The sequence below is a fragment of the Manacus vitellinus genome, unplaced genomic scaffold (assembly GCF_001715985.3).
Source record: "Manacus vitellinus isolate BGI_N305 unplaced genomic scaffold, ASM171598v3 scaffold_3_pilon, whole genome shotgun sequence".
NCBI lineage: Eukaryota > Metazoa > Chordata > Aves > Passeriformes > Pipridae > Manacus > Manacus vitellinus.
In genome coordinates, this window is record NW_021940535.1 from 8,323,760 (window position 1) to 8,467,938 (window position 144,179).

Consider the following 144,179-nt stretch of genomic DNA (forward strand, 5'->3'; position numbering starts at 1 on the left):
TCTTACTGCACTGATATTTGCTATGCTTTTGTATTTTATAGTCCATCAACATTATGGAACGAACATTGCAGAAATATGGAAGCTATGAAAAATTTGAACAGGCCACTGGAGGCAGCTTGCTGACCAAAAGTCGCATCTGGAATCGTGTCAGGAAATACATGGTGAAAGAAGGCTGTCTTGGTGAGGTAAGTCATACACTGGGTCAGGAAAGAAACATTTATGTAGACCTTAGATGTTACACATGGATAGACCCCAGAGACCATCTGGGAGGCCTTTCCTCCATAATTACAAGAATATTCCTTACATCATATTTTTCCCATGGCTATACCCACTCTAACGTTTGAACAATTGAAACGATGCAAATTCCTTGTGAATGCTTCAGCCATCTCTCTGGGCCTGTTTCCTGATTCATATATGCTTGTTCTTAAATTCACCTCTTTTGGGAGTACCCAAGAACGACACCCTTCCTTCCCTCCTTTTTTCAGCTACTTGGAGACTAGCACATTTCCATTTATTCATCAGTTCTGCCATCCGTTCTCTTGTATCAATTTATTTACACCAAAGGAAAGAGTTAAGAAAAGGCCAAGAAAAATAAGCACCAGCCCAAGAGACTGATTTATAAGAAGTACCACAAATGAAAGTGACATAAGTGAATAAAAATGTCTGAAAGAGGTTGGCTTGTTGAGTTGGTTTGAGTGCTGTTTTTTCCTGGATTTAAACATCTAATTTTTTAGAGCCCTTTGCAAAAAACTTATTTCCTATATTCAGGATTTAAAAAGACCGGTTTGATGGAGTTACATTGAATTGCTTGGAAAAGTCAAATGAAATTGAATGTTTAAAAAGAGAACTATTCCAAATGAAATCACCAGCTGACACAGTCCAAGACTTGGGTGAGGTCACTGGCAATGAGCAAGAGGAGTCTGGAATGGGAGATCAAGAGACAAAAATTAGTTTCCCAGAAACTAGGTTTAATTGGTAAATATAATATTATTAGGAGAAACTGTTAAACTCATCACACAGTTTTGTGAGACTATGATCTGACACTCATAACCAGACCTTACCTGTGTTTCTAAGAGTTAATGACAGTTTAGAGCAAGCATAAAAAAAATTATATGTTTGGCCTTTGCTATGCTTTTGTCTCCCTTTGCATTCAGTTTTGGCTTGGTTTGACTTCATGGAAGCAGGATCCTGCATGCTCATCCAGCAACCCATGTCCTTCTTAATGAAATGCTTTACTTTTTCTGCAAAAATAAAGTTCATACAGCATGTTTAGTATGGTCTAAAATATTATGAAAATACTCTTGCCAGCTGAAGAGATGTTAATAAAGCTAAGTGGTACCTGTGCTTTAAATCTAAATGCTTTGGTATTTACCTATTTTTTCTGCCTTTTAAATATAAGTTTTATACGACTGACTGTTTGCTGTTGAACTTGAAGCTGAATGATGAGTTTTGAATACAGGGAAGTGTCATGTTAATGCCTTTGATCCCTGGGTCCTTTTTTTTTGATACTAAAAAAGTCATCTTTCTTTTAAGTACTCTCCCTTGTACTCTTCTGAACAGTACTGTTTCTTTACGCTTTACATGAAGAGGGAAAGGTGCTTAGTCTTCAACAAAGAGAGTTTCCCTTCTCCCTCTCAGTCACTTGTTTAAAAGGGCTTTTTGAAGTCAAATAACAAAATATATAAATATGCATTAATTTCCTTCTCTGGCAGTTTTTGTCTTGATGACCAGTTTTCCAAGAGAAAACAGGAAAGCAAGAACTATATTCCTGTATAAACCAAAATGAAACAATACCAGCATTTTCATAATATTTCAAGTCCTCATCATGTAACAGGAAACAAAGTACACAGTGCTTCCTCCTCCCATTCATATGGCTTTAGAACTGCAACTGAAAAGGTTTCATACAGTTAGATATACAGATACCAAAACAATTTATGTGTATTTACCTAGTATTTTTCAGTTCTCAGTAACTCTAAGATAATTAGACACAGTTAAAAAAATGGAATTTTGTCTAATTTACTCTGCATTTAGTTGCTCCCTGACCCTTGAATCTAGTCACTGTTACTGTATTAAATTTTGCAGTCTCCTGTCTGTCTATCTTAACCCTCTTGCTGAATCCCACTGAAGCCTGAGGTTTTGTCAGCAGCACAGGTGAGTAGGATAAACTCAGTGGAGTCAGAAAGGTCTCTCACAGGTGATTGCTGGCAGCAAGGAAGAGTTGTGAAGGGCAAGGGACCAAAGAGAAATGAAATAACGGAAGGACCAAAGGAAAAAGCAAGAACAAGAGTGAGAAGAGAGCTCTTTGCTACCTGAACTCTCTCCTCTTCAGATTGTGGTCCATCTCACGGAGGACCTGCTATCTCGAGCCTCAATGACAGTGGTGAATGGCCGCCCCACTCTCACTATCAATATCTCCACTGCACGAGAGCACTGGCTGGAAGGGATGCTGAGACACGAAATTGGTATGAATGTGACATCAGTTCTTCAGGCAAAGGGGAGTACTTGCATGCACTCTTAATTATTTCACAATGATGAGCCAGGCACTATATATAAAGAACCTGTGCTTTAGGTGTGCTATAGGGAAGGAGAAACCTTTTTATCAATGCAGCATGCAGTAAAGGAATTCCTAGGGTTTGTGTACGTTAGCATTTTAGGTCAGATCCAGAGTGAGCTCTTGAAGGAAGTCTACCAGCTAGTCCCACTTACTGCACTGAGGTTCACGTGCCAAAGGAATCTTGGAGCAGGCAAAGTGTAATCCTTTCAGATAATGCTAGTCCAGAGGCTATGCTCCAGGGCATACCTTGTGTGCTGTCACTGCTCAGGGACATTTTACTCATGAGAGCAATTTAGAGATACTTTGGAGTTAAAAAAAAAAAAGGGGAAATGAAAATAGTTTGACCTTTCAACCTCAGCTCCAGCCATTTCACTTTAAAAATCTGTTTGTTACACTGTATTGCTTGCAAATGTAGGCAATGCTTTAGGCAGAAAGAATTTACCCAGCGACCCCTAAACTGCTGTAAGATTGCCTTGGTTTTGCATTACACAAGGCGGGCCCAGCCCTGTGGAAAATTCCTGCAAAATTTTCAGTGCATCTGTTTTAATTAAGGACATCTAAAATGCATTAACTTGGCTAGTGCCTGAATATCAACTGAAGAATAAGCCTTGCAATTGCCTTGAACCACAGTTACTCACATTGTAAGGGGACAGAGCATCTTCCAAGGCTGCCATAGGGCTGTTTAATCACCTTCAGGAGGCAGCATTTCTGCCCCCTTACTTTGATTTTCCTTCCTTCTTGTCATTACAATGCCTAGCCTATGCCAGAGATATTCAGCATGTAAGACACTTTTGCAAATTCCTTTCCACAGATTTGGAAAGTCAAGTCTTCCTGATAGTTGTATTCCTTAGGCATTTTCAGAAGTCTCACTTGCAGTCAGCAGGTGAACATTTGCATTGTGTATCTATCTCTGACAAAATTCTCTGTTGCAGACAAGGCCAAAGGTGTCACTTTCCCCAGTTCCCAGTCCTACCTGCTCAGAGTTCTGAAATGGGCGTCTCCTTATATATCTTATAATTTTTTGTTAATCATTCAATGCTACCACTCTAAGTGCCATAATCCTTCTTCTTTTCAGGAACTCATTATTTTCGTGGTTTTAACAACAACAGCCAGCCTTGGTGCAACCGGAATGGACGTAGAAAACATGGGTTAAAACCAATCAACCCTACAGAAGAGGGGCTGGCGAGCATTCACAGTGTACTGTTCCGCAAAGACCCTTTTCTTTGGAGAGCTGCCCTGCTCTATTACACAGTGTATCAAGCTAGCCAAATGTCCTTCAGTCGGCTTTTCCAGGACGTGGGAAAATTTGTCAAAGACCCCAGTACTAGATGGGATTACTGCGTAAGAGCCAAGAGAGGGTGGACTGACACATCACAACCAGGTGGGTTGCCTATTATTTGTCTTCTCTTTTTTTGTACTTCAGGGAGGTTTTCAGGACATGCACAGAGCTCCTTCATCATGTCACACGGTAAAACTTTTGCAAAACGGAGAAATGGGACTCCACACTTTCTGAGGTGTCAGGAATTTCACTATGGAAAACAGGGCTGAAAATGCATGTGTGAGACTTTCAAGCTGAATCAGTAAAGGATTTTTTTTTGTTGGAAGTGGAATGTAAATACAAACCTGTGAAAAAGTCCATACTCACAGCTTGACTTGCCCTTTCATATTTATTACAAGAGATGCAATGTTGCAGTGGTTATTCACAGACACTATCGTCTGTGTTTGATTTCTTTCTCTGGCTAGTGGGTTTTACCTTCTAGTTAGTTTTTGGAAAGGTTTTTCAAGTCAGGGGTATAAATGTCTAGTTTTTAAAAATAAAACTGTTCTGCTCATAATGGCTTCTGAGAACATGCCAAACCTTGATAGAGTGCAATGTATCTCCATTCCTTTCAGGCTGTTTCAATAAGGATCAGGTGTACTTGGATGGCATCCTCCGAATCCTGAGATACAGGGAGTCCATTGATTTCTATCTTCTGACAGCCCTTGGAAAGGTGAGCAGACTGATTATGCCCAAAGGCTGCAGTTTTACCATTTCAGCAAGCCTGCCTGCAACGAGCTCTGAGTCATCCTGCTCTCTTTTACTTTGATCTGGAAATCTCAGCTCCGTACAGCACTTTGAATTACGCTGTGCAAGTTGCAAATATTTTGAGGTCCTAGAAACTTCTACCAGATTCTCCTCATTCCTTGCTTATTGTTTTATCTCCTCAATTAAGATTTTATGGTTATATTTCTCAGACTTTCCTCCCTTTATGGAGTACTACCTGACTTGTAGCACAACAGATTGGCTTGGCCAAGCAGGACAGGTACTAGATAAGGTGGTAGCCCTAGCAGGAAACAAAATTAACCATTTGATTCTAGCACATCCCCTTCTACCACAAAGAATTTTTTATCTCAAATTTCTCTCACTGGTGGCACCTGTTTTTCAAAAATCATTGTGGGGTTTTTTTCCCCAGAATGTATGGTATTTCTACATTGACAGAACATATTTTATGTCCATTCTAACTGTCACAGCTTGTTTGTTCTGAAAATCATCCTAAGAAGTGCAGAAATTTTGTCACACTTCTTGAACCAAATCCTTGGGTTGCTAAGTTTCCACAGTTCATAAAGCAGGGTTCATACTCACATAAACTGGGAGTCAAATTGACGTTAAGCTTGCATTTAGAGCTGGTATACCAACATTTCTGCCTACTTGGCAATAAATGGGTGGTAAAGGGAAGGAGCATATTATGACAGAGGATTTTGGTCCACATTTAAGTTTTGCCTTTACTGTCAGAAACATCCATATTGATAAGCAAGAGCTATTTAGGTAAATGAGCCAAGTTAGAAAGCTCTGAAAATAAAATTGCACTGTCAGATAAGTCTTTATTCTCTGAAATTTCCTTGTGCTTTAAGCCTGCTTAACTCCACACAGCTTCTGCCTGCAACTCTACTGAACACACACTGTTCCTGTGCTGCTTCATGCCTTCATGCTTCATGCTGCTCCCTGTCTCTCTTCAGGGAGTCTGGAGGATTGTTAGACCACTCTAAAAATGTAATAAGTCATTCCTTATATAATTACAGATTCCACTATGATCCACATTGCATGGCATCCACGTTAAGGGTCTACAAGCAATTTAATTCTAGCAGTATGATAATTTATAAGTGCTTGACTTTACAACTTCTAAAATCAAGGGATCATAAAGTCTATTCTGAATGTTTTTGCAGCAGACATCTTCTGCAGTCAAAACTGGAAAGCTGTGTATAAGAGCAGTGCCTACTCTCAGGATCACAGATCAGTTGAGGTCTGCAGAGACCTGTCAATATCATCTAGTCCAACTCCCATGCTTAAGCAGGGTCAGCTAGAGCAGTTTGCCCTGGACCATGTCCAGTTGGGCCTTGAATATCTCTACTGATGGTGACTCCACAACCCCTCTGAGTGGCCTGTGCCAGTGTTTTACCACCCTCACCATACAAAAGTGTTTTGTGTTCCAATGGAATTTTGTGCATTTTAACTGGTGCCCATTGCCTCTTGCCCTGCCAGCAGGTAGCCCAATGCCCATGTTGTCAGGTGTTTATACACACAAAGATGCTCCTGAGCTTTCTTTTCTCCAGGCTGAACAGTTCCAGCTCTCTCAGCCTTTCCTCATAGGAGAGATGCTCCAGTGCCTTAATCATCTTAGTGACTCTTCACTGGGCCCATTCCAATATCTCCATATACTCTCAGAAAAGACGAGTTCTGTGAGCACAGAGAAGTATGAAACTTGCACTCAGATATAGCCTGTGGTTATTACAAGTTTATCACAACTTTGAAGGGGGATTTATTTGGTTTTTCAGGGTGGAATAGGATTGGGTTGTTCCAAAGGGAGTGTTAAGGTTGGCTGGCACATCTTCAGGTTAGAATGAAAAGCACAGGATTTAAACACAGGGAAACCCAGCATTTAGTGGGAAAATTTTCACTGCCTTTTCAAGTTTCTCAGTGTTGTATTGTAACAAGTGAGCTCATCTTTCTCAGCGTGTCTACCTTGGGCATATTTCCATTGCAAATACAATAAAGGTGTGAACGTAATAGGAAACGGAAGCAATCCACTGTACTGCTGACAGTGAATTGCTTCTGTGCTTTAGTAGGTAGTGTGAGTGTATTCAGGACAGAGCCACGCTCAAGTTTCTGTGTCTTCTGTTCTCCTCTGAGTGCTATAGAGATCTGCCTGATGGAGGCAGCTGTGCCTTCCTGAGGCTCCTGAGGTTACTTACAGTGTAGAAGAACGCGATGTGTGGAAACAGGACACCTGCAAGCTGTTCAACATGCCTAGAAGTGACTAAGGGAAAAACCTGAAGCCTGAGAAAAGATGGTTTTTAAAAGGAGCTGTTTTAAAACTTTGCAGGAAAGAATCGAATACGGGAAGCACTGCAAACCATTCATGTGGCAATCGTGTGCAAGTAATACTGAGGAGAAATAGAATGCAGATCTTGGGTGCACTTCAGTATAACATAACTACCAGAGTTTTAAAAAGCAAAAGCAGCAAAATATCACCTACTATTGTGTTACCCAAGAAACACATGAACACATTACAAAAAGCATAGGTTGTAGCCTCAGTCTTTTTTATCTAGCACAATGGGTTTATTTACATGTGGTGAGGAAGACAGCTTGTTTCTGCAATAGGATGAGATTATGTTTTTGATCTTCCCAGGATGTCAACTTCTGTCATTTTTTAGCAATTCAAGAACTGGGGAAATACATCCCATCCAAACTATACCTCAGATCACAGATCATGTTTCTTCCTTGCAGCAGTAACAGAAACCCCTGAACATAAATATGAGGAGGAAAAGAGGTAGAATTTAATATCTCGTTTGGTACTGTTCTCAGTTCTCCAGAGGAGATGGTATGATTTTGTATAGCTTCTCTGTATCCACTTTTAAACAGGTTAGTCAGGTGTAATGCCACACCATCTTCAAAAAGCAGTATCTTAGTGACTTGGGTAAGCCTGGGCATGGGTGTATGTTTGTTTTTTCAACGGGGATGCATCTTGTCATTGCAACTGGAAAAGCACACACATGTATTCAGATGCAAATTCCTTCTCTTTGCAGACTTAGTTCCCATTATCATCAGTGAGATGCACCTGTCCCTACGAATCAGGTTTATCAATCTGGATTCTAATGTCCTATCTTTCCAGAGAGCCCTTCCGTGCCCCTTACACATTGGTGAATCCTTCATGCTCCCTTTAATCTTTTCTGAATAGAAACCATCACCTGCTAAGAAGGCAGGCTGTTTCCAGGGAACCCAGATGGCACAGTGCTCAGGTCCCTAGAAATGTGGGGTAAAAAGGTTGGAAGGAGCAGGCTCCACTCTTAAGTCACCTGGCACAAACCTCCTATGATGAAATAGGACTTGCCAGTTAGTAAGCACAGCTAGGCTGGTGGGTTTTGCCAGTACAAATGCTTCTGTCCTTAGGATGCCCAGAACACACAGCTTGTAGACAAAGCAGCAACCACACAAATTTCATCACGCTGGATAGCTGCCCAAGGAGTCCTGTTCTGTGCTGGCAGGGCAGCTTGTGGAGAGCCAAAGCATCTGTCTATTCTGGACCATCATTCACAGCACCTTGAGCTACCATGACTTTAATCCTAGCTTGTAGAATCATAAGACTATGAAGAAAAAAATATCAGTTTTCATTACAAAAAAAGGGTATTTGGCCCTGTAGTAGCCGGGAAATGTTTAAGAGTTTGACACTTACACTCAGTAAGCTCTGATGCCAAGAGGCAAACTCAGTCTCCACCCTGCAATTGAATGGAGAAAACAAAAAACTAAAATTGGATGTTTAAGTGTTCTTCATGCTTTTGTTAGTTACTAGAAGTGCATTTTAATTTAACTGTACATAAGCACATTTGGTAGTGAAAATGAAAACATCAGAGTTCAGGTCAGCTGGCACCATGCCTTTCCCAAAGCCTCCTTCTTGTGCCATGCCTGTCCTGCACTTTCTTTCTAGTTCCTTAGTCTTTGGCACAGTGTTTTTTCCATTCTCATGTCAATTTTTCCACCTCTTTGAGGAGTGACTCCAGGACTCACACGCGCTCCATCCTTTCCCTCTCTATTCCTGCAGCTGCTGTAGATCATTCTCATTCAGCTTCTTATGAGTCTGTTTACTGACTGAATCAAAAACAAAATCAGGAATTATGCAGGCATTTGCTAAAATTACACTTTTTTGCATTTTCCACTGAAGCACACACAGTCCTGTTTTCAAAGGTTTCTTCAAGATTTTAAACTCCCCTGCTCTGAATTATTTTCTCATTTACAAGAGAGAATTTAGAGCAGCAGCAGAGAAGTAACAGGACTATACTACTAAACTAACCCGTGTCCTTCCTTACAGATCTCATACGAGGATGTGGATCGCCTGAAAGGATTAGCTGTGATTGAGAACATGAGGGTGCCTCACTTTTTGCAAGACCATGCCCGGTACATGGAGCACTTGGAAAAGATCATGGAAGTCAATGAACTGACTGATGAGGAGCTCCAGGATCTCATAAATTAACAGTAGTAGCCCACCTTTGTGAGGAGGTAGAACCGATCTTCCCTGACCTTGCAAAAATGGACTTACGAGGAGTGGGAGGGAAGGGTGGCCAGAATATGTGGAATTCAGGAAAAGCTCCGTTATGTTCCTTTTGCATCGTGATTGTATACTGATTAGTTTTTAAAGGGACTGTGCATTTTTTTTTAAATTTGGCTTAGAAATTCCTCTGCAGTGATCTGTCCAATCATTTATTCTATTTTGTATGCTAGGTATAGTGTTTGGTGCTGTCTCTTGTAATATACTGTCTTTTCCCACCCAGGTTTAGAGGTGGAAGAAAGGAGAAGGAAGAGAAATTCCCCTTTAGTTCACTTGTGTTTGCCTTATCTTTGGTCATAGCTTTCACAGTTCATAGAACAACCTACAGCAGTTCTATTGCTGCATTGTTGTCTGCATTACTTTCCCATTTAGTCGTCATTGCAATGAAAACAGAAAGTTTAAAAACGGTGCACAGAAGCAGGTCTTTGTGCCACAGGATCAGAGCTCTGTAATGTTATAAAACATTTTGGAGTTTTTTTGGTGAAAGAATAAGCATTTTAAAAAGAGAAAAAAGATAGGTATTGCTGTTTCAATGGCTGTAAGCAGGTAGCAAAGTTATTTCCCTTTATTCCCTCAAAAAGATACACTGTTCCACATCTTTATCTGTAAAGTACATGTTTCAGGAAGCTAAATTCTGGAAAGGGTCTGCCTCCTCTGAGGACAAGCATAGCATGTCTAGGAAGTTCAACATGGGAGTGTTTTGGAAGAAGAATCAAGCAGAACTGTGATTTCATGGCTTATGTGTTCTAAATAAATTCAGGAACACAGGGCCATGTTTCAGGATGGTGGGCAACATTTACTTTTTCTCTGGGTCACCTGAGCCTACAGAGGATCAATTCGTATTTTTGAGCAGTACCTCCATGCTACAGCAAGCTTGAGTTTGCAGAGCTTGTTCAAGAAACAAGATGTGACAGGGGGAGGAAAAGAAGACTCATAAGTGCCCTATTCCTGTGTTCCAACAGAAGTGCTGCACCACTCTGAAGCAACTTTACCTCTGTGTTAACTCTCGGTGCTATATCCAGGACCAAGAAGAGAAAGCTCCTTACTGTAAGGCTTTCTCTAGTCACATGATAAATAGCTTAGATGATGCAGGAGGTCTTACTACATAAACTACATTTTCTGATTCCAGAGTATTATGGAATTGTTGAGGCAAATTGAGTTTTGCACCTCTAAGTATTCTGACAAAGGGTTTTGTTTTAGTAGACAGCATTTTACCAGGGCTCCTCTGAATTCCCAGGAAGCAGCTGTGGGAGGAGAGGCTGGGCAGGAACTACTGGGAGTCTTAGACAGGGCTTCTGCCCTTTTTTTCCTTCTGCCTTGGCTCACTGGTAAGAGGTCTGGCATGGGATAAGGTGAGCAGATGGAGCCAAGGTTTCCTCTATGCCACATTTGCATGGACCTGAGCCATGGTATCCTGTTCTTTAAAGAAACAAATGGAATAACCCTCCTGCCTTATTTTACACCCAGGACATTACCAGCCATGACAGTAAAATCTTGAGAACACATTTTCTGATCTATAGGAAAATCTGTGAGGAAAAGCTCTCAGTTGGCTAAGAGGTCTGAAGATTTATGAATAATCCTGTAAAGGTAGCTGCCTTTCAAATACTATTGTAGGTGTGTTTGTAGTGGCTGGCTGGCTGACTGCTGCAAAAAAAGAAAATGTATTCAATGATCATAGATTTACTAAATTTAGTTATTTTCAAGTCAGGGCTCAAGAACTGCTTGCAGCAGCCTTAATTTTGTGTTGTCAGTATTGTTCAGCAGCTGAAAGCCTTTCAGCCTCTGTATTCTGAAATAAAAGCCCTATTTTCTCTCTTCCTCTCCTTCAGGCTGTCTAGTTTGATCACTGGTGACTTCGCCTGCCCAGCTTTGTTTTAGAGCTGTGCAGAGTAGAAACTGTGTTGCAGCAGCCTGACAGGACCCATTAGCACACCCACCTGCTCCAGGTTTTGGCTCCTTTGCCAGAAACAGCAAGAAAGCCCCACGTGGCTGAAGTTGAGCCAAAGATTGCAGTCAAAAGCTGTCTTTGGAGTAAACTGGGCAGAGATGATTTGAGCTACACCATGGAAGAATCTGGCTCACTTTTCTGACCCAGAGTTATGCAAAAGAGACAGTCCTTTATGAAAGGGACAATTTTGAACTGATTTTATTCTTACAGGAGAGATCCCTGCCTTCCTCTAGTGACTTCTACATAAGCAAAGTGCTTTTCCTCCTCCTGCAGTAGTGGTGTCTTATAATCTAAGTGCACATGCATACTGTGTTCTCAAAACCAGGAGGCTGTGCTAGTCACCCTACTTTGCCACAAAATGCCGTTCCTACAGCCCTTTGTCCAACAGCCGCTTGACTCCTTTACCACTCTGTAGCCCTAAACACTACTACAGGCCTTTTTTGCTTTACTTGAAGACTAGCATCATCTTTCTTTCAAAGCAGTGGGTGCCATTAAACTTCCATTCTTCATTTTTCTAGAAATAGATTTGCCTGGTGCAAGTTTGAAGTCTGGAAGTGGTCAAGATCAATATGTAGCAATAGGTGAAGCTGTCAGCTTCTGTTTTCAGCATCAGATTTGTAGGTACTCCTTTGTAAAAGTGTTTCAAATTTTGAAGTGTAGCTTTTGTAAATTTTTCTGAATTTTTGTTTTTCACTGTGAAGAGGCTGGTTACTAAGTTGTGATACCGGAGTTCTGTGATAGAGTGTGTGGACAGCAGTGCACGAGAGCTCATGTCACTATATAGTTCCATGATGTCAATGATGTGTCGACAGCCTTTCCTAGAGGTCTGGCTTGGTTGCTTTGCTGTGTATCTACATTATTCCTGTAGAGAAACCTGGTCAACATTGGAAAAGCCTCTCAGTTTCACCATACCAATTTTAAAAGGCATTTTATACAACTTTTACAAATAAAGAAAAATGAAAGAATGACTGAGAGATAAGAGTACTGAAGTGTTATATTGTGTTGTGTGAGAGTGTTACCCTCTTCCAATGGCCTCGGCTGTATGGCAAGTTGGACATTACAAGCTGTGCATGGAAGAGGTGCCTTTCTGTTCATTTAAAAGTGTCTTAATAATATTCATAATATATTAACACCATTTTTTTTTCAGTGTGCAGTTTAAAATGAGATCGTGTATCTTTACTACAGACAAGGGAGAATCTGTTTTGGCTTTGCTGAACAATTACAGACTTCTCACAACTGAAAGTCTATATTAGATTAAATCCAGAAAATCTGGATATTGAATTTTAAACCCATTCATTTACATTGATTCAATAATGAAAAGATGTCATCAGAATTATCTTTCAAGGCATAGCCATAACCTTCCCATTAAAATTGTCTAAATTAATTTCTTATGGTGCTGCTGAAATATTTTGTATCTTCCCAAATCATATAGTGCCTCTTAGACATTTTAAGTATCTTTTCCTGAGGTTTCTAAGGACCAACAGGGTGAAGTACAGCATTATTTCAGCTCTTTGGATAATGAAGAAATTGAGGCTGAAGTTAGAACTACACTGGCTAGCATGTGAAGCAGAAAAGAACATAGATAGAGACCACACAGATAGGGCTTACATGAGTGAGAAGGATTGGGTTGAATCAGCAGGGTTTTGAAAAGAAAAAAATTACTAACAAAACTCAGTGGTGGGAGAAATGCAACCAGTGGACGGGAGTGGCTGGCTCCAGGCCACAGCACACTGGTCGTGCTGCCGGGCAGACACCTCCCCGCGGGGACCTTCTCCACTGGCACATGTGATGCTGGGGGGCTTTGGAGAAAAAGCAGAGGGCACATGCCAACACCAACACCCTGCACAGCTACTCTGATACAGCAGAGCTGGGCTCATGTCCAGGTCCTGACCCAGCAATGCCCAGAAAATGGTGCTTGGAAGGTCTCATGTATACACATTAGGGCCTGATTTCCATCCTGTGCCGCATCCCAAACAAGAGACTTGTCAGGCTGTTTCCTCCAGCTTACTGGCTTATTTCTCCTGTGTGACTTTTGTCCTGGACTCTAGCACTCATCCTTCAGGCTGTGTTTTTTTTAATCTTAGTCCTTCACCTTCCTTCTTGTATATCCTGAAGGAATACATTCACTACCAAATCATGCAGCTCTGAGCCTAGAAAGTAAGTCAATTTACTCCCATCCACCAAAAAATCCACAGGTGATCTGTGAGTCTACCTCTTCCCCTTCCTCTCCTGGCACTATTGTAAAGCTGAGGTCCTCTGTAATTCTGATTTTCCTTTACAGATTTCAGCAAAGAAGCTTTTCCAGGTTAGGGCAAGATTTATCACCAAGCACATAGGACCATGTGGAGAAGCCTCCAGCTGTTGATTCACTCCGCCATCTGCTCCCTCATCTCCATCCCTCTGTCTTTCCCAGCCTCTCAGTCCCACCCTCTTCCAGCTCTCAGCATCCTTGGTCAGACATTTCTCCACCCTTCTCCTTAGGACCCTCCATGTTGCAGCTATGTCCTAGACATGAATCACTTCAGGGAACCCCCATGCCATTCTCGCCTGTTTGTTGCCATGCTCCTGCTACCCCTTACACCCCATTTGCAATCTCTCACGTATCTCCTCTACTCGCCCTGATTCTTTGAGGCACCTGCACAGGTCCTCAGCTGTAGCAAGACCAAAAAAAAAACCCTTTTCCTTCTGTTTTGAAGCGAAAAAGGTGGTTAAGTGTAGCTCTGCTCGCACATTTCCAGTCTGGAGCCCTGACAGTTACATCACTACCTTCCTGCTGCAGAGAGAAAGGAGCTACTGCGGGTCCCCAGCCTGCTGGGACAGGCTGATTTCTGAGCATAAAGCAAAGCATGCTGCTACAAGCAGGGGTATAACTCTCCCTACCCCAGAGGTGACAGACAGGGAAAAGCACTGTGTGTATCAGCTGACCAGTACTGCCACCCTTTGGGTCTCCACATATGCCTCCATACATCCCCCCAGGCACAGGTCAGAAGGCAGGGAGGAAACCTAGCAAAAATGCATCTCCCTCCAGCACCTTCTTGACCCAAGGGAGCACTTGGGTGGATGAGGACAGAGTGAGAGGTCCCTTTAAAGCAGCTGGGAAAGCCTCATGTGCAAAGAGGAAGAGTGACAGGACCACAAAATTGCTAGGAACAGGAGTAATAGTCCTACAGTTGAGGGAATCAGGTTAAGGTGCCCCCAAATAAGACTATGCAAGAGAACTGAGGTGCCCAGCCAGGCACACATGTGAGTGATCTTCGTGGGAGCAGGCTAACTTCAAGCAATAAGAACAGGAGGAGGTAAAGTAACCATCTAGCTGTAAGGCAGTCCCTCTCATCTACCACTGTGCCAAGCAATTAAGGAGGTCTCAAGCAATGGTCTGGAGAAGGAAGAGCTTTCCTGAAGGTCATTCCCTAAAAACCAGTGGGAAAGTGCTCTGAGAGCCTGGTGCTGGTGCTCCTTGTGTCTTCACACAAAGTTTGAGCAACACTGCAATTCAAGTCTGTGCACATTCCATTTCTTTTTCTTTTTAAAAGAAGCCTTTCACACAGCTGATAAAGAGATAACACTTGGACATCCCTCAGTCTGGGAACATATCACACAGGGTTATGAGATGGCTAGAAAGACAGGTCATCAAAGGGTCATCCACCCACAATATTTCCTAAGTGAACACACTTAGTAAGTCCGGAGTAAGTCCTTTTAGCTACTTTGATTTTACACTGGAGCTTTCTTACTTCCAGATAATGGAGGTAGAAGTTACTTAAGGCTTAAAAACCAAAAAAAACAGTAAGCAGATGAGGGCTCCATCTGCAATTGTGGTTGTGTCCTGCTCTGCAGAACATGCGACACAACCCCGAACAGCTGATTGGTGACAGTGAGAGCCGTGCAGCCTGCTGGCAAGACCCTCAAGTCACCCTGAGAGCAGCACGTTCACACGGACTCACTGCTCCATCTCTTCCAGGGATAAAAAAAGCTGTTGCAGGCTGTGTTTCCCACGAGAGCCCTTATTCACAGTCAGTGTAACTCCTCACATGGGGAAGAACTTTGTGTTTTCCTTTGGAAACACAAATGAATGTAAGCCTCCTTCCTACAAAGCTTTTCCCATCTAGAAACTCTGTATGAAACTGTGAAATCCGAAAGGTAAGTCAGAAGCCAGGAAATGCCTTCATGGTTTTGCCTTGCTTCCTGCAGCTATCAAAATGCTCATAAGCTAAATATGGGACATTTTCTCCTAATTTCTGAGTGTTTGAATTTATGACCCTAAGTGCTCCCAGGGAACATCAGCTGCTGTCCTGGGAGCTTTGCTTCCCATCACATTCATGGCCAGCATGCTCCTTCGACACAGCAGTTTTAAAATCAAAAATCAACTCAATCTCAGAAGGCAGCATTTAGATATCTAGGAAAACCATGAAATCCCCTGGGCTGACCCATTTCTGTCATTTTCTAGAAACACTGAGTACTGACTCATGAAGGCTCAAGAGTGCCAAGACCAAGGCTGGTTACCTTGTACGATCAAGCTTCCATTCACTGCTGCCACAACATGGTTTTGAAAGTTCATCTCCAGGACATTTATTTAGTTGTCTTTGTTCCTCAGAGGTTTTTAGCAGCTCTCCAAATTGTTCCTCCTGTATTATACGTCCATTTTTTTAGATGGCTTGCAACACTGCAGTGCAACAACACTGCAAAGCCAAGTGACCAAATGGACACTTGCCAAATAAGTTCTAAAAAGCCCCCAGGACAAACCAGAGGCTTTGCCATGAAGCAAAGAGGTCAGAGCAAACAGGAAAGGAGAATAATTTAACTGATAATATTTTAATAGCCTTCATTGTGAGCAGCAAAGAGGCCAAACAACTAGACATGCCCCCCTCAAGTACTGCTTTAACCTTTTATTCCAGAAGATGCTAAAAGGCAGAAACTCACCTGTGCCCTTCTAGGAGGCACCTCTGCAGCCAGGAGGAGGAGAGAGGTCCCCTGCAGAAGCCACGGCTGCAAGGTCTCACCAACCACAGCCTCCACAGGGACCATGTGCTGTGTGTCAGCTGTCACCATGTCACCTGGCCAGGGGAAGTCTGAGGCCAGCATGTGACAGGAGGAGATAAGAGGCAGCGCTTCCTTGTAAGGAAGTGGCCAGGCTCCACGTGCAATGGGCAAAGAAGAGCTCCACCGAACTTCACTGTGCACAGGCGAGATAAATTACCTTAAGAAAAGTTAAACCTGAACCAAATCAGACTGCAGCCATTAGTGACATTACTTATGAAACAGGACCCAGCCTCACAAAATTTTGGTACCTGAGGGAACCCCAAAACGTGTAAGGTGTAGAGCCTGTATCTGGCCTTTTGCAGGAAAGGCTCACTGGTTCTGTGCCACCTCCTTTGTTGATGCCTGCCTTGGCACTGCCTGGGCAACAAAGCCACAGAAATCTAGGCCAGCTTAGCTTCTATTAGAAACATCTTGAAATAAAATTGCTATTTGGGTTTGTGCCTGCAGTTGCAGGAGAAAGACAGCCACCACTTCAGTTTCTGAACAACTATAACATGACAGATGTTCTTGGGAACTCCAATATCCATCCAGTGAGAGTTTCTTGGGCAATCTGGTGCTGCTCAATTTAAGGGCAGCAAAATTGTGCCTGATTGAAAAGGACAAAGCAGCAGCAAGAATCCAGAACAAAAGCTAGAGCCAAGATCTCCCACTGGCTTCTTTAATGATCAGAGACAAATGCCTGCACCACCCATTTTCAACAGGGAATGTCAAGCAACTAAAGATATATTTTTGGTCTGATGCTCTGAGCTTTTAGTCATTCACTTAACCTCTTGAAATGTCCATGAAAACTCCCTCAGTCTGAGAGTCACCTTGAGACTATTCCACCTCGTTCTGGGTTTAGTTTTGCATGTAGACAGAAAAGCCTTTCAACTGTGTGTGTTTGTATGGGAATGTATTTAGTTGTTGAGAAATTAGTTGTTTATTATGGTTATTGAGTTGTTAGAAACGAGATGATAACTCAAATGCTGCAAGATTATGATACTGTTTACTCTATACCCCTCAGTTACAACATCTCCTTTGTTCAGGCATCGCTGTCAGGAGTAATTTTCCCTTTATAAATCAATGAGTCACGCCAGAGAACTTTCCTTGCTGCTCAGCAGCAAAATGTGTGGTCATCTACAGCCCAGAGCAGAAAGTTAGTGGGCAGCTCAGCGCCTTTCACACTCAGCCCATTTCTCTTGCAGATGCTGAATTGCTTTTTCCAGTCCGAGTATGTTTCCCTTCTGGGTCACTAGAATTGTTTATTAATTGTTACTGAAAAAATTTATGTAGGTGGTATATTTAATGCTCCATTCCCAGTGCTGTTGTGGCAGGGGCCTGACTGAAGTGTCCCCAACCCAGGACTGAACCTCCTTGGAAGCAGATCCCATCCCTGCCATATGCATGATGACCATACACTGTATTTAGACTCCATGTCACGGTGACTGGACCGGGCTTATGCAGCAAGGAAAGGGATGCATAACTGCCTGGTCTTCCAGAGGGAGAAACTGAAAACCCAGAGCCCTGCTCAGAATGCCAACTCCTGGACAAAGACCCATGGTTACATATCCTATCTGATGCCACTTGCAGGGCCAGAGGACAAGGGCTGTTCCTGCAAGAACCCTAAGGAAGAACAAGGAAGAGGGCACTGGAGAAGTGACCTCTGGCTATGCAGAGGGACCAGTTGGTGGTTTCCCACCTGCTGAAGGCTAGTGTGGAGGAAGAAAACCCAACACTGAACACTGCACCAAACAAAAAGCCAAAGCCAAGCTCCAGGAAACCATTCTGGGGCAAAATGACCCCACCAGGAGCATAAGGAAGGAGAAGGGGAAGGATGAGAGGTGCTTACGTGGAGGAGGGGTGTCTCTCCAGGTTGAGCCGGAGGGACCACTCAGGTCTCACTTCAGGTCACACAGGGACCAGCTCTGGCAGCTTTTGCAAGGCATTTGCAAGCTGCCAAGAATTTCCACTGTGTCTCTCTTTTTGGGGCTTCTCTTAATTACCTCAATTTACAAAGAGGCAAAGGAAAATAACCATCACACCTGCCTCACCCTCACAGCCAAGCCCTGCTCAGCTGTATTTTAGCAAAGATCCTCTACAGTATTAAAAGTACACTTTATTTTCTGTACAATTCCCATCCAAATCTCCAGGTGTGGAAATGTCCACTGTGTCCCCAGAAAAAGTTGCAGTTTGCTGCCATGAGACACTGTCCACAACTGTCCAGGAGGGGCACAGAGCCAGGCCCACCAAAAACAAGTGCTGATGCTTTCTAAGCGCAGGGAGGAACGCAGGAAGGAGGGAGAGGGAAAGCCAGTCCTGCTCTGCCACAGAGCCGTGAGTGACCAGAGCTTTTGACTGCTCCCTGGGTAGCAGAAGAAGCACCCTCAAGTTCATGTCATCGTTCGTGCTTAGTGTGGGAGTCGTTCCGTTCAACCGTCACCCCATTCCCATTCCGTGTCACCTCCTTCCTGTTCCAGTCCTTTTCCAGGTAAAATTCAGCGAGCACTGGGCAGTGGTCTGAAGCCACCCCACCCCAGGACCAGTTATCGGGGATCCATGGGTTTGTAAGCCCTTCTCTCACAACAGCCCAGTGACCTGCACCAAAAAGAATCAGAGAAAAAGGTAAGTAATACTGCCCAAATTTGACACAAACTGCTAACCTAACTAAAGGTTACACAACCTCACTAAAAAGCAACTATACCTGTGAAAACCTTTTTCAAGCTCCGACTGATCCAGATGTTGTCCAGCGACTTGGACCCTTGTGGGTTCTTTGTGCTGATGTTAGTGAAGGTGCTGGAAGGGACCAGGTGATGGAACTTCTCCTTCCTCAGGATGTCATGGTCACTGCTGTCTGGGGCCTGGTTAAAATCTCCGAGGATGATTACATCTTTTTCTCCTAGAAAACAGAAAAATAGAAAAGAATGGGAGGAATGGACATCCATCACTGAAGTACAAGAGGGAGAGGGAAAAATGGGAGGAGGTAAAATACAAATACTGAATAGAAAAGCTGACTGTACTCTGAACTCCTGAAAGAAATGCTGTCTAAAGCCTTTTTCACTGGCTATTTAGTCATGGTCATTCTCTTCATGACAATAAAACCAACCAGTACATGTTTGATGCTTGTTTTTAAATACAATCTAATTTATATTGGTGCCTTTTGCTTGCTATTCACTGATAGAGACAAACTCAAAGACAAGCAGTTCTTATCTTAGAGGTTTTTAGGAATCTGCGACTTTGTAAGCTTCTTTTTTTTTTCCCCTGCAAGAAATACGAATTTGCTTTAACTTGACTTGACATTGTCTTTTTACAGATTTTCTGTAAAAGTCAAGGACACTTTTGTGGGGAACCCAGGAAGACACAGCCTCATGCTGATATATATCAGTCTCAAAAGTGCAATGCTCATTCTACCTCTGCATTTGAGAAATCCTAAGGAATAAGACTGAGGAGTAGCCTGCAAGCCTGATGGCAGAAGGTAAGTTGAGAAACTACCCAGACACTCCCTGACTACAGCAGCTTTCCTTTGCCTGGCTGACTGAAGGGATACTGCTCAGATTTTTGCCTAGAGTTGAATTTTCAAAGAAACACAAACGATGACTCAAAATGCTCGTCAAAGAATCCTGTCTTCACGTGAACAGAAAATTATTTCAGTTACATTGTATTTCCAACCCGAATGAGTGAAAAAAAAAAACTCTGGACCCTAATTTCATATCCACAATTTGTGCTTTCCTAGTTCCACAGATGTGGATGCAGACATCCCAGCTGTGCACTGGGGTAAGATGACAACACCCACGGCTCAGTGCCCATCTCAAACCACTGCCAGAAACATCTGAGAAGACAAACTGAAGAATGCTGACAGCTGATAGAGATGCTTCTGCGTTACAACTTGGTACTGGAAAAGTCGAGAAAGATGCTAAAAAGGAGGCACAAATGCACAAAAAAATTATCCTAAAGATGACTTCAGAAAACAAAACTATGAGAGCCTATAAGCTTTTTCCTTCCTGGGATTGGAGTGTGGGAGGTGGTGGGGTGGACAGACAGATTGATCTACCATACTTAGTGCTCTTGGATGAACCTCATTTTGTGCTATTGCTGTAGAAGTCACTATCCAGGAGAGGGAGCACAAGCTCAACAACAAAATCTATTCCACTCCTGCCTTGCACTGCAAGAAAGATGAATTGGGAAAGGGCACAAAAGCAGCAAGACTGATGACATATGACTTACAAATACTTCAAAACATGCTGTTTGCTAAGATGCAGGGGGGCGATGGTGAAAATATTTGTGATTTCTCTACCCTTTGCAAGTCACAAATCATACTGTAAATAACATGAAGCTTAAATATTATTCTATAAAGTTTTTGGGACAGCAGTCTTCCCATCTTTGAAAGAAATAAAAAAACTGAATCTCAACCTGAGTTGTTTTAAGCTCCACCAGAACTTAAAAGAAAAATCAGTGCTTGCATAATGGGAGAACAGTGCTTGCTGTGAGCTGGTGGTATTGCATGCCTCTCATCACAAAGATCTCTTGCTTGGCAGGACCAGGAAGCTGGAAATGCCACTGCACCATCTTGGTCCTTCAGTACTAACACTTGCTTAACGGCCCAGGCAGCACTCAGCTCCTTCCCTGCTTTTAGCTTGGCCCTATAAGTGGGAAAGGGCCATTACGGAAACCTCTGGAGCACATCCTTGGGGGGTGGTGTTTAAAAATGACAGAGAGGCAGGGATCTTAACAGCAGTATCTTGATTATGCACAAAACTATTCTATTCTATACTACGTACACTTGTTTTAGCAAATCTTCAAGCCTATTTCCCTCACATGAAAAATCTATTAAAAAACCCACCATACTTGCAAGTGAAAATTTTAACTGACTACTCCATTCTGCACAGTTCAGAAACAGCAGAGGCTAAAAGATCCAGCACCTGGATGTGTGCTCAGAAGGAGGTAAGAAGTCAGCCTGCAGCTAACTGCTCAGGGAGGGAATCACTATATTCTTCACCCATTTAAGCTTTTGCATGCAGAATAACTAAGCATAAAATCGTTACGCAGTGTGAAGTTGACAGAAGGAATAGGCTGGTGCATGTTAAAGAGGCTGGAACCAAATTTGCCACCGGGGAGAGAAAGGATTGCTTCTGGTCCCCTCTCTCAGGAGCTTCTGGGACTCCCCAGATTGCAAATCAATGGGGAATATATCAGGTAGCCTGTGCTAAGCAAGGAAGAGCAAGAAACAGCAATTTTCTAGACCAACTTCATTTCCCCCTGTCCTGGCTCGCTCTCAGCCTTGCTCCTACCTCTGCCAGCTCCTGCGACAGCAACATCAATGCACACCAGCACTGAGGTTTCGTGTCTTGTCTGCCTCCCAAGATCCTGACAGACATCAAACAGCGGGAGGGAAGGAAGTGAACCCGCCTGGATCCTCCTGAGTGCGTGACTGCCCTTAACTGGACAGCCCTGGGTCTCTCAGCAGAGGCAGGGAGCAGAGCTGCACACAGTAGCTGCAGCTCTCAGGGGTCTCACAGATCAGCCTTAATGGCTCTCGGCCAAACTTAGCAAAAGTTCCAGAAGAAATCATGCCCTTGTTCATAACAAGGGATGATAATTGATCAAAAACTGCAGTCATGATATCCAGTGTTACAATGAGATGGGGGAAAAAAGAAAATCAAGACAATGTTACTGGTGCTGTGCTGTGATTTTCCTCTTTTGGAGTTAATAAGTTTAAACCTGGCAGGACTTGATTCTCCTTCTCCTCAGGAGACAGAGGCTCCTCAGCCAATGCAATCTGGTTCCTCTCCTTCTACAACAGGACAGAGCAGAAGGTGCTCCGCTACCAAGCCATCTTTTGCTGCAAAAGCCACTGACACAGACTGTAATGTCCACAAGAACCCAGAGCCTCCATCTGTTGGATGTGGTGGCATACATCACGCAGCAGCCAGGCACGTGTCCCATTCATTACCTCTCACTGGTGCTCCCAAACACATTCAGACCCACTGGGCCCAAAACAAACATGTCCTTGTCAACAGAGAACTCCTCAGGTGAAGAAAACGTCTAGTCTGTTTGCAAATGCATCTTCAAACTCACTGAAGCACCAGTGAATTCTAGCAGTGCCTGCGGGTGGCTCTTGGCCAGCAAAGCAAAGCACTGCTTTAACTCAGCCCTGTGCCGCAGTGGCTGAGCTCTGGTGTGCCAATGCAATCAGCTGAGGGACTGACAGTGCCTGCAGAAAGTCTGCAGTCTTGAAATCTGCTTCCCTGCAGGAACCGTGAAACCCTCCTTTGCTTTGCTGCAGTCCAAAGTGACACCTGTAGGACACTCTCCCTGATTTTTCCATGCCCTGAATGATTTCCCTCGTGAATTAAACAGACCCTTGAACCTCCAAATCCTTCCTGGAGAGAGTGAGATGCAGATGTTGAGAAGTATGTGATTGTAAACTGGCTGCTAAGCAGCTCCCTACTGCTTCTCAAAGGTCTTGTAAGCCTAGTGATGCATGGGTAACCCATGGAATATGGCCAAGCCATATGAGAGAAGATCACAGAATCATAGAATGGTTTGGGTTGGAAGGGACCTTAAAGATCATCTATTTCCAACCCCTCTGCCATGGGCAGGGACACCTTCCACTAGACCAGGTTCCTCGAAGCCCCATCCAGCCTGGCCTTGAACACTGCCAGGGATGAGGCACCCACAGCTTCTCTGGGCAACCTGTTCCTGTGCCTCATCACTCTCATAGTAAAGAATTTCTTCCTAATATCTAATCTAAATATCCTCTTTCAGTTTAAGGCCATTCTCCCTTGTCCTATCCCTACATGTCCTTGTAAAAAGTCTCTCTCCAGCTCTCTTGTAGGCACACTCTAGGTACTGGAAGGCTACTATAAGGTCTCCCCAAAGTCTTCTCCAGACTGAACAACGACAGCTATCTCAGCCTTTCTTCATAGGAGAGATGCTCCAGCCCTCTGACTATCTTCATGGACCTCCTGTGGGCTTGGCCCAACAGCTCCACGTCCTTCCCCTGTTGGGAGTCCCAGAGCTGGATGCACTGCTCCAGATGGGGTCATACGGGAGCAGAGTAGAGGGGTAGAATCACCTCCCTTGACCTGCTGGCCATGTGTCTTTTGATGTGATTGGCTTTCTGTTCTGCAAGCACACATCGCTGGCTCATGTTCAGCTTCTCATCCACCAATACCCCCACGTTCTTCTCCTCAGGACTGCTCTCAATCCATCCAATACCCTGAGCCCTGGGTCCAACCACTACATTCAGAATAGCACGTGTGTGTTGCCCATGCTCACCGCACTGAAGATGAACTTGTGGAATTCCTGAGAGAAGACAGAAGAGCTGCTGCAAAGAGTTAGCTACGAGCAGCCAACAGCCACCATGTCTCTCCAGTACCAATGAAGGAAAAGAAAGAGGGGGGAAAAAGGAACCAGGACCCACTTGTCTAATGGAGAAATATGGGCACACTAGTGTTCTGCATTACAGGAGGCTGTGGATAGTAAACAGTAAACAACATTCCTCAGATGCTCACGTGCCTCCTCATAAGAAGAAAGGATAGTTAAACAGGCATCTGTTAGCAAAATGGGAACAGAAACTCAAATTTACTGCAGTACCCACAGACAAATAAGTTCTTATTACCCATATTTTATGGATTGATTTGGAAGAAATTGAAGGATGGCAGTAATTTTAAGCATGACATTCATTTTGGCAGGGTAATTCAGTACTTCAAAGTAACACATGTGCGTTCCCATTTGTTTAGGAAACCACACCTGCATCCCACAGGTTTGGAGGAATCTGAATCTCATTTTTTGTGAAAGACTAAGCCAAGAACAAGCTTGCTCCAGTAAGGTGCCTCCCATATGAAAATTAAAACATAAAGAGAATGCCAACAATCTAAATTTAGACGCAATGGAAGTGCAACTCAATTGACTTCAGAAGAGCTACACACTTATTTGTGTCTCAGTTCAGCCTTTGGGGATTAAACAAACAATCCTTTTGTTCACCTTCATCCTTTCCAATTTTAAAGTAAGTGGACAAATACTTTAATCAGTAGCACTTAAAATAGCTCTGACTGACTTCTGCAGCTCAAAAGGAACAACGATACAACACGCATGAAAACTGCAAATACCTGTGGTGTTATACAAGAGGGATATTAACACTTCCAAGTGACCAACCTTATTAAACTGGGCCAAGTTGAAAATCATCACGCATACAACCTTGCAACCCTTTCACATCTTTGTTAAGCAGTAAACAAAGGGCTAGATTTTTTTATTCCTATAACAAGATCAGCAACATCTGAAACATTTCGTTCTGCTTCATAGGAAACTGAATATAATTTGCAAGCTTCAAAGTAAGAAGCAAATTTGCAGAAACAAGGTAGAGAAATTCAACTGCTATTACATTGCTCAAGTTCAGATCTACATTCTGGTGTCATTCTTTTCTCATTAGTAGCTGCCTCCTGATTTACATTGGGTTTTCCAAAGAGCTTTCAATTATCCAAAAAGTAAATATATAAACCTACTTCTCTTGAGGGGGAAAAAAAAATAAGCTTTGTTCTGATATCAGGTAGGTGTCATTTCCACAAAGTATTTAAAATGGGGTCTCAACTCTGGTGTCCTTTTTTTCCTTTGGCAGAACTTGCTCTTACAGTAGCATAAAATCAGAAGGAACTTCATTTGAAAAAATGATGTCAAAGCCAGTAGGATTCCCTGTGCTGTTTGTGTTAATTAGGAAAGACTATAAGACAGGGAGAAAGAGAAAAGCACATTTGTCATGCTATGCATCATTCAAATACAAATGCGGGTAAAGACAATTGTGAGGTTGATGAGGATATTTGTGAAATGCTCACTGAAGTAGATTTTATTCTTTTTAAAATTCCTTTTAATTAGATAAACGCCAGTGTGCACGTGACAGCTGGCAGGAAAAAACCTGCCCTACCTTTCAGAGTCTCCTGCAAACTCTGCGCACAGGCTGCCAGTTTGTGGCTGTCGTGGTTCTTCCCGGTATTCTCTCCCGCTGAGGATGGCAAGGCCAGGTGAAGGTTAACCACCGTTAGATCATTCATTCCAACCTGGGGGAGGAAGGAGGAGAAATCAATGCCGTGCGGACAGGGCACGGAAGGTCAACAAGCAAAACCATGTGCCTGCTCCCAGTACTTTCAGTAGTAAATTTGGAGGACTAGGACTCCCTCTGCTATGTATGTGGTGTGTTTTGGTGTGTCTTGTTTTGAGGAGGAAGGGGAGGGAGGCATTTTGCAGCTTTGTGTGCCTTAACCTGAAAGCCTCTCAGTTCTGGTGAAACTGGTTTGCATATGCAAACAGCTCCCTTCCACCACAGTTGCAGAAAGAAGTCAGCTGCTTATGAAAATCAGTTTATGTAAAACCAGTTATTAATAAGCTACAAATAATGTCATGGTCATTACAGGGGCTAATTACTACTGTCTTGTGATTAGCCCTAGTTCGTCACAGAGACTAACCAAGAAACTTAATGTACCTTGAAAGGAGCTGCAATCTTCTTCTTACCTTCTGGGAATCACTTGGAACAAGTAATACTTACTCCTAATATTGACCTATTTGCATAATTATTTAATTACTAGTAATTTATTTATTCATAATTATTTGATCAATGCTTCTCTCAAAGCATCACCAGACATGTCAAATTGGATTCCTCCATCACAGCCTGTGCAGAGATGGGCTCCCTCTGCTTACATGTTTGCTTGAGCTTATGTACAAGAACTGTTTTCAAAACTGATGACATTGTTTTAGATGGGTTCAGCCTAGTGAAAAAGCTTTGTAATGGAAACTCTGCAGTATGATAGCAACATAAGACAGGCTAGCCCGAGTCTCTCTGCAGCACTGTGCCTTATACACACACACACACACACACACACACATATATACATAATCTATCTCCATTCTCCCTGCACTTATCCCTCTTTGTGGCACTGACAAGAATAACAGCCTTGTGGCTGGCTGCTGCTGGACACACACCTCATTCTGCCTGTGTTAATTTGGTAAAAGACAAACAAGGTGACTGGTGACTTCTGTCACACTCTCAGTGGCTATGGATAGTATTGAGGATCCATGACCCTCACATTCTCAAATGCTCCCTTGCAGCAGGGCTTGCTGCCACAGGAGCAAGGGAAAGGACTGACTGTGATGAACTACCATATGTCCACTAAGCACTTGTCCATAATCAAGCCATGGGACAGTGATGAGATAGGTTAGAGGCTCATGCAAATTATTATCTGTTAGAAGTCTCTTTTCATCTTACCCAAGTTCTTTCTAACAAAAGCTCTGCAAGGGTCAGCTGGCACAATGGCAGTTACCTTGAAATGTGCAAGATAGGGGTGAGGATATGAGTGCCTCCCGTTGCCGTTAGTCTGTGCGCTCTCCTGAGATGAGGCATCTTTCAGCTCAATGCCAGCTGTTGTATCCCAGAGGAAGCCAGAATATTCAACTCCCTGAAATTAAAAACCGAGAGACACAGAGATCAGGTGGAAACGCTTCTTTATCGCACCCCAGCCAAACCCCCCCACCAGATGTGGGAGGAACACTTCCTGGGCACCTCCACTGACTTCACCGAAAACTGAGCGTGCCAAGCTGAAACATGCATTGCTATACTACTCACAGCCCCTCACACCTGCACGGTGGTAATTTTGGATACTCAGGTAATTTTAGCACTGCTCGGTCCTGCCAAGGATTTAATAATCTGTTTTATTTTATACAGGCAGGGCATGTTCAAGACCACCACAGGGGTGAAAGATGCTGCCTCTCATGTGTGTGTTCAGGCTGATGTGGTCCTTGTTTCCTCCTAGTCCAGGCAAAGCACCAGATTCCTCTGAGCACGGTCAATAATGAGGTAGTTCTTTACCCACAGGATTATTTTTCTAACCATGAGCTCAGTCTCACTGGGTGGCTGCTAGGGCTTGCAGTAGACAATGCTGCACACAGTTGTTCCTTCTCCACAGACCATATGCCATCTCACAGCCTTCTGTCGCCCGTAAGCTAAAAACACCTTGACCCCTTCAGTCTCTTGGCATGAAATCTGGTCTAGACCTCTCAGCCCTGTCAATCTTTGCTGTCTGTTTTCCAGTTTGAACATTTCACACTCAGCTCTGTGCTCCTTTCATCCTGCATGGGCTTTTTTTTTGATAATTTCATGATATGGAATTGGCATTTTCAGAAAGCTGCCTACCCTGGTCGCATCAGCAGCAGTACCTGATTCAAAGCCTCCCCTCCCATCACCCAGACACCATTTTCCTTGGCACCATTCAAACCCACGTCCCTTAGCGAATCATAGTTAAATCCATCGGAAAAAAGAGTTTTCTCCATTTCAGCTGCAATAAAAAAGTGTTAACTGTTCCACTGACTTCCCAAGAGCCTTGAAAGTATTAAGGTTGGCTAAAATTCCTTGGCAGCTCCTTTGATAACTAACCCTTAAATACTGACAAAATTATTCCCCCAGTCAGAAGTCTAAGGTCTGAAAACTGCTACAGGAAAAGATGTGGAAGAATAAAACTGTTATCAACAGGTGTTTGCTATTTCCTGGCTCCAGTCTTCACATCAACATGGCGGTCAAAAGTCATTGCCTGGTTGAAGGCCAAATGCTCGGCGTATGTGGAAGCACGAGCCTGAAGCACCATCCAGTATTTTGCATTATTTAGCCCTGTAGAGCCTCCTGAGATTGGTTTGTGCTTAAGATGCTCTGTTCGTGAGGTTACACCGTGTTACCTCATGGCATTGCATTTGTGTACGTGGTGTTCAAACCTGACTGGCTCATTAACTAGCCCAGTGTTAGAAGAGACTTTTTGGCTTATCAGAGGGTTCTCCAGCACAGTCAGATTTCTGTTAAAGTAGCTAAAAAGCAGAGTCAGTAGATAAAATTTCTATTCTTAGCTTGGCCACACATTTCTCTCATAATTTTGGGAACCATTCATCCTTATTTCCCTACCAGTAAACCGAGGTGGATGACAAGTTTTATTTACTCAGTCCATAGTCAAAACTGCCATTGTTATCTTTGGAAATACAGTTCAAGAAAGAACTGATGGAAGACTCTGGATTTAACATAGAAACTCTGAGATGTTTATTAATAATTCTTGGGAAAAGAAAAAAAGTGGAGGGAACAACTTTCACAGTTTTGCACAACTATTTATATTCAGTGTTTTAATGATCTGGCCTACCAAGAGATCCCAAAGGAAAACTCCAGCCAGGAATAAAAATTAAAATAAATAAAATAAAAAATGCCCTGGAGGGCATTTGCACTGTGCATTGCAATTAAGTGTGAATTGTATTAAACCTTGGACACATTCAGACCCTCCATGCCTGTCTGGTGGTAGCTACAGTCCAATCCTTGTGCTGCTCAGGTAGCGGGTTTTAGCTGGAGTTTGGTTTCTTGTTCCCCTTCATTCTTGGGTTTTACTCAGAAGGGCAAGAAAAAGAGGTGTGCCTCCCAAAAATCACCAGTGAACAGGGATGCAACCTGATTTGGAAAAGTCAAATTAAGGAAATGTGGATTCCAAGGAGAGTGGTTACAGGACACAACTGAAGCCACAGTAACAACAGTGCTCAGAATAGATCATTCCAGATCAAATAGCTTGTTCAACACAGCCTCATGTACTGCAAGGCACCACTTGTAACATAACAGGTCTCCATTCCCTCTTTTACCCCACAACAACATCCCCACTCTGATGACTGCATCATGAAAATGACCCTGATCAGTAACAAAAGGCTTGAGCTCGAGGAGGACCTTCCTCTGAAAACTCATTAGCACCCTTAAAGGGAAAAAAAGAGACACTTCCTTTGGGAAACACTGCTTTTGGGCACTGTTAGTCACGTCCAGCCCAATGCAGCTATATCTTGAATATTGTCAAAAGTAGCAGGTGCAGCTGTCACCACCATATAAATTAATACCTCTCTACAGTATATACACATATTTCCACAGCAGAAGACGCTGCAGGGAAAAGCACAGTGCAGCACGGTGCAGGTTTCAAATGGTGTCCACAGCATTTTTAACACCTGTACAAAGCACTCTGGAGAACGTAGGAGATAAAGTCTTCTAGGTGAGGACGGCAGGTTGTATGGCCCCTCTGCAGACTCTTCACTTGCAAACTAGGAAAATGGGGAGCCCTTACAAATGCCAGCCAGTGCAGCATCAGGGAACAACCTCAGGTGATCAGCACAAAAAAATTCACAAGTACTGCTGCCTACCAGGGGCAAAACTGAGGCCTCTTTCCTTGCCCTAATGTGTAGCCTTTCTTCTGTATTTCTGTACTGCCTTTATCCACCATACCTCCCACAAACACACACACACCTTCCTCCTTAGAAGCACACCACAATTCTTCCAAAACATCAATCGCGACGTCAAATTGAAAGCTATAGGAACAGTCAGCATAAAAAACAAGAAATGCAAACCTTTCCAAAAAGGATTTGCAATGTGTGTTGCCTTAAACATCCAAAATACATCCTTGGTTAGAGGGAGAAAAGAAAGCAAAGCCAAAGTTCAGACTTAGGGATTAATGTACCTTGTGTAGCTGGCCTGAGGGTTTCTCGGAAACAACACCCTTCCAACATCCTCTAGGGCCCTTCCACTTGCGGATGTTTGGCAGCGTTGGCTGGTTCAGCTCCATACAAAACTAGAGAGAAAAGAAAGAGGAAAAAAAAAAATATCAGCTTCGTAGGGTTTTTAAAAAATTGAAAAATAAAGCATGTAATAAAGCATTGGTAAGAGGCACAGTGGAGCACAGGCTGTGCTCTTTGCCCTCCCTGAAGGCTCACAAAGGAGGTGGTCTGAGTCACATCCCAGGCTGACTCACCCCTGACTTGGAGATAAATAAAAATTAAAATAACTTATGGCAAATGCTGCGAGTAGAACGTTTCTCCCTCAGACCCTTTTTTTTCCCCCTCCAAAGCTACTTGTTTGATTGGAAACGGATTGCCTCTGTGCTGCTTCCAAAGATGTTGACTGCACCAAATCCCATCCCTGCCAGGGGCTTCAGGAACAGCTGCTGAATACTCCCAGGGGTCAGGAGGCCTCCACAGTGTGGCTGGCTCCACTCCAACAATGCAGCCACTGGCATGACACAAGAGGAAGGGTGTAGGCCAAGCTCAATAGCTGGTGTTTGGGGGCTAAGGTTCCTCTGACTTTATGCCAGGGACACGTGGTTGAGAACCTCCACGCATGAGGGAAGTGGCTGCACACTCGCACGCAGTTCCAGCACGTCCTTCTCACGCTCCCTAGAGGTTTTTGTCTTCCTGGTCACTGCTATACAACCATAGCACTCAGACACTGTTATGTGTCCAAGCACATGGTCAGAGCTTTAGAGGCTGCGCCCTAATACCCAACAGATCAGGGATACTGCAACAGTGGACACCGTGGAGAACCACTGAGCCCACCTGGGTAACATCCTGAGATTGATACATAAATAAATAAAAAAATAAATATTAATAAAAACCACCCTGGAAAATCTGGAATCTGGAACTCACTGATGTGGACAATATGGAACACATTTTGCCAGGAGTTTCAAAATAAGGCTTAACAGGAGGAGCTAGAGTCCTTGGCAAAGCTGATGCTGGCTTCAGAAAGGCTCAGCCTGGAAGCTGGCAGGGATAGGCATCAATCAAACACCCTGGCTGTGCTGCAGGTTCTGGCTGTGTAGAAAGGGGATAGTTAAAAGTCATCACTGTGAAAGAGCAACAGGGACTTCCACTGTGCATCATTTTGTTCTGACATTGGAGAAACTGTGTGAAAATGCAGAGGCTTTCATAGTGAAAGAGGACCCTCAGACAAAATTTTGTATCCAAAATGTCCCTCCAGATCAAGCAGCAATTTAACAAAGAAGGATTTTCAAGGCAAACAATAACAGTGTATACACAGCAACTCTTTGCAGTGGAGCATGCCAAACGCAGTTTGAAGAGCTACAGAGCTGCATAGATATAAGAGTTTCCTACATAGGTACCAGTAAAATGATGGAATAGTTATTGTCATGTTTATTTTATGTTTTGATTCAAAAATGAAAAATAAAATCTTGCTCTTGCACTGACTGCCCTGGCTGCAAGTTCAGCATCCTGGAGGCTGAAGCTGTAAGCAGTGATTTTCAGATGCACAAAACCCAGCCACTCTTTTTTGCCTCAGAAGGCCAAGCGTCATGCAAAAACACATGGTACACCTTTTAAAACAGTTTTCTGACACGTAGAAGTTGGCTGGGGCTTCTTATTCAAGATGCCACACTAGCACATCACATGGTTGCCCGTTATGTACCTTCAGGTAGAGCTGGGGTTGGGCAACAAGGAAGCACACAGAGTGTTTGCACGGCCTGGGAACAGAGCCTGGCTCTCAACTTATCACCAGGTGCTACCCCAACAAACACGATAAATCACGGCAGCAATAATTACTCATTCCTGGTGCCACCCTGATGTCTTTAAACAGGGTGAATTTTGTGAATGAGTTTCTTAACATTTAAATAACTTAAATCAGCAAAAAAAATATAGGAGTTCAAGTGTAACCTGACAAAAGAGTTAACTTATCTCTGAGTTGCAGCTGTCTAGAAAGTCCAGCCAGCACAAAGCATATGACACGGGTGAATAAATCCTACAGAAACCATCACTTTATTAAAAAGAGCATCTGCAGTCAACTAGTTTGAATAGTTTGTTTCCTCCAGATTGATTTTTTTTAAGGCCTTGATTTAACTTTGTGCAAACAAAAAGATGACAAATAAGATTACATGGTTTGTCCAGAAAAAAAAGCCATCAGCCCATTCTGGGTACGGCTGCAGCAATGAAGAACTTGGCCTACAGCAGCTGACTTCAGTCTGTGCCCATTTTCCAGGGCTTACAGGCGTACAGATTTTGAAGCTGTGACAGCATACTTGCTGAGGTCATGTTTTTTTGCTGAAGTGAGAAGGGCATTTTTCAAATCATGTTGTTCTGCCCACAAAACCCAACGTCAACCAACATTACGCTTTCCCTCATGCAGTAAAAATATACAGGCAAGCTCCTAGCCCACAATGGGAATGAAAAAAAAATGCCTTTTCTCTCTGCAAAACTAAGTTAGACCTATGCCAATCCCTTGGAGAAGCAGTTCTTCAAGTGGTAAAGAAAAATGAAAATTAAAATCTCAGTCAATAAGAACAACTTTTTTTTTTTATTTTACCCAAATCCTCTTAAGAAAAAAAGCTCTAGTTTTGTTTTTCTCTAGAGCCTTTCAGGCTGCAACTTTCATGAAATTTAATCAGCTTCTTCATAACATGCTACACATACCAAGTCAAAGCTCACACGCATACCATAAGACCAACAGTACCAGGGCTTGTTCTCTTATGCCCTGTATTACATCTACGCTCCAAGGCATACTCTAAGCAAAGAGCAGACTGTGCTCGTGAGAGGTCAACTCCCTTGTGCCAGGTACCTACCTGCCCATTGGATTCAATGATCTTAAAGGTCTTCTCCAACCCAAAATGAGTCTATGAGTCTATGATTGCCCCCATTTGGCATGCAAGGTGCCAACAAGGGCCACCACTCCAGGAACTGGGACAAGCTCCATTGCCTTTGCTTATTGGCTTACTTTCCCAAGAAGAGAGTTTCCAAAGACATAATTGTTCTTTGTCCACCCTGATAAAGAGCTGGCACCTGTTCCTCCCAGCCTGTCCAGAGGCAGAGACAGGTACAGTAATGAACTTATGAGTGATATTGGAAAAGAACAGAGGGCAGCTGGAGAAGCTGAAGAAATGCACATTTGAGGAGGGACTGGAGAGGGGAAGGCAAGGGGTCTTGGATGAATTTGGGAGTGCATAAAAAAAATATGTTGGGCTGGTACGTGCTGGAGATTATGAGGAAGTTACAGACTCCCTAACACACCTACCTGCCTCCCCAGGACACTGCAAACACTGCCAACAAAAGCATCTAATTTGTGCATAAAGTTAGATCTCTTCAGGTGCAGGAACTCTGCCCACTAGGAGAGCTGCCAGCAAGCACCCTGCAGTAGCCCATAAGCAGCTCTCACCACCCCTTCTTCAGGATGCTCTGGTTACTCTGTGTTTCATTTTGGGGTGCTATTTATGCATCCAGTTCCATTTGTGCAGCAGTACCATCCTTGACAGATGATGACACCACTCCACATCTTTGCCTGACAAGCATTACTCCTGTAATACCAGCTCTTGGGACCACCCTGAGCCAGCAACTTCCCTTTTGCTCAAAAAGAAGATGGACTACTCCTAAACTCTGAGGAATCTAAATGTGACCCAGGAAAACAATGTCTTGGGGTTTAATAATAATTTCAGACTTGGAATAAGCACAGAGGCTATGAGAAGAGTAAGGAGAGAAGGAGCAGTGAGGAAGAGATTCCGGGGTGAGCCTATTGTTATGACACTGTGCATCCTGGTGCAGTAATCATCACCTGAACTTCAGAAAGGCACTCAAAGAAATTAAATGTCCATTTTGGTTAATTACCACAGAAGCTTTCAGGCCAAAAAGGGCACTGCAGCTAAGGTAAAAAACCTGCTTCACCAAAGCAAAGGTGATTTTCATTCCTCTTAATGAAGAAGAGAGATGAGAACTAGGAAATAAATATTCCTTTCAAAATGACACATATACACAGTTACTTTTCTTTTAGCAAGCACTAGAGGGAGCAGCTTTAATGAGTACCAGAGGGAGTAAGAGACTTGTATCAATTCCTTATCATCTCAGCTATGTGGAGGTGTCATATTAGTAAAGATTTCCCCATCAACATGGAGAAAAAAATTTGGAGTTCAAGGTAAGGGCTGTTCCATGCTACAGAGCATCTCACAGTGACGGATTTGGTGCTTCTGGAAAGGGTAAACAGAAGATCTCTAAGATATACCATCTAAATTGTGCAGTGGCACTTAAGGAGAAGCTCCCCAACTTTCTTCAATAAAACTCTCATTCTGAAACATGGTCTAATATATTTCTGACAGAAGATACAACAAAATGGACAGTGGCTTCATAAGATCATCTGGCACTGCTCTTTTTTAATCCATCTTTTAATACATACATGACTTCCCTGCTCCATCCCTACGTACTGTATAAACTAAAAATTAAATGCACATTGTCCTTTCTTTTCTTTATTCATCCAACTGGACTTTTATTTCTCATTGAAAAAACAGACTCAATCTACCACATACAGGATACAGCTACAGTTGGTGCACCCTAAAGAAGCTTGACCCAGAAAGTCAGGAGCAGAAACATTACAAATATCTCTGAGAAGCTGAAATCAACACCTTTGGTTTTCAAGCAAAACTTCCTGATTTGACACCAATGTCCCAGAAGAAGACTGTTGTGTTAGATCACATTTGTGAATAGGAATAGGTGGAGTTAAGGGGTGGAGAGATTTGTGGGTACTGTATTTTATGGAACTGGCTATTGAGGTAGGGGCAGGGAAAGGTCAGAGGCTTCAGGACTGTTGTCCTGGTGCGGGCACACGTGACGGCACAACACAAGTCAAGATGCAAGACATAGCCAGGCCAGGATGCTCAGCGCACTTCTGCAGCCAGATAACACTGAATTGACTTCCCACAGGCTGGAGCAACTCAGGAAGAGGACACAGAGGAGCATCAGGCCTTTCAGAGACATCTGGATTCTCCTAGAACCAAAGGTAACAGCACGGAAGGAAGCGTTATTGTGGTTAAAGGCTGAAACAGAGACTCAGCATTGGATCCCCATTTCCCACTGACAGGAGTGTTGTCTCAGGCCTTTATTGCTTGTTTGCCTTTCCCTCAAGCATATCCTTTTCCTGTTTGCAACATAGTAAAAAAAAAAAACACACAAGAACTAGATGAATCCACTGCCATGGGGGAAGCAGTCACAAACTCTCTTCAGAGGAACCATGTAAGTAACAGGAGGGGAAGTTGGAGTGACTCTATGTTAAGACACAAGATTTTTCACATGCCCATGGAACTAGTCCCTTCTAGGAAGACTTAATTAAAGACTGCATAATGTTTATTGCTTGTGTGGTTCAAGTGTTGATATCATAAGGGCAAATAAAACTTGGCAGGCAGATGGGGGCCCAATAAGCAGATAATTATGGATGTTTTCAAAGGAGAACCACCCCCCTCCAGGGAATCAGTTTCATTCTCAGCCACATGTATATATATATCATGTATACATACATCTGTGATGGAAAAAAATTTCTACTTCTCCATATTGTACATAAATCTATAATGGCATTAGAGCTGAAGAAATAATAATTTTTAAAAAATTATAAGGTTTAGGAAGAAAATTCTAGGATGAAAAAAAAAAGATAAGGAACCAATCCACTGAAAGGGTAAAAGTCACAGATTTACTCATGGAAACCTTATCTGCCCCTTTGGCCATGTTAGTGTGTCCTGTTTGTACTGGGTCATTGAGACCTGGGGGAATACTTTCCCACCCTTTATATGCTGATTTGTCGTTCCTAGAACTAAACCAAAACATCCAGATTCATGACTGAATAAATCCTTGCTACCCTCCACGTTCTTCACAAACATTATCTAATGCATCCTTCAAAAAGCTCCATAAATTTTGTGAGAGGTGAAATCAAGGTAAAGCCCTTCAGCAAAGCCAAATATTCCACACTGTCTCTCTTCAGAAATGCAGCACCTGTAAGCATTGTCACCACTTCTACACACCTTCGTGTGCTATGGACATACAAAGATCATTTGTTGGCATAATGTGCATGCGAATTGGGGTCCCAAAGCTTGGTCCATCTGAAGGCACCTATGGCTTTTTCATCAACTCCAGATGAACTCATTTGTTTTTGCAGAAAATGTGCTGCTTCTGCTTCTTAAAGAGCATACCAGTAATTCAGACACCCATAGAGGAAGGATTTCTTTCCTCTGAAGATCAGATTCTCACTCAGCTCCTAAATGACTGCTCCAGGCACCACGTTATGGACTGCAGAGTCAACACTTACCATGCTGCAGCCTCACCACCCAGCAGTGTTGTGGTGACCTGAATTCCCAGCTTTGCTGCAAAAAACACTTCTAAGCTTACTTAGAAAAGGAAACCTCTGGGACTGAGCTTCTCAGAGGAGATAGAACAAGGAAGGATCATTTTTCAAGCCCAACAATACACAGGCTAGAAACTAAGTTGTCCAAGTCCCTCTGCCTGCTTCAGAGGGGTGTAATTCTGTGTCTGCAGAGGGGCACTGGTTGGCAAAGCATCAGAGGACCCCATCATTTCGGCACTCTCGGTTTGGCAGCAGCTAAGTGATGCCTGGCAAGACTGGAAAGCTTTTCAAATCGAAGGCATTGTTTCCCACATCAGGTATCTGAGCCCCATCTTGAACTTGACTCTCTTTTGAACCTGCATATGGATGTGAATCCAGCTGGACACGCGCCTCTCTCCTGCCACTGCTGTGTTACTCACCTATTGTACTTCATGAATGTGTGGGAAATAATTATGCTGATAAGCTTAACATTATCTCAGTTATCAAAAGTGTCTAATGGTTTGTTTCCATATACAAACCTATTTGAATCAAGTCACTTGTGGGTTTTTTTTTAAGTCAGGCTTTACAGGATCAGCTGGGGAGTGGTAGGAGCCTAAGTTTGCACTCCCACATTATTTGCTTTCCCTTTTGAGTACTTATTTTGGCAAAACTTAGCAGTGAGTTTCTACACTGCCCTCCAAGATGAATTAAAGCTTACCACAGCCACCCAACTGTTTAATTCTTTGTAATATCTAAGAGGAAATTACTTTCTTGAGCTTTGAATATATGATTAAAAAACAGATTGTAGCACATAAAACTCTCTTTTAATCACAGTGTTCTCAAGACAACAATGCAGATCATTCACTGACCTGTTCTCCTACCTTCATCCTAAACAAAAGTGATTATTTATAACACTGTATTTTTATACATCTTCAAAAGGAAGCCAGGGAAGAACCTTTGGTGCAGAGCAGCAAAACAACAACTGAAAGAGGCAATGCAATAACTCCCCAATACATTTTAAGTGCTCAGGCCACTAGTAAAAAATTGTGGAATGCTCAGCTACCTATTGTCAAAATGGAATACTCACTATCTTTCAACCAGTTTGCCATTTAATAGGAAGGTGTCTTCATGGATGCTTGGTGGAAGTCTGTGCTGCCCTTTTCCTGTGGAAGAGTACAGCCATATTTGGCAGGCCTCCATGAAGGAGAAGTTTTGTGGGTTCTTAATTTCTCATGTTTCCATTCACAAGCTGAGCTTTTAACTTGTACTTCGTGAGACAGACTCATCTGGCAGAAGACATTTCCTGACTACTTCTTTTCCTACTCTTAAGGATGTTCTTTCTGTTTTTAAACATAACACAGGAATTAACGCTCAAGAGGTCATCAAGGATGGTCATAAATCTTTGCAATTTATTCTTGAAGTCTTTTCAAGAGAGTGTTTTATTCTTCATAACTAGGCAGTATAATCATTGACATGTCAGAGGACCAATGTGATATAAGGAAGAGTAAAAAGAAACCCTCATGACTATGAGGTTATCTTTTTCATCAAGCTGGTTTTATGAGAGGTGAGTGGTTGAGTTCAAGCACTTCCGCTATGTTGTCATAAAACAGTACCCAGCTCAACTGGGAAGCTCTGCTAAAATCATAGAATCATGAAAATCATGAGCATCCATGCAGCAGTTGTTCGGAGACCTGAACTACATGCTAATTTGGACTAGATATAACGTACTGCGCAATCAGGAGTTGGTGGCTTCCTGGGAACCCCTCTTTTGTTGTTGTTGTTTTTGTTTTCTTTTGGTTTTTGTTTAATTCCTGGGATGATTCTTTTCTCATGAAACTCAGGAATTGATTTCTCTGGTGCAGTCTAAAGCAACGTCACTGTGAGTACAACCTTACCCACCCAGTAACTATCAGGACTACACAAGATGACAATGAGTTTATCAGAACCTAGCCCCTAATATGGAAGGTAAATAGAAAATCATCCTATGAAACATGAGATACAAAAGTGATATGAAATAGTTTCTTGTTAACCAATTCAAAACATCCTGAACAAACCAACCAGTGAGCTCTATCTATTTGCCATGATCTGACTCTCCTGATCTGCACACTGCCTTCAGCCAGAGGAGAAGGGGAGGGAGAAAAAATATGCTAATACAAAAGAAAAGCAAATAAAACTGAAAGAGAATGGGGAAATCACAATATTTGAATGCTATTAATCAAGGAAAACTGCTTAAGCATTTAAGATAACTAGGTCTCTCTCTATTCCCATGATAAAAATTTACTAATTTCTAGAGATGATGGTAAGTGAGTTGGGTGTTTTGTGGCTTCATTTCTTTCCTACTGTTAGTATTACTGTTTTCCCCAGCTGATTTACATCTCTGCTTAGAGCAAGCATTCTTTCCCATGGTAAGAACACAAAAACAAGGAAGAAAGAAACACATAATGTGACTCACAACCATTGACAGCCTCAAGTATTTATTCTTCCTTCAGGCATTGATTACACCAGCCTACAGAACACTGTGCCACCTTCTGTAAAGTTATTTAAATTGGTCTCACCTCCTAATCCATTACTTTTTTTTTGGATGCTTATTATCACAGGAGGATCGCTTCCAGGCTGCTAGCATTAGGCCATGTTATCTCACCTTTAAAAAAAATCTCATACACCTGTTCTTTTTTTTTTTTCCACAGCTCTAGCCCTTAATTTAAAGAACCCAATTTGACACTGATTCCTCTCTGAAATAGCACATGCTTTATTTATAAGTTTGTATGAGTAATAATAGATGGTCTTCTGTCTGTCCTTACTGGCATGACCTCCACAGAGTCTACAGGACTGTCCTCCAACCCTGACCACTGTTCTGCTCTAACAGATGCCATGGACTCCGGCTTCCCATAGAGAGCATATGGATTATTTAATCCACATAAACGATCAAAAATTTTTTGGGAGGACATTAAAACATCCCTGCTGCTATGTCAAAGGGGGAAAAAAAAAAAGCCAAACAAAACCCCCCACCCTTTCCCAGGTTGCTGACTTCAAAACTGGTCCTGTTCTATGAACTTGCTTTGCCTTCTGCCACTTCTAGAAAAAAATCAGGAAAAAGGACTGACTAAGGACCCCTATTACTTCTACAACCCACAATCAAATCTTAATACATGCCAGCACTTGTAAACCCATATTTTTTGTTTTTCCCTCTTCTGGAAGTGTAGAGAATGATTTCACTATTGGGTGAGTTTGGCTTTTGTTTGGGCATAAGACCAGACGCCCTACAAAAGAATGCCCAGCTATTATACCAAGCAACCTCCATACCACCACTGCTCAGAGAGGCATGCCTGTGCTCTAGGGAAGAAGGCATCTCATAAAGGACAGAATTTTAAGAGAATGTGTTTTCTTTGTAGCTCCCTGTGGTGTGTACAGCATGGCTTCTAGTGTTTTGTTCATTGAAGTCCACTGATTATCAGAAAATAGATGGGCAATGCAACTAAAGAGAAAAAGCAATCCAGCCAAGATCAAAGACACCAGAAATTCTAGTAGATGAAAGCCTGTGCTTCCAATGCTGCTAACCATGTGATGAGAGTATGCAGTTGAGGGGCCTGAAAAGACAAAGTAGTCATAGGTCCTCCTACAGAGAGCTACTGAAATCATCATGGAGCTGGCCACAGCTGTAAGATCCACCGATACATCTCCTTAAGCCATCTAAATCCCTCCTAGAGGACAGAAAGGAGGAAAATATGAAAGGCCAGAAGCAAACACTGTATAGTTGCAGCATTCCTAAGCCAGTTTAGTAGATAGGATAACACCGAAAAAGCCTGTCGACATCATTTCCAGCTCCACTCAGCTAAAACCAATTCCTTCCCAATAACAGCTATACTTCACTCTTAGCTTTTATGACCCCAGTGGATGAAGTTTGAAAAAAATTAATACTTTGCATTACTGAGTATTACCTGCACTCAGATAAACAAGCAAGACAAGGGAGAGAGGGGGAAATATAGGGAGGGTATGGGAAAGCAAAAGAACAGAATAATAGGGAATAAGGTTAGAAAAAGAATTAAAGTTAAATCAGCTGGACAATTCGGAATAACCTCCTTTTACTGTAAATGGTTAATCATTGACTCCTTGGTGGCTTTGAAGGAACAGGGCAGGAGGACCTACATCAGCTGACGAATTATGCAGAAGTCTATCCCGGCTGAATTAGGCAAAGGAGATGGTGAAAGGCTTGACTCCACCTATCCTCTCTAGAAATGGGGAGCAGAAAAATGAGGCAGTGACAGGGCTGGAAGAAACTGAACAAAGGTCCCGACTAAGTCAGTGGCCGCATTGACATCTCCTTTTCCTGTTCTCTGAAAGCGAGACTGCTGTTTCCTTATCTGACTCTAGAGGACAGCCAAACATACTTGATTTTCAAACGGGTCAACTGGTTTCTGGAAAGGATAGTTCTAAGAACAGACAGCAAATATAACTTCTTTACAGCAACTAATTCATTAATTGCAAATTGCCTTATGATCTTTTTTAACCAACAGCTCAAAGTAAAGCAAGACTGCAAGATGGGGCTCACACTGTACAGGAGGATTATGGCAACTAAAAATATGCACACAAAGACTAAGTCCTGAACTAACTGCATTTCTGGGGTACATGTCTGCTCCAGCTTAAAAAAAAAAAAAAACACAACAGAAACCCCCCCAAAAAATCACATCAAATGCATACATAACCATATTTATATCCATGCAAGCAAGAAATGATGTTATCCCTGCGAATGGAAAACAGCACCTCTCTTTCAAACACAGAAAAGCTCCTACGGATAACCTTTCACAAATAAACAACCTGCTCTGCTTGGAGAGGGATTTTATAAAGAACAGAGATTACAATGGGCTTAATCATGATTAAACACTGATCTGGCTCAATCTACTCAAAAGCAGACAAAAGATAAATAAAAACCTCCAGCAGATGCATTTCATACTGGAAATTCTGGAACCTCAATTGACGTCACACTTTTTATGTTCTGATAATATCTAGAGGAAACAGTACACTGGATCAAGAAAACAAAAGCAAATTTTTACTTAAAATTCTCCATGTACTGTGTAGAAAGAAGGCGGTTACAGCAGGGAATGAACAGGGCAGCTCAGCATTTTACAAACCTGTTTTTGACTGCAGCCGAAACTGCACTGTCAGAGTGATGCTACTAGAAAGAAACAAGCACTCCATTTTGTCCTCATCTCCTGTGCCTTACCCTGTAAAAATGGGCAACAGTACTCAATGCATTTTCCTTCAGGCAATAACTACTTCTGATCAATGGCAGGCATGTTAAATCTCTTTTAGTAAAATAACACCCTCAGCATCACACCAGTTGTAGTTCAATGATTCCTCAGACACAGTATGAAAATTCTGCATGACGGGACAGGGCTGTGTTTAGCAAATATCTCCCAAATACAGACATCTGGTCTTTCCTACAGCTGAGGAAACACAGGAAAGTGATTCCACATCATGGGAGACAACTTCAGCCATTAGTACTTCTGAGGAGGTGGGAAATGTCAAAAAAGGAGCACAGACTTTAGAGATTGCTTGTTTACAGTGCTAAGCTTTCCATTGTTTGCAACAAGGTAAATGTGTTTTCTTTGAAGAAAGAGAAGTCACTCTTTATATGGGGCAGGGGAGTCTCTCTGGAGGAGAAGGCTCATCAGAGTTTTCTGATTCTATCATCTCCAGCAGAGATACACAATGGATGACCAAGTAAGATTCGGCCAGCAGACAGAAGAGGTCCCTTCCTGTGCTGAGAGGGCTAGAAGGTACATCGCTGCCTGTTCTGGTGCCCAGCAAATGCATCCTGTACTTCATACCACAGGCACCAGGTGAAAGACTTTCAATCCCTCTTGATTTGTGACTTCCAAAATTTCTCCAGTGAAGGTGAAAGTCCCCATACAGACAGTGCAAGCCTACTGGTAATTACTTAGTTCTTTTCACTTTCTTTTCACTGACCTCTTGGACATAGCTCACATAAATTTGTCATCACTGTCACAGGCAGACCTTAAAAGTAAAATTTATGTTACCCTGATTTTCAAGCTGCAAGTTATTATCAACTTCAAGAAGATCACCCCTAAACAAAATCAAATTTCTTACCCCAATTCCTATCATCCTTCAGCCCACCCAGTGTTTCTCTCAAGCTAGTCTGATAGATCACCTCCGACTTCAAGGAGAATAATCATTGCTTTGCTGAAGAATTCCACACTTTACAAACTGCAGCTCTGAATCACATGATTTACATTTCCCAGATCATATCATGGCTGGGCTTCTCGAACAAAGATTTGGGGAGGGCTCTACCCACGTTTGTTACAAGCACACTGGTGGCTCAAAAGGCCAATATGAGACAGGCACGTTCGGTTGCAAAAGGCACAGTAGAAAGACTCCTTAGGTGGTATATTCTGCAAAGCATGATTCTTTCTGCGTTGTCTTTTCTCCTCAAGGGTGATCCTAAGGTTAATCTGCCAGGGCTGAGCGAGCTTGGACGGGGGCAGCGAGGTCCTCAGGACGTAGGTTTAATTAGAGTGACCTTCATTTCCTAGATAAGAAGTCAACAAATGTCTCTGTCTACAGTCAAGTAGACAGTCTTTTCTCATCCTGAGTAACAGCAGATGCATTTACTTATGAATACACAAATAGGAAAATAATGTTCCCAAAGCAGGCTTACCTTACAAAAGGGATCACTAAATTGTACAGATTATTTAACTTTTCTCTATAACCTGCCTGTGAAGGAGAAATGAGCTCAAGAGCCCCTGTTAACATCTGAAAGGTGCAAGGAGGAACATCTGACAGAATGCAAAGAATATTTTTATTTTTCTTACAAGATGGATGACCCTACTAGCATCAAGCACAAATGAGAACAATTGTTTTGGTGTACTTGTTGCCTATGGAATAGGACTACAGATTTAAAATGCTAAAACAGCAACTGATGTGAAATGTCACCTGGCTAGGCAGTTCAATCTGCTAATTACTTAAACAGATTTATTTTTCAACTATAAAAACAGCATGTTCCTCAGGAGAATTATTTTTTTCCCCTTCCCCGAATAAATACTATTAACATTTGCCAAGTAGAATTCTTCATCTGCAATTAAGGATTTCCCAAAATTAGATCAAGCAAAGTACTCAAAAACACACTGGGGTAAGAGTGTCTCTGGGAGTCTCTCCCAGAGCTATGCTTCTGGAAGGGGAAGCAATGCTTCATACAGATCTCAGCACCAACGAGCCTGCGTGCCTGAGATACTTCCTTCTAAAGCCTGAGTGGCCTTGAACCCTTGTGGGTATGAGGCTGGCACGACTGCAAGCTCTCCTGTGGCATCTCGCCATCTGTGTTCGTTACTACCCTTGGCAAATGGCAGCAAACCTTCTAAATCGAAGGCATGCAAGTAATACAATCCCACAGCAGCTGGGGCAAGCTCAGTGAGGAGGCAGGGGGAAGCAAACAGATCAATTTGAAGGTTCAAGGTAAGCCAAAATACAGGTAAGTATGCGCTTGCTTTTAAGCTGCTGGTAAGACCGCTCACAGGGAGTCTGTGGCAGGATGGGTCTGATGGGCTATGGCCAAAACAAACACAAACAAGCCCATCTCTGACCCAGAACTTTCACTAGGTAAACACTGTTGTTCCTCTTGTGTGACCTAGTTCACTGAAATAAATTATTTTCTTGTTCCTCTTAACAACAGCAAGTGTGGTGTTGGGGTTCAGCTCCACAACCAGCATCTCCATCTGTGGTGCTTATAGGCACCCATGGCTACCCAGAAAAACAAACCAGTTGATGAGCAGCATCCAAGGGTCAATCAAACTTGTCCCAATCCAGGATGAGCTGTAATTAAACCCTGGCAATCACACCTTCTGTCTTGGCAACCCCAGGCATAAATGCCGCCAAGTGTGGTAGATCCTTGGCTTAAAGGGTCCATTTTGGCACAATTTGCCAAAACATTAGGGTTTAAGAAATTAAACAAATAGAGTCTTTGCAAGACAAAGCTCTTCACAGTGTGTTCAGCTTATTTTCAATGGTCAAGGTGGGAAAAACATTTAAAGACACTTAAGTATCTAAGATAGTCAGAATGGCATGAAACCCTTTTGCAGTAAGAAACCAGCAAATCTATGACATGCAGCTTTTGAGGCACAGCAGCATTCTGCTACACCGGAGCAAGCTTTCCCAAAGGGGAAAGTCTTTCCACAGGGGGTTCCCATCTTCTCAAGACCCCAGTGGTTCAAGCAGCCTGCTCTGACAGTCTGCTGCTTCATGTGCCTCACCTGACAGTCCATCTGTGCTATGCATGGCCAGATAATTTTATGACACTGTCTCAAGGCCTGGTTCTCCAGAGACTCACTACAAATGCACTTAACTTCAATGTGGTTTGATTTAATGGAGCTCATCTGCAGCACGAACACTAGTGTGCCCGTAGGTCTTCTTAGGGGGCACTACTCTTCAACAGTGGGCTTCTACTCACTCTGGGTTTCCATGTGAGTGTCAAAATATATAACAAGACTTTCAAAGATGGGCAAATTTTAGAAATAAGAAGAAGTTTCCAAAGTTCAAAACCATGTATGATAGACTGGAAAGTGTTCTATAGGAAAAATGCTTTAAGGTTATTATGTTCATAGCTTTCTTAAAGAAAACCCAGAAAAAAACCCATCTTACAATGAATGTTAAAATATTATCACTTAATAATAATCTGTATTCCTACAATATAATGTATTCTGGAATCATAATGCTGATAAATAATGATGTAAGAATAGAAAACATGACAGCACATGTTCTCAAAACCTGACTCTGCAAGCAGGCTGGACAAGGAATTTTGTTCTAGTCTGTGTTCTTTTTCCCCTCCTGTATTTAAAAAATAAAGACAGTAAATTTCTTTGAACTTACATAATTCTATCCTGTTATTTTACAGAGAGCTAAACTGGCCTTTTAAATTCATTAAGCTTGGCATTGTATGAAAGAGGATATCAAATATTCAGAGAGCTCAATTTAGAAAGATCACTTTTCTGAGGCTGAGCCTTTCTGAAGAGCTTCCTGCAGAGTTCCAGACAATGCCTCAAACAGCCATTCTCACCAGGCTGAGGTTACTTGACCTCACCAGGCCATGTTTCTGGAGGCATTGGGCCAAAGGGAGGTACCAGTCCAATGGAAAGGTGAGAAGTCTACAGGGTGTGAGGTGCCAGAGAGTCAAACTGCTGCAAACGATGAAAATTTGTGAATATTGACCTATTTTGCACAATGAGTGGTTGAGAACCATGCACATGTTATATTAGCCTTTCAAAACCAGGTTGCACAGTGCCCTATTCAACCTGGCCTTGAACACTTCCAGGGTTGGGGCATCCACAGTTTCTCTGGGCAACTGGTTTCAGTGCCTTACCACCTTCACAGTAAAGAATTTCTTCCCAATATCTGATCTAAACCTGCCCTCCAGGGTACTGCTGTGCTTGCAGTACCTTGGCTGTAGAGCAACACCAGGTTTTATTATTTACTGCTTATTATTAAGCATTGCTTACCCCAAGCTTGTTGTAAAATCAGAGAACACCAAAAACACGTGGTCAGCTTGGACAAAACATATCCCCTCTGCTTTCATGCATTATGTAGCTAGGAAGATGTCTTATTTTATGCTGCGTGATTTTCCACGAAGTTAGGAAGCACGACTAACGCAGAGGGCTTTAAGAGCTTAAATGTGTTATGACAGTTGTATTAGAGATATTTTTAAATACCTTTTCCAGCGCTTCTCTGTCAACCAGCTCCTGCACAGCCAAAAGCTTGATACTGTAAGAAAAAACAGAGAGAAAAAAAGAATGAATCACCCCATTGCAAGTATTACAGAAGCACAAGTAACAGCAGAACTGAAGCTCTCCTTTTATCTTCTCTCTTCATAAAGAGATACAAGACATGCTCAGAATATAACAAACCAAAGCAACAGAGACAGTGTTACTTTGTTTGCCTTGAATTAGTGATCCCAAGCAGGTATCTTGGTTTTCAAATTACAAGTATATCTGAATTCACCATACAGAGAAACTGCATTAATCACTACTTTTTTAATACCCCAAATGAACACCAGAGGATCTTCTGAATGACAAACATGGAAAAATATTCTAGACATTTCTATCGGTTTTAGTCAACTTTGTTCTTCAGTATCAACATGTTTCTACAAGTCCCATGACAGTCATTCCCAGGGATTTACAATATTATATATGAGGTACAGTAATTAAGAAACACAGCTAAAGAAATTTGAGGGAGAGATGAGGGAAATGAGCATCACTGTTTGAAAGTAGTGTAGAGAGATAATCCATGGTTATTATTCTTGTAGTGCCCTTTCCTGCTCAACCCCAAATTTCTTCACCTACTGAATCTCTTCTAAGTTTACCTCTAGGGGCTAAATCCTGCACACTGAATTTCATTCACTTTAAAAAGATTATTAGAGTTACTCAAGCAGGATTTTGCCCTGTAAGACAGGCAAAATTACAGCTAAATCGGGGTATATAAGAGAACCTTGTATAACATCTAATCTTTCATAGAGATTTTAGTGAGCAATTAGAAATCATCCACCCTCCTTCAAATTCAGTTACTTGCACGTAGTGCGAAAGTCCAATCTTTTTCATGCTAAGAAATTTCAGGAAAAGATTTTGTTGCATCCCTGTCAAGCTGAAGAGCTCACAGTATGGGTATGAACCTGAAAAGCATTGCCAGCAGGTCAAAGGAGGTGATCCTTCCCCTCTGTGCAGCACTGGCAAGGCCAGAGCTCACACCTCTCCATCACTGGGCACTTGCCATTGAGGGTCCACAGCAGCTGCCTTGGCCAGAGAGTAGAAGGGATCAACAGCACTTCTACTTATAGAGCTGGGCATCTACTTTAGGATGTCACAGTTAAAATTCAGTCCACCTAAAATTTAGCTCTCGACAGCTTTGGTGCCTAACTGCATTTAGATTCATTATATAGTTTAATGAAATGAGAGAGGAACCTCACTGTCCCAGGGTGGTTCAACCCATCTATCCTGGCGTCATCCCCTTAAGTCCTCCTACAAGGGCAGAAGCTGCCATCCCGCTACACCGCCCCAAGCCAGGCTTACAGAAAGCTGGCAGGCTTTTTACCCATGAAGTAGACCTGTATTGCAACTCCAACTGCTCACTTTCTTTACCCAGTCTTAAAACCAGTCACTTAAGATATTATCCTTTGACTCCAGAGGATAATTTCCTTTACCCAAGGATACAAAAACATTTCCACGGCAATAAAAGAATCAAATGATGCACACAAATATTGTTTAAATGACTCTCACCACCCTGTAGATATATACAGTAAAGAGACAGTATAGTTAAAAGCTTATATTCAAGACAGTGTGAAAAGTCAACACAGAAGTCTGCCAAAGGATATACAACACAAAATTTTATTAGCCTTTCAAAACTTCACAGAAATATTGCATAATCCTTGAACATCCACTGGCACCTTATATGTTAATTATCTACATCCATCCTGTAACAGCAGCTGGCAAAACATAGTTGTAGTCTTGTCCTTCTACTGCTTTCCACTGCAGGTGGAAACACATGGCCTAACCCCTAAACACAAATGTGCTTTCACTTTAATGGACTTCTAGTTTACAGATGTCTTCAAGGCATCATAAAAAGCCTGCATCCAATGAATTATAAAATAGCCCCAGACAACAGATTTCTAGTCTGTAGAGGCTATTATTACTAAGACAGAGTGGGTAGAGAAGGTTCAGAAAACAACGGGATAATCAGGAAAATGAAAAAGGTATTCCATTAAAGCCCAACCACTAGAGTAGCAGGGGACATGCAACTTTGTATTACTGTTTGGTGAACACACTAGACTGCACACAAAAGTTCAGCTGAACTGGAAGGCACTTAGGGTAAGTACAAAGCCAATACAAGGTATTTTTAAACATGATTTTCCTTGCAATTCTGCCAGCATACAAAATAAAGATGGGATGGGCACCAGGCAAAGAAGGCACCTCCATTTAAAAAACACTGCAGGATTGTGTCCAACTCAGAAGAAGCCAAGGCTGATGCACCTTAGAGAACAAAGTCCATTAACACAGGCAGTAGCAATGCAGCCACAATCAAGACCTGGCTCTGAATTCAGGAGTCACCCCTTTGTTTTTGATGACCCACCTGTTGCGGTGCACTTCAGAAAAAACACGGGATGGGTGAGAGGGAGGTGGGCTAACACACACATGGAGGCAACCAGGATGCTCACAGTTAGCTGGGCTGCTGCAAAGATGGCTTGAAATCTGTGTGCATACAATAAAATCTAATATTCTGCTATTCCCTTCTGCAAGCTGGACAACAGTGTGGGTTTTGTTATGCAAATTACTTTTATCTTTCTTCAAGCTAGAGACTTTTTGATTACTTAATCAAATCAATCAAGGCTGCAGATGCTTCTACCAATTGACTGATTTATTTCTAGAATGTTATTTGTGATTTATCTGACACTCAATAGCTTCAGAAGAAACATGTAGACTGTCCCAAATGGAAGTACCATTTTTTCATTAGAGATGATCATCTTACTGTACAAACCTACCTTCCTTTCCATTTACACCTTTAAAGCCCCATAAGAACTTTTTCAACTGGTATGTGTTTAATTAAAACAAAGTATACAGGGTCACACAGAAGCAAGCAATGAAGCAGGGAGCAGAAATCTTTTTACTTTATTTCATTATGTAAACTGAGATGCTGTGCTCTTGTTCAGAGGTGAAGAACCCATACACAAAGGGTTTACATCCTGCAGAGGTACTGCATATGCAGGGCCAGAATCAAATCTCAGTTCAAAGTTGTACATGATTTGCAGCAATGCTGGTTTTACTCCTGGTGAGAAGAAGACTTCCTCTACTGTTACAAACTGAGAGATCAGTGTTTGCCCAGTACTTTACTCTTTTCTCCTCAGGTAACAACAGGTATTTTTTCTGGGTCAAAAGGAATCAGCAAACACAAATATCAGCCTTTATACAACCAGTTGCAAGATCCTTCTTTCCTTAAAGCACCACCACAGATGCTGTCTCTGCCCACTGGATTACAGTCCACTACCTAGAAAATTGCTTTTGATAACCAGTTATTTACTGCTATTTCGTCCAGCAGATCCAAGTAACATTAGTATGTGCTACTTGATGCAATGTCAGCTTGGAAATGCAGCTTCTTTTAAGGCTGCTGCTTTGGGTGTCTGATGTTTCAAAAAGAAATCTGGCTGCTTATTTAAGCATTACATCAGCAATCTTAAAACCACTAAGAGCAGCTCATAACTTCATTTGTTGTTTGTAGTTGTTGTGTTCACCAAGGATTTCAAAGCAGACGGGAATGAAACCAGTAACTGAGAAAGGGGTGGAGGGAAGATCTCTAATTTAAAAAAAAAAACCCTCTAAAAAAATGCAAGGTGAGTTACCAAAAGCCAACACTGAAGTCCAAGCTCTTGCTGTCTACAATATGACACTTAGGTGCTCTTTTCATATATCCTTAGCATAAATTCTTTCATCCTCACCCATGTTATGCAGACATTGACTCATGAATAAAGTTGTAGAAAAATCATATTTCCCAAATAAACCTGTTGGTTCCTGGAGAGCCTGCTCTAACCTACCAGCTTTAAAACATAGTGGTAAAGAAATCTGTAATGTGAATAACTATACTGACTGGACAAAAATGGCCCTGCTTAAATCTGAAACCCTATTAAAAATACTAATGGGCTCAATTACTTACATGATCTATTTAAACAAAGCTATTGAAATTAATATCCTGTCATCCCAGGCACACTCAGAATACTTGAAAACATGCAGTGATCAGGATGAAGGACTCTCCTCCAGCAGTAAAAATATGCAAACATGATGTGCTGTCAAGGAAACACATGACTCCCTCTTTTTTTGGCTGTGGGTGACGCACAGCATTCTCCTCTAAGGGAATTCCTTTTGGTTTCCAGAAGATTAGTCACAGTGCTGAGCAAATGCCTACAGCTACAGTACACTTCTATGCCTCAGGGTATCATTGCAATCCTTTCCTCAAAGTCTCCTAACTTAAAAACATTGGGTTACTCTCTCTAATCACACGTACCCAGGAATAAAGTAAGTCTTTTCATCAGTCTTTTGCAACACTGCAAACTTGCCAATGGGTCCCTTGCTGGTTGTGCATTCCTATTCACCACGAGCCATTACGACCACATTTAATTTGCACGGAGCTTCACTTCCCAGCTTGAGTTCACATTGCCCACAAAAACCCATCTGCTCTTGCAGTAGGGAATGTCGGGGCCTTCCTAAGAACCACTACAGAACCACTACAGTCATCTGCCTGCAAACCAGCAAAGCTATGGCTCTGCAGCAAGGCAGATGGGATGGACTGAGGCCATCGCACAAGACAGATCCTAGATCCATCCATGCAGAATGCACCTGAGGTCGTCACCTGAGGAAGAAAAGCTGCTTCCTCCAAAACCAGCTAGGAGAGTGTTTCAGGGGTAGAGAGGTTTTAGAATTACAGCCAGTTTCTGGACCATCTGTGCACAGAATTAGAATTGCAGCCAGTACAGACATGGGTCACTTGGACACCACTCTCAAGAGAGGGTCTCTAGAGCAGAGCCCTGCATCAATGAGCACAGTGACCCACATCTGCTGAGCTGAGCACAGCATGAAGCTGAAGTTCCCATTCAGTGCAGAACCTGGTAATTTTGATTAAAAGGGAAAGAGGAGGAAGTGAGGAAAATATGAAGCAATAAGCACAGCAATCAGAGAGTCAGCAAAGTGTTTAAGTGAACACTTGGCCTCATGACAGTGTCCTACAAAAGCTGCAAGATGCAGGGATGCAGGGCAGCTGCTCAGGTAGAGCAGCAAGACCTCGGCTGGAAGCTGGCACTCCCAGCACCTGGGACGCCTTCTTGGCCTGAAAACAGGTCATGAATAGTGAGTCTCCAGGCATTCCAGCATACTCCCACTTTCCTTTTCTTTCTCTCCTTAGCCTGAAAGCAGAGCTCCCTGGACAATCGGTGCTGCCTGTCTTCCACCTGGGGTTTGGTACAGCATGTGGCTCATTGCCCGGCATCACCAACCTAGATGTGTTATCCAGCAGCAACGTGAGCTGTGGATTAGTCTCAGTTTGCTTTGCAAGCTTATAGATCTTTGCTCAAGGCCTGAGTTTTTCCAAAAGCCCCATGCTTTCTATTAGCCAGTGCATAAGCCTAAATTTAACATCATCAAGAAGTGCTATTTGACTTCTCTTAATTTTCTGTCTCCATCTTCAGCATACAGCTATACCAAATCTGACTCACAGACTTCATTACAAACAGTCCATGCAAAAATCACTCAATCCCAAAGCATCATTTTGAACAACATTAAATAATTCTCCTTTTAGTCAACAAACTTTTCCTCTTTTTTCTTAAGATAAGATCCCATAACCATGTTACGGTCCATAAGGAAGTTTTATGGATGACTTACATATCCAAGAGCAGAGTATGATGGACGCACATAACTGAAGTGCTTGATGAGAGACTCATATTAGAGTTAGTTAACAAAAAGAACAGGACAAGACCACTTGGGTCATCAAATTTGTACGCTAAAATTGTATTTGCAAATCATACAAACTGGCCTTATTCATAAATCAAGTCTGCTCTAAAAGATGGGCATGAAACATGAAAGTTAGAAGAAAGAAAAGAAAAAAAAAATGCAGTTGAGATGTGCTAATGCTACCTGTACCTGGAAGGGAGCCCTCCCCATACCTCACCTCGATCTTCAGCTCTGCTGGTGAAAGGGCACACTCATCACCATTTGCACCACAGCCCCTTGTTTTCCTTTAGCATTTGCCGGATGACAGTGTGAGTAACAATAAGGATGGGGAAGCTACCAACATGGGTATGTGTTCACTGTGAGGGCTGTGGTCTGTCCCTGCTGCAGCCAGCTGTCGACAGCCTGAGGTTAAGGGCTGTGATTAACCGTTTTTTAATCGTTTTAAGCACAGGAAGATGCTTAGCCATCAAGCATGTGCTGCTTTGGGAAGTATACGGAGGATGTTTGTCCCAAAAGGGACAAACACAGAAAAACCTAGATCTTGTGGGTTAAAAAAAATAGGGGGGGGTAGGAGGTGGTAGTGTGTGGAAGTGGGGGTGGGTTGTGGGGTTTGTGCAGTTTTTTGTTGTTTGGGTGTTTGTTTTAAATGTAGAGCTGCTGCTGGAATTTGTCCCTTGCTGCTAATGCCTAATGAGACTCAAGGCTTTGTCTCCTGACTCTGTCTGCCCCAGTGATGATTACATTGCATAAAGGCAGGCGAAAGAACAGCAGGTTCCCAGCAGCAGCACAGCAGACTATGTTTAACATGGTGAGATGACAGTGGACTAAGTCTCTGAGCACCCTGGGGCCTGTAGAACGATCTGTGTTGCTCCCTTTTTGGGGCTGCCCACACTGACCAGGGCAACGGGTGACCTAAATGGGGTCCCTTGGCAGTGAAGGAGCAGCCTTTCAGACATCCATCAATGCATGCACTGTGAAAAGCCATCTCATTTTTGCTGGTATATCCCATCTACAAAGTTGTCTTTCCACTCCTTAGACCTCGTTTGCTCACACCCCCATAAAAACAAAAGCAGAAGGAGGAAAGGAAAAAAGCCTGCTTAATGACTTTCAGCCTCATAAACTTCCTCCATCTACCCCTGTGAAATCTGACAAGGAAAAAAAAAAATCAGTTTCTCCTCCAATAAAAGCATCTGCATCTTCTCAATCACTCCTTAAATGGAAGGAAAAGTTGTGTCCACTGCCACGTCTTAACAGCTGCTGGAAGCCACCGGAGAGCTTATGAAGTAAGCTGATGGGCTTGGATAGGAATACCATGCCATATTGCTTTGGGACTAGCTGCCAGTTAATGACACAACAATATGAATTGGAAGATTTTCAGGAAAAAAATGTATCTACAGTAAGAAGAAATTATGATAAAATCAGGGAGCTGCATTTCCTTTAAAAAAACATATTTACTTAATATATAATTATATTAAATGCATTTTTATATATACTACAGATGCACATAAAATAGATACTGTAAAATTTATATATCATTTTATAAACACATTCATATAGATAGAGGTAAATTTATTTAGGGTTACTTTTTTTGCAGCTTCCTCATTCAGATGAAAGCAGATGTTCTTTGATGTCTAGTCATCACCAATTTCCCTGCAGCATGGTCTGAAACCAAAAAGTAGATCAAGGCACTGTAGCTGGAAAGAGAATCAGGAGTAAATGGAAGGAGCAGTGAAGTTGCAATCCATCAAGCAAACTGGCAGCATAGCACAGGCCACACAAACAGTCTTCCTCCGATGTTTGCATTTGCAGATCTATTGCATTATGTGAGTGATTATGTGAGTATTTGTCATGGGGAGAAAGGAAACTGTAATGGAACTAAATGAGGGAAAATATGAATTATGGATGGTTACTACTGAGGGTTGCAGGGGGGCAACAGCAGCATTACTCAAGCTGACAGGCAGGAGGCAATTGAAAGAGTTCACTCCTTCCTTTTCCCATTTCAGTGGTTCCCTGGGTTCAGGGATGCTCTCTCCTTACTGTTCTCTTTCCAAAACCTACAGCAAAGACATCTTTTGCAGACCTATGAACTTTGCACTGAGGGTCTGATTTATGTTCAGCTGATGCTGTGGTTTCAGCACAGTTATATCATTGCAGGAACAGAAGGATGATTCAAACTCTGAGCATTGTATATTCCCAATGCACAAGAGCAAAACCAAGAAGGGAGGTTGCAAGAACAGCCAACTTCTTCCTACCACTCTGGAAGGGAGTAAGACATGCTCACAAAATAATCCAAACCCCAACCAGTTGCAGAAAGCATATCAATGCCCATGTATAATGAGACTTGGAAGCCTTCTTGACCACCTCCTTGGGAATGCCCTACACAAGCTCTTTCCAAATGGATGAAATCCATGCTGCTGTGCATAGAGACTTTTACTATGTCAGTAAGTAGAGAAGGTCACACACAGAAAAATAAGAAGGGAGCTACTCAAAACTCCCAGAATCCCTGTGACACTAAAGGAACATCATTCTTATCCATCTACCAAGAAGAAGTGTCTTCCAAGTTGTGAGGCACTGATGCTCATCAGGACACGTGCAAATTCTGAGTGTTTCCACCGCAGAGAGGGGAATAGGAGCAACAGGGAAGCATCCTATTAACCTCTTCCTCCACACAGATGATCACATCTCAGGCCTAATTCTTTCCTTTTCCAGGTAAGGGGGAAGGAGACAGGACATCATTTCTGCTTGTATAAAGTCTCTCTGTCTGAAGATCCCCTAAACTTTTAAACCAGAGCAAGTCACAGAAGGGTCATTCTCTGCGTGCACGCAATGCACATGTAAATACTGTCCTTTCTCTCATTATTACATTCAGAAAGATTTGCTAACCCATCTTCATTCGAGAGAAAACAAGCCCTGTGCTAACTGCAGTTTTTAGAAACACTTGGCTAAGTTACAGGCCATCCTATGGCCTTTTCTCTTGATGTCCTGTTATTATTCTTCCCTGTCCTTCTCCAATTCTGTCTCTGCAAACTGGCACAGCGCCAAGAGAGTAGCAGCAGTTAGAAAAGTAAAAGTCAGGGAAGACTTCCAATGTCCTCAGAAGAAATGCTGGTTATTAAGGGCCGGGATACATTGCACTTGATTGAACAGAACCAAACCTGATTCCTGAGAGGCAAAGGTTAATTAGACAAATGGCTCAAAAGGATCAATTTGTTCTAACCCATAATTTGCTGATTTTCTTTTTTTAATTTAAAAAGAGAGTTTAAAATAGACCAGGCTGTTGAAAATATGCCCCAAATTCCCAAACACATGAGATGAAACCACAGAGGGCCCAGGACTGCCAGTAACATAATGACTACAGAATAGTAGCCTAATGAATAAAGAAGCAGCAAATGAAATACCTACATTAAATTATACCGAACGCAGCAATCTCGTCTCTACATATCCACTAACAGGGACTAACAGGTACACACAGCAGCAATGCAGTTTAACTTCTAACATCATTCAAAACTCAGGGTGACAGTCCAGCAGGCTTCTCTGTTACCACTTCCACCTCCCACTTCACTGCTTGCTCCTGTGCCAAACACTTCACTACATGATAATTCAGGCAGCAGAAGAGAGTACTACTGCAAGTGGTGGTGGGGTGTGTGTGCTATATTTACTCACAAAAAAATACACGAGTTGTTGCAACTCACTTCTGACAGACAGCAAACCAAAATCAGTTGCCTACATTTAAAAAAAAAGGGAGGGGTAGTTGGGTTTTAGTTTAATATATATAATGATAAAGTGTATTTTTCTTCTTTCATATTTCATTTCTTACTATATTTAACTAAGAGCAATACTGTCTCTATTCAAAACAGTGCACCTTACATTCAGTGGTTTTGAAGTTGGGCAAAATCCTCTGTATAACATTCAGTCATAGGATTTTTATTTTTTAATTTTTCAAAGGATGCCTGTTTCCTTATAATTCTGCAGGAAGAGAGAGGCTCACAGAGAATGTTGTGTTCGCAGCAACATTGATTTCTTCTGAGTCATTAAAACTGGACACGGGCAAGTTATTCAACTCGCACTGAATTATTCAAATCTGTCCAACAAGGGAGGAGACCAAGACTGAAAACAAAAATTTAGAAGGTCATAAAAACCAAAAGGTGACTTAGAGCTTCCAAATATAGGCATTAAGTTATAGTGTATGTGAACTCTGGCATTTGGCTCTTTTTCTGGAGTTTCTGAATCATTCCCTGCTGGGGTAAAGTGTATTAATTCCAGAAACAGCACTTTCTCCTACCCAGTTCTACCCTACCACAGCAATGGAAAAACTGAGTAGTCCTTATTAAATCAAATTGACATGTTTGGGAAAGGGCACACCACCACACTACCATTCTGCCATGAATTATAAAGCTACCAATAAAATGTTGGGGCCTTGGGAGGTTTGAAAACTCTACTTGAAAACTCTCCTTCTATGTCCCTGAAAAACACTGGTAAGAAACAAAAAGTCATTTGAAATAATCTGCTTCCCTTTCTCCATCAGGTATTTGAACAGTGTACAATCAAGCTCTTATGTGAAAGCTTGTCATTCGATCTCAGAAACTTAATGCAATATTACTTTGTCATACATACACATCCTCATCTCAGAGAAATGAGTTTACCCGGTTAAAAACCTTACAAAGGTATACAGTGAAAGTCAGCTTGTTTTGTAAAATACATGTTCAGGAGCAATTCTACAGTTTTATGGTAGTACAACCATGATCAGTTGGTGACATGTGAGCACCAGTAATAGTTAGCCTGGTGTTGTGTAAAGAGTATTGAAGCTTCCTGGCTGAATCTGGATACAGAACTTCAAAGTTTTCTACAGTATACTCTTAACAAAGAGATTGACCCTCAAGAGTTGGCTCCTACTTTGAAGAGGCTGGCAGAGCACCACAGCAATTGGGCATTTCATACGAGCATCTTTAGCAGAAGACTTCGTGCCAAAGTGGAATTGTTTCAGTGGCAGAGGAGGCTAAACATCAGGGATTAAAACAGAAAAACACACACAAGATGTGCGTAGAGAGACACTACGAAATTGCTGAGCAGAAGCATTGTGATGAGGGGAAAAGAGCAGTACAGAAACCAAGAGCAGTGCTTTGGTCAAGTGTACTCTTCTTCATGGTTCTTTTATGACCAGTTTATTTTGCCTTACAAATTCAAAGACGTTTTGACAAAAAGACTAAAATGAAGTGCATCATTACAACAGGTAGAAAACAAAGCAGAATCTGTATTAGCAGAGAGCCCACACGTTTTAAAGACTTCCCACTCTGTGGCCAAAATTCAGCCCACCCATGTTCTTACAGTGGAGCTTTGGAAGCTGGTGGTAAGACCTTGACGCTGTAGTGCTCTGCAAGAGCAAGGGACAGGCATCCAAAGACGTTGTCAAGGTGACTGAGGTCTTGTCACCATGAGGAGGTACCAAGTGTAGGTTTAACAAGATAACACTCTTGCGTTACTACTCTGACAAAAGTCTCCAGCACAGGCCTAGCCTAACACTATCAAGTTTGCACGTCAGAGTGGAGCATCAGTCAGCACAGCCATCTGCTGCATCACACACAGGAATGGCATCAGGACCCACTGCCAACAACTGGGTTGCCCTCTTTATAGTATTTATACCATATGGTGAAGGAAAGGTCACAATAGATGGGAATTCCTCAAAACTGTCACTCAGCTAGCCCACTTAAAGATTACCAAAAGCAGAACAATTTGATACCCAAGCTTTGAATGAATATGAACATTCATCCTCCTAAAACTGAAGTCAATTGCACAGCCCAAAACATGAAGCAAAGAAATGGAAAACTGTGAAAAGAAGCGGGCCAGAGGGAGCAAAGGCAGAAACCCCAAGTTTCACATGCCAGAAAAGATGACACTCCTCAGTCTTGCATGCACTGAAGCCTTTCAATGTCAGAAAATCCATAGAAGACAACTCAGTAAGGCTATTCACAAGTGGTGTTGCTGTCAAGCCATAAAGAATTTTGTTTACACTCTTAGGTTTCCAGACATGAGAAGAATATTATAGTCAGAAAATAACAACCAGCCAATACAGAGGTTGTATCTGCAAAAGCACGCAGAAGGCACAAATTAGATAAGAAAACTACCTGTCAAATAAGGGTAAGAAGTTAAAAACCTCCTTTCCAAGAGCTAATTACAAAAGTATCCTACCAGCTTCATCTACAACATCACATGATGCTGCATTAGAATAGGGAATTTAGCTTATGGGGCATTTGGAGTGCCATTTATATAACTTTAACCCAAACAGCAGACCAGATGGTCTTTCTATCAGTCCAGTTGTTTTGTACTTTAATAATGACTTTGAAGTGTGATGAGGGTTACATGAAGCTTAAGCCTCTGGCTAGCCAAAAGCCACAACCGCATATAGCCTTTGCTCTGAGTATCAGAGTAACACGGAAAGGTTTTGATTTAAACCTCCAGGGGATGCATCACATAGCTGTAACTCTAATCCAGGAGCAAATATAATCTGTCCGCAGTTCTGAAAGTCAGAAAAACTGGCTGAGTCTGCACTCTCCCAGCCAACTGCTGTGCTCAAACCAGCCCCTGCTCAGTTTGCTGGCAGAGCTTTCCAGCAGAGATATACTAAGCAGAAGGGAGAGACCACTCAAAAAGAAAGTATGCAATGTAAACACATAGCCGAGCAGACTGTGGCCTGTTTACACAGGCTGCTACCATTCACTTTTTCTACTGCATCCCAAAAAATTCCTTGAGACTGTGTGTGGTAGAATTCTCTACCAATCAAATCCTGCGCGTCTATCTCCAGCAGTAGTACAGAACCACAAATGCAGGAACGCTGGTCAAAAGAGACTGCTGGATACAACAACACCCTCAACACGGGATTATCATGTGTCAGCTGAAGCTTCACCCAGCTGAGTCTTGAAAACCTCCAAAACACTGACTCCAACACCTTGAGATAACATCTTCCAGTGCTGCCCCAGCTTCTGAGTGAGGAAGCTTCTTCTAACGTCTGGTCTGAAGATCACAAACCAGCCAGTTGCCCACTTTGTACTAAAGCCAGGGGTTATTTTACCTGCAGCTGCTAGGCTATGGGCTTCTGTTGACACAGACAAGTTTCTTCAGAATCTTCAAGACTGAAGGGTTACCATCTGCCACAGCAGCCACTCCCCTCAAATTACGTACTGTTATAGAGCATAATAAGTTATTACTCATCATAAACGATATTTACCCTCTGTAGCAAATATATACTGCCACAATGGTCTTTGTTGACAAAGGGAAAGGCTTATCTGACTAGATACGTGGGTCAAGTAAATGTTTTCTTTCTCCCACCTCAACAGCAGCTTGTGCCAGATTCTTCAGAGGACAGAGCGAGACACATAGGAAAGAAGGTGAACAGCTTCTCTGTTTTCCCCCTTGCTCTCATCTCACATAACAGGATGCCACCACTGTCCATATATGCATCTCATTTGGTGGTTCTCAGGCTTTCTGGGCCGTAACCTGCTGTTAAGATTGAAGTTGCCTTCCATAGAAGATGACACACTGTTGTGAAACATTTGACCAAAAAACACTAAAGACAAGATGTCTCACTAACCACAAGATCACAGTCATGTCAGTCACACCTCAGGAATGGGGTAAGCGGAGGGCGACTAATCCTTTATTTGAGCTTCTGCCTAGCTCCTAACCTGTGTGGCATTTTCTGGTATGGGTTTATTAGTGTGCCATCTTAAAAGTTGCTTTGAAGCAAGCACAGCATAAGGTTTTTTCCCCTTGTTCTAATATGTACTTAGAAAATAGCACAGTTGAGTTACTTTACATTTGCTTATCACAGCAGTCGCTCAGTTCTAGTATCTCATGACTTTGAGATCAGGACGAACTTCATCAGTTAAGGAACCTCATCAAAATGATCTATTTCTCCTACAGAAGAGGAACAATCTGAAGTTTCTATCATGGAAGATATCACTGAAAGTTTTAAATTGTGGATTGCTTATATGTGTAATAACAAGTTTCAAATCAAGAGTATTGTATGGGTACACACAGAAGCTTATGCTGCCAGCAATAACGGGCACTGTTACAAAAGCAGATTAACCATCTTTCAGTCAATGTCTGCAAAAACATGGTGTACAGAGGCCTGCCCAGTAAGTGCTTCCCTGCAGCTGAGGACTGTGCACAGGAGCATGGCAGCTCACAGTTTCTCTTCAGTCATAAGGAAAAGCCATGTGCCGTGGAAGCTCAAGTCAACTGCCGTCCAAGTGGAGCCTCCTGAACCTCCGGGTGGATGGGCAGAACAACCACGAAGCCAGGACCCCATGTCATTTCTAGAACAATTCCTGTGAGTTCAAGGGCATCAGTTATGACTTTATGACTAACAGAACCACTGCATTTGTCAGAGTAATAAAAACCAAACCAACAAAAGCACTGTAGTGTCAATATCCAATGATATTTGACTTAATAGGGAATAGTGTGGCATGGTGGAACAAGGGCAGGCAAAACAGCATCATGCTGAAACACAACAGCACTGCCCAGGCACCCTGTTCCCAGTGCTAGCACCATGACCATGCTGGCCACATCCACCCTCCTGAGATGGCTTATTGCAGAGCTCTGTCTTCCTCAGTGGGCAACAGCACTGACCAAATGCCAGAGCTGACCACCCGAGGAACCTCTCCCCACACCATATCCCCGCAATGCAGCAGCTCTCCTGCTTGTGCAGTTTTAAAAGTTAGCGTCTTCATACACCGTCCCCCGTGGACCTCCATATGCTTTACAGAGGTGGCAAGTGTCCCCAACACATACAGCCAGGTCATAGTCCATCTCTTGCAACCACAGATAACATGGTTCGAACAGTCCCCACTCCTGCTCAGTGAGCTGCATTCAGCAGCTGTTTAAGTGAAGCCAATTTACTTGGCAGACAAGAAGCTCCCAGATTAACCTGGATCAACTCCGGGTGCTGAGGAACAGTAACAAGCAGCTAGCGGGTGGATCTCAGAAACACGTGCCTCTTCACTGGCAATCAGAATATGCCTGAAGCTGCAGAGAAGTGATGGCACTCATTCAGTATTGTGTCAGAGATGGACATGGGACAGAAGCAGAGCGGCTACAGTCCCTTCTCCTCTTAGACCACTTCACTTCTTAGTGCCTCATTTAGACATTTTACAGTACAAGAAAGCATACACATTATATAAGTGCTAATTATATGGTGTAAAGGGTTCCTACTTCTGATTTAAGGAGAGCATTAATACATTATTCATTACTTCAACTTTTACTCTTTGCTATTTGGATCATTGCTGTGATTTTTGTAGCATCCCCTTTCCTCCCCATTTAGTCAAATAGTTCCTTGCTATAATTTTGATTACAATTTGCAAACACTGGTTTGTGGAGGATTAACTGTGGTGGTGGAAGCAAAAGAAAAATCCAGCAGATGACCTAGTGCTAGTTTAGAAGCACAGAACAGTAACAGGAAGTGTCACAGTCTTCTCAGCAAGACTCTCTTAAGCAGCAGAAGTCTTAGGCTGTTTCTTTCTCAAAAGGGCATCAAATAAATCCTTAAACACTGAACACCTACAGCTTAATCTTCAATGGTCATATGCTATTTAAAAAATAAATAAAAATAAGTAAAAACTCAAACCAAAAGCAGAACACCTAAGAAATCACACAGAGTGGAAGGACGGAAAGGGTCATTAATTTCATTACAGAGCTCTCATGAAACACTGATGCCTGCAAACTGTCACAACTGTCACACTGCACAGCCAGCATGTAGGTACATAACCACTTACTATAGAAAGTTGTAGAAATGACCATTACATAAATTCCAGAGGGTTGTGTCTATGGAGGAATTTTATTTAACCAGCCTGCTACTATCCTCTAAGCAAAAGATTTAAGGTCTAAAGCAAGGAGGACTTGTCATATCTGCCTCACCAGAAGCATAATAGGGGAAAATAAACATGATTCTGCTGCGTCAGCTCTGTCACCAAAGGTCTTCCTTTAGAGAGGGCACAGGTAAACTTAAAAGCAAAACTCCAAATCCTTCTAAATTTAAAAGGATGTGAGCTTGTTGGGGATTTAAAAAAAACCAAAATAATCTTTTTAAGGCTTTTCAAAGAGCCACGGAAAGGAGATTTTGTTAAATACATGATTCTCACCATCTTCTTATTTGTGCTATGCAGCGTAGGGCAAAGATTTAAGGCGCTTTGCCTGTGAGTGGATGCAGCTTGACACGAGCTGCGGCAGTGTGCATTCCCTGAACTGAAGTAACCCTGCACAGGCAGGGATCCAGCCAGACATCTTAGGGGTTACTAGGATTCATATTTAAAGAGGAGAAACACTGACTCTCTCTCTCTCACTAATAAAAATAAAAATTGCCAAAGGCAGATGTCTCTGTGTGCTTAAATTCAGTTTGGATAATATGTGGTTGGGATTGCGTTGTCACAGGATTTAATAAGAGGAAGTTCTCTTATCTCCCTTGGTTAAGCAAAAAAAACATGTCTTTTTTTGCTTTACAGAGAAAAGAGAAAAATAGCACACACACCACACAGCCTCTGTACTGGTGTAAGGGGCAGGAAAAAAAAAGTTACTGATGTTTTGCAAGTCCTAGCAGTATCAGAAAGGTTAATAGAGTTCACTGAAGTTCTAATAGTGCATAACTCTAGCATACCTGCACAAAAAGGTGATTTCATTTGTTTTCTTGTTTATTGCTCCACGGGACAGGGCTCAGAAAAGAGAAGGGGTTTGGAGGCAGATGCCATTGACTAGTTCCCCTTGCCATTCACCTTGGCTAAGCAGAATAGTTTTATTTAGCTGTGCAGCAAAAGTAAAGTACTGAAGCTTCCAGACACAGCACCACATTAATCACTTCAACCAGGTGGCCAGGATATCCAGTGAGAAGGAAAGCCTCCACACTTTCTCCTAATGAAAGGGAGACAGCATCTCAGAAGGCACCTGTCTCCCCACTGGGCTGGCTGCTCTCACACATGATGCCAGTCAGGCACCTGGGGCTTCCTGAATCTGAATCTACAACAGAACTGCCTATAGTCCCTTAGATGCTCACCAGTCTCCCACTAGTTTAAGCAATAAAATACTAAGCAAATGACAACAAATCACACCCCCTCCCCCAACACCTGAAACCTCAACACTCAGGAAAAGACCGGCCATATCACAGATGATGAAAAGAAAGCAGGTATGGCAGCATTCAACCACTTCACTGAAGAAAAAAGCTGAGCACAAGATTACACTTTGTCATCTCACCCCAATAAGGTCATTGTGAAGCAGCACCATCCTTGGAGAAAGGAGCTTGAGGAAAGAAAAAGAGATTCCTAATGGAGCAGACAGGTAGGATGGGTCTCTGGGTGACACCACAGGTCAACGTCAACATCTTACTGAGTCCACAGGATACCCAGTGAGGCCATGACAGCAAGCTCGGGTGGTCCCACTTGGGACAGTGCCACATATACAAATGACCATGTAGTGACACAGGAGGATGAGGAAAACAGCAGTACACTTGAGGAGGAAAGGCTTCAAACAAGAAGAGGTTGCATTCATGTCTTCCTCTTCTAGGAGAGCATAGTGAGGAGACGACAATATATGTAACACCTCATGATGCAAGCACAGAATAAAATGCTAAGGACAGCTTTCCCAGAAAAGAAGGACAGAAGAAGGGAGCAGAAATGAAAATTTGAAATTGTCCTTCTCCTCTTCAGAGAAAAGCAGAAATAGTTCAGGCAAAAAAACTACAGAATTTAGTAGTCAGAATGGACAGAAAAAGAGGCTGAGCAATCACTGGAGGAGATCCTCAGCAGTGATGTTCCTCCTTTCTCTGCAAAGGGAGGGTCTTGGGCTGGATTACAGAATGCTGCTCTCTTCCCAGAGCCCCAAAGAGCAGAGTGAGGATCACCAAAAACTTTGCACCAGCTGAAGTCTGCAGACCATGCAGGAGGAGTGGGCACACACAGGCATGAGCAGCCAATGGCACAACTTCTGCCTATACAAAGAAAACCAGGTTATTGGATACCAGTTGCTACTTCATGAAATACAAAGATAACTCAGCTTGTAAGAAGCCATTACCCCTGTGCATACACAGTAACAACAGTGGAGTTTCTGCTCAGTCATAAAGCACTCAAGAAAATACCCATTGCCCTGACACACAGCAAGGAAGCCAGAGCTGGAGAGACAACCTGTTCTGATGAGCAAGCAGAGGACATGTGTGCATGCACAGACGCAAAGACAGCATGCAAAGTGAGTTTGGTAACACCAAGAGGTGAGCCAACATTTTGTTGGGATCAATCTGCTCCCTGCCACCCCCCAGCAGGAAAACACTGCTGTCATGAATTAGTCAATGTCACCACAAACCACCTCATTGCCAGCTCTGCGCTGAAGAAATCTCACATGGCAGGCAAACCATCTGATGTCCTAAGCCAGCAGAGCCAGGGTGCTGGCCTTTTGCTTTCCTCTCTCCCCACCCCCATCCCAAAACACAATAATGCTCTGAAACCCTCTTTCAAGATGGGAAACACCCATCATGTCTACAGGATGTGAGAGGCGAAAGGGATGTGGGTTAGTTGGAGGACGTGCAGCAATGTGCCTCCAACTGCTGTGCACTTTAAGTCATACCATTGTATGACCTAAAGCTCAGAGCAGGCAGCAGCAAACCGTAGAATAATATAATCATTTAGGTTGGAAAAGACCTCGAAGATCACCAGGTCCATTAACATAACACTGCCAAGTCCACCACTAAGCCACATCTCTAAATGCCACATCTACACATCTTTCAAATACCTCCAGGGTTGGTGACTCAACCACCTCCCTTGGCAGCCTGTTCCAAAGCTTGGCAACCCTTTCGGTGAAGAAATTTTTCCTAATATCCAATCTAATATCATGCATACCAGTGAGGGATCTGTCTGTGAGGTACCCTACCCACTACCTGCTTTAGCTGTCCTATCTCCAGGGAACACAGCCTTTTCCACAGGGTATGGCTCTGAAAGTAAAAAGTGTGAGATTATGGATCAAAACAGTCTGCAAAATTTGTAAGTGTAGTTCTAAATTAATTCTTCTATTTTTTTAGAAACTATCTTCACCATTTCTGAATATTCAGAATAGGCAAAACTTTAAAGTTAGATCCCAACCCTGCAAAGGGAGGCTGCAACATCTATACACCACTGCTTTAGGGATTCTAGCCATGCTGCCTGGTGCTCATGGTTATAGATGTTTCCAGGTTCTTATCACTAGGAGAAACCCTGAAAAAAACCCAAACTATCAAACTGTGTGTATGAGCTTCTCTAGCACACCTCTGTGAGCCACAGGGCACAGTTTTAATTCAATCTCAGCTTCCCTCTCCTCAAATCATCTCCTTTAGCACTCCAAACACACACAGCTAATAACATCAGAAGGGTCAGCTAAGCAAATAGCAGCACAGCCAGGTGAACCAGGAGAAGTATTCATTTCACCTGGGCTCCTGACCTGCTAGAAGGCAGGAAGAGGTGATGTAACTTAGCTGGAATAAAGTTTTTTCATCCTTTACTTGCTCTTTCTCCTTGGGCCTGTGAATGTGTTGATAGCTGTGCAAAGTCTTCTGGAGTAGCACCTTCAGGTATGAGGTGGGTTAACCTCAAGGCCACTGTCTTAGAAATGAAGCAATCCAAACCTCCAAAGTCAAATCCCTGGACTAAAAAGATGCCCTTGTAAAGACATTTGAATATATCTATATATTCACTACATTGTTCTCACTGTGTCCTTGAATCTGTGTTTGGAAAAAAAAAAAAAAGGCCAATTCAGTAGAAAGCATCCTCCTCCCTGTCCCATTAACCTGCTTTTATTTCCCCTGGCTACCAGCACACAAAGAGAAATGGCAAACCAGTAGCAAATCATACCCCAAGTAACTGCAAGCGAGGTTGAGAGGGGGGTGGCATTTCTTCCTGCTGAAACCCAGCAGCCCCACCGGGCTGAACATTTGTGCTTCTTGACAGCAGGCCAGCAAGCTGAGAAATGAAGCCCTGCCACAAGCCAGCCTGGCTATCTGGGCATCCTCACTAGCAGTAGCACTCCATTGAGCCGAGGGCTCATACCACCATCACACCATATAGCCGCCCTCCACCTTGGCTCATTGCTCATTCAGGGTTACGTTATTCCCATGAACTGCTGTTTGTGTCTCTGCGTGGAAAGCCAACAAGGGAACATGCTAGCCTTCCGAAAAACCATACTCTGTGAGGAGGAGGGGATTAGGAGGGAACAATGCTGGAGTGTCTTTAGTGAGCTGGAAGCAATCCCAGCTCCTAGCTACACAATGACATGCAGGAAGGAGTTTTGAAAGCTTCCCAGTCACAGAGGACTCCTGTGTGCCAGGCTTGGAGACGTCTGGACATAAAAATGGCCTTTACAGCATAAGGATGCAAGAGGACTACAGAACCCCACACACAGATTGGCCCTGGCCAAGTGGGGAATGGTGGCTCAAGCTTAGCTTTTTCTTTCTTGGCTTTGGGTGCTAATTGATTAATCCAGATCCTTAACCTTATTGAGGTCAGGGGCTTCAGCACTAAACAGTCTTAGAAATGCCAGACTTTCATGGGAATGAGAAAGTCTACTTGCCCAGACCCAGAGCTCTCCAAATACTGGACCTGAAGTGCAATTGTATGTTGGAAAGGAATGACAGGAGGAGATCATGCTTGATGGGATGCACATAGTGGTGCAAAATCATGTCTCATGCAGTTTTCAATATGATTTGCATGTGTTGTAACAAGCTCCAAGGCACATAAAGCAGCTCTTAACAAACTATATGCACGGCATGAAACAGGATCACGTGGATACTCATGAAGATGTTCCCCATCGGTTCGCTCTGGTGCCCTGCCAGCCACTGTGATGTCATGCCTTCCTCCAGCCTGCCACAGACCTTCTCAAGCTTGAAGAGGTGATAACCCCCAAAACCAGTGGAGAAACAGTGAAGGTGGCAGTGGAGACACCCACAGGGAGCAGGAGTGAGAACATCAAATGCTGAGCCCCAGCGACAATTTTATTGGATTCAATAGTGGACATAAAGCAACATAAAGAGGGTACCAGTGATTCTTATCAATGGTGCTTACACACCTGTAGGCCTACAAAGCCCATGGAGGAGAAATTATAAACCTTTCACAACACTGATTCCATTCCTGTTTCTTGATTATTCTGAGGATGAAGTAATCATTGCTCCACAGAAAGCATTTCAGATTATTTGAAGAGGTGTGCCTCACACAGACTTTGTTAGTGTGACTGCCTCCTAAAGCTGTGCCATAGAAACAATCTATAAAAACAATCAAACCAATGATTTAATACCTACAGACAATAACACAGTACAAAAATATATCAAGCTTGCCATTCATTGCACCCACAAGGCAAAATGCCAGTAAGGAAAACAGGACGTAAAAAGAGGGTGACAGGGAAACATGCAGGAGTGCTTGACTGGATGAAGCATTTCAGAGGATGAAAACAAGGAATAATCAAACTGCTCAAAATTTAACCACCAACTCAATGGGATAAAGCTTCAAGATTTGACAGCATTTCCAAGAGTGTTCCAGTTTTGAGGAGAAGATCTGGGAGGTGAAACCTGAGCCAAGCACAGGGAATAATAAAAATGGAAGCAACAATCTCTGTGCTTTTTTTGGATGGTGAATTCATGCTCCCCAATAACATGAAATTGGGCTGCAGCAGAAAAATACACATGCAAATTTCTGCTCCAGAAGAACTGAAGTTTTTAGACCATCATACTTACATTTCAGTGAAAAACACACTTAGGCACGAATTTAGAGAGTACACACACTTGGTGCTGATCTGGCTTTAGACTCCAAAACAATCCCACAAAACATACATACTTTAAAAACTGGGGCACAGGGAGCCTTGCATGGGCAACTCAGGCTTTCTCCTACAAATACCAAGGATTAACCAAATCAAGTTGGCACTGATGATAAATGGCACCACCGTGACAAAGCTGATACTCCGCCAGTACTTTCTATTTTTAAGAGATATTCTGAACAGTGTGCTGTGTTGAAGAGCTGCTAGACGAAAAGATTCTTCTGATATAAATTCATCAGTCTCTCCTCACAGAGCTGATGTCTCCAGACACTATCTTTGGGAAGATAAGATGCATATGGAAGAGGAATCGTAAACTGTCGGTGCAGCACGCACCCATACAGCATAATCAGATAGGAAAAAACTGCTGAGCGCTCGTGCTGCCAAATGCCTAACATACACACAAACCCCTTTTAAACAACTGCTCTAGGAAGTTAAAAATAATTCCATGTCATACATATCAGGAAGCTGACAAGTTGTTTTTCTGCAGAGCTTTTAGTACCTCCGAGGAACAGAAATCAAAAACATAAATACTTTTTTCCTTTAAAGCAGCGGTACAGAAGCCTCCTCTAACTGCAAGAATTCCCACCCCCCACCCACCCCCCCCGAAATAAAAAGCAAGGCTGCAGTTTTAGGCAGGTTTTGCCTAAAACTTGAGATATCTTAAAAGTCACTGAAATTCAAACTGCCTGAAAAGAGGCCTTAGTAGAGGAGAAAGAAATGCTGCAGCACATCCTGGAGCAAGAAAGCAGTGTTAGAATGATTTAGGGGAAGTATCACAGATGATCCAAGGAAACTGAAGTCATTCATCCCTAAGGGTGTGAAGGCAAAGGCTTGATCAAGAAGCACTTGAAATAACTGGAAGTGCTCAAGTGCAAGATGATTTAAAAGTCAAGTGAAGCCAGAGAAAAGCTTTAGGTTCAGTAGGACTGGAAAGAGGACATAGAAGGGGGTCATGTTCAGGTTGCAAGAGCAAGCTTCAAAGGTCAAAGATAGAAGCAGGTTTATGAGCCAATTTCCTTTCAGCCTATGCACAATCAATATATGAGATATCTACCCAGTTCCTAACTTTCGGTTTCTTTTTGCCAAATCTGAGCGCACAGCTGGGCACATAGGCAAGGATGGGTCACCATCCTTGCAGATAGCTCCTCAAAAAAGCTACTGAACTCCACACACACATGCACAAAAAAAAAAAAGTCAGAAATGGATGGAGAAGTAAGTCAAACCACAGCCAAGTCCAAGTGCTCTCAGTTTAAAAAAGAAATGTGAAACACCACATGCTTGGGGGTGGCTTTTGCACAGCTTCCATCCACCAGCAATGCTTTCAGAATTTTTACTGACAACAGCTCTGAGTGGAAATTGTCCAAATATTTCTTAAATCCACAAGCTGATGACAGAGGACTGTTCAGCCCCAGAAACTTTATCTCGTTTTTTCAGCCATGACTTGCTTTTCTGCAGTGTTGCTCTTCACCAAAAACTCAGAAGCAATTAAAACAAGGTATGGTGGGGGTTTTTTGATAACCAAAGGGTAATCTTTACCAAGAGATCCCTCTGGGATGTGTTGGAAATACATCTGTGCTATCTGCCAGCAGTACCAACCCCTTACCCAGGCCACATGCTCAGTGCCATGTTTTCAGGAGAGCAGCCAGCACGGAGGACACTGGGCAGCGCTGGTAGCGCAGTCTCCATTGATTGTGAAAGAGGTCTGTAAACACAGCTAGAGATAAGGGAAAGAGCTGCACAAAGGACAAGCAGGAAGATATAGACAGATAGCCAAAAACTGCACTTCCATTGCTGCCAAAACCATAAGAGAACTTAGGCTAGCCAGAATAAAGGTTGCAAAGGGTAGTCAGGTACCACTGTGGCATTTTCCTCACAATAACATTTACTTTAGCACTTAATTCAGTTGTGGCTCTGGTGTTTTATTTATGGGAGCGGAATCTCTTGCAGACACGGTGTTCTTTCTCTCCCATGTACAGTGGGGCTGGTATGTGCCTCACCACTCGAGCCCCACACATAACAAGAGGGGAACAATTCAAAGATTTCTCTCAGGTGGTCCTGACTTGAGTGGAAGAGCCACTATGTTAGCATAGATGGTATTACCACTGGAAAACTCCTGCCCTGTTAGAAAAGCAGACTGTTTTAAAACAACTAATATGGGTTGTTCCCAGCTAAGACTATCCTCCTTGACAGAGTTTCACACTTTTCCATACTTTTGTCTGCTTAGAGGGAGAAAAAAAAAAAAGAGGAGTTAGGTAGTCATTTTACATGTTATGGGCAGTAGGTTTGACAGCAAACCTGTTGAACTGGCATTGTGTGTATAAAAGCAAAACTTGCCTATTTTACAATTCATTTTTCAATACCAAATTAAGACTTGCTTTTGCCACAACACCCTGCAATTCAGTGGTGCTGAAATGGAACCATACTTAGTCTTATTTGTTTAAATAGAATAAATAAAGAAACCAAATACAAGGTTTCTAAGTTAACATCCAGCGCATATCCAACAGCTCACTGCTTCCAGTTTGGCAGAAAGGTGACTAACCTTTATGCCAGCCAAGCCTGGGAGAGGGAGGGAGGGCAGTGACCGGCAGTGACCTCAAGTGAGCCTGGAGCAAGCCCTGGGCAGCCGAGCGCCTGCGCCTCCACACCCGCAGGACTGTGACCAACAGGCCGACACGGAAGCGGAGGGGAACAACAGAGCTATAAATATCAGGGAGTCAAAGGATAAGTCTGAAGGCAAAAGCAACAGCCTCTTTATGCTGCAGCCCGCAGAGGTTTATGCTCCCCCCCACCACCCTTGCGAAGCAAAGGGAAGGGCAGCTGAGCAGGACTGGCAGCGTGTGGTGAGCACCAGGGATTTAGGGCAGGCAGGCTGCTGCCACCACCACACACAGCACAGGCAGAGTTGATCAATTAGCTGTTCAGTAACCCATTAAAAACCCGTTCAGCTGTGAACGGCCTGGACAGCTGTTGTAGCTAAATTTGCACAGGAGCTCAAGCACACTACCTGAAACACCTATAAAAACAGAGCAAAAAATAGCCACACAGAAGGAAAAGGAAATCTTCCAGTTCCTCCTCTTCATCCATACCCACAAGCCAATGGCATGAACTGCTCTCAGGTATAGTCTTGCCTATAAGGATGTTCACTACAAAGAGCAGAAGGGCATTACTGTGCTCTTTAACTGTATTCCCACACCCTGTGACAGACATGCGGACAGCATAGGCAGACAGACAGCCTGGATAGCCATGAGGCCCCCTTCTAGACAGCATCAGTCAGAGAGACTCCAATCTGCTCTGTCCAAGTGGGCTGCATTTATTCTGTTATTTGTGAATGCAAACACAGCACATTCAGTAACCACAATATTCTCAGCCATCCTTAGCACAGACGACAATCTAATTCCAAATGTACTTTTCCAGAGGAATTGTTTTTTAAATTGTACTTTTATACACAGTTGAACTTCTGGAACATGCACACACGTGAGGCATATGCAGGGTAAATGTATTCCTCTTACTCACTAGCCTCTAATAATTTTACCACAGGCACTGGAAATAACAGCTTGGCGTTGACACCAGGTTCCTGCCTACACAAACCCCCAGCAGCAGGGATGGAAAGGAGGTCAGCGGCACTCAGCCTCCCCAACGGCGACCCAGCAGTTTAAAAACACTTGTGCCATTTGAAAATGCCACACAGCTTGATCAGGACATGGATATGTGCTGCATACGCTGGGGGTGAGATGAAACAGTTTATTCACAGAAAACATCCTTTTTTACCACAGCTACATATTCCCTTCATATTTATCTGCTGTTGATATGATGCCCACCCTGCTCTCAACACCTTATAGGGCATTTCAGAAGCCACCCAGGTCCAAGATGAGGGAGAGGACCATGATGAGAAAGAATGTCTCCAGTAGGTCTCACCCTGCCTCAGCAAAGCCACTATGCACTTTTATTCTCCAATAAATCAGTGGGAATTGCCAGCTATTATTCAAACAAGCATAGACCCTCTGTAAAACAATAACAAAAAAATCTGGAAGAAGCTACTGAGTTCCTATTTTTAAGCACTGTTATTAATAACGTGCCACAGTTCTTGTCTATATCACCACAACATATAACAGCACTGAGAAATTACTGCAGCATATTGTAATTATTTCACTAAGGACTCGGTACCTCCGTCTGTCAGCTTATACCTGCATCACAACGAAGAACAATGCAACCTAAAAATAAGTTACATGCACACTGTAATCTATGCCCTATCACCTCTTCTCTGCTCATCCGGCCAAGCCTTGAAATCATGATTTGGGCAAGACTCCCAGAGAAACACTAATTAGAGACTGAAGAAGCAGGGTCCTCCTAACAACGCAGCCGTAGGAAACACGCTAAAGCCCAACGCCATCAAGAAGCGCCAAGCTAAATTTGTAAAAATCAGATTGCCTCCTAAGTGTCCCTGTTTAACTGGGGAGACCCTTGTTCACAGTGAGATAGACCAGCACTTGGTTTCAGAGACAGTGTTTTCCTCTGGTGAACAGGGACTGACCGAGTTACTGCTTGGATCTTGTCAGGAATTCAAAGTACTTAATTCCCATGTTCGTAGTCCCTCGGTCTTTCTTTCCTAGTAAGAACAGCAACAGCATCTTTTACCTTCAGGAATGGTCCTATTAATCTTTTCAAAGACAAAGCTAGAAAACCACCCTTCCTGCAGCTGTACCTCGAGTTCCCAAACCACAGAAAAATCACAAGGCATTAAACATTTCTGCTCACAGGATGGAGCTCTGTGTGTAGCTACCTCATCTGTCTTCTACGGTCATGTAGTACATGCTTTCTGAAAAGCAGGATAAGGTTATAGTCTTGTGGCCTCTGCTCATGATTCAGGAGCAGTCAGTACAGCATCACTTCATAATTCACCAATTTATTACCATAAATCAGCCAATCCATTTAATCTTTGCCACATGGAATACAGCAAATCTTGCAGGATCTGCAGGAGTAAGCTGGCAGCTCTAGTTTATCAAAATACCTGCGATCTGCAACATGAATCCAGTGACATGAAATATGTGTGCAGAATAGCCCAGCAGGCCTGGATTGAAATTATGTGGCCATTAAGTACTGCCAGATGTATCAATTACACATGTTGGGAGAAAAAGTAATATAGGAACCGATGTTTTCCCCACTAATCTGTTTCATTTTAGTCAAGCTTTATGGTACAAGTAACAGTGGTGGGCTATGGTTATAAGTTTAAAAAAGGAGAAAAAAAAATAAGGTTTATTTTATATGGATAAGCCAGCCTTTAACTGTACCATTCTTCCAGCCACATTCTCAACTATAAATCAGATAAAAATGACTGATTAGCTGAAGCCCCTCAAATGTTCAAGGAATAGGTTGAGGTAGTTGTTCAAAGTTAACACGATGCCCAGAACTCAACTGAAAACAGAAAATCCCTGGGAAGGCTACTCAGGGGTGATTTCAAGGGTCTGACCTACATGCCTGGGCCATGTCTGAGGAAGAAAAGCTGCGGGGACTGTGACAAACCCACCAGATTTACAGCTATCAACAAAGACCAAGAAGGATCAAACACCTCAGTGCGTTCCCCTCTGAGTTCTCCTGCAGAGTACACGGCTCCAGATGCCGCGGACACAAAGTCTCAATACAGGGATGGTGTACACCCTTCATGATCTTGCTGTAAGTCCAGCCACTGCTTTTGACTTCTCCTGCAAAGACTCAGGAGTTGCAAAGTATCTTCTGCGACCACACCTCCTCATGCAAGAGGAGCAGGTGATATCCGTATAGAAGGTCTCGGTACTGCATCCATATGAAGCAGAAGTTTGGAAGTGGAATTTAATTGACGTATTATTTTATTAACTTGAAACTGACATCACCTGTTCCCCCAGCAGCAGTCCTGAGAGGAGCTGGAACCTCTGTCCAAGATGGGTGCAGTACTGCAGAGGAGCCCTAACGCCCAGGGAGATAGTTATGCTCTTTAGCACTGAGCTCCACAGTCTTCATGGGATTTTACACAGACAGAGAAATGGGTCAAATCCCAAAACGGAGTAAACCCATAGAGTTTCATTTCACTGGAAAACTACATAACTCAGGGTATGACCTGAGAAGATCCTGCTGCTTTCCCCTGCCAGATGGTATGTAAAAGGCAGTTTAAGTCTCCCAGTAGCGCCCAGTAAGTAAAATATTGTTGGTCTCACACAGGTGGAGGTCAAAAAAAAAAAACCAACAAAAAAGCCAACCCCAAAAAAACAACAGCTCTTCCTTCCATCACCCCATTTCTTTTGTCCCCTGAGGTATTAGAAAGTGCAAATTAATGGTGGCTTTACATGCATCTTTATTTCTACTGCTCATTAAAATCCCTTTGTTGAGTGCACATAGGTGATATCATCTAACAATTCCTTTTTTCTCAAGTTTTTTCTAAAGTTGCAGGAGGCAGGATTTCCCTTCTATTACATAAGGAGAGGAGGGTGTATTTGTTCTTTTGCCCTTTAAGACTTGTTAGCACGGTCAGGTTACTCGAGCCAGGCCCTTTTTCCTGATCTTTTCTTACAGGGGAATTATTCTTGGCAAGGCTCCAGCCTAATATTAACCCAATGGAGAAAAACCAAGTGGCTGTATAAAGAAAGACATAAAACAGACCCACCTCGGGGCTTTGTCCAATCACTGAGAGCTGCAGCAACAGAATAGAAATAACGAATACAAGCTGGTGCTCAGTCTCCAAAGCATGCAAGTACAACCATCACTAGTACTATGATACACTACTACGATGTCTGTTTGGTGGTGGTACAATCCTTTTCTGCCATCCTGATGGGAAATAAGGCTACAAGCCAGCAGGCGAGGTACCATACCACAACTCTTCCCAAGCAAAGCATCAAGCCCCAGTAGTAAAGAACTGCCTTTCATAACGACCCCACCTTTCAGCCCAGACTAAGAGACTGAAGAGGAAAGCAGAACGCCCATCCTGTTATTTATTGTAGGGGAGTGATGGGAAAGTGATTCTCCCACCTCCAGTACCTAGTGCAGGGACCTGAACAAGTTGAATTTTTCATCATCTCTTAATAGGAAGAGGTTGCTTCAGAAGCTTGTCTTTTTATTAGGTGATGAGATGATGTGCTTCGGGTGACCTGGGGTAAGTAGGACTAGGAAGAGGAACTTCCAAGTATGGTGGCACAGCAAGGATTACCCAGGGATTGCCTATCTACCCACTGCCACCCAGGAGGCAATTTTGGGCTGAAGTTTACCTACTGTACCCCCAGCTGGAACACTGATTTAAGTCTCAGACACACAAACTTCTTCCCTTTGAGAGATCTCTATTCTTCTACCTAACCAAAGTGAAAACAGCTAACCAGTTACAAAGCTGGGGGAGAAAGAAGGGCTGACATGTTCCTAAGACTTGCTGTCCACAAAATTAAGCCAAGGAAAAAAAAAAAATCATCAGTGCTAAGTACAAACCTTATATTGGTATTTGTTACCCTACAGGTATGCAAGAAATAATTCTTTTATAGTGAAGAGAATCAATCACTGGAACAATCTCCCAGGGATGCAGAAGAGCCCCAGTGCTGGCGGCTTTCAAGGTGCGACGGGACATGGTGCTAGATAATTTCATCTAGGCTTCCTTTCCCATGAAAGGTGGTACCAGATATTCCGAGTTCACTTTCAACCTGGGCTCTTCTATGGTTCTGTAGTTTTTGCAACAACTGTTAAGGGTTTTTGCATCTAGAATATGTAACTGCACCAAGAAGCTCACCAAAGCAAGCAACAGAAGAAAAGAGCAGCCTGAACTGCTTGACATCTAGAAGGAAAAAGAGCTGGGCTCTGTGGACCTTGGGACCCTACCATCATCCTGACACACAGTCCCCCACCTTTAGATAGAGTGCAAGTTCTGGCTTTCAAACCCTCTATGAATTTTCATTTACTCAAACGCAAAGAAAAAAAATAAAATAGTTAAGAGGCCCTCACAACGTTACCACTTACTATTATACAGCACAACAAAAAACAGTTGGAAAACCTCTGCTGCAAACCGTGTTGGGAAAGGTGTACAAGTGATTACTGCCTCCAGCTACTAGCAAACTTTCAAGCAAGCCGTCCAACTAGAGGATGCACTTTTAGGATGCCGTGTGTATCAGTCAGCGCCACACACATGCCTGCATCAGGTTTCCTGCTGTGGTCACCCAGCTGGCACCTCAACACTAAACAGCCAGAGAAAGTGGTCACAGGGTGTTGTGGGAGTCACAAACTCAGTTTATGGCACGGAGGGACAGGCCTGAGGCAGGTATGGATGAGGAGTGGAAAGAATGCCCTTCCCTATGGACGTAGGGTGCAGAACAGCCCTGGGGTACCTCCACCTACCTTAGCCAGAGGAAACATCTCTGGTGGGGCTATTTATCCCCTGCACAAAAACACTTGTTGCCTTTGCCCTTTGATCATGCTATCCTTACCCTATTTTCTTTTAGGGTTTTTTTGTGAGAAGCAGCAGTTGGTTTCTTCATCCTGCCCAAGAATGGAGAGGACAGAGAGGCCAGCTGGAGGGGGTGATCTACATCCCCTGAGCCAGACCAATTCTGCCCCCCGTCAATAAATCCCAGATTTGCTGAACAACACCTACAAGAAACACCATAGGCTTGGGCAAATTCCCCCCAGATTTGATACTTCAGTCCAGTTATGTGTCATGCTCACGTACTCGTTCATCATGTTAAGCTCTTCTAAAATTACCCTCTAGTCCTCTGAATGAAAACACCTCGCTCCTTCACTTCAAACATTGTGATAAACATAGATCCTTGTAATATGAGAAAAGAGGGTGAGGACCTCGCTGTATTTCATTTTTGTACTGCAGTAATGAATTTCAAAATAGCCTAGCAGTAGTAGTCATGCTTACAGATTTAGTATACATTCCCTTCACTGCTCTTCAGAAATTTAGCACTTCTGGTAACAAGCGTGAAGATTTCGGGTTGCTTTGCTTTTTTTCTTTTTTTTATCCCTCTCTTCCCTTCAGCAGATTATAATGTGACATTTTCTTTCTTTTTGTTTGTTTTGAATGAAGGTTTGGACCTCTTTCTGCACAACTGTTCCCTCAGTGCAAAGGACATAAAGGGCTGGAAGATAGCAAGACCTTCATCTTCTAGCCTCACCTGGAAATGAGCAGTACTTTTCCCTGTTGTTAACACCTGAAAGAAAAGGCCCAAGGGGTTTTAAAGCTACTTGCTTTGAACTGGTCATGAAAAAAACCAAAGCCAAACAAAACACCAAGCAAAAATAAACAAAGTGCAAACCCCAAAGCAAGCGCCAAAGCAGCCTTTTAACTGGCATAAAAGTCTCCAGTATGTCAAATTGAGATTGTTTATGGGTCTCTACACAGTTTTACTAATCTTCTTGACTTGTTGTGCTTTATTTCTGAACTTAAAAAGCTAGGTGAGGCAGGTCCTCCAACAGAAGCACTGCAACAAGACAGCACTCCAGCTCCTGAGAGCATCCCAGACTATTTGACACCACCCTGGACTATAAGGGACCAGCATGAAGGAGCACACTTACATGAGGGCAGCTGTGCATAAAGTACATCAGCAACCAGATGCCCATCAGCATAACTTGTGAGAGCATCTACCTACTGTCAGACCAAACGGCCTTCAGATCCTCTGGGCAACAGCTTGGGTCATAGCTGGAGACTTCAGAACACGTGAGACATGGGCTGAGCACACAGAGCACCTTGATTTATGGATTTTGTGAGGCTTAAGTGCTGGTGAGCCCCGTGCAGTGGTGTACTCTCGTTTGCAGGAGCAAGAGATTAATTTCTGCAGTTGACTACTGAAGCTGGTCTACCTGGGCAAAGATTAGTTTGCAAGGCACTTTATCCACTCCCAGGGTATACAACCGGAGCCAGAAGGGAGACCACAATGCTCACACACCAAAAAAAGCAGTTTATGGCCTCAGCTAAGGCCGTTTTACAGCTGCAAAGCTCCACTGACCTCAGCAATGCTTGCACAAACTAGAGGAAATTCCTTCCTAAGGTGCTAAGTATGGCTTTTCCCACCATATACTTTTTTCCTGCATCATGTTGATTTTTTCTGATCCCACGTTTATTTTCCCAGGAAAGTTTTGCAGGCTTGTCTGTGGATGCACATTACTCTCATTTCTTTCCAGCTTCTCACGTTATCACAAATAGGATCAAGTACAGCAAACAATCGCATAGTACTCTCCCTGTGTGATTGATGACACAGATACGTGCAACAAAACAGAACAAAAACAAGTACTTATATCAGGCTCCTTTGACACTTCAAAGTATCAGGGAGACCTTTCACAGCACCCAGCACAACTGAGCGCCTGTTTGCTAATCTAGATGAAACAAAGTACCACGCAGTTTAAGTGCAAAAATAAAACACACTGCTGGGGCTAAACTGTATACACAGTGGCCAGCTTTGGCTAAGGCAAGTTTATTTTAGAAGGCATTCTCTCTGCCTAGTTTTTGTAATAAGTGAACTACTTTGTTTGGGTTTCTTTCCCCAAAATGCTGAAGATGCAGAAGTGGTAATTAACACTTTTTACTGGATAAGGTCCTTCAAATCCCTAATATATATATATAATTAATTAAAAATAAATCAAAGTCACTTTTCTTCCAAAACTGGATTATTACATTAATCCTGAGGCTAATGATAGAAACCTGAGTTTCTGTCCTCAGCGGGATCTGCCTCTGCCCCCTACCCTGATGTCCAATCCCACCAGGCTTCATCCTAAGATCTGCTCCAGCCAACCAGCTGTTCACAAAAGGAAAAACAAGAGTGGAAACGAAGGGGGAAGTAGAGCATACCTGAACTACAGAAGCAGAATACTGAAATATGTTAGGCTGAAGCCATCAGTGTAACATCTCAATACCCCTGCTCCATTTTGGGTATCAAACAGTGATGGCTGCAAGATGACAGATGTTTCCAGGCAGTGCAGAGCAGAGGTATCCCTGACCACAATTACTGTACTGCAGCTCAGGATGTCATATCACTGTCACCATCCTTCTCGCACGCCTGACCTCTGCAACTGCACCACCAAGAGTGATTATTCAGCATATTATTGGAAAAGGACAGAGCTCACGGTGCACCAGAGTTAATGGTTCATTATCACTTCACATCCCCATAATATCCCTCTTGCAGAAGTCCAAGAATCTCCTGTCCCTATTCATTTCTAGCTGGAAGTTTGAATGGCAGTCAGAGAGAAAAGTTACTTTATCAATGCTGTAAACTAAATGTCAGATCAGCTGGGACAGATTTGCCACACGGAAAGGAAAGGGTGGCAGTTATTTCAAAATCCTTATTGCATTCCTACATTGCTGTATCAAGCAGAAAGTTTAGCAAGACAGACATCCCTAGCACTCTTGCCCAATTCCAGAAAACAAAAAGCAAACTCTCAGCTTTTCATTAACACCAGAAGTACCACCCCAGTTTACCACACCACCAACAGACCTTGCTCCATGCCCACAGTCTCAGTACAATCAGGGGCCCACCTGGCACAGGGACAGTAGAGGCTCCCCAGGAAGCTGCCCCACGTCTTGCACCCAAAGGATGAGCTGTCCCTCCAGCTCAGCAGATGCCCCATGACCACTCATTAACAAGCTGTGTCACTCTTGCAGGATGAGCTGTGGCATTCCACGCCTGTTACACAGCCCTTGCCCTGCTACTGCCCCCCAGCTTCTGGCAGGAAAGGCAGTTCTCCATGGCTTTTTCAAAAGGCTCTTGGAGAAACAATCCTTGACCAACCATTAACAGGCCTACCTGACTGTAACAGCTCAGTCTTCTTCCCTGCACAGATGTGTGTACACACATCTCCTCAGGAGGTCAGCTACCTATCAAGTATTAGAGTGGCCTTATCAAGGGACACTCCCAATATTATGACTCAACCAGGGTTCCACTCAAGAAGTGGGAAACACTTAGTATTCCTAGGAAGGAGTGAGTCCCACTAGGATCACAACATGACTCTACAGTGTCCAAACATCAAAGGTATTAATGTATAATCGTACACGAAGCTGAGCCTGCAGGTCAGGTGCTGCCTCTTACCTGTTCTCCAGCAGCGTCATGCACACGACCTCCCGCACACCTGGGTTGTTGGCTTTCTCAATGGAGCAGCTTTGCAGATTCCAAGTAGCCACCCTCAGAACAGGTCTGCCATCTCTCACCCCCCCAAACATCTCCACAGAGGGGCGAGTGGATATGATCTGGGTTGGACCCCCGGGGGGAAAGTCCAAGTCCTCGCTCTGGAGGCTTAGAGAAGTGGGGCTGGGATGAGGCTTGGCCATGAAGTTGAGGCCACCGTTGGTGTTTGTCGAAGGGGGCCTGGAACGCTCTGCAAAAATCTGATGCCTGATTTTGTCCAGAAAGGAGGAATTGATGCAGTCCATCCTCACCAGGTCCTCGATACTTTTGAAGGGCCCGTGCTCTTTACGGTAGTCCACGATGCTGTTGGCGATCTTCTCAGTGATGCCACGGATGCTCATGAGCTGTGCCGGGGTGGCGGTATTGATGTTGATCTTGGTGGCGGAGAGGTGGTGCTCAGAGGCCAGGTCCTTGCGCAGTGAGCTGGGCGAGTGCTGCGCCGAGCTGCCCTTGCTGCTCACGCAGATCTCGAACTTCACCTGCTCCAGCTTGGCCGCCCCCACCCCACTCACCAGCGCCAAGTCCTCCACTTTCTTGAAGCCGCCGATATACTCGCGGTACTCCACGATGTTCTGGGCCACCACCCGGGTGACCCCGGGGAGGGTCATCAGCTCCTCCTCCGTGGCCGTGTTGATGTTGAGCCTCTCCTGGTTGACGAGGATGTTGCTGAAGTTGCACGCCGCGCTGAACTTGCGGCTGTGGCACAGGTCGGCCGGGTCGCGGGGGATAGAGCGGTGGCAGCCCAGGCTGCCCCCCATCTCACCGCCGCCGCCACGGGCCGCTTGCCGGAGCCGGGGGAGCGGGCGCGGGGCGCTGCCGGGGCTTGCCCGCCCGCGACTCATGGACCTCCGCGGGAGGCGGCGGGCGGAAAGCGGGCGGCTGCGCGGCACCTGCGGACAGACCCCGCACCGCACCGCGCGCTCGAACAAGCGGACCCGCGGAGGGCTCCCCGGCCCTTCCTCCTCCTGCGCTCCTCCCCGGGAGGCACCGCCGCTCCCCCGGTGCCAGAAAAGCCGCCGCAGCCGCTTCCCGCCCGTCGCCGCCCCGTCCCCGGCGGCCTCCAGCGGCTCCTGCCGCTGCCCCAGCCCGCCCCGCCGCGGTAGTAGTAGGTGGCGGGAGCCCCCGCCCCTTGGCAGGAGAGCGGGGCTGCCGCCGCCGCCTCCGCCCCCCGGCGTCAGCCGTGCCCGCCCCGCGCCGGGCACGGCGGGGACCGGCCGGCGCTGGAGTGGGAATGAGGCGGCTGCCCCGGCGGGGCTCCCTCCAGCGGGGTCCTGGTCCCGGCTCCGGCTCCGTGCCGAGCCCCGGCAGGGGGCGAGGAGGAGGATGCTTGACCTTCTCCTTTCTGCGTGGGCACTCGCCCCTTGGGCACAGGCGGACTAAGAATGTCCCCGGTGCTGTCACCTGGCCGCTAAGGGCAGGCTTTTCCCTTTTCCAGGTGAAAGGACGCTCAGACGCTCCTTGCAGCGTTCTTGTCCCAGAAGTTCCCTGGGCTCGCCTCCGTGCAGCTGGCAGGGAATAAGTGTGTTTTCAAACCTCGAGAAAGCCTCATCAGTCATCTCAAAGGGCTTTTTTGTGCACTTGCAGGGCACTATGCTTTCATACATCTGGGTTAAGTCTGCTATTTTCTTTCTTTACTTTTTTTTTTTTTTTGACATCTCAAGCAATTGTGAGAGTGCTCAGCAAACTAAAACCCCCTGCAGAATCATGCTTTTGGACATAATATGTCTGCGTACTGGGTCTGCCTCAGCCCATGGTCCCTGGTCTGCTGCGTGCCTAGCTTTTCCCCGAGCCAGGGTAACCTCATTCTGCACCGAAATCATGACTGTGTATCATCTGTGTGCCTGAGCTTTAATATAGTTTGTTCATGCCCTGGGAGCCACAGCAGCCCACCACAGTCCATGTTGGTGAAGCCGTTGGACTATTTACCCAGCTTCTACAGCATCCAGTCCCATGCTGCACTGTCTGCAATGCTATCTGTAGCCAAATTAGCTCATTTGAAACTAGCTTGACTGTGCCCACACAGGAGTGACTGCAATGTCAATGAATCCAAAATATAATCGGTGGGTGTAACTGAAAGGGAGGGGGAAGAAAACTGAAAGAAAGAGCAACATATGCTTACAGATGCCAGGTACACTCCCTGATGCTGCCTGCTGCTGACAGTATAAATATATATTTCTTTTAGCTGGACAGAATATGGTACACGTATATTTTCAACATCAAGACTCTTCGTTGCCCCTCTAATGAAAATGAAAATGGCTTGCAATAGCAGCTTATACATATATTTTTCAATGGAAATTATCTGGGTCCACCTGAAATAAAAAGTTGAACTCATTCATCTTCTTGGTGAGGGAGAATGTTGTGTGCATAAGGGAATGCAGGCTGCACCGGGCTTTCAGTCTGCGCAGGGCACTGGTGCTTTAACACTGGCACTAGATACTCTGCTGCAGATCACATATTTCTCTTCTGTTCGCTTGAGCAATAGAGCTAGAAAATTATCATTACGGGAATGGGTACTGGCTGCATTAGGGTATTGGCTCTCTGCTGACTGCTGGAGTGGAGAAAGTGCTCGCTTAGGTGATTAAATGCTTCCACGTCTACTGGAAAGTGCTCTGTGCACTGCGATAACAGTGGCCAATGCAGCAGAAGTCATGCTGGGCCTATTCCTGCTGGGATGGTACCAGCACAGAGCTGGAAACAATTAACCATTGAAACAAGTATTCTTTTTGAAGCAGTATTATTATGGTAATAGCTCCACAAGCTGTTATCTTAATTGAGAACACACTCTTTTGCTTTCTGCAGCAGGTTGTTTTGAATTGGTCCAGGCTCATTAAATAAGTTTTGAAGCTGATAAGCACCAAAATTCAGGTGAAGTATCATCTACATTACAGGCAGCACTAGGTTTTCCATATTACAGAGAGAAGGCAGGAGCATCTCCAGACAGAAAATAACAGATATCCCATCCAGAACTTCTTGTTGTCAGCAACTACGCAACATTTCTTGAATCTGCAGCTCCAAAATAACTTTTGAAATGAGATGCAGCTGGAGACGTGGAGCTCAGAGGGATGCCACAAGTGTCCCATCACCTAATCCTGGGTATAACCCCATGCTAATGTGAGCTGCAGGGAGGAGATCGGAGGGGGGGGGCGGGGGGTGTTATCATTCCATTAGCCATCTACCCTTATTGTCTTTGTTGACAATTACAGGAATCTTATTGAGCTCTGAATCAACCTTTGAAATATCTTGGTATTTTCAGGAAGCGCCAAAAGATGTGAACAGGTAAAGGTTTGGTTTATATTTTAAAAGGTTCAAAAGGAAAAAAAGAAAAAAAAAAAAAAGATTAATCACCTGGCCTGACATCAGTTAGGCAATCCATTAACATGAGAAAGCTAAAAATGGGGTTCAGTCAGTAAATGATTGAAAAAACAATGTTGAAATTACTGACAGACAATTTAGGCAACAGAAAATAAATCTTGTGAAACCTGGGTAAATACTAGATTTTGTCTTTGATCCAATCCTGAGCTCAGTGTATTTAAATTTATTCAAGAAGAGATTGATCATGGTCTGCTGGTGTCCACCAGCTGACAGATATCCTTCGTGGTCTGCTTGGCACTTCTCGTGGCAAGGGGCCACAAATAAGGGATTCCTGGATCTCTGTCAGGAGGGCTCAGAGATACTGTGGGTGGCTTATTCCTCAGGATCTGCAACTCTCTGCATCTGGCTGCTGGCCAGGGCTGGCTCAAAAACCTCTCAGCAACAGCAAAATTGAATTTTGCTGCTCTGAGGGTGTGAATCTGGGGAGGATCTCACAAGGCCGGGCAGGCTCCAGCACTGAGAGAGAGGGGACACTCGCAAAAGGCCCTTGGGAGCAGCCCTCACGCATCATGCAAAGTGTTTTTATGTTTCACTGGATGGTGTTAGAAAGTGAACAGCTAGGGAACAACGGTTTCAGCCCTGCCCAGTGGCCATTTGTTGGTCTGGGACTTGCTTTGCCACTATCAGCTGCCCTCCTAGACTCAACATCTCACACCCTGTCCCCCCAAATAACTAGTGAAACAGGTTTCTGGATGGCTGGGTGGCACGAGGACAAGCAGCCAGCCGTACAGGAAACACAAGGGTAGGGTAGTGTCACCTGCTTACCAGCTCTGGAGGTCTGGAACTCCTCTTCCCTGCAGAAATCCTTCAGAGAGGAAAGAACAAACCTAAAATTTTTCCGTCAGAAGCAGGTTCTGCAGCACTTAAAGCCTTTAAATACAATGTTTAAGAATGATATGGAATTGCTTGAACCTGTAACGATGGAGTGGGAGCAGATAGATACTGGTGAGCAAGGTCTTTTGGCTTAATTCATGCAAAGAATCAGCCTGCAGGCCAGTAGATTTTAAAGGCATAACTTCTTAGCATTTTAAGATGGTCTTAAAAAAATCTATTAATCTATTTTATATTTTTCAACATTCACATCTACAGTGCAGAAGCTCTAATCAAATAAACTCTGTTTTATGATGAGGGCTAGAAGGAACCAGGAGATGTTGCTCAACAGAAAAACACAGAGTTTTCCTTCAGTCTTCAGGCAGCAATTGCAATTCTTACCATCTTACCATGTTATTGCAGCACCTTTTCCAGCTCTCCCTTACACACCCTTTGGGAGCAGGGGGCTTGACAGTCACACCTCTAGAGACTGCATTTTCAGTCCTGCTGCACTGGGCTCTTAATGGTCAAGGACTCGAAAAGGCAGCTGATTAACTCCAGTGCCTGTGTTTTTATTTAAGGGAGCTATTAAAATAATTGTTTTCCTTCTGCAAGGACATTTTCAGTAACACTTGTAACAGGTGCCTGAGGCAGAAGACAGGCAGTTTTTATGAAGACAAATAATAACAAGTAGAAGTTAGCAATTTCATGAGCAGTGGGACTTACAGAGTCTGATTTCTGGTGGCTCTTTCCTTTGTTGATTTTATGATTTATATTAATAAAACTAAGTATCCATTAGTCACTAATCTGGATAGCTCTGTTCCAGATGACCGCCAATATTTGTGGCTCTTTTAGAAACGCTATATTTTTGAGACATTTAACCTTTGTCAAATCTGCTTGAAATCAGCCCACAATCTAATAAAATCCGTGGGTAGGGGATGAGAAGCAGAGTAGCAGAGCACACAGTCACGTGAGTTTTTCCTTAGGAATCAAATGTCTGTGGTGTGAACTCTTTTTCCTGTAAGGCATTTTACATGACTGTCAAACTTGTTGCAAAAAAAAGTGATGTCACCAGTACTGTGTTGCCAGGTTACGAGTGTCACATCCTACAGAGAAATACAGTCAGAAGAGTGAGCAAAAGTGACTCATCCTCATACCTTGATTAGGGCTCCACTTTGGTTGGTGTTGAGTCTGAAACCCAGACCTCTCCCTCCCACAGGAGATCTCAACTGCTGGCTCACCAGTGCACAGTAGGACAGCTCATCCTAGAGGGAAACAAGAAAAACCCAAGCTAGAGGAGATGTTCTTCAGCAGAGCTTGGGATGCATTTTCCAGTTTCCATAGAAAGCAGGGGGGATTTGATTCTCATCTCCCACATCTGAGGTGACACTTAATTACTCAGATACCCCTTGGGTCACAAGGCTGGAAAGGAATTAAAAAATCTAGTCCTTCCTTCACCCCAAGGCAGAGTCATCAAGGCCACGCTTACAGAAGCTTGCCTGCTCCAAGCCTCAAGTGGTTTAATTTCCTGAATTTCCCAGATAAGAAACATGGGATATGGTGGACCTGTGTCACAGCTAATATCTTCTTTGAGACCTAGACCCTCAAGCCTCTAGTAAAAATGCCCACAAATCAGTACTCTGTGAATCTGGCACAGGGGAGAGTCAGAACTGATGAGTTGTGAGCTAGGTGTCTAAGCTCTCACTCTAGGCAAGCTTTCTGTAATTCCACCCAAAGGCAGGCATCAAGTGGATTTTTGTGAAAAAGATACGAACAACGAGATTTTTAGGCATCTTGAGAGCCAAGCAGGAGAAGAGGAAAGATAAACCAATATGCTGGAAAGCGTTGTTCAGAATAGCTTTCAGCACTTCGCACAGCACTTTGGTTTCAACAGTTGGACTGCCAGCCTCTCAAACATTGCCTTTCACATATAGACCTCTTACCCTTCAGAAGTCTTTAGCTGATGCCTCTTGGTGGCAGATAGGGATTTAAAATGCAAGCAAGTCAGCTCGCTAACTTGTAGTGAAACACAGACTTCAGAGGGAGTGTGATTCATTAGTCCTTTCTAAACATTTGCGTTTCAAAAGCGGTATAACTTGCTGTGTAATGCCAGAAATGATGATAAATGTTGAGACCTATCTCCCGAGCATTCTACTGTTTCAATGAATAAATTATCATTTTGCATTATTTGTCATTTTATCCTTTACTTGTAGTTACTGGGTTGCCATAATTAATTTTCTTGTTAACAAATTTTAGAAAAATATTTAAAAAATCCATTTCATGTTTACCTTTTACTTTTCAAAGTGTTTCATGACCATTAGTTAACTGGTGCATACAACTTTTTAATTCAGTGATTCTGCAATCACTGTAGCGGCCAATGCATTTCTGCCCAGACATATGTTACTTACAACTTCTGCTGTTTGAGGGGTTTGCTTTTGGTTGTTTTTTTGTGGTTTTTTGTTTGTTTGTTTTTGTTATGAAACTTAAGAGATTCGTCTCTACTTCTCGTTCACATGAACAGTTGTGCTCCAGACCCTGAAATTATTCAGATAGACAAAAACTGGACTATTAGTTCTCCTAATTTTCTCAGATGTAAGGAGAGGTCAGCCAGGTCTCTCTGTGGTTACTTGTGCCAAGTTTGCTTCCTGTCTTTGTCTTTTCATGCATAATCCTCTGTATGCTAAGAAGAAAATAAACCACAAAGTAGAGTCAAACTTTCCCTTAGCCCCAAATTCTCAGAGATCTGCAGAGGACAGAGCCTCAATATAAAGCCCTCTAGAGCTCTGTTGAGGGTCAGGTCACTGGTTTATGAAACAGTAAATGTTTTGATTAAGACTTTTCACACAAAACATATCATATTGCGTAAACGAGCATCTCTGCAATACTCTCCTGAGAAATTTCTCTCTCATATTTCAAGTCCTGCACCAACAATTAAAATGGCCTCAACCACTCCCAGCAGACTTTGAACTTCTCTGAGGAGCCTCCCCGACAAGGAGCACAAGTTGCTTAGCTATTACAACACCTTCTGTGAAAGTTTGATCCAATTCCCATGAAGACAGAGGAAGGATGGCTAGAATTATTCAAAAAGCTGCTCTGCTGATTTATGCGAGCGGGCAGACCTGCACTGTTGGTGGAATTGACTCGGATGGCTCTCCGTCTGACAGCCAGGTTTGTTGAAATGAAAGCACAAAGGAGGAAGGAAAGCAGGACAGTGAAGAGGTCTGCCTGTAGAATCAGGTCCTGTGGGATGGCTGCTTGGAGGAGAGAGACGAGCTCAGATCAACAGTGTCTGGGGGAATGGGCAGCAGAGCATCTGAGCAATACTGGACCAGTGGAGGACAAGCAAGTCCCTAAGCACCTGGAGCTGAACAGCACTGAGCTATTTAAAACCAAAAATGAATGGCCATTAATGACCCATTAAACCTAGCTTTGATCCCTGGAAAGACCCTGGCACAAATAAGCATATTAAGTTCTTGGAAGAAAATTAGGTGTTTGAAAAACCAAATTCACTTTTTTCTTTGAAAGGGTGACTGGCTTAAGGGATAGGACAGAAGTAGCTGATTAATGACAGAGGGTGTGGAAGAGCATATACTCATAAAGTGTGTGGGTAACACTGATCCAGAGAGCCTGCAAGGACTTGGGCAGGTGGGATCAAAATTCAAAACAGTGTTCATAGATCAGAGGGACATTACAAAACTGACAAGATGAGTTTTAGTAGAAACCTAGAGAGGAGAAATCCACAACACCCTTTTAAATTGAGGAATACCTGAGCCACAGATGGGGCAGGAAAGGCTCATAAATGTAAATATGAGTCAGCAGGGTGGCCCACTAGGTAGAGACCAAAGTTTGTTTCTAACTGATCTCATGAGTCCCAACACCATGATTAGGAAAACAGCTATGCAGTGACACAGTTACAGTCAAGAACATGATGTTTAGAGCCACCATGCCAAAGTATTGGTGAATTACTGCCAGACGTTGTACAAGTTGCAAAAACCAAACAGTTCTCCCAAAACAAACCTCACAGCCCTGAAGTGCTTACTGGTTTAAGGCTAGATCCTAGTCCTTGCTTATGCCAAGTAATATGTACTCTAATAATTGGAAACACAGGGACTATGAAGTACAGTTGGACAGGAATAAAGCTTGCATAGCCTGGGGTGAGGAGTTTGCTTCCTAAATAAGGGTTTAAATTACATAAGATGTGGAGTGTTCTTTTTACTGTGTGTGATGTTTTGGCTGAGGTCATATCCACATTGCCAACCCCCGTGCCAAACAACACGTGTTTTGGAGAGGCTTTTTCAAAGTTTGAAGAGCCATGAGGCAAAATAGCTGTTGCCATCCTATGCAAGCCTTTGCATTATGTCAGCAGCACAAGCTCCCCATGCTCTGCAGGACATTCATTCCTGTTCACCTGGTGTGCTTGTTACCATGACTCACCACAAAAACAACACAGCAGATATTGGTTGGCTGTAATTTCTATGCAAACATTGTTCTGGGTATTGTGGGATGTCTGTTTTTCCTGTGATGGATTCTCAGACTTTGCTGTGGTTCAAGAATGGCTCCAGCACCTCCTGCTTCAAAAGCAATCTCACTGCGTATCGTGAAATCAGGTTTTAATCCTTCTCCCTAGTGTCCCGAAGCATGCAGTTGATTAATTCTGATTTCACACCACATGTAGCCATGTCACACACACACACATACACACACACACACACACACATTCTTGCCAGCCAGTAAACGAGCTACATTCTTCCCATATTAGTCATGGAGCATGTCTCCTTTAACCTATGCAGCTGCAATTATGGGACATGAGGTGCTCCTTCCATGACTCAGGAGACGTTCTTCTCCCTTTACACTGCAAGGTGCTGGGCATCCCTATCCTGATACCTACCAAGTGACATCAGGGGATGCTGGTATCCCACCAGTATGACTCTTAACATAGGACAGAAGGAAGATGGGACATTCAGTGGGGTCAATAAACTCAGGGAAATGGTTGGATAAATGACTCGCTTGAGCTGACTAAGGCCTCATCCCAAACGTGCAGGTTGCTGACTCTGACTGTTTCTCATGCATGCACACATGCAAACTGTGGAAATCAAATGCCCCTTGTGAGAAGAATACTGCTCCTTCAATTTGCATTGTACTGCCACCCCAAACTGGATATGAAATCACTCCACACTTAGTACAGGGCTGACCGCATGGTGATGTTCCATGAGCTGGTGCCTTGGCTTTTAGAGTGTCAGGTATGTCTTTTGGATATGCCAATTCCCTTGGCCTGCCTGACACCCAGCATGCCTTGGTAAAGTCATCAGGCTGCCTACACACATTTCACCTCTCTTAGACCATTAGATGTGCCAGGTGTGACTTACCTGAACTATCCCCTTCATGCTGAACAGGGGTGGGGAGACTGATTTTCACCAAACCAAGACACGACTCATACTGTTTATTTTTTCCACTGCATTTCACTGCTTGCAGTCATTAGTCCTGCTAACATAGGACAGTAGAGCTTTAGAAAGACAGGTTAAAAGAGAACCCAGAATGGTCTCCATTTATTTTAGAGAACTTCAGTACAGGAATTATCTGTCATATCAATAGGGGTTTGCTGGTTCCTAATGGCTGCTGGCTCAGTTCTGTGAGGTCTTTGGACCTGAGCCTGCCATTTGCCTACTGTGCATGAGGATTTGCCATCTGCACTGCCCTCATTGAGTCCAGCTCTCTCTAGTGTGATTATGACTAGCTGGAGAGCAAGGGATTGCCCAGTGTGATGAAGGGTATCAGCATGTGGCCTTCACAGGGTGTGTTTGAGATAGGGAGCCATGCATACTAACAGTTGGTAGGGACAATAAATTGTATTCACATCAATCAATCTTGATACCATCTGGTTCTGAAAGGGCTAATTCTACCAAAGACAAACACTCAGGGGTTCTCACAATCTTTTCAGTGGATTGAAAGGAAACAGGGATGAAGTTTTGATCTGTATATATTCTTTTGTCCTCAATACTTTTAGATAAGGTGACACAAACTTGCAGATTCCTTTTGGATTTAAGCTAGTAATTGTTTAAGCCACAGCAATAACTCTGTTTCACAAGAATAAATCATGAAAGAAACATTGTTAGAGAAGAAATCATCTGAATCAGGGAAGGCACTGTATTTTGTCCTTCATTAAGCTCTGAATTTCATTTGGGTTTGCTGAGCAGAGGCTGTGGCAAGTATAATGTGGGGTGCACTGCCCAGAAAAAAACATTCCACTCACAGCAGGATCATAAGCCGAAGCAAATATCCAGAAACAAGTTCTTTGAGGTGTTTTCAAGTCCCTCAGCAGTGGCAGGGACATTCTTCCCCTCATATTTCAGGAAGGATTAGATATTCCCAGGAAATCAGGCTAGGTGTGGTGCATGAAAGCAAAAAGGCAAGATGAGAATTGGTGTTACCTTAAATTAACACCTTGTTATATAAATATCAAGGCAGGCCTCTCTCTCATGTTCCAGGAATTTCGCAATGCTTTCTCTAACTCACATTTTTAAATCAAAATGTTCAAAAAGATTGCATAAAGTAGTTTCAATTTCCACAACTTGAACATTCACTTAAAAGTCAGCTACAATCTTGATTTTAAATGTTGAATTAAGCTTTTTTAAAAAAATCTTACAGAATTGGAGTATCACAACAAAACTTCCTTTATTAGGGTAGTCTCTCTTGGTAAAAGTTTTGGACATTTCTGATGACAAACAATTGTTTCCACATCATTGTTCATAGCAGAATAAACCCCAGGCTTTTATGGATTTTTTTTCAAAAAGGCTTGAAAAATCTGTAATGTTTGACTGACCTGTGTTGTTAAAGGAAACAGCTGTAAAGGGGTTCACCTCACTATCATGTGGCATTTTGTAGGGTCAAATATTTAATGCTAACACATTTTAATCTTTCGACAAAGCACAGGGGCTGCTCACAGATAAGATATCCAGTACTCTCCATGCTGTTTTCCAATTTGCCTATGACTTCATTTAACAGCTCCCTGACTCATATGATGCCATCACAAGGGGCTCATAGTCAGGCCCATTAAATATCCACAAGCAAATTCTCCAGGAGAAGCCATTTTCTTTGCTTCCCACCTTCTGCACCACCTACTCACCTTTCTCTTGGCATTCACCCCTGCTCTTTAGAGCTGTTTATGACCTGGAGCTAGAAGTGGCAGAGGAGCAGCAGCAGAGGCTGAGCTGGGTGAGGAAGCATGGGATGGCATAAGGGTTTCTCTTGACATCCCAGCATACTCACAGTTTTATCTCCACAGCTCTGCTCATAAGGCTTTGCCAGCTCACTGCTGAGGGTTTTTTGCTTTCCCTGTCAACCAAGAGACCCTTGGCCATGCCTGTGAAGTATTAAAGCTGTGTTAAGATTCAAATTCAGTGCTTGGATTGATGAGATAGAAGATCCCTTACGTCTGGGTGCAAGAGGAGAAAATCTGTCACTCCTAACCATGGCATAGTTGTTAAGAGTAATAAAGCTTATCTTAAGAACATTAAACTCTTCAAATGTATTCAATTTCAGCAGAAAATTTTGAGCAGTCTTTCCCCCACAAATATCTTGAGGAGAGTGGTGCAGCCCAAGGACAGGAGTCCAAAGAAGCTGAGGAATTGCCATCCTTGGAGATATTTGAAACACAACTGTATGTGGTCCCAAGCAACTTTGACCAGGAGGTCAGACTAGATGATCTCTCCTTCAATCCAAATTATTCTTCAGCTTTGTAGAAAATGGTAGTCTTGGACTTGTTGTCTTTGTAAATGGGAGCTCGTGAAGGATTTGGTAAGCTGCAGACAGCACAGCTATGAGAGGGAAAGGAAGGGAATAGATGGCATTTGTAGTTTCAAGTCCATTTTTTGCATATCTATGGGGATAACCATCCCATTTTAAACTGATGAAGGAGCTTACATTTGTATGTTATTTTTGATAGTTAAAGAAGATGCGTTATCTAAGCTGGATCAAAAAAAAAAAAGAAACAAGCAAAAAATCCTCATCCATCTGCTCTCAAAGAGTTAAGATTGGTTTCTGATTCTGCAGGAGTGGATATAGTGGTTTGTTAATACTGTACAAGTAAAATGCACAAGTCCTGAATCAAAGCTCTGTTGAAACGGTCCAGCAGTGAGACTTCCTAGTCAAGGAGAGGCACGTTCTCCGGGGAAGGAGAAAAATGACAGCCTTCAACCAGCAACATCACGGGGGTTTTATTGTGCTGTCACTCTGGATGATATATGGGGTTAATTTTAAGAGAGAAAAAAAACTATCAGGCTTCTTTTGCCAAATAGGGAGAAGTTCGATCGTTCCAGAACAATGGAAGCAAAGAGAACTCAAGGGAATTATTCATCTTGTAAATGGAATTTGATTTTCTAATGCAAAGAGCAGGCTTTAATTACAGCAAACTGAAACAATAGAACATTTCCTTACTGAGAAGTTTGAGAGCTTTTTGTTGCTATGATTACTATGTGAAGGGGATGTGCGTGCTTAGAAGTCCTAGAAATTAGCCAGCTTCAGCCAACTACTTTGTAGAAGTTACCATGATTTACAACAGGAATGTTGTCCCTTAACTTAGTTATCTTAAGGACCAAACACAGATACCATGATGTGAGCATAGTCATTGTGTGCTATACTACATTGGGAAAGAAAGGAGCAGATACCTCTGCATCAGGAAAGGAAACCTTTCTTCATTGGAGACCGTGGCCCAGAAGAGAAGTAACACGAATGGATCTCCATCTCCCACAGTGACCAGGATCTGCCATCCCTCAGAAGAAAAGAGTATCAAATTTATTATCTAATACTAAAGTCACGTTATGATTCTGCTCAGTACTGGATGAAACAATCCCTGCTAGCTTGTGGTCATTATATTTGTTAACATCTAAAATAAATAATTTTGATTATTTTATAGTATTTATGGTCATTAATTGCATTCATAGGATAGCCTAGGGCTCAGTGCAGATGAGACGATATAACACTGGTCATGTTTTCAGCTTTAAAATGTCCACAACTACATCCACATCACGTGCCAATGACACACGTACTGGTTCCTGGCATCATTTTTGGAAATAGAAGTTCCAAAATTTGAGGAAACTGAAGGAAAACAAGAAACTCTCACACTACTGTGAGACTTTCTGAGTATGACAAAATGCATGCTGTGTTTGTTAGAGGATGCAGTTAAATTAGTGCTTAATTACATTAACATTTAATGCTTTAAAATGTCAGGAAAAGACTAGGGGTGAGGGGGAAATCAGAACTCAAAATAGAGACAGATGAGATGCACACAAGTTTAAATGCTTGATTTGGATTCCTGGTGAAGAACTGTCACCACTATTTTTGCCTCATGCCTAATCGTAAACAAAAATTTAGTGTGTTCAATCTCAAAATGACCCAGCCTCTAGCTTTCTAAACTAGTTGTAGCTAATCAAGTTTAACTACCACTTCAAATTAATTTTTCTCCCTGGAATGTTGTTTCATAATGAAAATTGTGATGGGAATAAAACAGATCATGCTCTTCTGAGGTCTCAGGGCTATCAGCCATGCTCCATTTAACCTTAGCAGTTGTCTGAGAAGGAGCTTCAATCTTTTTGCAGCAGGGGAGTAGATGCACTCAGAGCTGACTTGGTAACTAATGCTGTGTCTGCACAACAAGGAGCGAGTCTGGAGAGCTGCTGCTCACGTTCAGCACCTTGTTTCTTGAGCCACGTAGCTCAGATGTTTGCACTTTTGGGAAACCAGTGATCTGTCAGACTGAGAAGAGACTACACATATAGTCAGTGCACGCAGCTGAGAGGATGCAGAAGTTGTACACAGGGACAGTTCCTGCTAATGGAAGAAGTTCTGTGCTGTCATTCTTTTATTCATGAGCAGCTGTACAGAAGATTGGTTATCTGTTTCATAAAGGCCAGATAGAGTATTTTTCAAGGTTCTTTTTGAGGAGTAGTTTGGAGAGGGTTGTTTGTTCTTGGTTTTTGGGTTTTTTTTTAACTTTTATCCCCTCAAGTACTAGTTAGGATTCCTACAAAGTGTAAGTTGTGTAGTCCTAGAAAGTCCAGTAATGTGCCTTTGTGTTGTCTGGTGAATGATGCTCCAGCGGGTTAACATTGCCAAGACTTTGGGATTTCATAGCAAAGTGAAATTACATATAGAACAGAATGTTCATAAAATATATTCATTTTTAATGAAGACATTAAATGCTCAGAGCTTTGTCTCTTTGCTTCTGTGCCCTAACTACTGCCTTTGTAACGATCCCAAGTCTGGGAGTCTTGGCAGGAGAGGCCTCAACGTCTCTCTAATAGTGAGATTTCAGGTTTTTGGTCTCTTCACTTAAGAAATTATTTGACAGTAATGGATAATAATGAAACTAGTCTGCCTGAAAGATCTGAGCATAAATGTCTTTGAGTAGGGCCAAGGAATGTATAGCTTTGATGAATCTTCTCACCATACATAAAATCCTAAGAGGGTTCTCTCTCAGACTGTGGGAAGCAGGGCAGTGACCAGAGGGCTTAGGCAAATAAAGCAAGGGATTATGGATCTCTGAATACAGCCAAAAGGGTTAGTATAGTGTCACAAAGAGCATTTAATCTCCTCTCCATTCTTCTAACAGCAAGGTTCAGATATACTAGGTAGGTCTCCTGTATTTCCAGGATAGGACATGCAGGGAAGAAACCTTTTGGGAAACTACCAGTGAAGGTATTTCCCTGGAGAATTCTGATGATCCCAAGTCACAGAACAAAAAGCTCAGAGGTACTTGCTCTGCCAGCAGGTCTGAAAAGTGGAAAACTAACAGTGTGGGATTGGAAATCATCTGCTGAGGTCCTTTCCCCAGTCTTTCTAATCTAAGTGCCTCTGGAACATCACAGAAATCTGTCCTCATAGCATCTTTGTTAGAGTAGGAAGTGCTATTAACCTCTTTTTACAACTGAAAAACTAGGGAGTTAGATGAAATGCCTGAAGTCACAGAGCCTGATCTGTCCCAGGCTTTCTCCTTGCCCCTGAAACATTTGTGACGTACAGACAATCCTGTAAATTCAAGCCAGACAGGACAAAAAAATTGGGAGAGGAATTTATTTTGAGAAACATTATCCAGACATTGCATTTGTACTACATGAGTGAAAGCAAATATTTTCTTCCTTCAGGACCCTCTCCTGCCAGCTCACAACTTTTCCAGGACAGTATCCATAGACAGGAATTAATGCATGCACGGGAAAATTAAGCATCACTATACTGTAATGGCTTTTGGCATGGACATGTATTGCATTTGAACCCTTGCTCATGATGGTTTTATTTCTGAACTGTGAAATCTTGGCCACCTGGCTCTTAGATTAATATATTAAGATAAAATTATATGCCGTAAGGCTTCTTAGATAAAAAGCTTAGCTATGCAAGGGCTTCTTATTATCCCTTTTATGCTTCACTATGTCAGAATGAATTGTAGCATCTAACTTCAGCTAAAACCCCTATTCAATACTTAATGCTCTATAGAGAGGATAATATTTATTTTATTTTGGAGTTTAATTTTAGATGAGGTGACATGCAACAGAATGAAGCACAAACGCTGCAAAATGGTCTCCTACAGTGTGACAAATGACAGAGTACAAACGAGTAATGCAGAGGCAATTAAAAATGCAATATACCCCTGGAAGATCACATCCTATAACCCCATGACTAAGTAGCCAGGATTAGTCCTCAGCTATGTTTATGCAGTATGCTGCTCACATCTAACCGTACTGCAGAGCGTGAGGGGTAGAAGTCCAGACAAGGAGAACTTCAGTCTGGTTCTGTGGCAGAGGTTATTTTTCTGTACAACAGAAAGGGACTCTATAGAACACCCTTACCTTCCTGTGCCACTATTCACGAAGTCATTTGAAGTCATGTAGTGCAGCTGAGTAAGTTGGAAGACCTTGTCTTAGACCACACCTCACTCTCCATGCAATAAAGCTTCCAAGCAGCTTCTCATCTTGCAGCGTGTCCATAGTCCCATTGGCTTTACTGGCTCAATGGTCCTGTGTGCACACTTGTGTTTCTTTGGCTGGAAGAACGTCTCTTCAGAAGTTTCCATTTGCCTGACTTTTAAGAGGCTTCTTGACCTCAGCAACATGACCTACAGAGCTACAGGAGCCAGGATTTTCAGCAGCGTCCTTTAAGCCAAGCAATGTGTGCAGCAGTTGTTGGTCCTGTCCTCTGGAAAAGATGCTCTACGCAACAGCTACAAAAGGCAGTGGGAGCAGAAGGACAGGGGGGTTGAAATAAATAAATAACAACTTTAGACAGTGACAGAGCAGGAAAAATGTTATACCTCCTCCTAGCTTCGACTGCAGGGTGGAAAAGACATTTGGCAAAATCCATTTCAAAAACACAAGAAGACAAAGATGGGCCAAAATCCCAGTTTCATGTCTGTTACCAAGGTATAGTGTAGTCTTAACTCTGACAGCAACTAAGTTATCACAGCAAGGCACTGAAATTAGTCATAAAACTGAGCACTATAATTCACACTGTCAAAGCTATTTTTGTTCACTTGAAGCTGTTTTCACAGACTGACATAATTGGACAACAGTTATGACAAGCCTTTATTGTGATCTTATCTTCACTGAGGCAGAGATTTTGTTGTGGGAGAGGCTGAAACACAGGGCTCTGCCAAACAATGCAGCATGGAGAAAGCCTACCTTACCCAGGGAAATGAGGAGGCCACATTTTTCTTTCTCTGGAGCTAACACCAGTCCCACCAAAGTTACCTTATAGTAAGACAAGAACTGTAACGATGTTTCATACTGTAAATTTCGTGGAAACTGGTTACAAACAGAAGACATGAGCAACAGGGAGGAAGAAAGAGAAAGGGGGAAAAAAAGAAGAGAAAAAATAATACAACGTATTTTTTATCTAAATATTCACCTTTCTGAAAGCTCCTACCTGAGGCAGCTGGCTTTTGTTTCCACATTCACCTCAAAAATCCCACCTGCAGACCCGACCATACACAGTCTCACATCTTCAGAGCACATGCATTGCTACTTGCCAGCATAACGAGATACATCCATCCCTTTACCTTACTACTGAAGTTGAACATGTATGAGGTTCCCAGAGAAGTTGTGGATGCCCCAACCCTGGCAGTGTTCAAGGCCAGATTGGATGGGGCTTTGAGCAACCTGGCCAAGTAGAAGGTGTCCCTGCCCATGGCAGAGGGTTCAAATTAGATGATCTTTAAGGTCTCTTCCAACCCAAATCATCCTATGATTCTGTGCTAGCCCACACAGCTCATTTTTACCGAGCCAAGCAATACCCCAAAAGAACCAGAGCTTGTCTATACTTCACAATTATTAGTATGCTTAAGTAGTAACTTTTTCATAGTGCTTCCCACCTTGCAGACAGACTGACTTCTTGTATTGCCCTCATCATGGAAATCATTAGGATGTAGCCTCATCTCACTGAATGGGCAATTCTATCAGAGAAATTAAACTAGAACTCTGTAGCCACACAAGGCTACAAACTCTGCTGCTTGGCATAATAGACTACATAGAGCATAAGGCAAAGAGAATAAAATGAAATAGTTACTTTCTGCTGACTTCAGCCTGGTCTGTGCTTAGAAAGCCTTTGCAAACTCTTCCCAGCTTTGGTCTGAAAGGCTCTACTCAAAAGCAGCTGACTGCTGAGGCTTAAAACCCACACTGATTAGAGATGACCTGTGCTGAGTTAGAAAACCTGATGCTTAAAAAAAGGCAGAGAGTAGCTAGCATCCCATGTCATTAGGAGATGTTTTCCCCATAGTGCACTAATGAGCTGGCATAGCTTTGGCTTTCAGTGGGAGCTCCTCATTTTCCTAAGATTGCCTGACGAGCTTCCCCAAGCACAGGCTACTTCTTTGTCATCCTTCATGCAGTATTTAGCCCTGGCTAGGAATAACAGAGGCTGCTATAACATGAATAAGGAAACAAAAAAAACCAACAAAAAACACTGTGCTGCTGACACCAGAAGAGCTCATTACCTTGTGGCACACAAGGTGATAATAATTCTTCCAGTCCTGATGGGGATCACTGAAATGTCAAGCCTGATGGTTGCCCTTTCCCTTCTAACGTGATCATTAGCCCCTGGGAAGGAAATAAATTACTGAGCTACTTAACACCTCATTAGGAGTTAAAACTATATATTCAGCATCCTCGAGTTTTAAAGCAGCATGGGTGTTTAACAGCAAGCTGTGAAGTTTGGTGGTATACAGCACTATTTCTTCAAGGGAAGCTTTTCCTTTAAATGTCTCCAAATCTCAGGCAAGTAATTTTTTTCCATTCTTCCTACTTTGCTGTACTGTTCTGGGATGTATAGTCTGTCTGTATTTGTTTACCAATTATTTTAAGTATTTTCAGGAAAGGGAAGGAAGAAGACTCTGGGAATATTGCAATTGCCTGTCTGCCCTCATTAACCCAGTAATTACTGCACTATAATTCAATTATTTCTTGTACTCAAGATAAGAAGACTGCAGAGGCAATAATAGCTTAAGAAGTTTCATCTTCTCCTTTATTTCCTTTCTTTTTTTTTTTTTTCTCTTTTCTTTAGGCCTGTTCTTCCTTCCTCATTCCTCCCTTCTCATTATGATATACAGGGGCCTTGCTGCTGTGCATTGAATCAGAGCTAAAAATAATTATCTTCCTTTGTTTTTTGTAGGTTTAGATTGTTTTTAAACTCAGATCAGCTGGCATTTGCAGGGTGCATACACTGTGAAAGCTAAATAAGATTTATATTATTTTATCCAAGTTAATAAAATCTGCAAACATGGTGTGACCTATTACTGGAAACTAAGATACTTTAATACCCAAATCCGTGAAGACTCAAGACTGCATCAAAGCAAATGCTTTGAACTATAAACCAGGTTTTGGTGCTCTTTGCTGTAGCAATGGAAGTAGGAGGCAGAAACGTAGATCCCATGTGTACAAGTCTTCCTACCAGAAATATCAATCCTGCAAAACAGTCACGTAAGGCTGGAGTTTCTGGCTGAGGCCAGCTTTCTTCTTCTTGGGGCAAAAATTAGCTGGGCTGCTCCACAGAGGTGTGGTGTTTTAGGCTGAACATCACCTGCCATCTTTGTGGATTTGCTGTGACCAGAGGTACAATCACAGTGGTACACCTCTGAGGGTGAGAGCACAGAGCTCTCCCTCACTGTGATTTCACTGCAATGTCTCATCTGTCCTCTCCCATAACCCCAAGGCTTTTGCTTGGATATGAAAACACAGTTGTCATCCACCACAGGGTGTTTTTCCATCACCCACAGCATTCCCTGGCTTATGAGGTTGTCATTTGTTCTCCATTCAGCTTCACAGGCAAGTTGGATCACCTTGAAAGACTAAGTGTCACTCAGTTCATTTGCTTAGGGGGTCTTCTTTGGCTGATGGATCCATGAAGATCTGAGTCAAAGAAAGGTGACTTTATCCTCCTGTTAGGAAGGGGGGTGCTGGCTGGTGTGCAAATACAGCTGCTCCTTTTTAAAAAAAGGTCTCCATATAAACTTGGTGGATGCAATTTCCTCAGCTGCGGTATGTTGGACCGAACTGGTTTAGAATTATATCTTCAGCTCAGCTGTAAAGCTAAAATCCTTCTTCTGCTTGACCCAGAACTGCACTTCAGAGCTTAAGAGCTCTCCTTACTTGTGAAAGAGTTGTATATTCCTCCTCCTGCCTCATGCACTCCCATTTAACTCATCAGAGCAACAGTGGGGAATGGCTGTTCCAGAGTCTTGCTTTTCCAATCAACTGGAAGCCACCATCCTTCCTCTGCTTGACATTCAAGTCTATGTCATTTAAGTTACACTTTGGCAAGCTCCAGTGACCTCTGTGCATGCCTGAGCCCAGCACATGAGCCAGGTGCTGAGACTGAACCTGTAAAGGGCCATGCACCAGAGGAGATTGAGCCTCAGTGTCCACAGACCAGCTCCAAAATAGGGAAAATGTCTCTGGTTTCACCCAGACTAGATGCATGTATGGAGCTGCAAACTTTGCTCAAGTTTCTCAAGTTGTCCATGTGTTTATCTTGTTTATAAGCATGGCCCTTATCAGAGAAGCCAGGATGTTTCGGGAACTGTGCAAGAAGGGGGAACTTCCTATCTGATTTCACTGATGTCTCCCAAACGGGAACAAGGTGAATTTTGGGGGCCTATCGTGACTTTTTGATCTGTCAAATGGCAACTGCCTTATCTCTTGTGAACACTCCAGATCCAAATCAGTGGACGAAGGAGAAAAAGATGAAGAAAAATTGGGGGCTGGACAAAAAAAAAGCCTGGGAGACCCCTCCAGCTCCCAAGAGGGAATAAGAACTGGTTTATAATAATCAGTCTCAAAGCCAAATCTTCCATTGGCATCCCTCTCCCCAGAGGTTTTTCTGGGGCGTTATTTTTAACACCCTTCACTGTTATGAATGGATAACCCACGTCCTTGCAAGCAGCTCTACCAGCCCCACTAAGAGGGCATAGGGGAAGTGTAACCCAGAAGATGAAGACAGGATAGTGATTTCTGCTGAGCTTGGCTTAAGCAGGCTGAGTCATCAGGAGGGATGAGCAAAAGAGGATGGAAAGGCCTCTTTCAGAAAGTTTTTAGAAACTGCAAGGATCCCTTGAGACAGCCTCAGCCCTAATTCTGTGTGTCTGAATGCAACATCAAGGTCTGTTTGAGCCAGTGCACGTGTCTATGGGTGCAACGTGAAGTTCTCTTCAGTGCCACATTTTTTCTTAAGGGAAGGATTGGACCTTGTTAGCCTATTGCAGTTGTCTTTTGGCACCGTGTTTCCAGAAGGTTTTAACACCCAGCATCAGGAGCTGGAATGGCTTATCTCGCAAAGGAACAAGAGGGGCAAGCACCTGCTGCCCTTGGTGTGGGGGAGTCAGTGCTGCCCAGCTCCTTGCCTTCGGTCCTGCCCTGGCAACTGTGAAGGAAATTATTCTTCATGTTCTGAAACTGCAAATATCAACTCACTTTGCAGATTTTCCCTCATGCTTGGCAGAAAGCATTGAGGCCCAGCGTGAAGAGGAGAAACAAGCTCCAGTAGTGGCAGCCTGTGCCTTTGAAGTGTTGAGATCTGCTTTTCCCCGTCTGTCACTGGTGACTTTCTGGATGACCTTGGCATTCAGCAGGGTGACAGCTATTAAGACCTGGCTGATTGGTTTGCTACAGCAACGTTGTTTCCAGATTTACTGCAAGGAAATCAGAGAAGTCCAACAAGGCATTTTTCCCAGAGAGGGGAATGGCCAAAGCAGGACTGCTGCTGATTTTCCTGTGCATGAACTGTCTCCGTTTAACATATCCACAGTTCTCTCATCAGTGCTGCAAGCATGCCGCCTCTCCAATAGGAGCCAATAGCATTTGCAGTACATCCAGCAATATTGTAGAGAAGCAGGATTATCCCATAGGGATGGGTGAATTTCTCTGACCTCATTTCAGATCCCCTCAGGTATTACGGATTGGAAAGTTTGGCTTAGATTCATGCAATTCTATGTGTGGAATAAAAAAAGGTAAACAGGAAGAAAATAATGCAGGGGGAAAATGATAGTCAGTCTATGAAGCAAACAATATAAAATTATTTTGAAATTAGAAGTTGAGAGGGGAAAGAGAAACAGCCTAATAAACCCCTAACAGCCTGTATCTTGTGGAAAATATATTGACTGTCAGAAGGAAAAGGGAAGATTACTTCATCCCTGAATCATCATCTGTTCTCTAGCTAGAGCATGCTTTAATCTAGATTAATGGACCACCCTAGAAACCCTAATGTAACATTTCAAATGGTAGGTAGATTTGCAAACCTCTTCAAAAAGCATACTGAGTTTCTAAAGTCCTATGTTCCTCCATATCTACTTTCACTACCAGAATTTTGGGAGACTGCAGCAAATGAAACCATGTTCTCACCATAGAAGACTCTTTCTTTTTAATGTTATTTTTTAGAGTCTTCCTGAGATTATTCCCCAGGAACATCTGCAGTTCTGGGCCAGATTGCTTCCTCAAGGTGTTCCTGACTGACAGGAATGCTGGCTGTTTACCTGCTCCCAAGTCACATGTACCTTCTGGGCAGTTCTTCACCCCCACTGTGGGATGCAAAACTCGGGCAGGTAGGTTTTTCAGATGGAAAACTGAGCTGTGGGGAAGTGAAACATCTTGCCTAAAGATATTCAGCTGGTCAGGAACAGAATCAGATGTCAAATCCCAGGCTTTTCAAGACCATGTCAGTGTTTTCTGCTCTGAAATGGAACTTGTTTCAGGAGAGCCAGCTATACTCATCCCTCTACTTGGGATCCTTCAGCAGCACAACCCTTCCCATCTCACACCAATCCCAGGGCCACAGAGCCCACACAGGGAGAGAGAGGACCTCAGACCCACTTCTTCCTCCCAAACCCACAATCTAGCTTTCAGTGACTCCCTGGCACAAAAACGCTCTCATCCACCAAAAAAAAAAAAGGAAAAAATGCTATTTTACATTCCTGTATAGCAGGAAATTAGCATGCTGCCAAAATCACCAGTATGGTACAGCACCAAGGTAGGCAACCAGCTCCTAACAGGGAAGGTGCTCTGTGGACACAGAGGAACGTTCTGCTCAGGATTGCATGGTGGATTTTTGGCAAGGCTACAATGATGGGCTTTAGTGGTTCTCTAAAGCTTCTTCTCTGAGGATTGAACTGAGAAGAAACTTCTCATTCTGTTCAAAGACATCCATTAAATTCCCATTTAAAAATGTCTTTGGATGTAATTCAGCATTATCTGTAAACACGGATTACTGACTTTGTGAATATTTTATGATTTCTATTAGTCGTCTATATTTTTAGAAACATAGGCCATAAAAAATTGAAGTCATTTTGCTTCAATTCTGCCATGCAAAAGATCTTTTTCTCCAAAATATATTTTGTTTGAGCCTTGTTTTTCTGATGAAAGAATTGGAGTGAAGTTAGAAGGGAGATCTGTCTGGCCTCTAACAGTTGCCTGAAATAGAGATCTACCTGGGCAGATGTCAATATATAAAGTTTCATTTAGGCAGGTAGGAAATTCTCCTCTCCAGATCCCCTCCCAGCACTGATTGTCCTAAATACCTTCCTTTTTACACAGTTAATTTCCCCAGGGCTTACCCCTTTCCTAGATAAAAGCATACCTTTTAATTTTAAGCCATACAATATTTGTGCTCTACTATATTTAAAGTCCTACTTGCTTTTCTAATGACCCAAGGTGTTCTGATGGCTAAAACCTGCAGCCACCTTTATGTGTGCCCAAGGGCTCCTGACGCTGCTTCAGCCCCAGGAATCCTACTCAAATAAAATTTATCATGTAATAAAAGATTATATTTTATGGAGAGTTATAAAATTCAGGACTTTTTTGTAGTTGGTGATCTGCTCAGTGGGATTTCTTAATTTCTTCCCCCCCACTCCAGAGCCATTCCTCTGTAACTAGGGTTTGGTTCCTCAGAGTTCTTGTGCTCCTAATGCTGTTCAGCATCCCAGAATTCACAGTCATATCAAGCATGGTAGATGTCATGAGATCACGGCAGACCTGGCTCCATGAGTGGCTCCTCAACCTGCCTGATTGACATTCCACAAAAATAGACATTGCTCCCGTTCTTCTTAGTATTGCCTCCTGAACTTATAAGATATGGAAGGTCCCTGTGGGAACAGAAAACCTGCTTTCAAAAAGGGGAAAAAAACCCAACACCACTAAAGTTATCCTAGAAATCATTAATGGCAGATATGAGAATGGGTTAAATGCAGAGCTGCAGCGGTGGCAGGAGCAAGCGCTGCCGATGTCCCTGCTCCAGAGATGAATGAAGCCTTTCCAACAGTTATACACTGGGCGGGGGTAGACACTTTTGGCAACATGTGGCTGTACATCTTCAGTACATCCTGCTAATTTCCTGGTCCCTGGGTTGTAAATGAAATTTTGGAGCTGCTGCCATTAGTACTCTGGCTGTTCAAAAGCATGGTGCCACCACAGGCAGGCTGGAACCCATTAGGTCGCTTTTTTCCCCTTAAAATATAATTACTCACAGCTGCTGGGAGCACACATACTCTGACTTCCAAATATAGAAGCTGGGTATCTTCCACCTCACTCCCGTTTTTCCACAGCTTGCTTTATATCTGCCAGACATGCGTTCTTCTTGGAGCATTACATGGGTTTCTGAACCCGGCTGAAAGACCCAAGAGGTCCATGATGGAAAGTCACCACTTCTTAAGCTCAGCATGTGTCAGGTGAAGGAAGACTCCAACTACTGCCAGTTATTTCCCTGGAGTGCTCCTATTCCTTTTTCTTGGAACTGGTAGACCAGTGAAAGTGGCTGAAAGGGAAAATATTTAATGTAAGGACAAAGGGAAATTAAAGAAAAAAAAGTCACTGGGTTATAAATCTTTGCTGCCTTTGCCCAACCTGGCAGATTTTCTCCTTTTTTAAACTCTTTATGGCTTATACTGTTTTAAAGGGAAGTTGTTCCACAAGCTGTGCAATTTATCATGTTCAGCCTGTAGACCTTAACCTCAAGGCACAGCATGAAGGGACCAAAGATAACCCAGGTGAAGATATGTGCAGATGAAGATTGCCAGCCGTGGATTTCTCACTTCTGCAGCTCCAAGGCCCGGACTCAGAAATGTGCCAAAAGCTGGAAAGCCCTAAACTGCTGACATCTTTACAGCCCTTTTTTTCTATGAAACCACATGAAGGCAGATATTGGTCCCTTTGTACTACTGCAGCAGCCAGACAAGAAGGGGGAAAAATAATTTGGTCATTGATGTCAACACTGAGGGGCAGATGCTCCAGCATCAACCCCCCAGCCCTCGGTGAATTTTTCAACTCTCTCTCTGCTCTCCTGTGCACATTTTTGTAGTCACAAGAGATACAGGACAAAAAAACTACATTTTTTTTGTCTTTAATCTTCTGCCCCATGCATCCATGAACTAGATTTTACAAACTCCCTTACAGAAACTACACAAAAAATATCCCAGTGCTTAATGAGATGCCTGAATGCTGCTTTCCCATCAGAGCTGAAAAGTATTTGCTGGCTTCACTGCACTCAAGTTTACTCCCCTAATTGGTGTAAAAAGTCTAGTTTCAAGCCATTGAGCTTACCCAGTCAAAGTCATGGGGTTTGTTCTTCCAGCTTCTGTCAATCTCTGCCAGCAAAGGTCAGTCTGATAACAGAGTTTCTCCATGTTCTTCTTCTTTTCATCATAGTTTTGCTGGTGGCCAAAAACATTCAGGTGTCAGCCTTGAATTCAAACAAACAAACAAACCACCACAAAAAAATCACACAGAAAAAACCAAACCCTGAACTGAGAGGCAGAATACACCAAAGGCTCTGCTCTCTGAGTAGTTATTATTGAATAGGTTTATATTAAATAATTTTAATTTTAATAATAAACCTTTGACTCTGGTTACCATGGAAGAATACTTATTCTATGTGTTTTAGAGCAGCAGGGGAACAGCATGGACTGAAAAAAAGCCATCTCAACTACATACCAAAGTAAGCCTATTTAGGTACCTAAGTTCATGGACCAAGGGTCAGAGGCTGACGTGGTGAACTGCTGCTTTTATCAGCCTGCAATCTCAAAGCTTTTCCTCTCTGAAAATGTCCATTGGAGTATTTTAGTGTACGCTGGATGCAGCCCATGCCCAGAGCCTCCACATGCCACATGGGATCCTGTATTCTGCCCAGCATGAGGGTGAGGTGGGACCAGTAAGCCCTGCAACATTTGGGCCAAGGTTATACTTTCTAGGTGCATGTGATAGTCCTTTTTGTGTCTGTGGGACTGTCCTTACTCTTACCTTTCTTTCAGTGTCTCAGAAATCTGCACAATGGAAGTAAGAAGAACCTAACACAGCTGTGGGCCCCACTAAAACCATCTGGAAAGCCTTGGTCAAAATTCATTGCCTTGTCCTGCTTAAAAAGGAGAAGATAACAGAGAAAACACCTGTTCCCAATTCCTACATCTGCTCCATGACTTTAACAAAGGCATTTCACCTTTTATTACCTCTGTGTTCACATCTGCAAAGATAAATGGTAAAGAAACACATGGCATATGAACACAGAGAGCTGGAGGAAACTGAAATATCCCATCAGAGAAGCACTAGTGACATCAATCAGCAAATGAAGGCTGAACAAGAACTGACTGTCTCTGCAGGACTGCTGTATTTTGCAATGCTGCTATGTTATTTTTATTTTCTTTTCCTGCACTTTCTCTCTCAGGTGGCTGCACTTCTAGAGGGGAAGTTTGCAGCCCTCCCCTCTTCCTCCCTTTCCCAGAGAGAAATTACACATCTCCAGCAGCAGCCTAGAGCTGCGAGAGGCAGGATGCTTGTATTTCACTCTGTGCCTATGTGACCTTTCAAAATGTAACTTGCCAGTGATGGGAAAAAGGTAAAGGAGGGCTGTGTTCAACTTGAAGCACAGGTTTTTCATAGCAGCACGGCCTTTGTGGGGTACACTTAGTGGTGACTGATAATGGAAGGGCTACCGAGGCAAGTGACAAGGACAGCAGTGCTGCATGTCCACAGCTGGAGAGACACCTGAAGCAGGTCCTGAGGGTGCAGAGCACAAACACCTTCATTGCCTTCCACATCATGCAGGTCGCTGGCCAGACCTGCTGTGATTGACAGCCCCGTTATAAAAGAGGATCAGCAATGGGCAGGGTGGCATTAGACAGAAATTACTGAGCAGGAAGAGGGAACATTCAATCACATACTGAAGCGGAGCCAGCCTGGGGACCTGGATTTACAGCTAATAACATCACCTACTATTAATCCCCTCGCTGCACAGGAGAGGTTTTAGCAGAGAAATCCACCATGTTGAGGGGTTTTCATCTGACAGCTTCTCCTCTGTGTTCAACAGCAGCAGATAAAAAACAGGAAGAGGTGTAAGAGAGCTAATTAGCACGGTTAGCTTCAGCTAAAATCAATTAGGATGAGCAACAACTGCTTCATTCACTTAAAACAACAGTTTTTAGGAAAGAAACTTAATTCAAAGACTGCCTAAGGAGGGAAAACAGAAGGATAAGCAGACCATAATGCTTCTGATGTCCTCCAAGACACACTCAGGGAATTGTGATAAACAGCCACACAGCCCAATGTGCAATTCCCAATGGTATCATTTATTTCAGTAGAAGTTTTAATGCTTTTGAGAATCCCAGCAGCCACTGGGTTTTGTGTAAGTGAAAGATCCTCAAGTCTTAGAAAAGCTGTCCTATAATCATGGGCTCCTGGTTTTCTATATTTGCCATTGGGTGCCATGAGAATTAATTTGGGAAAGTATCTGCCTGGACAGTGATCAAGCTGTGATGAGCAGGGCAGTTGGATACCAACTGGCTATTTTATTCCAATGCATCTGAGGAGAAGGATGCTAAGAAAAAATAATTCCATTTTGCTCTAGTTCAATATGTATTCATTTAACCAGATATGCTGGAGAAGTTTTAATTCAACTAGCACAACATTTTCCATTTACCAAAAAAATCCCATTTCACACTACATGAAAAATTTTGGAATAAAATTTAAAACAACTTGAATGTTTTCACAAATTATTTTGATGGTTTTGATTTTGAAAGGAGATATTTTTAAGAAGCAAGATGTTGCATGAAAAATTCAAATCATGTATAATTGAATCCAGAAGTGGACTGACACAAAACCTTGGAAAGAGCTTACCAAATATGTGTATGCTATTATTTTTTTCAGTTTATTGCTAGCACATTTCAGAAATGGAAAGCAAGCAATTGCGGCAATTGTGTTTGACAAACAACACTTGTAAGATGTAAATTAGTGATGCCTGTTTCTGGGATTCTGAATCCTTCTTATGGCATTTTATAATGCAGGGGAAGTGCTGCTTGTGCAATGCTGGCAATGAAATATTAAGATGCACCCAGCGGAAAATCAACTTGTCTCATCTTTCAGCTTTGGGTCTGGATTAGATGCTAGCAGGAGAAGCTCATTATCCTGACAGGGCCAGTCTGGAGAGCATAACTTGGTCGCTGACAGCAGAAGAAAGCATCACTTTGAAACCTGTTGAGCCACGTGATCCTCGCAGCCCCTTCCCTATCTTTTTTTTCCTGGATTTTAACTGAAGGTGGCAGGTTTAAAATGAAGAAAAAGCTGTGTTACCTCATAGTACCAAATGGTACAGACCCCATCAGTTCACCAGGACTCCAAGGATGGCTTAGTAGTCCATTAGACAGAGCAGATGAGAGGCATGAACTACCCAGAAAACACCTGTGTGTACCCTGTCCTTAGACTTGTTGACAGGCACTCACACCAGAGGTGGGGCAGCACACAGATGGGGACCATGCTGGCAGCCAGCCACTGGCACGGGCACAGGGAGGACAAGGCAAGCCCATCACTGAAATGAACACAGTAAAATGTAAATGGTTAAATGTGTGCCAAAACTGTGTGCAGATCAGCCCTGAGCTTATCAAGGAACAAGAGCTGCCAGGCAGCTGTGGCTCCAGGGTCTGTTCGGACCACAGTGACACTGGCCAAAAAAACATTTGACTGAATTTTGCCTTGGTGACCTGATTACCTGGCTCCAGCCCAGCTTTTGATATCTTATATGTCTTTTGAGCCAGAAGGGAAATGCTGACCCATGGTCAGAAAGCAAAAACCGTGGGACAGATTGATCTGGACATGCATTAAAAAAAAAAAAAATAAAAAATTAAAAGTGTCTTAAAGTACTGGATTACAGAGACCAGGGGCTTTCATATTTAATTGAAGTGCTTCTATATTTTCTCAGTGATAAACAGGCAGATGTTGGGTCAGGACTACCCTATGATTTCCAGTCTAATTTCAGTGTTTTACTGCTGCTTTCAGCTGGTAAAGAGATAAAGGCATCAGCCAACCAGTGGGACTGTTCTCTACGGAAGTGGATATTGGACCAGAACTCAGGTTTGTAACAAAACAAGACAAAAGGTCCTCAATCAGAGTGTTTCTTTGCAAAGAAACAAAGCTGACAAAGCAAAACCAATGGAATTTGTGGTGCATACCCCACTGCAGATGATACCTCTGCCACTGTGTTTCCTTCTCTGTCTGCAGGGGGGCTTGATCAGGGGCATCCCTCAAGCCCCAGCCCCTGCCTCAGGCACTGCTGTGAGACCGTTTGGTCAAAACCAAGAATCCAAGTCCCCAGGGCACATAAATTCTATAATCCAGAAAGTGGGATTTATGGAAAACTTACAGAAAAATTTTCCATTTCCTATAGCATCTCACTCTGCACTTACTGGGATTAAACTTCTCGGGGGGTTCATGTCTCTCTGCAAGTGACATTGCATAAGCCAATAAGATTTTATCCCCAGATCAGAACCTGGTATAAGATATAAGCTGTCTTTTGCCTGCTTGCTGAGGTCCTGGCACAGTTCTGACATCCTGCTGTGACACGCACAATAAATACTAAACCTTTGAATTTTTAAGGAGTAATTTAGTACTGGCTTGGGAGTTTCCTTGGATCCTGTGAAAAGGACTCAAATCCGACTGAATTTGCTGTTCTTTGATTACAAATGAATGCCTGCTTCAGTGAAGCATGCTTGTCCCATGAGAGATGTCTTTGCCTCTGCTGCGAGGATCTCCTCAGAGTCTTATGCCCCACACCAGTATTGGAGCTCCTTGTTTCACCTTTTTCTGACATAACTCCTTATCAGCAAACACTGGAGAATATCTGAAAACTGTGTTCAGCATAGGTAGCTGAACATTTTTTTTCCTTTTTTGATATTCTCCATCCCCCACCTCCCCCAGTGATTCTAATTTCTCTAATTAAAGGGCGCTAGGTACTAGGGATGCTCAGGTGAACAAGGTGTGCTGCCAGAGAACAGACATCAGTGAGGAAGACTAAAGTGCCCAGCTAATGTCCAAATGGGCCCTTCCCTCACAAAGTGTTTATTGCAATTAGAGACCTTATCTTCAGAGTGTCCGGAGACAAAGAATTGCAAGCACCAAGTTTACTACAACACGTGCCCTGTAGGACATCATTCATCTCTCTTCCTATGCAATTTACTTCACTTACCTACATTGTGTTTTGCCTCCTGATTTTTGCAAACACTATACAGGGTCAAAATAAGAGGCTATTTACGGAACAATGGGTCTGTGCTGAATTTATAGATCAGTACTGATATATGCACTGAGGAGTACCAAATCGAGAAGTCAGTTGTTGTTAGATGATGTGTCCATACACAGATACGTTTTGCTCAAATAGTTTATAAATTCTTATGAGATATTTTTATCTGTGTGCATCTGTAGGTGTGTCTATATATAGTTCTCTGCATGTATTTGTCTACTTAGCACCATTAGCCTCACCTTAAAAGCATGGTATGCAGCTCCAGATTCCCCTTTTGTTTATCCTCCTACCCACATCTCCTTCCCTTTTGCTTCACCTATCTGTCCTTGTTCCCCAGTCTCTCATTCCCTTCCACCCTGCCTAGGTTCCTGTCTATTCACCTCTCGTACCCCTTTGCATACAACTCTCTGGGGTGCTGTGTGCCCAAAAGGAGCTCTCTACACCTGTGGCAGGGGTGGCAGCCAAAAGAAAAAGGGAAAATAAAGATATAGCCTCCTGCCAGCTCACTACAGCAGCTAACCTGCTTCTCACCAGGAGGGACAAAACAAAGGCTCTTCCACCTGGCTCAGAAACCCCGGGGAAAACTACATTTTGCTCTTAATTTTTCTCTCTGTGTACAAAGCACATATTCACAGAAAGGCCAACAAAAGCAGACCAGGCAAGCATGGAGTTTCTAAGCCAAGCCAAAAATAGAGTGGAGCCAAATAAATCCCCAAATCCAACAACAACATAAGGAAGAAACAGTTATATTTTTATTTTTTTCAATCATTATAACTTTAAAGTGCCTTCCATAATTTTTAATAAAAAACATAGATCAACCTGCGTGGGTGAACTAAAGAGAAAGAACATGTCTATTATTGGCAGACAGTTTTGACTTCAACTATAGAAGAGCTTGTGCCTCTTAATATCTTCCAAAACAGTCACTGAGGGTGCAGTGAAACAGCTCTGGATTTGCTTGCACATGACCTACTTGCCATGGGATTTCTGCTATTCCCCAGTCTGCACCAGTGGTGGGGATATGTGGTCTTCCCTTCTGCCATCACTTCCCTGTGATTCTCTTCAGACACCACAAAAGCCACATGCCAGGGAGAAGCAGGGTGTGTAGGAGGACAACAGAGCTTCAGCCTTTGCTTCTAAAACTAAAACTTGGCAAGCTTTAAATGTAACAGGCCCTTGCTGGCAGAGTGCAGCCAGAGCCAGCTGTGTGCTAGGATGAAGCCCTGGCACTTGATGGTAACAGACACCAGTAAACCTTCCACAGAGGGCTGGCATAGCTCAGCAGGGCAGGAGGAAAAGGTCTGCCTCGTGGCTATAATTAGCAAGTAAATCGGCATGATAGGAATGGGTCAGTGGACCAAAGCAGCTGGTGCCTCTACACTATAAGTAGTTCAAAGGTTTTATTTCAGGTGAGGTCTGGTCTGGTCCCCAAGACTGAGTGTCCCTGTCACAAGGGCCAAGAATTGGTCTGGGCCACCCCAGATGGGGCAGACTGGCTTTGACATGTGTGTGGAGGCAGATTCTGGTTTGGTTTCCTCCTCAGGTGCCTGGGTCACTTATGCCAAAGCACCCTGCAGGAGCATCCAGCCCTCACATCCCAACACACAACTGTTCTGAACCACCGGGTGAGTGGGAGGTGCAGTCTCAGACTCTCAGACTTGCATTTCTGAGTCTCAATCTGAAAATGAGAATCAAAAGTATGAAGACAGCAGTCCTGGCTCTGTTCTGTTGCTAATATGCAGCTTGGGCAGCTAATGGTGCCTGCATCCACAATTAAAGTGTGGATTTGGACCTGCCCTCTCCCGGGAGCTGGTCCCTTGGTCCCATTATCTCCCAGATAGAGCAGATCTTATTGGGATGGCTCTGCAGTTCCTTGCCTGCATGAGACCAACTGACATGAGACCAACTGGTACTGAGATGGGGATTGCTACAGGCCATCTCATCATTAAACTGGAAATGGGAGAAGGAAAAACGAAAAGCAGGCAAATTGCACACCCCATTACAAGCCTAGGACTTGCTATTGACTTTTACCAGGGAAATCTCATGGCTCTGGATAGCCTCACACCGGAGGAGACAAATGGGCACATTCATCACAGCTTGTGGCATTGCTTGACCTTTGGAGGAGAGTTGAGGGATTTCTTTCTTTCTTTCTTTTTTCTTCTTTTCCTTCTTGCTTATCTGCATGGGAGGGTTTTAATTAGCTCCAAAATGTCATTAAGAAATGAAGCAGGCCAAGTTCGTCAAGGGGGTAAGTGTCATAGAGTCAGACATACTGTACTCAAGGGGTCAATATTCTCCTTCCTGCTTTTCGTGACCATGTTATGAAATATGCAGAGCAACAAATAGATGTTTTGACTGGAAATAGATTTCACCAAGGAAACATTTCCCAATTTTAGCACCCATTTGACCTAGGTCTAAATCAGCAGCAGTCATAGCTCCCCATCAGCCGCAGAGCAAAGCAGAGCCTGAGCAAATTCTTGTAACAATTTGCATAGCTGAGGCCCCAGATGGCCACTGCCATCCATGGGCTATTAATAAAGACTATTTTGGAACAAATGATCATTTCACAACCAACCAGTCTATTTATTAGCCTTATTATCATTACCACCAGCTGCAAGGTATTTCAAATCCCCTGTATGTTGCAGATGTGGCCTGACCAAGGGACACAATGGTGCAGGCACGGGTGACGAGGTGGACTCTTTGTGTAGTTTTAGCACTTGGAAAGCTGATGGCTGGTGGTCTGCCCACCTGGCTCTTTACAGTAATGACCCACAGCAGCCATTCTTTGTTGCTAGCAGCAAAAGAGACAGTGCTGTTCAAATTATCTGGGTTAGTCCCCTCAGGTATTTTTCCTGCCCTTCTCAGCACACACTCTGCAAACGGAGTTTGGTAACTCAGAGTGGCAGAGCTGCTCCCAGCAGAGGCAAGGTTCTAATGTACTTGTTGCTTTTTATAGATTGAGTTCTTGCAAAATAATGTGTTCTGCATGTTGAATAATAAAACTGCATTAAAAAAAAAAAGAAATAAAAGAAAAAGAAGGGAAAGCAGGAAGGATGATGACTTGCATCAGCCCAATGTAGTACCTCAAGGGGATCAATCCCTGCTTGAAAGCTATCTTGAAACTTTTCCTCTTTCAAATTCCTATCACGTGGAAAGGCAGCAATGGGTTGAGCTGGTTATTTTGCTATATGCCTTTGGTCAAAAGCTGTCACTGACTTCTATTCCCAGTTAAGTGCCTTCTACAAAAAGCTCTTTTGTCCCACATGCCTCTTAGTCCTCTTCTCCAGTATTAGGAGGACGAAGGTAGGACAAAACACTTTGGTAGGACAAAGCCCAGTTTTCAGCCAAGTTTTTCTGCCATCATGGTTCTGCACATGAGGGGTGTAATGTGGGACAGGTAAAATCCATCCCTCATTACAGTGACAACAAGGTCTTTCCAAGCCAAGGTGGCCAACAGCAGTTGATCCTCAGTCCAGCAGCCACCAGGAAGGCACAGATCAGGGTGCAGTGCTCCCGATAGCCAGGCTGCTCCAGGCACCCCACTTCAAAATTTGCTGGAGAAAGCAAAGCAACTGCCTTATATCTACACTTTCATCCTAAACGCTGCCTACCTATGGATTTTGCAACATTATGAAGTCTTTTACAGTTTGGGGGAAAAGCCAAAAAGCAGAATTATAATAGAAACTCGATCACAGCCTTCAGCATAGTTTGGCAGCTCTAATCCTATAATAAACTCAAAGCACACGTGAGTCTGAAAAACAGCACGGTGAATTCTCTATTCCTGTCTGCAGTATTTTTAGTAACCAGGGTAATTTTTAGCCTGTGCTTTTTTTGTTGGATTTTTTTTCCCCTCTCTTTCAGTGTAAAGATGTTGTCAAAATACAGGCATTGCTCTCAGTGCAAGCTGCAGCCAGTCGATTCAGACAGATGCGCCTGACATTTCAAAACAAAAAATGCTCAGCAATCAAATTCCTGGCAGACTATAAAATTCAAAAATGTGAAACTGTTACCTATGGCAAACATTTCTCCATTTAATGTACCACAGGATTGTGGTGAGGAAATCAGTGGAAGAGAAGGGAAAAAGTCAGAGTTTATGTTTTGTAGATAGCTTAAGGGAAAGGAATCCTAAATCTTGAGCAAATGTTTGGTTTTGCATTGTAGCAAAAATGTTTGTTTCCTTAACATAGAGTGATTACAATGCAATCTGCATTTTTGTTTAAAAATACTTCTCCTGCTGTCTGGCCTGCAGTGTAAACAGGATGCACTGAAATGTCAGCCCATCCACAGCTCTGCCGTGGCAGACGCATGCAGGGAACCAATGTGCTCGCACTCAAATCCGACCTGCTTCCCTAAAATAGATCTTCATTACCCATACAGAGCCATCATTGTCTGATTACAGTTTCCCAGGCACGGGGAAACATGGGGACAGGCAACTTGATGCTTGTAGTCAGTGGGTCCAGAGGCAAAGGCCAGGGAATGAGCCTGGGAGATACACATTCGGAGCCAAGATGCGCGGGAAGGGGTCCTCACCCCAAACCTCACTGTCCATGTTACCTCCTCTCATCATGCCATTGGATTAAATCCATCCTGGCTGGCTCTCAGCAGTTACCTGCCCTTGCAGGATTAGTGGACATGGGGCTGGTCCATTCCTTAGGTAACTCTTCACCACAAAATGTCAGCAAGAGACCAAGATTTGTCTGACTGCTACTCATATTGGTTCAAACCTAAGAAATAGCTAGCTGTAATATTTGTAAATTTTTCTCCTTAAAAACAAACAAACAAACAAAAAAGTAAGACAGGGATCCTGCAAACCTCTCAGAAATAAGTACTGTCTTTGCCAGCTTCTAGGCAACAGTTAAAGAACTAGCAGCTTCCCAAAATCAAGTAAATTAAAATTTGCACAGAGAAATGCTGCTAGCACTGGATCCAACCTTTCTTTTCTGCTTTCCTCTGTCAAAAGTTGTCCACGTATAATCTTCTTTAAAAGACAGAGACATGTGATCTACAGGAAGCCTCTGGTACTGTACAGTCAATATTCAACAGACTGTCTGTGACAAGGCCACCATCCCTTAGGTGGCACCAGTGTCTGGCCTGCAAGAACTAGCATTTTCCTTGCCATAACCATGAGCTTCACACAACATACATTGCTCACTGTAAGCATCTTCCCAATAACAGCTCCTGCAATGGATCTTCAGTAATAAAAATGTTCTTTCCTTTGCGTTTTCTTGAACCAACACAACAGTTGAACACAAGTGGATGTGTTCAAGGATGCCTGTGATAAAGAGACTGAAAGCAAGAGGACTGAAGTGGCCTCCCTGCAGAGAGAGACTCTGAGTTTCCAAAGGTCTCTAATCAGGTTTCTTAAAAATAAATGTTTCTTGGAGCCCATTCTTGACATTAAACACAACCTTACCTATTTTGACTAATAAGACTTGGGTCTATGAATGTGCTCTAGTGCTTCAGCATTCCACAACCTTATTCTTATTCGTGCAGGAGTTACACACAGGTAAACAATCCCCAAATTTTTTCTCATATCTCAAAGGGCTGACAAGAGTAGCAGTAGGTAACTCTGCTGACTCATTACCCCACAGGCTTATGTGTCTGCAGGTATTCTTAAAACTGCAATGATCAAATTTCTTGTCTCCAGTGATGGTGTCCAACCAGGGTAAAACTGGAAAAAGGGTTTGGGTAAGCCCATTCCACTCAACCGCCATCTCTTCACAAAACAAAATTCCCAGAAGATCAGCTGAGTTTTTATGGAAAAGTCATTTGCCATTACCTGGGCTGTGGAAAAACATTTGTCAGCATATCGTAACTACAAGGGCTAAAGATGAAACTAATTGCTTAGAAAATTACTTCACAAAATGAAATAAGGACATTTGTTTCAACTCAGTGAGCATAAACTGCCTCTTGAATGAACGATCTTCTATTTTGTTTGCTTCTTTCTGGTTAATGAATGACCAAATAGGCTTGTTTTTCAGCATGCAACCAAAAACTACAATCATCTTGAATCAAGTCTTTGCTCTCTGTATTTCAGTCCAGAAATTGATGACAAAGGTAAGGCTACTGCTGATTTCCTTACAGGTGTCTGCAAATCCTTTACAAAAGAGGTTTATCACTGAGATATTCTTGGTGTTTCTCCTCTTAAAGCTCCCTTATACTCCAGTGGTATGAGTGTCTGCCTAACAGATCTGTTATACTGTCTGTAGCTTGGTTCCATATACCAAAGTGTCTGTAAAATACACAAGAATCGGCTAAAACACAGCACATGTGTAAGGAGGTGAAGAGTAAAAAAAACCCATAGAGAAATAGTTGTAACATCAAAAAAATTTTAGGTGCAGGTGGGACACAGATTCCACATGAGATTTGAGAGCCCTCCTGACTTGTCTCTGCAGGCAGAGAGGGGGAAAGGTGCCAACAGACACTGTCAACAACCCTCTGCTGGGGTCATAAATTTGACCATTCATGCCTTTTCCAAATGGCAAGTGTTGCAATGTTAGACTGTTCCTGGAATTACCTGTTCTCCCAGTGACCAACATGTTTAGGGTTTTTTTCCTAAGAATTTTAATGTGTGCACAAATGCCCCATATAGACATAGATGCCCCTTCATCAGTAGAAAAAGATTTATCTGATCTGGTAAGCACTGTGTGAAGGTCGAGAAAAGCCAGCTGGGATGGCTAGGATTTTTTTGGGTGAGCTGGCAGGTCAGGAAGTGCACTCGGACCTCTGCTGACAGATTTTGTCTGAGTTGACAGGTGCTAGAAACGTAAGATGAGGAGGTGGTGGAAGGCAGGAATAATTGACCAACTGCAGAGTTTACTGCTAAGAAACAAAATACAACAGGGTAGGTAGATCTAAACACGTGAAAACCCCAATCCTCTAACTTTCATTGAGAGCAAAGATAAATTTTAACAAAGAAAAATCCACAACCCAGTCAGATTTTGTGTTGGTGTTACTAGCACAGAAGTGAGGCCACATTTCTCCACTCAGCTCAGCTAGGAGTGACATGACAGGAGTTTTACTATGTCAGACTTTTGGGTTGGGGCCATCCAAACACAAGAAATCCATAGGAAGTGTGGAAGATCTGTATACCAAGGCAACACATACTGCCATAAATCTCTGCTGGGCAGCATCCCAGCAGTGGGAGCTTGGTCCCCATGACCACTGTGAGAGAGCATCAGCTCTTACTCATCACCGCTGTGTTTCTGGCCCTCCTGCTTGCAGAACAGAGTTTGAAAAAATGCCTTTACCACCACCCTAGAAAGAGCCAGGCATTTAATATTGCTTTTTTTGCTGAGGAGATTAAGATGTTTCCATGGTGTAATAACAACTCATGGTTTCAAGCAAAGGATGGGCTGCCTCACGACTTTGAACTCTAGGAGCTGGCAAGGCGGTGAAGGTGAAGAAGCTGGCAGCTAACTCTGAGAAATCAGGCTGCCTTTTCCCCTCCTCCCCTCCCACTTGTTCTTTGCACCAGATGTCAACTGGGACATGCCGAAATGCCTGCCAACCTCCCAACTCCCTGCCTGCTGGCTTACGGCACAGCCTTTAACCAGCTTCCCAGCACTACCTGCCAGCAGGTCTTCTCCAGACACAGCCTCTCAGTGCATCCTGAAAAGTTATCTGTCTCCTAACTTTCCATCCTCCTCCTCCACTTGCCTTTTATATATTGCAGGGGTTGCTTTCAGATGTGAATAGAAGATATGCAAAGAGTGTGTTAAAAACATGTTAAATGAAAATTGTGGCAAAGAGGAACAGCCCCAGAGGAGCTATGGCAACAGGGGAATATTAATCATTTCCAATTAAATAAAGCCCAGCAAAACTTTGCCTTCTTTGCAAAGCAGCAAACTTTCTGCTCTAGATGTTGCACAGTTGGGTTGGTTTCCTACCAATACGAGTGCCATGCTAAAGGAAAACTTCAGACCATCCCCACCCTACATGAAGGTAGGCAGGTTCAACAACTGCATAGGGTAACCCACTACTGTGACAGCCTGATACTTGTTGGGAAGCTTTTGGCCGGTGAACTCTCCATGCTCTTTTGGACACAAAAAAACCTCAGCAGCAGCTCTGTGCGGAGCCTGTGCAGCTTCATCAGCTTTGCAGCCCCCAGGACTGAGCTCTTGCCACACTGCATGAAGAGGAGCACAGAAGCCCAGCAGCCCCAAGCATTCCCACAACTGTGGGGACCACAGATTACTTACTGCTCTCAGACTGGGAAGGCTTGAATTACTTTCTGTGATGATCAGAGATGCCCACAATGAAGACAGGTAGTGGGATTTTTCAAAGCTGTTGGGCATTGGGCATTGTCCTAACACTGTCTCCTGGAAGGTCAGCTGGAGTTATACACCTGACTCTGATGGGAGCAGCCAATGCTTTGTGCTTTCCAAACTCTTTCCTTCAGCTTAGAAATATGCTACCCATCTGTCTTAACACCGTCAAATACGGGGAACTCTGCACAGCATGGCACTCAGAGGACAGGGATTTATTCTGTCCCTCCAAGACAGGGAGAAGTTAAATTGCTGAATTCCTCTGGGACCAAAGCCTAGATTGAAGCTTTGGCTTGTGAACCAACCCAAACCCATTAAAATAATATAAAATACCAGCAAGGAAAAAGCTGAGTTTGACAGAGACTGTATAAAATCTGTGGCTGAGGGACCTTAGCTCCTTTGCCCTTCTGTCTTAAGGGAGCAAGCCAGACTATGTGCACAGCTCTGAAGAGACAAGGGAAGACTGCAACCTGAGCACACTGGTATTCTGCCCACAGGGAGGGCCAAAAAAAAACCTAACAGGCAGAGCAAGGGGGAAAAGGCTATCTCTGGGCTTACCTGCCACAGCTTCTGTAGTGATGACTTCCCATCAGCCTGTCACTGGGATGGAATTACTGAAGGACACCTCCTGGACATATGGAGGCAATGATTCAATCACTCTTGTCAGACACTGGTTTTAGTCATTATTATTATTATTATTAAAGGTCATAATTTGTGAAGAGAAAAAAAGACCAGAGTGTGATTTTGAGCAGGAATCATGTTCAGAAGGAACATCTCTCCACAGGCTGCAGAGGGGACCTGGGTATGACCTGTACCTGAAGTCAGCCTGAGACAGAAATATTTGTCTGGTAAATGTTTGCACAGAATGAGCAACAGCTAGATTCACTCATACTGCATCTAAGGTGTCAAGATATTCCAGCCACAAAACACCATCACACTGAAGAAATGTCATATTTGTTTGTTTGTTCCCGAGATATCTAAATCCCTCACAAGGAGAAAAACCACAGAGGGAAGGAGAAGGCCCGTCTGTTTTGCCATTCTGTACAGAAAGAGGCAGCACAGCCTTGCTCCTAGGGTTACTTTTCCCCATGAGCAGCAGCTCAAGGGCTTTGCAAGGTGGCACCTCCTGCCTGGCACAAGCCTGGTTCCAACCACGCAGGGACACGGCGCGTGGGCAGAAAGGCCCTTCATGGCACATCTCTTCCTTTTGCCAAGAGCAAATCGTCACGTTGAAGAGTTGCTCAGAGCAAGGAGGTAGTATTAAATGGATTACATCCAATTCCCCCCACCTCTACCCCTCCATGCAGCAGTTGGTGAAAAAGAGCAAGGAGAAAGTGGGAGATGCAGAGCGGCTGTGGGGGCTCTGGAGGGAGGTTGGCACTGGTTACCGTGCCTGGCGTCTCTGCCAACCACCAACAGCTTAGCCTTCACATTTCAAAGAGAGTAGTGATTTAAGATGATGCCATTTTGGGGGGTGCCCAGCACAAACACAGCAAAAAGATCAAAGTTTCAGGAGGGTTCTTAATGTTTGGAGAAAGCTGCCCAAATGGAAAACTGCAGCATTTTCCCTTTTCTTACTTCATCCTCACTGGCTACCCAGCAAGATCATGCAAGGAACAGACGCACAGAAAAATGAAAAACAGTTCAGAAAACACATATAAAAATAGCAGCAGTGGCCATTTTGCAATGCATAGAGCATAGCTATGTGAGGAATACATTTCAATGCCAGCAAAGAAACTTGGACAATCCCGTTAATTAAGAAGCATTAATACCCTGCCCAACTCCCCTGCTCCCATGACAGGCAACAGCTGCTCTGGCTTTAGAGCAGCTGCCAGCAGAGGGGCCCATCCGGCAGAGTAGAGAGACATGGGAAAGATGGGTTTAGTGACCCTTGAGCACCAGCATTCCTGCCTGCTTCAGCTTCCCCATCTGTGAAATGCTCCTGTCCTCTTCTGCAGCATCTCTGAGCTCTGCTGCTGCAGAGTTACACACAGCTAGTAACTACAGAGGTTCACCGTAGTGGTGGTGATAATATAAGTGGGTCTGGTGAGTCTGTAACTCATTTCTCAGACAGTGTATGTTTTTTGAAATAAGGGCTCCCGAAACGCAAGCTTGCTAAACCTTGCCACGGGCATCTGGCTTCTCTCAGAGCTTTAGTCAGCTTAGAAGGGCCTTTGCTTCCCTGTCATGTTTGCAAATCCAGGATCTCACTGCTTCTGATCCAGTCCCTTGGGAAGCACAAGCTGTCCAAACTCTGCCAGCTGTGCTCAGAAAAATACCTCTTTCAGGCAAAGCCAACAGTTATGCTTTTGGGGTCTGGCTGTCCCTGCACTTTTGGTTATGCCAGTCATGCACCAACTTCTGCAAGATTGAACTTTCCCTACATAAATCCTAACTAATGCTCTGGCTAGTCACCAAATGGCATGTTTATCTCATGAACAGCTCATTCATCAGCTGCAGCTGAACACTGATTCAACTCTTCTTCACACCAAGGACAACAACCTCTCAGGTTATTGCAAGAGTATCAATTCTCTCTTTACTGTAGGGTACCTTACACATGAGTATGTAGGAGGTAGGAAGCAAGTTCCTGCCAAGTCTCAGGGTGCTAAGGATGTCCTGAGCAACCATCTCCATGCTCCCTGCCTCAGTCCTTGATGGGGAACATGGCCCAACACCTGGAGTCTTTGGTCCTGGAGAGAAGGGACAGCATGGGCTGAGTCTTGCTGCTGTCTCTGCGGGTACCAGACCACCAGATGCATCATTGCATTTAACTTTTTTTTTCATTATCTTAAAATCATGCAAGTTTTTCCTCTCTGAAGCAGCACTTGGGGATCCCATTCCCTTTCCTACTCTGTTCAACTAGTAAACCACACATCATGGTGCTGGCTGGACACCAGCAGCTCTGCTCATGAAGGGGGGTTGTAATACTCCCTCGAGAAAAACCTGATTCCTCTTCCCCATCACAGTGTGGTTTTGCCATATCCTTACACACACGAAAATTTGAGAGACTAGATGACAGTTCTTTTCACCACCACTGCCACAGAGGTGGTGGCAAGGGGGGCAGGTGGGAGCAAAAATAGCAATTTTTCGTCAGCACAGCAAGCCTGGTGGTGCTTGTTAGTAAACCCCACACGATCAAACCAGCCTTGCTGAGAGTCCTGCTGGTGCATCACCACATACAGCGCCCCACACTCCCTGCCAGGACTTCCTGTGGGGTGGTGGATGTGTGTCCCTACGTGGGGCTGGAGGTGAACAGGTGCACTCCAGCTCCCTCTCTCTTTTCCTAGAAGTGTTTCTGGAAGCCCCCAAACTGCGTTTTGTCTGGAATGACCAAGGGCACAATGTGAGTCAACAAATGAAAGAAGTAAATGAGATTTATCAAGGCAAAGACAAAGCAGGAAGACAGGAACAAAGGGCTCTGGGTAGAAAGAGAAGGGAATAAAGAGAAAACCTCAGATTATAGACTAGATTGGATAATGAGGCACAAAGGAGCCTCAAAGGGGAGAAGAACAACTAGCTGCTAATCCAGTCACAGTTTTCGAAGTAGGACCATGAGTCACCAGCCCCATCAAGGCTGGAACAGAAACCCCAGTTTCCAAGAGCATCCTTTCTTTGGCAAAGCCAAGGGTTCCTGTTTGTGGCACATAAGAGGCTGGAGGTCTGGAGTCAGGTGCTGCAGGTACATGTACGTGGTATGGAGACTGCAGGAAGGCTGCCTGGCTGGACCTTCTCACCTGCACAGAGGGATGCTCTGGGGAAGTGGGTCTCTCCTCCTGGTTCAGGGCCTGCTAATACACTGCTGGGCAATGTGCCAGGCTGAGGTTGTGCTCTGCATACTGGGGTTTCAGTCTTGCTAGAAAAAAATTCAGGGCTTTTTCTGGGGTTTTTAATGAGGCGAGTGCTCAGTTCACATCCTTCTTGCTCCAGCCAGTAACAGTACAGTCTGAGCTCCCACACAGACAGTGGTTTGGGCTGTTTCCACAGCCCTGAGTCATGGTGGAGGTTCTGATCCTGCCATTGGTGGCATGGGAGCTCTGTGCACTTCCCAGCACTGTCAAGGCTATCCTACAGAAGCCAGCAACACTCCCCAAATTCTTCTTTGCCCATCACAGGCATCTCACAGGCACTTCCAGGGAGCAAAGGGGTGCAGCTTCTACCGTGTTTTGGCACATCCATAAGGAAGTTGTGCCCCTGATTTTGTGTTGCTCCATGTGGGAAACCTAAAAACATACAGGGCATAGCACTGCAGACAGCACAAAGAGGAGCCTACAAAGATGCTGCCACTGCACTGCTTCATGAATCCCAAAAGAAGCTGAACTGTGAGCAAAGTCTGTCATCTGTCTGGGAGGGTTTTACAGGCTTTGGGTTTGTTTCTCCCCTGCCATGCACCACAGGTTTTGGGTCCCTGAGCAGGACAGGGGAGCAGCACCACCTGACACAGTGCAAAGCAGAAATTCTGGCTTACTCCAACAGAAAGCAAAAAGTCTGGATCCAGTTTTCACACAGCCTGGGCTGCTGGGACGCTTGTTGCAGCAGGCAGGAGATGTGTGCATATGGATGTGGAAGTGTAGGCGTCTGAGAAAGCAGCCACCACAGGGAAGTGAAACCTAAGAGATGCACTGAAGATATTTTTGGGAAACCCAGCATCCCCTTGTCATGCAAATCAGTTGAGCAGCCTGGTAATGTTCAGTCTTTCACTTTTCAGGCACAGAGCATAACCCCCAAATTGGACTCTGCATCAGGGCTGGGATGCACAGGGGCTGCCAACCTGGTAAACATGTCTCTTTCTAGCCAGCAAGCTGTATTGCACCATCAAAGCTGTGGGAATCACTGCCTAGTAGACTTTGTTAGCTTCAGGTGGTTCCTTTTTTTCATGAGGGCTCTGCACATTATAAACTGGAAGCAAACAGGAATCTTGCCTACATTATCTGAGAGATGCTGTTGAGCTCTTTTTGGGTTGAAATAGCAGGACACCTCACTGGTCCTAAAGCTGCCTCCTCTAGGAAGTAGTACAAGTGCTCAACATTAAGCATATATAAAGAGTGAACACATCTCTGTGCTAGCTGATATTTCCATCTCATGGATAAAGATGTTTCACTTGGTCTCTCACCATAGGTCTCAGAAAAAGCCCTGACCAGAGTATCCCTACACACTTAGGAGAGGTTTTATTAGTGTCCTGGACGATGGGATAAGAGAGATTTCCTCCAGAGTTTAAAGACTGCTGGGTGAGACAAGGAGAGTCACAAGACCCAGAAGGAATCAGCCTTGGTTGGGGAATAAGGAGAGAGATCCTCTGGTCATGGCTTTGGCACAAGCCTCCTCTGCCTGCAAGTGCCCAGTGCTGCTGTTTGTTGCCATCTCCAAAGCAGCTTTATTTAGAATTAAAAAAACAACTGTCACAGAGTCAATGGACTAGAAGACCAAGCTCTCTGTTTTCCCCACCGCTGCAGGGCACACATGGAGGCATGGCTCTTGCTGCCCAGGGAACAGGCAGGCCTGGGAGATCAGCTTTCATTTTAGAAGTCACCCCATATATCAGGGGAGATACAGGGTTCATTGACTCATTAAACAGGGTGAAGCTAAGCTCATCTTGCGTCACCCACAGCTGGCCAATACCGGGTGGAGGCAAGAGTAGAGAGTCTGACATTTATTCTCCAACCTTGCAGCTATTCAGCTTTGTACAAATGACCTCTCTGAGCAACATGGCTGTAAACTGCTTAAACAAATGGAAAATTCAGACAACTGCAAAGAACTTGCCTCGCCAAAGAAAATTACAAAACAGTAGTGTTTTCTGAAGAGCACCTCTGTGCAGCTCACTCGCAAGAGAGACGACAAGATGGCAGGAGCCAGCGAGCACAGTGGATGTGGAAAGACTCTTGTTCTTGCCCAGACAAGACTTTTGGGGGCAGGGGCTTGTTTTGCTGTTATTGCTTCTAAGAACAGATGCAGGGTCACCTGCAGCCCTGCACATGTTTGTAGGAGAGGAACAGCAGAGGTCCCCTGGGCACAACAGGTGAGGCAATGTTTGATCACAGCCTCACTGAGCAGGTTCGAGGGCAGCTCATTTCATCACCTGCTTGGTCAAGAAGTGACTCACCTTGGCATGGGGGCTTTCAAAGTGCCTTGACCTCAAATCAGTAGCAACTTCCCACACAGTGACCCCAAACCACTTCAAGCAAAGGGTCAGTAACCCAGCCAGGATCTCCCATTGAAACAACCTTTACATGCCCTCATTGCCCAGCAGGTGGGTACAGGAGCATTGCTTACTGCAGCAGCAAGCTTTGCCATTGCAATTCTAAATAAAAGACAAACTGCTGCTCCCTTTTTTCTCCATGAAGGCTGGAAAAGAGGAATTTTTTTTCTCTCTTCACAAGACCACAAACAGCTGGTAGTTGTCGCTGTTCCAAAGGCAGCTTAAAACCATCACCCAAACACAATGTCTAGGAGTTGTGCACAAGCCTAGCAAGTGAAAACCTTGGTAGCTGAAAGATCACAACCATTAACACCAGCACAGCTTCTTGTGTCCAAGAGCTCAATCCAGTAAGAGAATGTCTTCTGCTGAACAGGGCAGGCGTCTCTTACGATTTACACAAGGGTCATGTAATGTATGGCATGAAGACATGATCATGCCTTCCCCATACAACCTATCTAGAAATAAGAGGCAAGGAACACAGATGACTTTCACCCCAAAATCTCACCCGCGCTTCACCATTCAAACCACTATGCTGGAAGCTGTTCTTTTTCTGGTTTAATGAGTAGAAAGAAATAAGAAAGCCTCCAGAAGACAGAAAGCCACCAGGAGTTTGCACAGCCACATGAACCAGCTGGGCCAGGTGCAGGTGAACTGGTGGCTTCCTGAGTTCAGCTGCACATAAATATACATCCAGGTACACAGCTCCTAGCAAACCCTCTTCAAATGCTCCTGAAGCCAAACTGCATTCCTAGGCTCCTGTTCATTTCCAAAAGCTGTTTTCTGGATAATTACTTCCAGCCTCTTTTGCAGGCAGAAAATTGTCACCCTGTACATCTTTCTGAAATGGTTTCCAGGCAAACCACAAAGCACCTCACCACACCATCCCTCCTCCTGATAGCCGTCCAGACAAACTCTTTTGTTCCTGCAGAGCTGCAAGCCAGCTGCTCCATGGCAGGGAGCCCTCAGTGCTTCATTTTACCACTAGACCCTATAATCTGCTTCCGTTTTGGTTTCCATTGCAGGGATAACAACACCCAGGCACATTTAGGCGGTAAAACATGCTATGTGAGGAGCTTTTACACAACAGTTTACACTCCAAACCATTCACAAAAAAGCACTTAAAGCAAGAAGAGAGGTACCTAAAATTTTAGGGCTTAGTCTATAAGAAATAAAACCAGAAAGCAACATTTTTTGTTTAAAACCTCAGTTTTTTTCCCCCCCACTCTCTGCAGCATAAATTACATGCTATACCTGCTCTTGGATGCTGAAACACCTCTTCTGAAGTCCCCCACACAGCAGCATGCTCAACAGACTGGAAACTTGCCCAAAGCACTAAAACAACCTCAAACTCTTTCCCTCTTACCTAGAAGAGGGCCTTCAGGTCCCTGTATAACCTGCCCCCACAGCTGGCAGCTTCTGGGGATTAAGCGCCAGCTGATGGAGGTCAGCAGTAACTCACTATTACTGCTCCAGGAAGGTGCTGAGGACTCTGTGTCAGGAGAGATTGGATGCCATGAGCTAGAATTCAGCAGGGGAGCACCACAGCTGGGATGAGATGGGATAGAATGGGGTTTCTCCATGCCATAATTCTGCCCATCCCATCTGCAGCCCCTGGAACAAAGCCCATCGGGAGGCAAGGTTAGCCTGCATTACCTGATCAGTAAAATCAGATAGATGCAATAGTAAATCATGAATTACACATCACAACACTCAGAAGCTGGGCTAGGCTGGGAGCAGGGCTTCTCTACTGCTGCCCTCATGGCTGAGGAGGTATTTGAATCCCCTGTCATGCCAGGCATGGGTGTACATGGGTTTTCTAATGGGACAAGGCCCCCCCAGAAAGGGAGAGGGGAAGCAGGGGGTACTGGCAGAGGGGGAAGGCAAGGCTTGCTATTGCCTGCCAGTGAAGGGAAAGCAGGAACATTATCCTGCCATGAGATGCTGCCTGGTGTGCTCCCTACCAGCTCTCATGTCCAAAGGTTTTGTGGAACCTCTGCCCCACTCAGATCAGAAAAGCTGATGTAGAAGACTTTGGAATACTATCCCTTTCCCACTGCTGAGAGGCGGGCTAATTAAACAGGATGTGCTGTTAAACGGTAATGAAATTGCATGATCTGGAGCAGCATGATGGGCTCCCAGCAGGGCCCAACACATCGTAAAATTGTAATTGCTTTCCCACTTCTCCCCTGCTCCTCATGAGAGCATCCTCATGGAGCATCCCCTGCTGCTGCCTGCCATCAGTGACTGAGGGGCAGTGCACAAGTGGCTCCTGCCACCAGTGCTGTTTTGACTCACTGCCTCTTACAGGCAGGTGAGGACGGAGATTTGGGGACGTTTATAGTTTCAGGAGGATGATTTGAACTCTAAGCAAGGTCTGACTTGAGGAAAGCTGTGATCGAGGGCACTGAGGATTAAGCCATTCAGGCTAAGCACGGGCACACAAAAGACTGAAGCATCCCACATCAGTAACCATGCCAGAGCCCCTTATCCCACACCTCCCCATGGTCAGGCAAGGGCTTATTCACTGCTTTGCATCTGCTTGCATGTCATGCTGACCGAAGCTGTAACATCACCAAGAAGGAAGTCAACAGGAACACAGAGGAAGAAGAAGAAATTCCTGTAAACACCACTGGCTGCTGCTGCTAAAAATAAATGGGAAGGGTTCTGGTTCCTAATTTACTATTCCTTCCTGTGACTTCCCATCCGCTGGGCTCATGCCTGCACTGTGAGAGCGGCTCCCTGGGATGGACAGCTTTCCACAGCAGCTGTTCCCAGAGAGCAGTCACCTGACATTGCACAGCATGTAGATGGATATTTTTAAAGTTATTTGGCTTCCCCTGTCCATGCATGCTAATTAAGATAACATGGATGAGCACTGCTGAGAGAACTCACAGGGCAAGGCTGTGCTGCTGTCTTGCCCTCACCCTGTATCTCAGCTGTCTCCACTGGGCAGAGACCTTTTTCCCTGCATGAGGAACAGGCTGCTCGGCTCCTGAGGAGGTGATGGAGAGCAGCAGCAGCACTACCAGGAACTGGGCATCCTGCTGCAGCACTGGCTATGCCCACAGCTCACTGAAGGGGAGCTGCATGCCTGCTGGGTGCCTGCTGGGTGATCGTCAGCAGTGGAGAGCAGCCATGGTACTCAGCCCAAAGGCTGATGACCCAAGCTACATCTTGCTTCACCCGATGGTTATTTGGCAACTGGTTTTCAAAGGCATTTTTCACAGGCTGTTGCCTCCCCGATGTAGAAACTCAAAATCCAGAGTTGCCAAGGACATGGCATTCATCATGCTGTTCCCTTCACCGTAGCCCTGCTGCCTTCCCTGGCTGGGGAAAGGGCCACAGTCTTCTTTCAGGAGTTAATGAGAAGCTGGCTACTAATAGCTCAGACTTCCAATGTTTCTTGTTGTTTTGCACTCCATGTTGGGCCTGGGGAAGTGACCACAGGAGATGCACTGGCACCACTGAGGGTTTCAACAGTAACAGAGGTTACTGGTGTGGGGCAGCACTGGCAAGAGACAGCACCTCTTGTCAACATCCAAACCACTGAGGTCTCAGCACAACCCAGCTGCTTCAGCCTGAGCACCCACCAAATTTGCCTGCATTTATACAGGTGAGCAGCCCAGCTGCTGCAGGGCTCTGAGCAGCCAGAGGAAGCGTTTGCAGGAAGCCGGGGTTAAGTGACGCCAAGGCCACAGCAGGCTTTGTGCTCTATTTACAGGACTCATCCTCCTCAGTGCAGGTGTCCAGCCGCCCTGTCACATCCAGGCCCTGGCCAAAGGCAGCTGCCTGAAGGTGCTGCCTGCAGCCAGGCTCCCACAAGCTCCCTGGCACAGGCATGCGTGAGGGAGAGCTGAGGCTGCAGACAACCTGTTTGCCTGAGACAGCTCCTTCAACTCATTGGAATAGGAGCACACGAGCCTCTTGTCTTCTCTTCCCTACTTGCTTATTTCAGGGATTGGCTTTCCTTCTCATGCCGTCTTATTTTTTTGTATTTTTAGAAAGTACGTACAACTGAAATAAACGTCGATGAAACTTGTGGTTTACAAAAGACAATTTATACCACAGCAAGGATATCCTACAGCTCTCTGGATTTCCCATGTAAAAGAGTTTCCTAAACTTCTACTCTTGTTTGCCTATAATGGGCATAGCATCTCTCAATTTTCCTTGTTTTAGGGAACATTCCAGGAATGGGCAACCTTTGCATTTGCTGAGCATCTTTCCTCCCAGGCAGGGCAAGCTCCTCCTCACTCCTGACATCTCCTGGATGGGTAGGTCCCAAATGGATGTGCTGCTTCAGGGAAGTTCAGCAGGTCTGGGAAGGCAGAGGCTCCCCTTCTCACCTTGTCCCATGGAGAAAGAAAAAACAGCTTTTTCCCCACTATATTATTTCCTTTGGAATTTCCATTTGTTATATGCATGGGGTCTGTTCAGACCCTTTCTTACTATTAAAATGCCCTTTCTCATATAAAGCGTTGATGTCCTTAACTAGCAGGGGCTGGTCCAGCCCTGCCCCTGCTCTGCTCCCAGCCAGCCTCATGATTTCAGGGCATCCTTTTTTTGCCCGTGAAGATCTTCTGTTTGGATTCATTAAGGCAAAAAGAAAGCTGGAAAAAGGCAGGTCTACTGGTGCATCTTCCAGCATGTAACCCCAGGGCAGCACTGCTTTCCTCCAGCCCTAACCCTACACCTCTATTTCAGTGCAAAGCCAGGAGGAAGACTAATTGCAGACAGCACTGCCAAGAAATCCAGCTTGTCCAAAACCATTGTGCTGTTTTTAGCATCTCCCATCCAGGAATCTCACAAGCGTGTGACTAAGGAGGTATTTTTACCTTCCACCCTCAGCATCCAGGAGGGACAGTTGGTGCCTCCACAGTGTGAGCCAGTCACTGGTGGGTACCATGAGCCAGGAACAGCAGCTGGGCCCACTGCCAGGATTGCCAACTTCCAGCTCCCAACAGCCCAGCCTGGGACACCGCGGCTGAACCAACCACAGCATTTCTCCATGGGGTTTAGTCTTCAGGGTCAGAGCCACAGCCTTGTGCTTGAAATCCTCCCCCAGTGCTTCTGTAAACAACAGCAGAAATTAGGAGGGACAGCAAATGTGGGTTAAGGACAAAAATAATGCAAAATCATGGGGGTTTTTTCAGATATACAATATGTGAAGACTGGCCACAGCTCTCTAGCTGTGCAGAGCCTTTTTCCATGCATGTCTGAGCCCTCATACCTGGAATTGGGTCTGCCAGATGTAGAGCTGGCCAATAAAACAGCAAATGAGAGGCACGAGGTTGGACCTCTGCCTACACTCAGCACTCCAAACCCAGCCTACCTGTCCCCATGCCGCTGCCTTTCGTGTGACAGAGAAAACCATGAATTATGTGGGTTCCTGCAGGGCCAATACCTCCTAGACAAGTCACTGGGACCCTCATGTGCATTCCCCTCATCTGAGTCAGGTTCCAGGCAAAAAAATCTTCACAGGATCCATGGCATGCCAGCATCACTATTCAGGAATGAGCAGGGTTTTTCATGCTTGGAAGAGGCATGTGCACACATGTGGAAGCTGCTACACCTTCCATTGACAATCCATGGTCAAGCCTTCAGTACGCTTTTATCCACCAGCATTTATGAACCTGGAAAATCTAGTCGGAGATAACTTGCTTTGGTGACAGAAAAGGCAGCCATTGAAACAGAGTGAGACACATGAGAGAAGTACCCCAACTTAATAAAGAAGGAATAAACACCTTCAGATGACTCCCCACATGGGCAGGAGAGACATCACTGAGACTGGGATTTGGCCAAGGCAATAGCTACCAGGGATGGAGTTATCCACAACTTCTATGGGCAATCTGTGCAGTGTCCCACCCCCCTCACAGCAAAGAATTTCTTCCTAATATCTAATCTAAACCTAACCTCTGTCAGTTTACCCTTTGTCCTATCACTACATGCCCAAGGAAGGTAGCATTTTATGCACAGCTTATTTGTCAACCTCTTGCCATCTGTAAGTAGCTCAAGTTCAAAAGTGTTCCTGTACACCTTTTTCTTCATAAGTACTGCTGGACCCAGGTTGGCCACCAGCCCACTCTGACTGATGTGCAGGGGAATGTTCAGAGGGACGTAACTCACCGGCTTTCTTGAGAGGCATCAAAATAAAGCCAAGGTCTGTGAAAACTCCCGGAGTTTTAATGAGCCCAAACTCTTCTTTGACAAAGTAACGATCCTGAGGAAAAGGGTGCAACCTCCTGACTCTCCTCTGGACAAAGATAAATGCCAGTAAGGCTGTGGCAGGAAGGATGGTGCTTGGTGCATGGGTGATGACATATTTGGCTGGAGACTGAGGACCTTTTCAGTCTTTTCGATATATTAATAAGAATATCTCTATTTTTAAGACATCAGCGAGAGCTGCTCAAAGCACTGAGCTTGAACCAGCAGGGAGTTAATATCCCTGACAGAAATCCCTCCTCTGGGAAATCAGCCCTCAATGAAAACCCAGCATGCCATCCTTTCACGGAGTGCAGCAAATCGGCTCAGCACGCTGAGAACCAAGGCATGTGCCCAAGAGCCAGCGCTCATCCCGGGCTGGAGCACAGCTGACACCGCAGGCAGGACGGTGCTGGCTGCACATTCAGGTGCTGCTGCACCACACAGCCACAACAGCAGTGTCCAGGGACAAGGTGCCTGAAGCTGGGGTGATTGCTCCTGTCTCCTGGATGCTGGGAGATGAAGCAGGAATGGCAGGCGCCAGACCCTTGATCCTGAATTAGGTCAGTGGAGTTGTAACATCTGGCCGCGTAGCTGCCTTTCTGTGGGAATTAGGCACAGGCGCCACTCAGACACTGTGATGTAAATATCCCAATATGCAGCTTGTGGATGCTGGGGGGGTCTGAACATCTGTGCTCTCCCTGCAGCCAAGGGTCTTGGGGGCTGCTCCAGTGGCCCACAGAGGACGCTCATCCCATAGTCCTATCTCAGCAACGGCCCCAGGCTCCCCAGAGGGCATTGTCCTCCCCAGGGCCAGCTGCTGGGTTGGTCATCTGTGAGCCATTGCAGCACCATGGGAGGAATTGCAGGAGCAAACATGAGCAAACATTCCCAGAGAACAGAGAAACCGCCAGTAAGGAGGCATTATGCAAAAAGGCTGAGTGAGAGCTACCCAGGAGCTCAGGAAACCCTGCTTAGTCATGGGACAAGGCCAAGGCCAAGGGGGACACCAGCTGCTGAGGGACATTCCTATTTACCATGCAAAACCAGGGCCAGCTTTTTATGTCCTGTATATAAAGACACAGTGTCTCTACAAAAACTCACATAAATACAGACATATACAACATTGCTCCTGTTTAGCATCTTAAGCAGTGTCAACATTCCTCATTTCTCAGTCACAAGATACCCAGTTTTGCTCTCAGGAGTCAGTCCTTCCCCCTTGCAGCACTTGACATTTGTCCTCACTGAACTGCATACAGTTCTTCTGAGTGTTTTTTGGAAGCCAGGTGTGATAATTGTCTTTTTGCATTTTCTGGAACCTCCAGAACAATCCAAAGGTGACAGACAGAGGTTTTGCAAAGATGGTGGCCAGCTCTCTCCATGCCCTCAGGTTACACTGTCTCCTGTAAGTCCAGACTCAATCCATCTCTTCCAGACTCTCACCAAATGGGACCACCACATCCACACTGGACTATGGATTACAAATTCTGGTGCAGGGAGAGCACATAGAAGAGGAATTGATATCATCAAGTAGGAAGGAGCAGTGTTAAGTTCTCGAGTTTAATGTTAATGAAAATTAAATTTCTAAGTAAATGGAAACATTTGCTTGCATGCTTTCTCCATGCAGCCACACTTCTCATGTGGCTGGGGATTGTCACTGTAGATGGAAAGGCAGGAAGACATGCAAACCTGGAATTTGGGAAGAACTATGATTAGAGCAGATTTTAAAAGGAAAAATTTGAGGCAAATGGAAAAGAGCAATGTGAATCACATGCCAGAAATACAAACACAAGAGCAGAAGATGAAACAGAAAGCGGAAGCTTGCCTATTTCCACTGCACACAGCGATCCTCACTACTTACAATCGCTTTGTGACTTCATAAACTGGCCTCCTCATACATATCAAATGAAACTCCCCGGGCTTTCAGGCATCTACTGTTGACCATCTGTCTTTATGCACAGAAATATTTTAGTATCTCTTAAATCAGTGTCACATGTGTCTCTTCCACAATTTCCAGGAACTTCTGGGCTGCATTTACTGTCTGCACAGTTACAGAGTTACAGGCCTTCTGTTGTACTGTGATCTTGTGATCAGACTTAATTTTCTGGCTGCTTCTTTCTCCATAATAAACTCACTTAATTTGCTAGTTCTTCTGCCTTTAAAACAATATCTGACCTTACCTCTGGCCCTCAGGACTATCCTTCAATAAGAAGAGCTGGAGAGTAGAGACTGAGTATGCTTCAGAAAAACACAGATGTAAGGTGAAGGCGGCACACAGAAGAAATTACTGGTGTTCTCTTAGAAATCACACCATTAAACCACTCTGTATGGGCTCTGGGCCCTTTGCCTGTATCCTCCTATGCCAGGAGTATCATAATTTTAGGTCTCTTCAAGCAGCTCCCATTTAAAAATTAGCTATAGTCTTCCCCCCTTAGAGTTGAATCCCAAATGCCCTTCCCCATCCCACCAGTCCAAGATGGAGCAATGTGGTGGATGAAGTGCACAGAAATAAACAGTGAGGTGGGTCAGTGGGTCTACAGAAGGTTTTGCAGAAGCCGAGGTTCAAAGATGCCTGAGTTATCAGCTGTGGACCAGTTATGAGTTTGTGGTTCCAAGGACTGCAATAAAGCCAGAGAGAGCCTGGTGGAGCCAGTGTGTCTCAGGCCTAACCACTGGGATATCAATGGGGTGCCAGGATATTTCAAGTTAGAGCTTGAATTCATATTTAAAAGTGTTTTGCTTGCAGCTCACTAAGGCCCTCACAAGACTTCAGGAGGATGCTGAGATTTAGCAGCAGGAGCCAGAAAGAACAGCAGCAACAGTAACACCCTTTAAACAGGAGAAGTGATGCATCATTAAAGACAGCATGAATAAGCAGGAGAGATGCTTTAAAATGTCATTCAGGATGGATACCCAGCTTGTGATCTGATGCATCCAGAATGCATGGGACTACAGCTCTGCTACACCCCATCTCAGCATCAGGACACCTCTCCCTGCAGGCCAGAGCCAGTCTCAGACAGGACAGCTGAGTAGTCCCTGTGCCCAACATCTGGAGAAAGAAGGTAGAGAGCTGGAGCACAAAAGGAACAGCCATGAACAGGAGCTCAGGAGGGCTGAACTCTGCTTACCCAGCACAGCAGTTCCTGAGTGGCTTTGCCTCATTATCCTCTTGCTCACTGGAGCAACAAAACCCTCAGTACAAGGAGCTGCTGCAGGCACAGTGAGGAGAGATGAGGTGAATGGCAGGAAGGAACAATGGGGGGGTTGGAGGAGAAGGGTAGGATGGGTGAGGAGGAGGCTGCCCTGTGGGGTCTTTTTCCATAGACACATCAGCCATTGTAGGAACAGGAGAAGAAAAGGCCAGGACTGGAGGATCTGGGTATGGACATGGGGAAGGCAAGCAGGAGACTGGAGAAACAAGGACAGGATGATAAGGAGCAAAGTCCTGGGGGTCACCTAGCTGCCCTGTAGGGAAATTCTGGGAATGGGAAGACATTTTTCTCAACTGCCCATTTGAGAAGCCATTAAAACACACACCTGTGCACATCCTTATGTTTAGGGAAAGCTTTTTTTCCTGCATCTTTCCCAAACCTACTAAAGCCACTGTATAGGGAAAGTGTTTGTAAGTATATGTGGAGGCATTCCTGCGTGCCCTTGCACACCACTGACTGACTTGAGGCTACGCTCAGTGAAAGTCATTTGACCAATAGGGTTAAAAAACCCCTTCTCTAAACAGGAACTGAAGTCAAGATGCTTCCCCAGTACGCTTCTGCAGACTTTCCTTTCGAGGTACTGCCAAGGTGCTCTTGAGAAAGGCATAGGCTGCAAACAGTCTGAGGTTTTTCCTGCTCAAGAGAAAGAAAAGTAAACTCTTCATGAAACCCTAAGTTGAATTTCATCAGGCAGAGGATGTTGCCACCTGCTGCTTAAATAGGGGCAGACATCAGTTCCTCGTGGGTTGTGTCATTCCTGGGATTTGAACCTTTGTGCCCATTAAGTATGGTTTGGGGGAGTACTGCATGTTCCAGGGACTAATAGTTGACTTTTTTTTGTGCTTATAACTCAGGTGTCAGCAACTCCTCTTCCACTGTACTGCTGGCAAACACAATAGACCATTAAACACTCTCTTCTCTGCAGTTTCTTCACTGTAATCAGGTTTGCAAATCAGGTGGGCACCTACAGCAAGCAAATGTCACCCAAAAAGCCTTCAGAGTGGCCTGTGTGTGTACTCAGCTGCCACTTCTTCCCTGGTGCTTCTTACTATGAGGTGCAAACCTTCAGGAATAGACAAAACTTGGGTACCCAAAAGCAAATCCACGACAGAAGGGACTTTCAAAATTATTTCTAAAGACCTGCAAAGCATGCACAGCCTAAACACCCTAGGAACAGGTGTGGAACTGCTGCCCTTATTTGCAATTCAAAGAATTAGGTTGTAGTACTGAGGATTGGAGTATACACTCTTTGTGCAGGATTAAACAAAAAGGATCACATTTTTGTGAGACAGGAGCTTGGTAAACAGTGAGAAATGACGTAAAATGAGCCTGGGCTGCTCTGCAGTCAGACCTGATGAAACAGCAGCATTGGATTGCTATTCCCCCTGGTGAAATGCCTCTCGGGAAAGATCTACTAATTACAACCATCTGGAAGACGCATCAGCTGTGATGCAGTCAGGATACTGGGGACAGGGCTGTGCAGCCAGACCAGGGGCTGTGGCTGGGAAGGTACAGCACATGGACACTATGCCACATCCAGCTGTGGGGACAGGGGAGAAACCCCACCAGGCTCTGGCACACAGGAGTGGAGACGTAAAGCCTTGGGAATAACGGTGACTTGGTCTGAACTTACTTTCTGTAAGGTTTCCAGACATAATGAAATTACTCTGCTCCTTTCTTATTTTCTTGGTTAGTTTTCTGGGAGTTCAATCCATTCCATGTGGACTCTAAACCCGCTGAAATAGCAGCAGAGAGGGAAGGGAGCTCACGTCATGCCAGGTGGCAGGACACTCAGTCACTGAAGCTGGCCAAATAATTTTCATTGATTTTGCCAAGACCCTTCCTCCTGCCTGCATCTCCTGCAAGAAAATAAAATTTTGCTTCTGCAGGGAGACAGGAATTAGTGTTTCCAGAGGGAAAACTGAAGAAAACTACAATTTAGGTGACTTTCCAAAGTACTCAGAGGCCTTTAAAAGCCTGAATGCTGTCAGCACAATTCTCAGGCTTGGCACATATAAAGTAAAGCCTTTCTCTTAGCAAGGAACCATAGAACGGTTTGGGTTGGAAGGAACTTGAAAGATCCTCTAATTCCAATTCCTCTGCCATGGGCAGGGACACCTTTTACTAGACCAGGTTGCTCCGAGCTCTATCCAGCCTTGAACATTTCCAGAGATGGGGCACCCATCACTTCCCTGGGCAACCTGTTCCAGTGCCTCATCACCCTCACAGTAAAGAATTTCTTCCTAATATCCAATCTAAACCTGCTATCTGTCAGTTTAAAACCATTATTCCCCCTTGTTCTATCACTCCACACCCTTGTAAAAACTCCCTCTCCAGCTCTCTTGTAAGGCCCCTTTCAGTACCAGAAGACTGCTTTAAGGTCTCTATGGAGTCTTCTCTAGGCTGAACATCCCCAGTGATCTCAGCCTGTCTTCACAGGAGGTGCTCCAGCCCTCTGATCATCTGTATGGCCTCCTCTGGACTTGCTCCAACAGGTCTGTGTCCTTCCTATGTTGGGGGACCCAGAGCTGGATGCAGCACTCCAGGTGGGGTCTCACCAGAGTGGAGGGGCAGCATCCCCTCTCTTACCCTGCTGGACACCCTGTTTTTGATGCAGCCCAGGACATGACTGCCTTTCTGGGCTACCAGTGCACTTTGCTGGCTCATGTCAAGCTTCTCATCCACCCACACACCCAAGTCCTTCTCCTTAGGGCTGCTCCTCCGCCCAGCCTGTATTTGTGCTTGGGATTGCCCCAACCCACATGCAGCACCTTGGATGAGTCAACTCTGGGGAGAAGTGACTCAGCAGCTCCAGAAGGAGAGAAACAAGTTATTCGGAAGATTACCAAATGAGGAGGTCTTGAGAGCAGAAAAGGAATTCCTCTTGCCTCTCAGTAATCTTGATAAACTACAAAAATCTGGTCATTGTGACAAGACTGCTTTTTCCATTTCCTTTCATTGTGAAGATTATTGCTAGCAGACCAAGGGCTGGGGGCATCAGAGAAGACAGAGGAATTATATTCCCTTAGTAAAGCGAAAGCACAAGTTTTATCTTGACCTATGTGGTCTAGCTGTCCCAGGGCAAGCTGAAATATGATCACCTTCATTAAAAAATTGCACTGCCTGCACAAAGCGTCTTGACTGCCTCAGAGACCTCTCCAGATGACAGTGCAGAGGTGACATATTACAGAAAGAGAGCCAGAGATGCCTTCCCAGTCATGAGGGGAATGGATCAAGATTTTGACTTGTTTTTCTATGCCAGTCAGCAGTTTATTCTCATGTTATTGCTCAAAGATCTGTTCCCATGGTCACCCACTTTTAATAGTGCAGAAAAAAACCAGGTTGCAGCAGGCAGGGATTATTTGCAGCTGCAGCCTCTGGAGCAGCATTACCTAGCATCCCAGCCCACTTGCAGGTCCCCAAGTGCTACTGCTGGGTCCCCACTCATAGTCTCAGATGCCTTTCTGCAAACCCTCCTGCTCATGCAAGGATGCCTCAGGCAGCTGTGGATACCTGCTGAACAGATCCAGCTCTCCAGTCTCACTGCTGTATATCCTGGTGACCATATGAAGGAAAGGCCTTCTGTTCACTGTGCTTCCTCACTGCTGCCCATAGCCAAAGACAGCCAACAACCTCAAGAGGATGAGAACAGCATGTTTTTCAGCATCAGCAGGTGTTTAGATCCAGATGTGGAGGAGGAATCCCATTTGCACCCCCTGAAGAAGATCTCTGCCACTTTTACCAGGATGTTGTGCACATTTCTAACAATGAACATTTGTGACTAGTTAGAAGCAAGAGAAGCTGCCAAGAGCAACAGCTGAGTAGTTCCTGGGAGAATTAACCACGTGGCAACAGGAAGGTGGGGTGGGCAAACCCACAGCATAGAGCAAAGCTCCAGAAGTGCGCTCCATTCCTGAAGGTGCTGCTACAGGCAGCCCATTTCCAGGAAGAGCAGCACAGCAGATCTTGGAGTCAGGGGCAGGCTATCCAGATGGCTGGCCACCAAATCCCCCAGCCACCTAGTAGAAGAGGATACTCAACAGAATGTGGAATGAGGTGGGCATGGGTTGTGGGAAAGGGAGTAATTGCCTTTGCTGAGCCTTAAACTGCATAAACGAAGATGTTGGCAGTGGAGAAATGTAAACTGCATTAAGAGAGGCTTGTAAATATTATGGGTTGGAAACTGTATGCAAAAGCAATCTCAGCAGCTAGTCCACAGGGAAAAGTATATATCCTTACCTTGGGCACTAACACATCCTACCTTCACTACCCAAATAAGCCTGACAAATGCTACACAAATAGGAAGATGAACCTTAATATACTGGTTTGCTCTACAAGTTCAACTACACTTTCTGCTTATTTACAAATCATGAACCAGTGATCCAGCCCAATTCTTGACTTCCATATATTGATTTATTTATATTGAAACCTTTAAAAGCATTATTTTAAGCCAATTATATTTAAATCAGATTGAAGGGTTTCCTGAATCAATAAAGACAAACCCAATGCTCAAACAATTAAGAATTTCTTTTATCCTTACTCTGGAAATAATGAAAAGGAAATGTTCATTTGCCTCATTCCCTGGGGCGCAAATTGAGGAATGGCTTTGGTTTCGGCAGCCTGGCCATGAGTACTCTGGTGATACAATGTCACTTGAACCAAAGAGGTCCAACATGTGGCTTTTCAAGGAGTCAGGGCATCAGCAGGTCGCTGTCTACCAAGTGGGAAAATTGCAGTGAAAGCCAAAAGAACTACATCACTCCTTCAAAACTTTGTATTTCTTGCTGGAAGCAGCAATATCCAGAGACTAAGGATGCTGAACCTCTGTTGTGGTTAGCCAGATAAGCTACTCGGTACAGGAATGTATTTTACGTCAGAAGAAAGTCCCAAGTTTGCAGTCTTTACTCATTTTTTCATATATAAAAATATATTTTTCATACCTATTTCTATATAAAAGTACATCTACAACCCCATATAAATGTATGGGTAGCACAGTTGCACACTCAACAGGGATGTTTGCAGTGCCATGCTTGGCAGGACCAAGATTATTTTCTCTCCCTCCCTATGTCTTTCACAGAACACACTCTAAGTTGAATGGAGATCTTCATTTCCAGCCTCAGGACTGCCTAGAGACAGGACTATGTAGCAACTACTACTGCAGCAGATGCACAGAACTGCTCCATGAGACTAAGACCTCTTGTTCTGTGCCTCAGCAGAGCAGGTGAGGTTTTATGGTTTATTCAGTGAAAGAAAAAAAATCCAAACAACTTGGGCTGTATCACAGTACTTCTGTAGCTTATAAACTTTGTACTGGCTACACAGCCACTGTATTGCAAGCTGCACAGGTTCATACATCACTCTTAATTTTATTTTTTTAAATAAAAAAACCCTGGTGCAGTCCAAACTTACCATAAGAAGCCAAAGCACTTAAGAAACAAGTTAAGAGGTGACAGAAGTCTTCCCCAAAAGGGCACTGCTTCATTTCAGAAGAGAACTCTGAACACATGCTCTAAATTTTCATTCAAATACAAATGCAATATAATAAACTACCTATGTTGCCCAGAGAACTTGGGGATGCCCCATCCCTGGAAGTGTTCGAGGTCAGGTTGGATGGGCATTTGAGCAGCCTGCACCAGTGGAAGATGTCCCTGTCTATGATGGGGGGGCTGAAACTAGATGATCTTTAAGAACCCTTCCAACCCACACCATTCCACGATTCTATGATGAATACAAAAGATCTAACAAGAGCTTACATAAGTTTCTGATCATCCTGAATGTGTGTGCATGCGAGGTTGGAGAATAGCAGTGGGGAGAATGAAGACAAGTATAGCGAAAACAAGTTTCCTGATAAATCTCTATTTCAGAGAACATGGGAATGCTAAAGCACTAGCATACCCACACAGTTCACCCTGAGTTTTGATGAGTCCAAACAGCAATTCAGAATCTCCAGCTTCTGTCCTAGACAGTAACTCTTGTCTGGGTATTACATTACTCAATTTACTGAATTAAACTGAAACCTAAGGGGCAGATGCAGGCAGTGTACATCCTCTGTGATGTAATAAAGATCAGATTTTGCAGTTCTGTTTACTTGAAAGGGAAAGTGATCTCCACCTACTGATAATCAGTAAGTGATAATCTCTGGCAAGAGATAGGCAGTACATATGAAATGAGTTATAAGGAGGCCTTTAAGCAGACGACTGAAAATGCCTTCGTTTCTTTGGGAAGCTAGATGAATAAATCACATTTCTGTAAGCATAACTCAGGTAAAATAAAAATGAGCAGAAACAGACTGACAGCAGGGATAACACAAGGGACATCTGAAAAAAAATTAGACATTCTTCATTATTCCATAGGCAGAGACATAAGAAATCCCCATCAACTTTTTAACAACTTACAGGGTGTATTTTAACTATCAACTTCCTAGCTATTGCATTTATCAGAATTGATACAGTTAACCCGAAGAGGCTGCAAATGTGTTGTTACACACCCACCTCACTAGATCCTCCGTAAAAGACAGTGTGAAAAGCAGGACTGCCAGAAGGGGAGCCGGTGGGACACAGCGCGGGGTTTGCCGACGCTTGGTGCCCTCTCCTGGGCATGACAGATACACGTGTTCTGCCAAGTCAGAGCATGACCACGGAAACGGGGTTTTCTACACATTTAAGTAATTCCTCAGACGAATCAAAGATACGGGTCAGTCAAGTCCAGACAGAAGAGAGAAAGTTCAAACGTTTCCCAGGGAAGTATTCAGCTGTTCAAGTCCGTTAAAATTTCTGACGCAGCAGCATGTTACATCACAACATTGTTTATTATGTAACTTTTTACAATACAAACAAAAATACAGAAATGCAGTATATGAATACAGCTAAATGCAAAATGGTGATTTTTTTTCTCGAGGCCATTTTCCCATTTCTAGTAAAATAAAGAAAGACTGCACACAGGTAGAAACAGGTTGGTAGTTAACTCCACAATTTTGCCTAGAAATGACCTATAAATGCGTTTTCCTGCTACTTACCATAAAATGTAAAAAGGGAGTTAAAGGAAAGTTTTACTCACTGGTTCCTACCATATGAAAGAAGCTATATTCTATTTAGGAGGGCCAATATATGGAAAAATATCTAAATTAAATGTTATTACAAAAAATGAAGCAGTAATGAGATCCTTCTGGCTAAAGAAGTTACTAAATGAGAATAGCATATATTTAAAGAATCCAAAACATAAAAGGGTTGTTATAAAAAGCTTAGGTGCACTGTAAGCTTACAACTTCTGTTTTTCCATGTGTCCTTTTAAACAATGGAAGTGTCAAAAATAGGGTCAACTGTGTTAGACTAAATTACATTATTGTATATGCTGCACTGAATGGAATTCATGTATAATAATAATAATAGAGAAGCATTGTTTGCATCATATTATGGCAATTTATCCTCACTAAAAACCGTCTAGAGTCCTGCATTTTTTAATATCCTGTAAACCGTTAAACCACCAGAACATGATTGTACAACAGTAAAATGTTTTCTTCTGCATTAAAATGACACCTGTTGAAAAAAAAAAAGTTAAAAAAGGTACTTAGAGCTGTTATTTTTCCAAGTACACAACACCCTAGACAATTCAAGGCATCTCATTCTCCATCAAAATTAACAAAAATTTGTCATGCTGTTAAATCCATTACTATGGATACAACTGGTGCAAAATTGGTCAAACGGATCCAACAAACACTGATGTCCAGGTTGGCATATTGGCAACTAATACATAACTGGTGGTCAAAATGATGCATTTAAAATATCTTCCCTTTCTTCTTATTCTTTTCCAAGGTTCTAAAATGACATTTAAAAAAAAAAAGTTTGTTAAATAACGCATGCATGTTCTGATTTTTTTAAAATTACTAATAGTCAACTTTTAAAACACGCATTTTATAAAGCTTAATTGGTTGCAACACAACGTATGAACCTTGTTATGTACACAGTCCTTGCACTGTGTGAGTCAAGCAATGCAGTGATCACCAGATTTTCCCTCCCAAGGACTAGAGGAATTAAACATTTTAATTCTCAAAACTTTAATTCTGCATCCCTGAGAAGTCTGATGCAATGTAGCTTTCAAATATAGACTTTTTTTTTTTACATATAGTTGTGTGTGGATAACGTTTTTGCAGATTAAAATCTGCTTTAGAAGCTAATAATCTTCCCAATACTGCTGATATATGCTCCTTTGTAGCTAAAAGCAGCTCATGATTTTTCTTGGCTTTTAAGTGACACTTCCGCAGTGGTCAATGGCCATGGACCATTATTATCTCAGAAACTGCCTTTTAGCAGAAAGCTACAGAACTTTTACTTTCAACTGCAGGACAAGACTCCAATTTACCTGGAAGAATTCTGTTGTTCCAAAATACGTTGTTGAGCTTCCCAGTTTGCTTTCTCGTCCTCAAACTGGCGACGCTTTTCCTCTAATTCTTTGTGTTGTGCCTCCAAATTCTTTTTCATTTGTTCATGGCGTCGCTGCAGCTATAGGAAGCAATGAACAGAGTCATTAGGTGCAGCAAACACTGTGACTTTTGGAGCTGCAATAACAAAGATCGGCAACTATACTTATAAATGCAAGAAAATGCAGTATATTTTTTCTTCAGAGAAAGTGACTCAGACTAAAAACTCTAAGGTCATAGGTACTGCCAATAACAGAAACCAAAAGAGTGTTAATCCCGTAGCTTCATTTTATAGTTAACAGAAAATACCCCAAAACATATTTCCTTTTCTACATTTTTTTTTACAGGCTTTATACTCAGCAGTGTCTATTACCTAATTTTCTACATTTAGATAAATACAACAGAAGTTTATGAAGCCATGAATAGTGAAGGAAAAAAAAAGGAATGAATTGCATGGACATTTAAAAATTGGTATCACAGGATACACTCAGTCAAAAAGTCATGAGATAGTACATGAAAACCAGAAATATTTTTGTTTGTTTTTCATATAACAAGGAGAGTGTGGAGGCCAGAAGTATAAATAGGTTCAGAAAGATTTGAGACAGAAATTGAGGAAGGATAAATCCAGTTACTACAAAAACCATGACCCAGATAAAATATCTAGCTTTAAAATCCTTAAATTGCTGACTGGTGTATCTTAGCATTTATATCCTTATCTATTTAGTTCTCAAAAAAAAAAGGAGAAAAAAAAATTAGATTGATTTTTTTCCCCTCTGATCCAGTATGCCTTGGCTCCTTACAGTACCTAGGCTGCCAAGCATTTCAACTACTCTTCCAAGTTTCCTCACTTTTCCTCAAATTTAGAGCCAAACTTTCTTTAGGAACTTCAGCAGTTCTGAACTTCTCTATTAGGATTCTTGTGAGAAGCTGCTTTCTCAAAAATTAGGAAATTAGTTTTGCTTAAACTTCTACTTATAATAGTCCCTTGAAAAGATCTTTCGGGGTCCCTTGAAATCTGTAAAAAAAGCTTCACTGTGAGGACTTCACCTGAAGATGACAGAAATTAAATATCCATTAAATTTGTTCAAATGATAACCAGAACAGTAACAAAAACATAGCCCTGACTCTTCCTTAGCCTAGTAATTCTCATTTAAATAATGCCTTATAAATATCATATCCAATTCCTGAAATGCTTTTGCAATATGCACAGCAAGTGATCATTACTACATTAGCTTATGTAAGCCCTAAAAGTCTCAAGACTTTTTAAAATCACATGGAATAAAATAGTCCCAAAATATTTCAAAGAAAAGGGAGGAGAAGAAGAAGGTAAGAAAGTTAAAGAGTATTTTAACATACTATGACTGTGAAAATAAAAATAGAATGCATGTGAACATTAAAATTGTATTTTAAGTTCAGGTTTACACCATTTCAGCAAAGATAACACGCTGAGAAAGAAAAATTGTGTTGTTTGTCTTTACCCATAAAATCCAACTATGGAATGAATTATTATGTTGGAAAGTCTTGGTAAAATGTGCTATCTCTACACTTGTACAGCCTCACGCATATTGGGGTTTAAGACATTTTGATTACCTCAGCTTCAGAGTCCTTCAGTTTCTGAACTTTTTCTTTGACTTTCATCTCAAACACCTGCTCCATTTCCATTTCCATTTTTTTCATTTTGGCTACATGCTCCCTCCTTTCCTCCTCCATCTGTGCCAATGGGCTCCTGCCATAAATCCAGAAGAAGGAGTTAGTGAATAAGAACTTTTTTCCCTGTCTGTTACATTAGGGTATCTGGAAAAAGCAAGATAAAAATGCTGAAGCATTAACATAAATACGTCGGTGTAGGCACTGCTAGTTTAAATTCAATTTGCATTATTATTTTAACTGTTTAATTAAGCTTTACTCAAAAAGACATCTCATACAGTATCCTTTCCTCCCCCACATTTGATTCACATTACATCTAAGTTAACAGAAACTCTTGACTTTCTATCTGTAGAACCACCTGGTGATGGGAATAGAGGAAATCAATATTACAACAAGAACAACAAAAATTAGCATCTTCCAAGTGATCTTCAGGCGTCTTGTTCTTTCCCATTCAAATATATACAAAAATTAATGGACATAATAAAAAATTTAAGAGCACTGCAGACTGAAGTCCCATTTTCTCTCTAAATCTTCACTGTTCCAAGTGAGCCCAAGAGTAAGTTAACATTACAATTATGTTGAATACTGTGGTCATGGTTTTGAAGAGGTATCAGCTTCACGAAAAAGGTTTGGGCAACTGAACA

General features: G+C 43.6%; 3 protein-coding genes across 4 annotated transcripts in view; 1 reads left to right on the forward strand and 2 right to left on the reverse strand.

Annotated features, from left to right (window-relative positions):
* Nucleotides 1-9,599, forward strand: part of KIAA0895 (KIAA0895 ortholog) — a 21,086-nt gene extending 11,487 nt beyond the window's left edge. Inside the window, exons 3-7 of the mRNA XM_029961749.1 lie at nucleotides 42-185; nucleotides 2,330-2,462; nucleotides 3,630-3,935; nucleotides 4,448-4,545; nucleotides 8,899-9,599. Of these exons, the coding sequence (XP_029817609.1) occupies nucleotides 42-185; nucleotides 2,330-2,462; nucleotides 3,630-3,935; nucleotides 4,448-4,545; nucleotides 8,899-9,060 (843 nt within the window). The 3' untranslated portion in view covers nucleotides 9,061-9,599. The remainder of the gene's footprint in view (nucleotides 1-41; nucleotides 186-2,329; nucleotides 2,463-3,629; nucleotides 3,936-4,447; nucleotides 4,546-8,898) is intronic.
* An 8,596-nt stretch (nucleotides 9,600-18,195) lies between these two features.
* Nucleotides 18,196-80,243, reverse strand: EEPD1 (endonuclease/exonuclease/phosphatase family domain containing 1). The gene is made up of 7 exons (XM_008921128.4): nucleotides 79,306-80,243; nucleotides 45,710-45,761; nucleotides 29,602-29,712; nucleotides 26,407-26,541; nucleotides 25,017-25,149; nucleotides 18,801-18,995; nucleotides 18,196-18,694 (listed from the first exon to the last, which is right to left on the reverse strand). The coding sequence occupies exons 1-7, from the start codon at nucleotides 80,241-80,243 to the stop codon at nucleotides 18,495-18,497; spliced, it is 1,764 nt and encodes a 587-aa protein (XP_008919376.3). The 3' UTR covers nucleotides 18,196-18,494.
* Nucleotides 80,244-140,259: 60,016 nt separating this feature from the next.
* SEPTIN7 (septin 7) overlaps nucleotides 140,260-144,179 on the reverse strand; it is a 63,411-nt gene continuing 59,491 nt past the window's right edge. The window contains exons 11-13 of one of the 2 annotated variants that reach the window (XM_018075485.3): nucleotides 143,479-143,614; nucleotides 141,831-141,970; nucleotides 140,260-141,286 (exon numbers count right to left, since the gene is read on the reverse strand). In XM_018075485.3, coding sequence (XP_017930974.1) covers nucleotides 141,247-141,286; nucleotides 141,831-141,970; nucleotides 143,479-143,614 — 316 coding nt within the window. In that variant the 3' untranslated portion in view covers nucleotides 140,260-141,246. The remainder of the gene's footprint in view (nucleotides 141,287-141,830; nucleotides 141,971-143,478; nucleotides 143,615-144,179) is intronic. The other variant, XM_018075484.2, reaches the window with a different exon arrangement.

Bases quoted from the DNA above. Each gene is read 5' to 3' on its own strand.
- EEPD1 (XM_008921128.4), bottom strand. From the start codon at position 80,243: ATGAGTCGCGGGCGGGCAAGCCCCGGCAGCGCCCCGCGCCCGCTCCCC. The intron at 29,713-45,709 runs GTATTTAAAAAT...TTTTCTCTCTAG, and splicing joins ACAGAGAAGCGCTGGAAAAG to TTTTGTATGGAGCTGAACCA. The intron at 18,695-18,800 runs GTATAGTTGCTT...TTTTTGGTGCAG, and splicing joins CTTGAAAAAGGTTTTCACAG to GTCACTGGGCTGTTGTGAGA.